Here is a 144,179-nt window from a genome sequence, read left to right on the forward strand (position 1 = left end):
AAACTTGAGAAATGAAGGTTAAATACCTGGGAACGATTTTCATGATGGACCATAGAATCTAAGCTGTTCAAGGAAGGAAGTGAAGACATGGCATAGTGTGAAAAATAGTGAAAAAGAGGTAGCAGGATCAGTGGATTTTGAGTCTTTGTGGAGTTGAATTTTTGGAGCTGGATTTTAGAAGAGAGCTAGAAAGGAAGGAGTTTGTGGTGGGAAAGTTTAACGATTAAAATTGAGATTATGGAGGGGTTACAATTTTTGGAGATCTAAGTTATGACCATGGAAATGAGAGGCCGAGGAAAGGGTTATCCTTGGAAGAGAGGAACCTGAAAGGACAGAGCGTTGGAAGAATTATCTAAGAGAACTGAAATTATCAAGAATTGACAATAGTAATGAATGACGGTGAACTAGAGCACAGGGGTCTATAGGTGACTGGAACGAGTGCGTGTTCTAGTCTACCGTTATGATGTAATATACAAAGCTCTTATTTTTTAAAAGGATAGGATTTGAGGGGGTATGACTCTTTTAAGAATCCAGGAGGGAGAGAAAGTTCGACGCCAGGTTGAGACTCCATCGTTGAGTCTGCGCAGTGATAGTGGAGGCGGGGCCAAGCTCAGGCTCGAGGGTGGGGGCGGGGCCTCACGGGGGGGCGGAGTCAGCTCTACGAGCCCGGCTGCGGCTGCGGCTGCTGCTCTTCAGCTTCTGAGAGAAGGAGGCCGAGGCCTGGGCCAAGCCCGGAGCCGCCGCTCGCCGGAGCCTCCTGGAGCCCCCGCGCCGGCTCAACCTGGGGGCGGGCTCAGGCCCAGCCCGCCACCGAGCCCTGGACAGAGGCTGCATGCCCGAGGACCAGGCCGGCACAGCCATGGTGAGGGAGCAAGGCCTGCTTGAACCGCAGCCGCCCGCCACCCTGGCCCCCACAGACTCCCCTCCCTAGCTCTGGTGCCCCCTCTGCGCCCTGCCTTTACCTCATCCCCTTGTTATCGCCTCCTAGGTGGCCCACTCCTCCTTCCCAATGATCCCCGGCCACCTGCTGGGGCGACGCAACCCCTCATCTCTCTCCTTCCCGGTGACACCCTTTTTTTAATCACCAGTGACAGCCTCTTTCGCGTTCCCCTTTGCCGCCCCCTCTTCGTCCTTTAACCCGACCTTTTTTTCTCCTCCTACCATTTTGCCTTTTTCTCTTATTTGGGATCTCTGCTCCTTCCCTCTTTCCCTGTATTTCGTACCTGCTCTTTGCGCTGGCTTTTTACCCCTTTTCACCATTTTATCTCCACTACGTCCTCCTTTCCCTATCATTTCTCCCCTTCGTCCTTTGCCGCCCACATTTCCTCTCCCCTTTATCGGCCATCCTGCGCCCCCCGCGTCTCCTCTCCTGCGCCCTACCCCCGCCCCCCCCCCCCCGGTCTCCCAGCTGCCCCCATTTCCTTCTATGGGCTTCGTGGGTCTAAGCAGGGACAATTTGAGAACGATTGTTTCCCAGGAGCTGTAGGGAGGGCAGACAGGGATTCGTTGGCTTTCTTCTTCCTTTTCTTTTTGTAGAAAGAAAGGAGAAAGATTGGAGGTATTGGAGAGAGCCTCGAAGCCTTATTACCTAGTGTCATTGTAAATCTGACTGATAGTGTGTTTTAGAGTGATGGAGTGAGGCCGGCATGCATACTGTGACTTTATGAGATATTTAGTCTTTTGACAGAAATAATTAAAAATGTTTTGGAATGTATTTTGAGCATTTTTTAGTGTAGAAGTATCGTTTTGGAAATTTAAAAATATTCATTTACAGGCTTGACTATTACTCAAAACAAATGGTTTGTTTTTGTCGGGAGGCAGAGACCAGGGCTTCTGAAGACTGAATCAGCTTGGCAGTCTGATTGTGACAGTTCACTTTAGTACTTTATAATACTACCTTCATTTGTTTTGCCCTCTCTTTCTTGAGTTGGAAGACGCTTATATTTGCAAATTGTCTCTTTCCTGTTTCAAAATAGGTTGAGGCTTCAGTTGGTTTTTCATAGAGTTGGGTCATACATAGTGTGCAGTCTATTTAATGCACACATTTCTCCATCATATACAGCATTTTTAATTTTGGTCTCTGAGAGGAAGAAGACATTCTGATCAAATCTAAGTCCTGGTAATCAATCATGTTGTCCTGTCCTGGAGGTTAGTTAATTTCTATCCCCCCCCCCCATCTGTTTTTTAGGAAAGTTGTTTATAATAAAGTACTTTAATCTTTGAACTTTCCCTAACTCACTGACTCTGCATTTTGGTGTTGCCATTCTCCTGTGTCTGCCTCCCCAACAATCCTTCACATTATCATTGTATATTAACCTGTTTCTCCCCCTGAGATGTGACTTCTAAACAGCAACTATGCCTTACTTATTCCTGTTATTCCTAGTGCCTAGGCCAACTAGGTAATTGAATGATTCACTTTATGGTCTCATTTTCCTATCTGACAGGTATAATCTTAAACTGAAATTTGAGGCAACTAGTGGACTACTCAGAAAGACTGAGTTTGAGAATCTTATTTTTGGTGCAAAAGGGAAATTTAGTAAGATATGATGATTTTCTCTTTAGAATAAAGGGCTGTCCTAGATAAGACTTCAAATGGCTATATTTTTGGAAGTGTTGGCCCTTCTATTGAAAATGAATGTATGAGTGCTGAGGGAGATGTTATGAACCCCTTTTTGGGAATTTAGGATTCAAAAGTATCATTTGAGCTGGGCCTGAGAGATGAACAAGATTTATGTAGATCATTTTGAGAAGGGGAAGAATGCTTTGTTGTGATGTGAGTAGAAAGTAATTGTATTGTAGGTAGTAGGATTACCTTTATATATCATGGCAGGAGGGATGCAAGAATGAGCATGTGTAGTAGGAAATGAGACTAGAAAGATGTATTAGGCATGATTATGGTTTATACTTTGCCTCCAACTAACTTGATTTTTCCTTGTTAAATCACACATACATACAGTAGTTAGAGTATGTATGAGAGAAGTGAAGAGGAGTCAAAATATTAGCTTATTATGTGCTGAGAATTATCTGTAGAGGTTAATTTTGAAAAATTTCCTTATGCAATTGTGTAGTAGGCACTCAGTAAATAGAGTTGAACATTATTGTAAAGCTTTTTGTATTTTATATTTTCCAATTTTTCTGTTATTTTGTGTTTTGAATGCAGTCATGTACCACTTAAACATGGGGATATATTCTGGGAAACGCATCATGAGGTGATTTTGTTATTGTTTGAACATCATAGAGTGCACTTACACAACTTAGTGGTATAGCCTAGTACATACCTAGGCTATATGGTATACAACCATTATATATGTGGTCATTGACTGAAATGTTGTTATGCAGTGTATGATTTTAGTTTAGATGCCTACCTGGTGGGATTATAGGCCACCACTTCCAGAGTTTGATTTATTAGGTCTGGAGTAGGGCCTGAGACTTTGTATTTCTATCAAGTAACCCATGTTGTGCTGATGTTCCCCGTGTGTGAACCACAATTGGAGAAACACTGGTTTGCAATATAGTCCATACTTTTTATTCATCTAACAGTTTTTTTGAGTGCCATTGACTGTGTTGGCATTGGGATATTACAAATAATAAAACAGATGTGATCCTTCCCTTTTTATATCTTATGTATATAAAGACATCGAGCAAAAAAGAGTAATTTTAAATGAAGAGTATTAAGAAAGGAAAAGTTGTGGGCTTATGGTATGGGATAGTCAGGGATGGCTTCCTAGAGGATCTTACTTTCAAGAAGAAAACTGGAGGATTAAATTATAGAAGTTATGTTGTGGAAAACCAAATAGAAGGAATAGCACATGTGAGTGACCTGTGGTGGTACTCTGTCATGCCTATTTAACTGTGCATATCCTGGATATTCAGCTCAAGGAAACTTCATATGCCCTGCCTATGCCTTAAAAAACCCTAGTCACACAACCTTTGTTATCCTCTTTCGTAAAATATATATATCAATTGTAATTTTATATTTCATACTGTGATTCTTTGGTTAATATCTGCCTCCAATCTCAGACTGTAAAAATCATTTGACCAGCTGCTAAGGGACATGTGATATTCTGGGCACTGGGGTTACAGCTATTTATTGAACATGACTGTATAGGCCCTGTTTTAAGTGATTTACATATTTTATCTCATTTAATCTTCATAGCAACCCAGTAAGATAAGTACTAGCTCTATGAAGGTAGATACCATGTTTACTTGGCTCATCATCTTTAACACCTACATAGTACCTGGTGCATAGGTACTCAGTCAATATTTGTTGAATGAATGAATGACTTTGGGGATGATCAGAAAGTCAGGGAGGCTTGGTTGAGAAGGGGACATTTGAGCTGGGGGTTTTAACAAGTGGAGTTTTATTGAGTAAGAGTTTGGGAAGGAAAGCTATTTTTGGCTAAGGGACCAGCTTCAGCATAGAAGCTGAGACAGAAGTAGCCATGATGTATTCTGGGAAATATATGACTCTAGCATTGAGGGTTCGGTAAGAGATGAGACTAGGTGAGCCTAAGGTCACATCATGGAGGACCCTGAATCATAGGCTCAGGACTTTTGGCCTCATTGAAAAGACCCTTAGTACCTTGAAAGAGGTTGTGTGTGTGTGTGTGTGTGTGTGTGTGTGTGTGTGTGTGTGTGTATGTGTGAAGGAATGTCATAATTAAGAGATTTGGAGGATGATCACTTTAAATCAATATGAAACATAGTTTGGAGTGAAAAGAGCTGTTATACTAGTCAGGGTGAAAAGTATGTAAACTTTTCTCCTTAACCTTAATGTGGTGATGATGTAAATTGGAGGAGGGAGAATGAGAGAAATGAAATATGAAGATATGGCACACCACTTTTTGGCTAAGTGAATTATCCATAGAGACATTACTGTGGAGTTGTAGAATAAGCACAGAATCAATAAACAGCTTTGCAATTTTGCTCACTGCCTTTAGAGATTTCTGAGACTATTAAAACAAAGTAAATTTACTATACCAAAATCCTTTATAAACAGTAGGTCTACCAGAAGTATCAAGTCATGTAGAGAGAGTCAGTACTTTCCAACCTCATTTAATTTTTAAAAAGATTTTTGTTTGGTATGAGAAAGGAGTGATTTTAAGTAAAATATATTTTATTTTAAATTATATATACATAATTTATTTAATAATACATTAAACAAAATACATTAAAACACATTAAAACAAATTTCAGCCTTTTTCTATATAACAAATGTCACATTGACATGAGATAAATCATTATTTGTCATTTGTTAAAATGAATATATCTTACAATGTAGATTGAAATTAATTATGTTTATGGCATCAAAATAGATAACTGACTTTTTAAACTTAAATTTAGAATTCTTGCACTTTTTTACTTAAAAATAATCCACAGGTTTTTATAATTGTTCTGTTTCTAAATGACAAAATGGAATGGCTCCAGGCTGCTACTTGGAAACCTGTTTCCACAAATAAAACACTGAAAGTATGAATAGTTATTTTTGTTAAACAAAAATACAAGTTGGATATAACACCACATTTTTTTTTTTTAATGCTTAAAGAATACTGATACCTTGATGTAGTACCATCTAAGAATTCTGATCAGATAAATGCATTCATTTACTTTTATTTCATCATCAGTGTAACTTCTGTTTCTTTGGCCATAGTTCATAATAAGAATAAAAATAATTTTACACTACTGTGATGTTCCATGTTCAGATGAAGTTATAACAGTGGAGTGACTATAATATCAAGAGCCAGTCTCCTAATTTCCACTAATTCACATATATGCAGTAGATAAAATTTTGGATACTCTCAACCTATTCTGTTTTTACAGGAGAAAAATTTAATTATTCTATTAAATGGTCAAAATATACAAATTGAAATAGACATCAATATTGAATTTAATAACTTGAGCCATTTGTGAATTAGGAAATACTGGCTAGACCACTATTTTTTTTCATAGGTTGTAAAGCTAGCCCTTAAAACACAATTAACCAATAAATGACAGAAATAGTCATTATTTACAATGGAGTAAAAGACATTTTTAATGCTAAAAGTAATTAAAATAAAAAATAATGTTACAACAAAACTCTTGCATTCTGAGACATTTATTTAGAGGAGCATGATCTCAAACAATAGCTTTCATATAGTGAGCACACAGTGTATCAGATAATGTACTAATCTTTACAGTTCTTTGAGGTTGATGATGTTTTCTCATTGCACAGAAAATAAAACTGAAGCTTTGAGAAATCAAGTAACTTTCCTAAGGTCATATAGCTAATAAGTGACAGAGCAGGTTTTAAGCACAGGTTTGTCTGACCTCTATTTCAAACACCTTCCCTGGACTCTTTTGAGGTTGTAGAAATCTAAACTGAATTCTGGTACTTAAAATATTTGTACTATTGTTTACATTATAAAAGTAATTTATATTTATTGAAAGAAAATTGATTGAGGGTGTTTTTATGGTTCTTGATCCATATTGCTAAATTGCCTTCTATAAAAAGCACTCGAAGGAGAATATTAGATGTTGATGGTATTCTCTCTCTAACATTTAGATACCTTTTTAATGTTGAAAGCTTGGGTGATATGACAGGAATATACTTTCAAAATATATTAATTGGGAGGGAAAAGAAAAAGGCTGGTAGAAATTCAGTATTTTAGAATGATACTGCTCTCTTAATTTTAACAGCATCGATTTTGCATTGAAAAATCGTGTGTATTTCAAGTATACAGAGCATACTTGGTATGCATGTGGATTTGTGGACCTTTTATAATATTTATGGAGCCTATAGTTTAAGCTCCACTAATTTCACTATTTTTATATGGCTGCTGCGGCCACACAGGTTGTACTGCACAACTCAAGTGGCAGTCATACACATGGACAGTGATGGGACTACAAAGATCTGTATCTTATATACTTGGCAGTGTCTGGCACATAGTAGAGACTCAGGAAAAAGTTGTCGATTGAAAGTGTTTTTCATAGTATACTAGGACCTTTATGATCGAATCATTTAATCTAATGATCTAATTATTTTATGAGGAAAAATCCTTTGCATTTTATGCTCTGTAATACTGAGCACACATTATGCTGTTTTTCCTGCCTCTAAATTTTGCTTACACTGTTTCTTTTGCCTAGGGTGCTTTCTCCCTTCTTGACTTCTTGACTATTTAACCTTCAAGTGTTTCCTCAAACTTTACTTCCTTTCTGAAGCCTTTGTTACCTCCAGGCAGTTTTAGGTTACTTTTTTCCATATGTCTTTCCGGTACTTTGTATATACCTTGGTTATGTATATGCCTGATTGCTGCAATTATCTGTGGTGGCGGTATTGTTTGTTAATGAGGCTGGCAGTCTCTCCAGATGGTGAGCTCTCTGAGGGCAAGAACAGGTTGTGTTTTATCAGCTTCATGTCTTAAGCATTTAACATAATGCTGAGACATAGAAGATAAATATTTGTTCAGGGAAAGAATGTGTGTAGTTTGTAGAGAATAGAATATGGTGATGTTAACTGAGGTGTGAGTTACAAAAGAGCACCAAAAAAGGTGAACACTCTGTCCATGTCCTCTGAGGGAAAAAAGATATTTGTTTGATACATAAGAAATGTTAGATCAGATAGTTAGTTCCTCTTGCTAGACTAAATGGTACTTTTGACCTAGGATACATGTTTTTGTCCAGAAGAGGTCAGGTGAAAGAGTTGGGAAGGAAGCCAAGTGATTTCAAGATAAATTGCAAAGCAATATCCCTTTGTATAGATACTTGCAAATTACCTATTCATAATTTGTAGAGATGTCTTTCTAGAAAATGTAATATTTAAACACAGATAGTAAAGAATCAGTTACAGCTAAATCTAGAGGGGGTGGTTAATTATTTAAACATTTGTTAACTCTGTAAAAAGATCTGTTTTTTCTTTTTTCCTGTCTCCAGTTATCTTTTGTATAGACATTTTTTCTCAGCTCTCCAGCATCTTAATTCTTGTTCCATGTCATATTCTTCTTTCCTAAAGGCATTTTTAAAACATTGGAATGTTCTTGGTTATGTGATAACTATTTCTTTTTATGAACCTTATAACCTTTGGCAAATCATTTCACCTGTATATGCCTCCATTTTTAAATCTATAAAATGAAAAGGTTGTATTAAATCCTCTGTGATCCCTTCCACCTCTTAGAAAATGTGGTAAAATTCTAGCAAGTTAAAAGTAAGTTTTATAGTCAAGTAGGTATGCTTGATTAGCTTTAGTACTCTGGGATCCATGGCAAGCTGCTTTTCTAGGTTTAAATTTTGTATAAACTTGAGCTCTTACCTCCATGAATATATTACCCAACTTTTCACACTAGAAAGTATTCATTCAGTTATGTTAATATTTTCATAGTACTTTAGTATTTTAAAGGCATTTTCATACATATCCCATTTATTCCTTACAACCATTTTGTGTAGTAGTCAAGAAAGAGGTTTATAGATAAGAAAACTGAGAAGTTAATTTATTTTCCTAAGGTCACACAGCTAGTAAATAGCACATCCAGGACTGACAGCAAGCTCAGTGTTCTTTCCATTATTAACCCAGCTTCTCTGTTTACCATATTATATTTCAAAATTCATGCTGATAGTTAAGAGGAAAATAATGCTAAAGTATCTCTGAGTTAGTGATTCCTGTGATCTGCTCATTAGGTCAGTGATTACTGACTCGAATTTTTGTTTTGTTTCTTGGAATGGCTTTGTTACATGAGCTAAAATGGAAGAGAAGGGGATTTACTTACCTTTCCAGGCCTCCATCTCTTATAGATAGAACTCTAGCTTTTTGTTATTTAGCATATAGCCATTTGACACACTGGCCAGCCCTTGAAGTGATACATGCTAGAAGCTTCTTTTACCTTCATTATTTCACATCAAGGGATCTCCGAAAGTAGTTGGCGGTTTTTAAAGAAGAAAAACAACTTCCCACACAGTCCATGCCAAATAGTTCAATATATCTGGACCCTTGAGCACAATTCATATATGCATTTGGTACTACCTTCTTGATCTTCCTCATTTGTAAAATGTGTTTGGGGAAGGAGAAGGTAAAGGGATTAGATCATATCAAAAGGTTTTTATATTAAGTGTTTATTCCTGGAAGTCTGACTTGATTGAATCAGTAGTAGAAAATAGGAAAAAAGCCTGTAAATGAAGGAGGGATTTCCTATGGAGTACTACAAAAATGAGGAGTCAAAGGTTGTTTAATATCTGAAATTTCTTATATCATTGAAGTCAAAAAGGCAACATTTGTCTATCTTTCAATCCCGTTCTTTACTTTTAGGGCTGGACTCAGGAGTTATATTGCTCTCTGGACATAAGTCTTTTTCTAGAGGGAAGTTAAGTATTTTAAATATACCTAACAATAAATTTGTGCTTGACTGTTCACTTTTTATTCAATAAATATTTAGTGTCCACTGTGTAGTAGGCATTATTTTAGGTTCTGTGAATCCAGCAGTGAACAAAACATTGTGTATTTCATGGAATTTATATTCTATAATAACGGCTAAATTGTTTTGAGTAATTGATATATGCCAGTCACTGTTGTAAATGTCTTGCACTTAGAATTCATTTATTTATGACAATAATCCTACGATATGAGTACTGTTTTTGTCTTCATTTTACAGATCATGAAACTGAGGTCCAGGGATATTAAGTACTTTCCCTAAAGTTACATAGTTTTGTAAGTGGTAGTGCTGGCATTCTAATCCAGGTAGTCTGACTTCCAACCTCATACTTTTCACCACAGTATTACACAGTCCTTCAGAGAGATGTCAGTAAAAAATTTATTTCTAAACATAAAATTGTCAAGTTTGTAATCTTTATAGTTACCTGGTTTCTGGCCCAATCTTTAGAAAAAAGTCATTCAGGGATACAAAAAATAGAGAACTTTCAGAGCCATTATCTTTCATTGGAGGATTTGTCAGTCTTAGGAACCTTTCAGAGAGCAGATGAGATTTCGAACTTGATTCATAGGAGTTGGAACTGAGACAGCTACATAAAACCAGGACCTTAAAATGCCTACATCCTTTGTGAAAAGGTAGATTAAAGAATATCTGCCTGATTGTGTAGCGAGACAAAGAGTCTTGTTTGTCTTTATACAGATGGACTCTGGATGGCAAAAGTCTTGAGGATTTACCTTCGTGAACCTGCTGTCCCATACGTCTGAAACTTAAATTTGAATTAGTTGTGTAAGGTCATAGCTAGTAAGTGGGAGGGGAACATTTACTGAGTGAGTACTCTTTCAGGCATTGTGTTAGGGGCTTTGCACACAAATTCTCACTTCATCTTAACAATAACATCATGAGATAAGTACTAATATTATACCTTTTCTACAAAGGACAGAACTAAGGGTCGGAAAAGCTAGGTTTTTTGCAGTGTTAACACCACTAGAATTCAAATTCGTATCTAATATTATTCCTAATAACCACAAAGTCTCTGGAAAAGAGAGACCTTATTATTCAGTGATTCTAGGGTCCTCAAGGTCTATCTTGAGGAATTAAGGCAATTAAAAAATTTTTTATATCAGATGTTTTCTGTAATAGAGTCATGAGGAAAAATAAAATGAGTTTTGAGGTAAGTAACCATCTTGTAATTTACTAATTAACTGAACAAATAATTTATCGGTTGTATTTTATAGGGCTTCAGTTCCCAGATACAAAAGATGCCTGATCCGTGAGGATCTTTTCATTTTTTGTCATATCAGCAACAATGGAATCCCCAGTCCCTTATAACAGTAGACTACAATTGTAATATGTAGTCAGTTCCTACTGTCCCCTACCCCTCCACTTGATAGAAATGGATGGGCCACAGCTCAGAATGTTGAAATGCTTCTTTGACATAACCCTGGCAATACTGTAACACAATGAAGCTTTTCAATAATAAAACAATAGATAACCAACAAAATAGATAACTATGTCATGGGAAAAGAACTGAGAATGCCTCTAGCTGGGTGTTGCATAAATGACTAAACACTTAAAGGAAGGAAAGTATAAGAAACCAAAAAACAAAATTTTTTTTATAAGGTTTATTAAAAGAAAGCCATGAGAAAGTTTAGAAAAGGTTAATGAGTATTGATATGCGGTTCTTCAAAGCCAGACCTTCTGGCCTTTAGAATCTGAGTAACGAGGTCTCTCTTTTGGTTAATTATAAGGAAAAATACAGTTTATGGATGATGCTGGCAATAATATAGTAGACAAAGTATATTCATATCCTTATTTCATTTGCTACAATAACTTTATGAAGTGAAAGGAAAAATATATAAATTTCATTTTACAGATAAGGAAGCTGAGGCACAAAAAATGAAATGACTTTTTCCAAGGCATCATGGTTAGTAAATGGAGGAATACTGGACCTAGATTTTAATGAATGATAGATAAGTAATCCTGTTTGTGGGGGAGGTAAGGAACTGGGTTCTGAAGAAATAGAAAGGCAACTGAAAAGATACATTGCTATAAGGGTGTGTGTAGTGGGGGTAGTGGGCAGAGATTGACCTCTCTGCTGGATATTTTCTTGCTGTTAGAAATCAGTACTTGCCACAAAAAAATAGTGAAGTGGAAAAGCCGTTTAGGGAGCCATTCTCCTTTTTCTTTTTTGCTCTTTCTTCATTGCTTCATGCCTCCATGTGTGCTCTGTGTTCTTATAAAAAACAGTGGTTTAAAATCAGGAAGTCTGCTTATAGGTAGTTCATTTATTCACTTATTCAATAGATACTGAGCATTTGCTGTGTGCTAAAAGCAAGGAGTACAGAAGTGGATAAGGCTCGGGTCTTAACCCTAGTGGTTTTCAATGTGTGGGACACAGAGCTTGGTATAATAATAGCCATAATTTGCTTATCATTTTCATAGAGGAGTGGACATATGTACTGTTTCTTTTGTATGAATAGGAATTTGATAGATGGACAGGTATGGAAGAGCATTCTAAGGAGAGGGAACAGCATATATAAAAGGGAGGCATAGCTCTCATTGTTAACATTTCTTCTCTGAACTTCAGTTTCCTCAACAAAAATAACCTCTGTTGTCCTTACTTTACAGAGTCATGATTGTTTTGAAAAAGCTTCACACATTGAAGTGCTAGACAGATGTTTAATGACAAAGATTCTCATTATTATTACTTACTTTTCTTTATTTTCAACATTTGCCAGCCTTCTGTGTCTCCCCTAGGTGGTGTCGTGTCAACACCTCTCCTGACCTTCTTTTAGTCTAGTCATTCTTTTCTTGTTTTTATTGTTGTTGTTCCTCCAAGGAAGGCTCTGTTCCGTCATATTTAAAGGCAGGAGCTTTAATAGCTTTTTCAGCAGCAGAAATTCTTTAATTGCTATGTATTTTAAGTTGTGACCTATGTAGTCTAGTTTCAGAGCAGTGTTATAATCCATGGAACATAATCCTGGAGACAAAAGTCATTTAGAAATAACTAAGGTTTTATCTGCAAATTTTGGAACATTGTGAGATAGAATAGAGTTTATAAATCTTCTCAAAATTCCCTTATTATTTTCTACCTACTTCCCTTATACATCATAGCTGCTCCCCTGCCTTTCCCCTGAAAACTCTCCCAGTCCCTTATTATCAGATTATAAAACTTCTGGAGAATGTAAGACTGCATAGGGAAAGGATGTAAGAGTATTGGTGAGAATGGCCAATTTAGGAAAAATAAAAGTGTGTATGTGTATATGTGTCTGTATAGATATACGTATATACATGTTTTCATTCAAAATTAAAATAATTTATTGAGTGTAATAAAGTGTTCTTACTAGTTCGAATACATATATCATTAAAATATGACAATCACTGATAAAATTAATACTGTTTTTTGGTTATCTTACAATATTTGAAAAACAGAAACATGAACACAGATCTTTTTTTCATTTCCAAAATTTTTATTTTTGTCTTTTTTCTATTTTTAATAATTTGGTATATTCATAAGACCAAATGAAACATTTATGTAAGCCATGGAATGTAGTAAACAAATATCTAAAGTCCCAGTATCCAACTTAAGAAATATAAGATGACCACTGCCATTTTTTTAAATTTTAAATCTTACCTTTAATCATTTTTATAGATTTACCACAACATATTATTTAATTTAGAGGTAACTTTCCAACCTTCTGAAATAACTTTTCAGGCAATATCATTTCCTGTGCCTGTATAAATGTTTAATTAAAATCCTGTTGTGCATATATATAGTTTTTATTTAGCTTAGATTTATATTTTATTCTTAGCATTTTACCATGTCATTAGAAATTATTCAGAAACATACATATTGCTGTATAATATTTTATAGAGTTGATATAATAATAACCGTAATTTGCTTTTCATTTTCCATTATTTTAAACTTTTGTATTATGGAGTTTTTTGGGTTTCTTTGGTCAGAAAAACTGATTATTTATGTAAATATCTATGTTAATATCTCTTGATTATATCCTTAATTTCTCTTTTTTTGTAAATTCCTAAGTGAGGAAGTACTGAATCAAGAGTACAGGTATTTTTAAGATTATTATTAAATCTTTCATGTCTAGAAAAATTGTTCCAGTTTACACTAGACCCGCAGTATTTGAGAGGACCAATTTGGGCAAACTTTATTCTAATATTTCACAATGTTGGAATTATATCCTACTCTAGAAAACACCCTGTTAATAAAAAATAAATAAATAAATAAATAAAGGGCTCTGTTGTTCTTTCAGACTGGAGTTTTCATTTTTTCTATTTGCCATAGAATATTTTCAGTCATTCTTCAGGGAGTATGTCATTCTGCCTGCTGTACTTTGTGGTAATTATTACAAGGTTTAGTTTTCTCTTCTGATCACTCCAGGAGTTTATCTAGCTGTCAACACCAGGGAGTGACACTTAAATCTGTATAATCTGCTCAGTTCTTTCACTAAAGCATTAGTTCCTCTTCTGTACTTGCCTAAGCAAACTCTCCATGACCATGACAAATTCATCTGAAGAAATAATCCCTTATTAGCTTTGTCAGTGAAATCATGGGAGTCGCGATCACCATTTTGTTTTTTATTTTTATTTTCTAACTTATTTTACAGTTTTCAACTTATAAAATGTTGCAAAAATAATACAAAGAATTCTCATGTAGAATTCACCTTATTTCCCCAAATGTAAGCATTTTATCCTGTGTGCTTAATCATACTCACTCTTACTGCGCGCACACACACACACACCCCAGTCCCCCACCCCCCCCACACTTTTTTACCCTAGTTAACTACTACTTTAAATCTCAGAGTTATTTTCTTATCTCAACCTCCCCTTCCTCTGCCCTTTTCCCTCCTTTACCTGGAAAAGCTATGTGGATTAAGAAAAAGGGCGTGGTGGTATTTGGAATTAAATATCTTGGTTCAAGGCCCAGTTATGCCACATTCTAATTAGATCAATTTGGGTACATTCTTTCTGAGCAGTGTCCTCATATGCAAAATTGTGTCTATCATACCAGGTCCACAAGACTGTTGCGAGGGCTGAGATAATGTATGTCAAACATATGCCAGATGAATGTTGGTTGGTCAGTCCTTCAAAAACACTTGCCTGTCTAGTAGAGTGCCAGGCATTGTGCTAGGTACCAGGGATTAAGAAAAAAATTAACATCTATTTCCTATTTGCTCACTTACTGCATTTTGTCAGTTCTCTTCAAATTATTTTTCACTTTTGATTTTTTTCTCATTTTCATTGCCTCTACCCTAATCTATAGCATCATCACCTCCTGTCTGAGCCACTGTAACAACCAGCTGGTGTCCAAGATGTTTTTTGGCATTTATATTAATGCCAACCTAATAATTGTTCTGAGAAATGTTATGGTATAGTGGAAAAGGTATGAACTTCATAATCAGCAGATCTGGGTTTGTATCTTGGCTCCACTTTTTACAAATATTGTGACACTGGGCAAAGTCCTTTTACTACTCTCCTAATTTGAACTCATTTTTTTTTCTTTTAGCAGATAAATATCAGAGACTGTGCTAGGAGCTAAGGATATAAAGAAGGGATTAATAAGTTTCTTGAACTTGAAGTGTCATAGTCTAATGGGGTTATAAATTACAATGGTGTTACATGGAGTTGTAAAAGAAAACTGGTTCAGGAGTCATATAAAGGTCAGTTTATATATTGGTAAAAACACAGATTTTACTCTAGAGTCAGATTGCCTGGAGGTCTACCATTTGTTGGCTTTATCATCTTGTGCAAATTATTTTGCTCCTCAAAGCTTCAGTGTCCTCATCTTTGTAGAACACTCATAGAATTTAACTTACAGAATTCTTATGAGAAATAAAAATTATATATGTAAAGCACCTAGCATAGTTTATAGCATGTAGAACATAGCATATATCGACAAACAGTATGAGCTCAATAACTGCGATTACGATATTATTATACTATAGTGGTTAAGAACTTAAAAATATAGGCTTCAAGCACATCCTCGAGTTGGAGTTCTAGTTTACCAACATGCTGGCCACATGAGTATGGGGGAGATGTTTAGCTTAAACCTCAGTTTCCTTGTCTTTAAAATACATATTGTAACAAGTGCTTGACTCATAGAATATAGAAATTGAAAGAGCTCATGTATCTAAAGAGCTGTGAACCAAGACCTGAGTCAGTGTTTCATGAGAGAAAGCTGTTATAAATTTTATTCTTGCTCTGCCATCTGCTGGCTGTTTTATCATTGATATGTAAATTAATCTTTCTGAACCTCAGTTTACCTACTTTGTTCAAAACAAAGTTGTTTTGAAGATTGCAAGTCAGTTGACCCTTGAACAACGTGGGGTTTAGGGGTGCTGACTGTCCCTGTGCAGCCAAAAGTTTGAATATGACTTTTGTCTCACCAAAATCTTAACTGCTAACAGCTGATTGTTGCCTGGAAGCCTTACTGATAAACAGTAGATTAACACATATTTTGTATGTTATACATATTATATACTATATTCTTACAATAAAGTAAGCTACACAAAAGAAAATGTTAAAATCATAAAGAGAAAATACATTTACAGTATTTATTGGGGGGAAAAATCTGTATAAATGGACCCACACAATTCAAACTCATTTTGTTTAAGGGTCAATTGCATTTATAAATTTCATGGATTAGTGCCTGGCACCACACTGCTGTCCTTCAGGACATCATAGCTATTGTTAATGGTGCAATTTAATTTTTTAGGTGCTGAGAGTAAAATTATTTCTGCTTTGGAAATTAGGAAAGTCATCATGGAATTAGTGAGGTTTGACTGAATTTTGAAGAATGTGTGCGATTTTGCCACAGAGAAGGACTAATTGAGAAAAAAGGCTCAGATGTTCAGTGAAAGTGCCTGTTACAGTGCTTAGGAAAGTAGGTTGCATTAAGGAACACTCAGTTTAATATATCTGGTGGTGGTATGTTTGGAGGGAAAAGGTGGGAAATGAGGCTAGAAAGGAAGGTTGGAGCCAATTAGTAAAAAAACATTTTGAATAACCTTGCTAAAGTGTTGACACTAATTCGAATTTCTTGGTAATTGTGTTTTATCTTAAAATTCATGCAGCATTTGCCTTCTACATAACATATATGTTTCATTACAAAAATATTATAAGTTATTTACTAGTTATATAGCTTAATTCTCTCTGTTTCAGCCTCCCATACTCTCATTCCTTTAAATCTTCGAATATGCTTGATGCTCTAAGATGTGCCAAGTTCATTCTATAGCTTTAGTCCCTGAGCACATCTCTGCTGGGAATCTCTTGCATATGTTTTCAGCATGAGAACTGTGGTTATAGATGATATGGAACTTTTAAAATTTTTTTTAGAAAGAGGGTAATAGGATAAGAGCTGTGCATGAAAGATCTGGGTTGGGCCAGATTGAGTAGAAGTTTTGTTTCAGTTTATTAAAAAGAATTTATCTGATTGTTCTTTCTAGAAATTGTTAGCCTTTGAACTGTGTGGATTACTTCATGAACCAAATGAAGTCAAACCTGACATCCTCTGTCTTCTGCTTTTTTAGTAGGAGCTTTGTTTTACTCTACCTGGCGTGTGCCTAATTGGTAAAGAGAAGAATCTCTCTGAGTAGGAATTTCCAAGAGATGAATTATTTAGACACCAAATTCCAGCTTCCGCTTTACGCTTTTTTGTTTGTTTGTTAGTCTTTCTGTGATGCTGTTGCTTATTTAAAAGTGAAATAAGAAACATCGGTCTCTCAATACTTTCTGTGTTAGCTTTAACTATTGGAATTTGGGGAATCACATGTGGCAGTATAAATTTTGGAATAGATCTCAGAAAACCTGAGTACAGTTCTAGTTCTGTCACTTGCTTGATATGTAACTTCTTCTTCATCTTTAAATGGAGATCATTATCTTTGTTCAAATAACAAACCTGCTTTGAGTATCAGATGAGATAATATATTGGAAATTGGTATATAAAGTCGAAAAGGTAGTATGTTGTGGTGGATAAGGACGTAGGCTCTGGAGCCACATTGTCTAAGTTCTCTGGTTCCTGGTCTATGTCATTTAATCCTCTAAACAATGTTATAAGGTAGATATTACTATTATCTTTACTAGAAGATGAGAAAATTGAGGAACAGAAAGGTTAGGTAACTTGTATACTGTCACACAGTCAGCAAGTGAAAGTTGAGATTTGCCCTCTAGCTCTAAAGCCCAGGTTATTAACTATTAGGTAGATGAACAGCTGCCTAGAAAAGCCTTACTAATCGGAATTACCAGAGATAATGGAGAGTTTCTTTGAAAAGGAAAAGTTTGTGAGGTCCAAAAGCCTGTTTTTGTTCCTTGCTGAATGTGTCTTACCATTAGGAAAATTTTTTTTAGAATGATTAATTAAATATTCTAAATGTTCATATCTTACTGCCTAGGTTTGTTCTGCTAAAATGACTTCTAAAAATTATATAGTTAGAAGGTTGCGTATCTCTCCTCTGACAGTTACTCAACTTTCATTTCTTTTCTCTTCTGCAAGATAAATAGGTTAATTTGAAATTTATAACCGAGGTGAAAGGGCAGCTTGTTTTATCTGAGCGATGAATTTTAAACATTGAAGAATGAAGAGTAGATAAAGCAAAAAAGAATTGATTGTTACAATTCAGGAAATAAGAGGCAAACTTCTATGAGGCAGAAGTTGAATTTGATTAATTATTTCCTCTGAACTTTTTCTACTGTGTTTCAGCTACATCTAGCTGTAGAGGAGACTGGAATATGTAGTCTTTATTATAGGTGTTTATGTCCTCAGGTAAAAATAAAAGGTTTTATTAATATGGAAGAAAAGAAAAAAAATATTAGAGTTGGCAGCTAGCTAACAGTTTCTGCCACATTGGGCCAGCCATTTAACTTTTATGAAGTTTGTTTCCTCATCTATGAAATAATGTGTTTGTTACTTACATTACTCAGTCATTAACAATATTGAATGTGTCAATGCGAAAGCATTTTGTAAACTGTAAAATAGCATGTACATATTTTAATAACTTTTTTGATTGTAGAAATAACATGCTATATAGAAAGTTTGATTTATTCAGAGATGAAAACTGATAGCACATCACCCAAAATTAACAACTACTAACATTTTGATGTATTTATTTCTGTCTTATATTTACAGTTTTACAAACTATTTTTAATCACAGCCTTATTGAGATATAATTCACATACCATAAAATTCACCCACATAAAGTATGCTTATTAATTCAGTGGTTTTTAACATAGTCATAGTTATGCAATTATAACCACGGTTAGTTACAGAACATTTTCATCACCCACAAAAAAAAAAGCTCTATAACCATTAGCATTGACTTCCCATTTTCCTCCAACCCTCCCTCCCCCAAGTCTTAGGCATCCATCAATCTTTTTATCTCTATAGGTTTGCCTATTCTGGATAATTCATATAGATGAAATCATACAAATGTTGTCTTTTATGACTGGTTTCTTTCACTTAGCTTACTGTTTTCAAGGTCTGTCCATGTTGTATGACATATCAAACTTTTCTTTTTTTGATGAATGACACTCCATTGTATAGATATACTATATTTTGTTTATTCACTCACCAGGTGGTAGACATTTGAGTTGTTTCTAATTTTCAGCTATTATGAATAATGCTTCTATAAGCATTTATGTACAAGATTTTGTGTGACATGTTTCATTTCTCTTAGGCACCTATCTAGGAGTGGAATTACTAGGTTAGATGGTAATCACTAGAATGTTTCCCAAAGTGACTGCACCATTTTACATTCCCATCGGCAATGTATGAAAGTTCCAGTTTTTCCATATCTTCACCAACACTTATTAAATGACTTTTTGATTATAGCTATGCTAGTAGATATGAAATGTTATTTCATTGTGATTTTGATTTGCATCTCCCTGATGATTAATGATGTTGAGCATCTTCCATCAGATTATTGGTCATTTGTATTTTATTTTATTTTTTTTGGAGAGATGTCCTTTCAGACCTTTGCCTATTTTTAATTGTCTTTTATTATTGAGTTGTAATAGTTCTTTATGTATTCTAGATAAAAATCCCTTATTAGATATATGATTTGCAAATATTTTCTCTCATTCTGTGGATATCCTTTTCACTTTCTGATGATGATCTTTAAAGCACAGAGATTTCATTTTTGTAAAGTTCAATTTATCTGTCTTTTGGTTGTGCTTTTCGTGAAATATCTCTTAAGAAACTATTTACTAATCCAAAGTCAGGAAGATTTATATCTGTGTTTTCTTCTAAGAACTTAGTAGTTTTAACCTACATTTAAGTCTTTGATCCATTTTGAGTTAATATTTGTATATGGTGTGCATTCTTTTGCATGTATCGGTCCAGTTGTCCCACCAATGTTTGTTGAAAAGCTTGTTCTTTTGTGCATTGAATTGTCCTGGCATCATTATTAAAAATCAGTTGACAACAGATACGCGAGTTTATTTCTGAACTCCCAATTATATGTTATTGACCTATATGTCCATCTGTCTCTCATTATACCAGCACCACGCTGTTACTCTAGCTTTGTAGGAAGTTTTTCAATTGAAAATTGACTCTTCTAACTTTGTTCTTTTCTCTGATTGTTTCAGCTATTCCGGGTCCCTTATATTTCCATATGAATTTTAGGATTGTTAATTTCTGAAAAAAGGAAGCTGAGATTTTAATAGGAATTGAATCTATAGATCAATTTAATAATATTAAATCTTCTGATCCATGAATATGGATGTCTTTCTATTTATTTAGGTCTTCTTTAGTTTTTTAATTATACAGTTCTTTTGTTAAATTCATTCTTAAATATTTTACTCTTTTTGAAGCTATTGTAAATGGGATTGTTTCCATAATTTCATTTTCAGATTATTCACTATAAGTGTATTGAAATATAATAGATATTTTTATATTGATCTTGTATCCTACAACCTTGCTGAACTTATTGTTTTGTTTTATTGTGTTTTGATAAGTTTTTTTGTGTTGTGAATTCGTTAGGATTTTCTTTATACAAGAGTATGTAATCACCTGCAAATAGAGATAGTTTTTACTTTTTCTTTCCACTCTGTATGCTTTTTATTTCCTTTTCTGGCCTAATTGTAGGACCTTCACTACAATGTTAAATAGAAGTGGTGAGAGCAGACATCTCTGTCTTATTCCTGCTTTTAGGGGGAAAATATTTAGACTTTCAACATTAAGTATGAGACTAATTGGGTTTTTCATTGATAACCTTTATTAGGTAGAGGAAGTTCTATAAATATTTTTTATACTTAACCTTATATTATGAGTATTTTTTATGAGGTTATTATATCTTCGAACTATAATTTTTAATGGCTGCATATTATTCAGCCATTAAAATGTAACATGTAGTATGTGATTGAGAGTTGTCCTTCTGAGTCAGTTTTTAATTTGAAGCTATACTTTGTTACTCACTATATGTGGAATGCTGAGAAAAGTGTTATACTTTTCTGAGCTGGTTTTCAGTTATGCAAAAATGAAGGTAATGCTTGACTACTTTGTAAAATTGGGGTAAGGAATAATGAAATAATGGATAATTCATGTAAAACACTAAACACAGTCATATTGAAAGTATCTAATGGAGGGTAGCAACTATAATTATAATAGTACTATTGTCATGGGGGACATTTAGAGTATTTATTTCTGTAATTAAAACTGTTACACTTAAATTTTTGTGCTTATTTGATTATTTATTCCTCAGACTAGAATAACTAGGTCAACCTTTATCTTCTTTGAGGATGCTAACACCTATAGAAAATTATTTTACCCAAATAAATTTGTCATATATTTGAACTGTAGGTTGAGATGAGGATTATGTGGGAGATCGAGTTGGAAAGTAAATTGGGGCTAGATTTTGGAAGTATTCAGGTAGTATTCTGACAATCTAAGAATTTTGTCTTTTGTTTTCAGGCTCATGGGTTGCCATAGAAGGTTTGAACAGGAGAGGGGTCATGGATAATAATTTAGGAAAATTATTCTACTGTGTCTCTGATGTCTTCCTTGACTGTCCTTGACTTATTAGGGCACCCTGCTATGTGATTATATGCTACCCAATATGTCCTCTATTATAGTATTTAAAAGACTTTATATAAGTATTTTTGTAAATGTTTCTCTTCTACTTCTTGAGAACATGGATCATATGTTGTATTGCCTAACATAGCATCTAGCATAGTAAACACTGAGTAAAAATACTTGTTGAATATATGAACTTTTTTTCTCTACTTTTATGGAGACTAACTTTTGTGTTCTCTTTATGTTTCTTCCTGGGCTCCAAGGAGGAAGCATCTCCCTATTCCTTACTTGATATCTGCTTGAATTTCCTGACTACACACCTTGAGAAGTTCTGTTCAGCAAGACAGGATGGAACATTGTGTCTGCAAGAACCTGGAGTATTCCCACAGGAGGTGGCTGATCGACTGCTTCAGACTATGGCTTTTCATGGTAAAAATAATAAAAACAGGAAACAGAAATTTTTGCTATTAATTAGTACTAGATTTTGAGATGCCATTTAATTATTTTCTTAGAAATAACAGAATAGGCCAGATGAGCCTGGTTCCAAGAAAAGGAATTCATTTATTTTGCCTATCCTGCCACTTTTGTGTAATTTGGAATAAGCATTTTTCTTTTCTAATATGAGCAATTTACTTTTTTTCTTTCTTCTGTTAGTTTTGAGAAGCTGTTCTCATGGTAAAAATAACTTCTCCAACTTCCAAAATATCCATTTATAAGTCCTCTGGTATAAAATACCTTACATCTTTATTTAACATTAGGAGAATCAATGAATACTATTATAGAAAAACTAATTTCTGCTTTTGAGCTTTGGAATATGAAATCATAGCTAATTTAGTACTTCTATTTTCAAAAACAATATCGAAAAATGAATTGAGAAAGTCTCATCTGTGAAATTCTCATTATGTATATTGAGGATTTTTCTTCTGTTTAAGTTTTAAGTTGAGATGTAATATCTTTATACTTTTAGGGTTTATAAACTCTTACAAGTAGGAAGTATAATTTATCCACAACTGTAAAGTAGAATGAAAATGTGGCAGTAATAATAACTATCATTTATTGATTGCCTATTATATGCCCGGCATTTTATATATAGGTTTCTTTCAACTTTTCTCAAAAACTGTAAGGAAGCTATTTTTATCCCATTTGTAAACAGATAAGAAGGCTGTGGTTCAGAGAAGTAACTTGTTAAGGGTCGCACTGCTAGTAAATGGTGGAATCCTGGTTCAAATGCAAGTCTGATTCCAAATTTATGCTCTTTTCACTGTGCCATCCAACCTTCCTACATCTACATTCGTTTGAGACTTTTTCATTCCATGAAAGTTTGAATTTTTTGAGTATTACAGGAAGTATCTCTCTCTATTTCTCTCTCTTTTTTTGTATCTTTAACATTTGAGAGTGTTTGACTTATAGTAATTGTTTTATAACCATTTAATGGATGGAACCCCACTCTGAAATTTACTCCCCTGAAACAAAGTTCAGGCAGTTTAAAAGGCTATTTCCAGAACAGCACTGCCCAATAGAAATATAACATGAGCCATAAAAGTGAACCACATATGTAATTTTGAAAAGTAAAATGAAACAGGTAAAACTAATTTTAATAATTTTATTCAACCCAATATATCCAAAATTCCACTTCAACATCTAATTCCAAAGGTGGGCTGGGAAATATAGTCAATATAAAAAATTGTTAATGAGAAGATATTTTACATCTTTTTGTATTACATCTTCAAAATCCGATGTGTGTTTTACACTTATAGCATACCTTAATTTGGACTATCTGCATTACAAGTGCTTGATAGCTGTGTGTGGCTAGTGTCTACTGTATTGGACAGCATAGCTGTAGAATAATGGAATTCTTAACATAGATCAGTCATTCTTATCTATGGTGACACGTTTTGTGAAGGTTTTTCTTGATTTTAGCACTTTAATGATAATTAAGTTTTCAAAATCCACTAGAGAGCAGTGCTTCCTTTAAAAAACAACTTCAGTACTAATTTAAGAGTAATTGGCTGGTTGCCTGAGCTATATTTTTAGTAAAGTCTTCTGAGGTACCACTTAGAATTCTTCCCTTGACGCTAGACCATTTATATACCTGGTCCCAACTGTTCACTCACACTATACTTTTCTTGGGCTACTTTGTATTGACATGGCTATTACTTCTTTCATGGTAAATGTTGTATAGTTGATATGTGATATTGTTGGGATAGATGTGGCTCCAAAACATCATCTACTCTGGCACTATTAATTAGTAGTCAGGTAGATCTCTAAGGGACTTCAAGAGGTTATACTTTGTTCACTCTTTGAATTTATCTGACAAGGAAGGACTATAACTTCTAGATCCTTTTAATAAGATTTCAGATCTTATTAGCTAATGGTTTAATAAAGAACTACATACATATATGTGCTAAATATATTCGTATGTAGATATGTTTGCATGTATAATAATGTTATAGCAAATTTAAAGGCTAGGTTAAAAATGCATTGGAAACAAATTAATCCCCAGATCTAGTAGCTTAGCACAAAGTTATCACCTCACTCATGATGCATAAATGCTGCAAGTCCATGGAGGTTTCTGCTCCATGGTCACCCTAGGATCCAGGATGATAGAAGCGCCATTCTTATAAAACTATACTGTCTAGAACTTGAAGGCTCCTCATTTGTCATAATAGGAAAAGATAGCTTTGAAAATCATGGACTGGCCCTCAGGTGCTTCAGCCTACAGTCCATTGGCCAGAACCAGAGACATGACCCCATCTAATTCCAAAGGTGGGCTGGGAAATACTGGTTTCCATATGGTCAGGAAGATGAGGAGAACCAAATGTTAGTATCAGTAATATCTACCACAGCCCTGATTCTGCCACTTGCTAGCTCTGTGATCTTGGAAAACCACTTTTTTGAGCCCCAGTTTACTCATCTATAAATTAAAGATAATATTTTTACCTAAATCAGTTTTTATGTATATTAAATGAAATATTGTTACCTGGGAGTGCTTTGGAAATGGTAAAGTATGCTGATAATTTTAGCTATTCTCTAACCGTTTTTTGAAGTTAAAGTGCTACTGTGTTTTTTTTTCCCAGGTCTACTGAATGATGGAACGGTGGGTATTTTTAGGGGCAACCAGATGCGCTTAAAAAGAGCTTGCATTCGCAAAGCCAAGATCTCTGCTGTTGCTTTCCGGAAAGCCTTCTGCCACCACAAGTTAGTGGAACTTGATGCTACTGGTGTGAATGCTGATATCACAATTACAGACATCATCAGTGGGCTTGGTAGTAACAAATGGATCCAGCAAAATCTCCAGTGCTTAGTGCTGAACTCATTAACTCTGTCTCTTGAAGATCCTTATGAGCGGTGCTTCAGCCGGCTTTCTGGCCTTCGAGCATTAAGCATCACCAATGTTCTCTTTTATAATGAAGACCTGGCTGAAGTTGCCTCATTGCCAAGATTAGAGAGCCTGGATATTTCTAACACCTCGATCACAGACATCACAGCTCTGCTGGCCTGCAAAGACCGACTCAAGTCTTTAACCATGCACCACTTGAAATGTTTAAAAATGACAACTACCCAGATACTGGATGTTGTTCGAGAACTAAAACATCTGAATCATCTCGATATTTCAGATGATAAACAGTTTACATCAGACATAGCTCTTCGCTTACTAGAACAAAAGGACATCCTACCCAACCTTGTCTCCCTGGATGTTTCTGGGAGAAAGCACGTGACAGATAAAGCTGTCGAAGCCTTTATACAGCAACGGCCCAGCATGCAGTTTGTAGGTTTGCTGGCCACTGATGCTGGTTACTCTGAATTCCTCACAGGCGAAGGACATTTGAAGGTTAGATGTTAAAAATGTATTATTTTGTCAGGCTGACCAATCTCTTAGTTACATAAGACTCCATTAAGAAAAATGTCTACTCTATGGAACATGTTCATGAAACAGGGCATTGTATAGTGGAAAGCCCTTGCTTTAGAGGCAGAATCCTAATTAAAATCCTAGCTTACTTGCTTTATGACACAGCAAACTATTATGTAACTTTTTTGAGTTTCCATTTCTTTATTTATGAAATAGATATCATTCCTACCTTGCAGAGTTCTTCTGAAGATTAATAATTGTATCTATAAAGTGTAAGTCACATAGCAGGCCCTGAATAAATGATAGTTCTTATGATGATATGTTAAGATATTTTTGAACCATTTTTTTCATGGATCACTTCAAAGAAACTAGGGATACTCCTTGTTAATTGTATATCTAATGGGAAATCAAGGTCTCCAAGGAGAAATATACTGTAGGAATGGTATAATTTTGCTTTTCTTAGTTTTTTTTATGCCTAATGGTTTAAATTCAGTTTAGCAAATATCTATTCGGCTTGTTACAGCTTGGGATTCAAGTATGAAAAAGATACAGAATCTACCTCCCAGGACCTTAGTCTAATAGAAGTAGTGGTGATATGATCATAAAAAAAAAAAAAAAAAAACCATAAAGCCAAGGATCAATATATTTGCTATAAGAGAGTAGGAGAAATTTCTTCTAGTTGGACAATTTGGAGCTCGATGGAGAAGAAGATATCTGTGATAGACCTTAAATGATAGAATTATGACAAGTTTAAGGAAACATAATACTTTTTAACATACACCGTATCCTCTGGATGCTTTATATTGATAGCTGTTAACCCCATTTAATAGATGAAAAACGTAGACTCACAGGAATTATTGATTTACTATTAGTTAGAACCAACATTTGGATCTATATCTATCTAGTTCCAGAGCCCCACCCCCCACCTCTCATCCCCTACCCATACCACTTAAGCAGAAGCATTCTTTAATCCTACCTGGAACAGAGTTAGGGGTGGCCTAGAAGTGCATATTGTGGCCAAAATGGCAAGGCATCTTTTTTGAGCAACTGTCACTGATCTCAAAAAAGGAGAAGGAAAGGTTAGTTATAAACATCTTTAAAACATTTCAGTTCTTAGGTTATTTTTAAATTTAGACTTTAGAAAATAGAATATAGAAACAATTTTGAGTTACTCTTTTATTCATTCGATAACTATTTTATCAGGTGCCTCCGTTCCAGCTATTGTGTTGCACGTAGGGATTTGATGATGAGGCCAAACAAATATGATTTGCCCTCATGGAGCTTGTAATTTAGTAAGGGGTTAGACAATCAAAAATATGTTGTGTGTGGGTGCACACACATTTCAAATATATATATTTAATTCATATATATGTATATTTATATTTTATATATATATACACACACAGATATATAACCTATAAACTGTATAGTTATATACAGAGAGACTTGATTTAGTTTAGCCTTCTCTGAGAAATTGACAAATGAATGGAGATCTTAAGAGTGAATAGCTTTGTAGAGAACATTTTGGACAGAGAGAATAATAGATGCAAAATATGTGTGGTAGGAAGGATCGTGGTACATCCAAGGAACTAAAGAATCGCTGCTGTGACTAGAGCTTAACAGTGGAAAGTCACAGAGCTATGAGATGAGGTTGGAGAAGTAGGTGCCAGTGCTATAGTTGGCAAGATCACATAAGCTAAATGCAGCGCAAAAAGAAGTGTGAGGAACTTATTTCACTTGTTATGGAACAAGCTAGATTTCTAGCACAGGGCTTGTTGATGAAGGAAGCACAAAAATGTAAATTACTATTTTAATGTCACTTAACTGCCTAACAGATGGGTCAGACAGTAAAGAATTGTAAAATTAAAGGGGAAGAAATCTCTGTGTGCTGAGAGTTGATGAATTTCTCAGAAGAGGTGAGCTTGACCTGCATCCTGAAGGATGAAAGGAATATGTCCCTGGTACATTAACCTAAATAACCTTAAGGTAAAGATCCTATAATAGTTGTGATCCCAGAACAGTATGATTTTTACTAATTCTTTTTACAACCAATAGACCTTAGAGTGAATTAGCCTGTTTTAAAATCGAGGCTAGTAGGACATTTGTATTCCATGCCCCTGAAACAAGCTTGATTTCACAAATGCAACTATTACTATGTCAAAATCTTGGCTCTAGGAAATACTTCATTTGCTATCATTATCTAATTTCTACCTCTATAACTTTGAAACAGTGATTCTCAACCTTGACCACAATTAAAATTACCTGAAGTAATTATGTGAGATGATGAATATGTTAACTAACCTTACTGTTGTAATCATTTCATAGTATATACATGTATCAAATCATCATGTTGTATGCCTTAATCTTACATAATTCTCTATGTCTATTATTCTTGATAAAGCTGGAAAAAATTCAATTAATCACCTGGGGAACTTGAATAATTAAATTGGAATCACAGGGAAGTGGGACCCAGGCTTCAGTATTTTTTTTAAAGCTCCTTAGGTAATTGCAATATTCAGCCAAAGTTGAGAATCATTGTTTTAAACTATTTTTTTTTAAAAAATAGAGACCATCAGAGCTTTACCCTTTATTCAGCTATGTACAAAAATTGATGTTCCGTTTAAATTTTTTGTCGGCTACTGATTTAAAAGTTGAAAAATAATACCTCATGTTAAAGGAAGAGAGCTGAGATTTCCCTGTCTCCCTTTTTAGAATTGTCTAATTTAGCAGTTGATGAAAAACCTGTCTGAAATTATTATCTTAGTGTTGTGATGCCTCAAATTAGTTTAGATTGGATTTTTGGCTTTACATTCCTCAGTATTTTAGGCTACACTAAAGAATGCAAGAAATAGAGGCAATATGACTCCTCAGTATTCCTTAGAAGGTATTACTTATATGGTACTCTGAGTGGGTGGTTATAAGAACAGTGTAGGGTTTTTTGTAGTTACATATATATAATACTTATTTTGATCTCTTGACTGTGAGGTATTATTGTCCTCAGCAAGACGGAATGGCTTTCTTTAGGGTCACAATCAGATGACATAGAGCTTGCCCCTGTACCCTTAGACTGTTTAATTCCAAAGTGTGTGTCCTTCCTAATACATATCTTTACCTCTATTTGAGTAGCTTAGTTCTTTACTTTCCTCTCAATTTCTGGTCCCAACACAGAGGGTTTTCCTACCATAGAATTGCCAACTCTGTCATCACTATTTCATCACAGTTATTCAATAACTGCTTATATATGTGAAAACATGGTCAAGACCAATGTGTATGTATATTATACATGAATAATTTAAAAAGCATTTTGAAAAGAAACTAACATTGTTATATCTGCAATCTTACAAATGCTTAATATATGCCTTTGTGTCACTTGGCACACATCTGTAGTGTAATCTAATTGATGTAGTAGCATAGCATATCAATGGTTGAAATGTCAGCCATGATGCAGCCCTTCATTTCCTCAAAGCTGCACATTCTTACTTGAATATTATATGTTTATATAAAACCCAGTTACTGAGTAATATATTTTTGAAGTATTTATTTTTGTGTCACCCTATATAATGCTATTGCCAAAAGATTTAGTCTAACAACTTAATGAGAAGATTATATCTCTATGAATGGTTAGAGCTTTTTTAAAAACATGTTTTTAACCTTTCCATAAAATCAGACTGATACAAAGACTACAAATAACAAATGTATAGCTTAATGAATAAAGCTATACCATCACTCAGGTCAACAAAAAGAACTTTGTCAGTAAGCCTGAAGCTCTTCTGTGTGTCCCATCCTGATCCTTTCTCATAAAAGTAACCTGTATCCTGATTTTAATTCTAATCACATCCTTGCTTTCTTTATAGTTTTATGACCCAACTGTTTAGGCACTTAATCTTGCCCATTTTTCAAAATTGTCTTTTGAGTATTTTTTAATTTACAGGTTCCCTCTCTATCTCTTTCTTTTCCTTATGATTTTTCTATTAAAGAATTCAGCCTTTTTGACTTTATAGTTATCCTCAATCTGGTTTTTCTTGATTTTATGTACTTTTGGTATGCATTTCTCTGTTTGTATTTTCGGTAAATTGTTAGCTAGATTTGGAGGTTTAATCAGACTTACTTTTGATACCTATGGCAGGACCCTTAGGTGTTCTGCTCTTTCATTAAGGAAGTACATAATGTCTGGTTGTTTTTTTTCTGTGGTATTAGCAGTTGTTGGAACTTAACACCTAGTTGTATTAATTCATTGAGGATCATGGTGCTAGTCTAATAATTGCTTTTTCACTTATTAGTTTGATTCCTTTTATAAAGAACCACTTCTTGTTCTATACATTTGGTTATCCAGTGGTACATGAAACAGTTTAAGTTAAGAGTGTTAATCTGTATAAATGGGAAATTCCTAGATGGACTTAATTTTGAACAGAATCTCTTGATGCTGAATGGGAACTTGATAAATCTGGGAAAATTAATACATTTATTTGATGAATACATACTGAATGCAAATTCTGAGGCACACATAATGCTAGCTATTGAGACACAGTGATGAATGGGTCAGTCTGGTGAAAAGATTATGATAATGGCTAAAATATATCTTTTTAACACATGTACACCTCCATAGGATGACTGTTTTGGATAGATGGAAAGTAATCATTCACATTTGTTTTAAGACTTACATAGCTATTCCGGGTGCCATCTATACAATTGATGTTTGGATAGAGGAAGTTAGAAGGTTGAAAAGAATCCTAAAAGTGAATTTTCTGGCTATGTTCAAAGGTATCTGGAGAAGCCAATGAAACTCAGATTGCAGAAGCATTGAAGCGGTACAGTGAACGGGCATTCTTTGTCCGGGAAGCTCTGTTTCACCTTTTTAGCCTGACTCATGTGATGGAAAAAACAAAGCCAGAAATTTTAAAGGTAAGGATTAAGAAACTGAATATGAAAATTTTGAATTTATGTGCCTGGACAGATGATGGTTTTGTGAAGAAAATTTGTGAAAATTTGCATTTAGTCTTCGATTTTTTTTTTTTTGGTAATAGGATTAATGATATGTGATTTCATTTATTAGCTGTAAATGAAAATGAGAGAAGGTAAGTTGCTTAATATTACTGAAGTTTTATAGTAGTCTCATTAAGCAATATAAATGCCTTCCAGGTCATATTTAACTACCCAAAAGCAGTGACCAGTGTGATATTTTTTTTTTACCAGTTGTAGTAGAAAGTGGAATATATGATTGGAAGGACACTGCATTGTACATTAGCTCTTTGTTGATTCCATAAAGCACTTTTTCATGCCATTTATGAACTTCCTGTGCTTTCATAACCAAGTAATTCATGTTATTCCCCAATTAAGATATTTTAACCAAGACAGCTTTTGAATGGCAAGAAAGGAAGATTCTTAATTTTGTTTATCGCTTGGGGTAGTTTGTCAGAATGAGGTCCTTTGTCCACCACAAGTCTAGAATGTTGCAGATTTTAAAAAGCATATTTGTAAAAAAATATATATTAAAAAGTAAAAATAAAAAGCATATTGGTGAACCCTATCCCAAGAAATTTAGATTCAGTAGGCCTAAATGAGATAAAGGAATCTGCATTTTAATAATCCCTCATGATAATCTTTATGCATATTCAATTTGGAAACCAGTGAGTATAGGACTGTATTATTTTTGGTACCTCATATAGTGGACACAACAATCCCAAGAGATAAGTTTTATTTTCTCATTCACAGATTGTGTAACTGAGGGTCTGTGAGGTAAAGTAATAATTAGTGGCAGAGCCAGAGATGACTTAACCTCCAGGTACCTTAAATTTTGAGAATGGGGTGCTTGGATAGGAACCAGTAACATTTCAGTCCCTGGAATGTTATCCCCCAAACTTGTCACTCTCTCCATACATACCAGAGAATATTGGCACTTGATATATGCATTATCTTTTTTTCATATTGGCTACCATGAACATGAGTAACAAAGAACTAGACCTCTAGTCCCCATCTGAACTATTTATTCATTTATTCAGAAAACGATGCATAGAGAATAAAAAGAATATAGGCAGTCACTTTAAGGAGTTTTGCTGCAAACGGGAGCAAAGAAAAAAGGTGGTAGTTGCTTGAGGAAGTGGGTTTGTTTGTTTTTTTAACATGAGAAACAAAATAGTTCATATGCTGATATGAATGATTCAATACAGAATTTAAAAAATGATGTAAGAGTAAGAGGGGAGAAGAGCTGAAGCAGTGTCCTTGAGTAGACAAAAAAGGAAAGATCTAGCACATAAGTGGAGGGATTATCTTTAGACAGAAACTGCCCCCCCCCAAAAAAAAATCATTTATGGTAACAGGCAGAAAGCAGCACATGCATGTTTGTATGCTGGTAAGAGGGTTTTTGTGCTAGTGAGAATTTGAAGTTCTTTCTGATTGCTTCAGTTTTTTCTCACTGTAGTTGGAAACAAAGTCTTCAGCTAATAATGAGGCATGGGAAGGATCTGTTGGGGATTTGAGGAGAAAGGAAAAGGTGAGAAATAATTATCTAGGCCATAGGGAAGTAAATGGATTTTATTGTAGTCTAACTTTGTCAGTATTTCAAGGAATGGAATGTTGGGATTTGAAAGTGAAGTTTGCCACTGGTTTTACTCTATTGAAGCCGGTAAGAATTTATTTAGTGCTTAGCATATAACAGGCACTATACTAGGTCTTGGAAATACAAAGATGAGTTACCCCAATAGAAAAGACTCATTAGCCTTACAGAAAAATCTCTGGATGTGAACAGCTTGATACCTATCTCAACCAGGTGTGCAGGAACTAAGTATTGGTGAGTAACTGTTATGTCCTGGACTCTTTGCACATGAGAATAAAAAATTACTTAAGACATCTTAGAAATTAATTATAGATTAACAAAATAATGTTGCTATGTGAAGAAGGCTTATATTTATAAGTTAAAGAGAACTATTTTTTTTCCCCAGCTTGTGGTTACTGGGATGAGAAACCACCCTATGAATTTACCAGTGCAACTTGCTGCAAGTGCCTGTGTGTTTAACTTAACCAAGCAGGATCTTGCTGCAGGAATGCCTGTCCGACTCCTGGCTGATGTGACCCATTTGCTGCTCAAAGCCATGGAACATTTTCCTAATCACCAACAGGTAAGCCTGTGGGAATCTCCATTCAAATATCCTTTTAGTGTCTCCCACTCATCTCCTACCTCCGTAGTTCAATTTAGTAGACCAAGGCTAGAAATTCAAATGCCTTTGGAACTGACTATAAAGTCATAAATTTGTGGTATAACTGAGTATAGGACAACACAGAAGTAGGAAACTAAACCATTCATATTTCCTGCCTAAAAAGTATGTAAATCCAAACGTTGAGGGAAACAGTGTAAGCCATATAAAACTCATCTTCAACCACATCTTGAGTTTGTGATAATTTTAGCAACAGGCATAGAGCATCTGTTCTGGGCCAGGCATTATCAAGCCTGGGATACAGAAATGAATAAGACATGGATTTTCTATTTCTAGGAGTATGGTAGACGACATAACCTATCCTATCCTCCATTTAAAAACTAAAAATACTGCTTGAGTGATATTTTTAACTCTTAAAATTTAGCAGTGAGTTGGCAAGTTAGTAAATACTCATAGGTCCAAAACCACCTAAAAATAGCAACCCAGATTGGTGAGTGGATCATTAAAGCCAGCTTCCCTCAGTGGGGGCCATTGCCAAACTCGATGAACTTTAGGCTTTGTTTTTCATGGCCTCTGGAAGCCAGGTGGACGGCAGACAAAGTAGGACCCACCCAAATCCACCAGAACAGACGGAAGTTAGCTGGAATTATCCCATTTATTATCCTATTTCCTATTTAATGGAAAAGACAAATAAAATTACGTGCAAGTAAACTTATCTAAATCCTATGGAAGTCAGTCTTTCACTAGTAAGTGGGCAGAATAAAGGTTATAAGAAAAAAAGTGGTATTTCATCAGTCTTCTTCCTTTTTTTATAGAGGCAACCCTGGATGCAAAATAACAAAGCAGTATTTTATTTAGGATTTTTTTTTTCTTCCTTTGTTTTTTAGTTACAGAAGAATTGCCTCCTTTCACTTTGTAGTGACCGGATCCTTCAAGATGTTCCATTTAACAGGCAAGTAATTGCTCTAGAACTTAAAATGAGACAAAAGAGAATTTTAGAAATCTGCCTTGGGTCATTTCTTATCAGTTAGGATATTTCTTTTGTACAGTTAATAAAGTAGATGAGAATGTCCGTTGCCTTATAGAATGTTAAATTTACTTTCTCTAATTTAGTGCTTTGACATTCATGATAACAGATTGGCCCCTCTTTTCATAGCCCTTTGCTTATAGTTTTTAGAATATCCACACAAATCATGGGCTGAAGAAACTGGTATTTAGAGAGATTCAGTGTCTTGCCCTTGGCTTTGTGGATAGTAACTGTCAGGCTAGAAAGACTCAAGTCTTCTAGTTCTAGGTCCAGTGTTCTTTTCTTCATATCATACCTCTTATTATTATTGTTACTTGATATTTAAATATAGAAGAAACTTTTAAAGAAAGCCATATAGCTGGGTTCCAGTAAGTATAAAGAGTTCTTTTGTTTTCTAAGATGTTTTGATTTGGGAGCTTAAAAGGTGAATTTTTTTTCCATTTTACTATTTTAAAATATAATTTTTTAATGATGGTATTTTGAAATGAAATTTATATATTATTATTTAATGAAAAGTATATTTTTCAAATAGCAATTTTACTGTAATTTATTTGGGTAACAGTACACTTCTCTAGCATGGCTGAGGGATGAGGGACTATTTGAATTAAATCATTTGGATAAAATATAATTGTAGATGTCTCATGTAAATTACTAATTTTATTTTATAGATATTGACCATCTGTAATGATCACATGAAGTCATAAGTAGTAAAAGCATAGTCCCTTTCCTAAAGAAAATTTTAAACTATTCCAGGAGTTGGCAAACTTTTTCTTAAATGGCCAGTAATAAATATTTTAAGCTTGTGAGGCATAGCGTCTCTGCTCCAACTACTTAACTCTGCCATTGTCTCTCCAAACAAACATAGAAAATGTTTAAACAAATGAGGGTTAACTATGTTCCAATAAAACTTTAGAAAACAGGCAGCTGGGCCCATAGTTATAAAATCACTACAGGTACCTCTGATCTAGCCAATGCACTCTGCTAGAATTGAGCTTCTTTGTGGTCAGAGACTGATTGTTTAATCCCTGTCTTTAGTGTTTAAGTAAATATTGGATGGATGGATGGATGGATGGATGGATGGATGGATGGATGATTGAGTATAATAGAAGACAATTTTTTGTAGAAGAGGATGACAGAATGCAATGGACCGCCAAGCAAAGAAAGATTCCATCTGATTGGTGGTCATTAAAGATTTTATGTTAGTAATGCAGATAATAAAGATAACAACTAACATGTATGAAGCACTTGCTATTGCCAGTCACTGTGCTTAGTATTTTATATATGCTTATTCAGCCCTGTGAAATTGTTATCTTATAATCTTCATTTTACAGATGAGGAAACAGAGGTACAGAGGCTTTTTAGTAACTTGCTCAAGGTGATAAGATAGTAAGTAGCAGAATTTAAATTTAAATCCAGACTGACTCAGAGCCTCTACTTTTTACATCTGTGCTATATTGCTTTGAAGATGAGAGCTCGTTGAGTTGGTTGTGTTTATTTTGGTAACTGCACAAATAAAGGCTCAGAGGAAGTCAATAATAATACTAGTAAAAATTAATCTTTATCAAAAACTTGGTATGTATCAAATTTTGTACTAAGTGTTAAGCTTTGTATGTGATATAATTTAATCCTCACAACAATCCTATGGAATAGATATTACTATTCTACAGATGTGAACATTAAAGTTCCGAGAGATTAAGGAATTTGCCCAGGGTCCCAAAGTTAATAAGTGGCGGAGGTGATATTTGAATCCAGCCTGACTCCAAAGTTATGATGTTCTTAATGACTTGACTGCATTGCCTCACATGACAAAATAATTTATTATCATCATTAACATTAGGTAGAACTATAATTCAAACCCCAATATCCAAAGAACATCAGAATCTGTGCCCTTAACTACCAGACTGTATCACCTCATAATTGTGGGCAAGTTCGAAGACTGAGGAGCGGTTCACTTTGCAGTAAGCATAGGGTAGGCAGGAAAAAAGAAGATTTGAATGTATGGGCCAATCGCTAAATACTGTGAGTACAGGAGCGATGTCATACCTAAGTCCTCAGACAGATTTATTTATTACCAATGTATAAGCACAAATTGAAGGGAAAGCAGAGGAGGGAAGTCACACTAGAAATCTGGATGAATTCTGGTTTATCCAAAGAAAACAACACTAATTTGAAAAGATATAGGCACCCCTATGTTCATTGTAGCGTTACTAGTAATAGCCCAAATATGGATGCAACTTAAATATTCATCAATAGATGAGTGGGTAAAAGAGATGTGGGGTGTGTGTGTGTAATGTACATATACACAGAATGGAATATTATTTGGCAATAAAAAAGAATGAAATCTTGCGATTCGTGACATTGATGGACCTAGAATGTATTTTGCTAAGTGAAATAAGTCAGAGACAAATTACCATATAATCTCACTTATATGTGGAACCTAAAAAAGCCAAAATAGTGAATAAACAAAATAGAAACAGATCCATGGATACAGACAACAAGCTGATGGTTGCCAAAGGGAAGGGGTGTAGAGTGGGAATTAAAAAACAATTTATTTTTCATGTTGGTGGACTGATTCTATCAAGGCAGCCTCATTTTTTTGCCTCTGCAGCTTACCTTTCCCCATAGCTGGTGTCCCACCAGCTTACTTAATCCTCAGGGCTCAGCCCTATGATGTTCCCTATCACCAATCCTGACTGTAGTAAGCATGAGGTATTTAAGGAGTCCGGGATAGCTCAATTCCTTCTGACAAGGGAGTACAACATAATCTGTAAAGTAGTTTGCCCCCCAAAAATAAAAAATAAATCTTATTAAATATCTAAATCAAAGGATCAATTTATGGGAAATACAGATGGTAGAAGAACATGTTAAGTAGCACCACAAGGCTGCAATCAGAAAATCCAGACTGGAAATCTCTATTGGACAAAGAATCCAATTTCTTCATCAAATAAATTGCAAGCGGGTGGGAAGGGGAGGGAAAGGATATAAACAAAACCTGTAGATTAAAAGGCACTTAAAAGACATGTCAATCTACCTCAATGATGTGTGGGCAAAAAAAAAGAAAAAAAGAATTTCAGTAATGGGCTTGATCAGAGATGGCCTTGAATAGAAAGGAAGTAACTAAATTTGAAGAAAGTTGGAGGAGCCATTTACATCAATATAATCATTCAGCCAACATGTATTAAACACTATGTGTATAAAGCAGTGTATTGGGTTCTTGGCATAAAGGACTAAATAAGGATACAGTCCATTCCCTAAAGGAACTCACATGCCAATGGGAGAGTCAGGTGAATCTAAAGATAACCACAGCTCTCTGACAGAGTTATACGCAATTGCTAAGGAGCAATGAGAGCGCAATAACAAACTTGTCAAGGAAAGTTTCTCATAGGAAGTGATATTTGAGCTGTCTTGAAAGATGAAATTATAGGTAAGATAATCATATATTTCTTGGTGTCATCCTTGACTTTTTTCCTTGTCTTAAACCCCACATTCAGTTCTTAGGCAATTCCAGCTCTAATCTTCAAAATATATCCGAAATTTGACCATTTGTCTTCTTCCATTTCTACCACTTAGATTAGACTAAAAATGATCTCTCCTGAATTATTGTGGTTGCCTCTGAACTGCTCTCCTTCTGTTCTTGCCCTCCTGAAGTTTATCCTAAATACAACTGATAGCATAATACTATTAAAAATATAAGTCAGTTCATGTCATATATCTGCTCAGAATCCTTCCATGGCTTTCCACCTGATACAGAGTAAGAGCCAATTCTTTACTGACTCTATGATCTCGCTCTTCTGTTACCTCTGACCTCATTTCTTAGTACTGCTTTTCCCTTTGTTCTCTGCTCTGGCCTCACTGATCTCCATGCTATTTCTCAAAACCTCAAGGCACACTCTCACTTCAGGGTCCTTGTGTTTCCTGTTCTCTCTGCCTGGAATGCTTTTTCCTTAGATATCATGGCTAACACTTTACTTTGTCAGATGTTTCAGTTAGGCCTTCCCTAGCCACCTTACATAAAATTCCAACATTTCATATCTTCTCTTTCGTTGCTTTATTTTTTTCTCTTTAGCATATGTCAGTACCTAATCATGCCAAATATTTAACTTATTTATCTGATTTATTGTATACTAGAGTATAAGCCCTATTAGAATAGAGATATTTTTGTTATGCTCACTATCTCTAGCACCAAGAACCATATCTGGCACACAGCAGAGGCTTATAAATGTTTTTAAATGAATGAATTCCTGTTGTGCTAGGTACTGTGAGGAACCTAGAAAATACTTAAATTATTATTACAGTTTAGAAATCACTACAGAATAGAAATATAGAATAGAAATATGTTTTAATTCTAGAAGATGAACGCCAAATAGTTTTGATTCTTGTTCTTTACAAAGTATTGTCATAATTAATAATGAGATACTGTCTCTAGAACACTAAATATAACTGTTATTCTCTGTCAATTAAGAGGAATGTTTCCTTTCCTTCTTACCTACCTAAATTATAGCATCACTTCTCACCTGGGCATCTGAAACTGTGCCTGGGCCTCCAGGATTAATTCATGAAACACTTTGTGTGTCCTCAGGTTTGAAGCAGCCAAACTTGTCATGCAGTGGCTCTGCAACCATGAGGATCAAAACATGCAAAGGATGGCAGTTGCTATTATTTCCATCCTGGCTGCCAAGGTACCTAAACGCTTTGTTTCCTGTTACAGTTACTGTTTTCCCCAAAATCTGTGTGTCATAAGGTTAGTAAGCCTCTCTGCTAGCCTGCTTATTCGATCTGTATTCAATATCGTGGATTTCTAGGTTGATCAGAGATTTTAGTCTGACCTTTGGAGTCTGTTACAGTGAATGATGTTAAACTCACACTAGTGAGTTCTTGGATATTTACTTTGTCTGCTTGCTTGCAGCTTTCTACAGAACAGACTGCACAGCTTGGTGCTGAGCTCTTCATTGTCAGAGTAAGTCTGTTATCTCCTCTATGCAGATCACTAGACAATATTCAGTTTCATTGTGTATCTTCTGATGTTTTATATTACAAAAAGTTATTTTTGTTACTTCCAAGTGAGTGTATTTATTTCTTTTCATAGAGGCAGCTATAATCCTTAACAGAGATGGAAAGAGCCCTGAACTCGGAGTCAGATGACCTAGGATCTAACTTGTAAACTCACTTCATGAATTTAAACAAACCACATAAATTATTGGGGCCTACATAGGCCTTAAGATCCTATCTAGTTTTAAAATTCTGTGATTTTGTTAAATTTATGAAGAAAATATAAAGACTCTATTATAGGCATAAGGCTAGATACTTTGGGGAAGAAGATAATTTAAGTAGCTGATATGTGATTTTGTTTACTTACACTCAGTTGGGGAAATAATATAGTAAACAATGGAGAGTTAAAAAGCTTAAAAGAGAATAAATATGAATAGTGTCTTAGGGAGGACTGAAGGCAAAATGTCCACGTAGGGGCTTCCTGTTACAATCCTGAGATGAGGTGTTTAAATAATATTAGTAGATGGAAAAGTCAAGTGAGAGACTCCCTTTTACTATGACTTACAAATTATGTATGTAATGAGAATGTAAGTCATTCATTTGATAAGTATGTCTGCAATACTTATCAGGTACCTACCACATTTCTAGGTGTTAGGGAGTCATACTGAATTATATCTATAATTCCTACCCATATGAAATTCACAGTATAGTAGAGAAAATAGCTACATAGACATAGTTGTAAAACAATCTAATAAGTATAATAATAGAGATATGAATGAAAAAAGTAATGTAAAGAGAAGAGAAGGCTGTGGTGGTATAATGTAAAGAGCAGGAACTCTTAAGTTGACGTATCTGGGTATATTCCTAATTCTGTTACTAGCAGTATAATTTGAGGCAAGTCACATAAATTTTCTTAAGGGTTACAAAAAATACTTTATGTGGTTGTTATGAAGACTAAATGAAAAGGAAGAAAATTAATTGAAGGAACATATGCTAAGTGCTTAGCACAAAGTATGATATGTATTAGATGAGTAGAGGATGCAGGTTTTATTTATTTTTACTATTTTCAGTGATGACATTTTAGCTATAAATATGGCTTTTTATTGCTGTACATGTATTTCAGTAATTTCGGCTGGAGATATATTCAAAGATTTTAAGGAGATACTTCACTCATATTTTGGAGGAAAATTAGGCTTAAGTTAAGAAGGAATTAGTAGTAGTAGTGGTAATGATGATGCTAGCTTGCTATTTTTTTTTGAGGGACAGTCTCTTAATTATCACCTGCCATTTACAGATGAAGAAACAAACAAATTAAATAGTCAGATGGCAGAGATTATATTTACGCTCAGGCAGCCAAATTCTAGTGCCACACTCTTAGCCACTATGCTATTAAGTTAATTTTTGTGTTTCTTAAAACTTTTTTCCTCAATTGTATGTAACTTTAAGTAATAGCATTCGTTATTGTTTACTTGTATCTGTTTTAGTAAAGCTTCCTTCTACCCCCAGAAGTTTAATCTAAAAGTGAAAATATAAATATCTTATGTAGATCTTAAAACATTTATCTTTCAAACTTTAAATTTCTCAGGTTAAAACTATGATAGAAATAATTTACAAATTCAAAGCGATTTCCTTATTTAATTAAATCAAATCCAGTATAGACTTTAATTCTCTTTTGTTTGGCCTTTCTTTTTTTCTTAAGGAATAGTTGGAGTTAGGTCTTCCAGTTCTTACTTTCTCTTAGTAAGTTGACTATGATCAAATTACTTAATATTTTTAAGGCTCAATTTCCTCTCTTGAAAAATGGGGATAGCAATACTATAATTTGGGATATAATTTGCCAATACTTAATGTTTGTTTCATTTCTCACTTTTCCCCCTCCACCCTTTTAATCCCAGGATCTGAAATGAGTATATGTTGTGACCAGTTGGGTAAAGTAGTTGGTCCTAAGCTTTAATCATTTTGCTTTTTATTTTATTTATCAGTGATTAGATTATAAGTATGATCAGAATAATATAGAAGTATTTATGAAGGTCCAATACTCTTTCGTTGTTGAAGGAAAAGTCTTACTTGAGAGGCTGTTGTACTTATAAAATCTTTATAGGAAATGTTTTAAGCCATGAGACTAATCTTCATGGACTTGTGGTTATTACCACTAATTGTAATAATTCAATAATGAGAAATTAATTCCATTTTCCTTCTTTCAGCAACTTCTTCAGATAGTGAAGCAGAAAACCAATCAAAATTCAGTGGACACTACTTTGAAGTTTACTTTGAGTGCACTTTGGAACCTCACAGATGAATCTCCAACCACTTGTAGACACTTTATTGAAAACCAAGGGTTAGAACTCTTCATGAGGGTTCTAGAGGTTAGAATGGGAATTTACCTGTAATTTTGACATTTATTGATTGATTAACTTAAGCATTTACTTATTTATTTATTATATTTGGTTCTTTAGGTAGTTATACTTTTCTACTTTTCTGTTTTTTTTTTTTTTTTTTTTACAGTCCTTCCCAACTGAATCATCCATTCAACAGAAAGTTCTAGGACTTTTGGTAAGATATAAGCATTTCCTGCTAAATTTAAAGCTATAATTATTTTCCGACTGAAGTAATACATTGAAGTTGCTGCTCTATTTGTAAACACTCGATGACATTAGAAAATATATATAATATAATTAAGTTAAAAAAGTAGGGTACAAAATTACATATACATATTAAGATTTTCAGCACATTAAAATGTAAATTACATACTTTATATTTTTTGGTATAGTACAAAGCTTCACTGTGATCATGTTTTATAATCAGAAAAAAAGATTTCATTAAAAAATGTCACTACCTACAAGTGTTCTTAGATGCTGTGTTTGTAAATTAATAATTACTATAAAAGACTGTTTAACAAATCAGATATTCTGCAAATATATTGACTACAAAGATGAAGAATCAGATATTTTATGGACCAAAGATGAAGGATCAGATGTTTTAATCACGGCAATAGGCAAAGTGCCCACATGGTAAAAGCCGTTTTTGAGCAGACTTCTGTTCTTGAGAAATTAGATCATAGGAGGCATAGGTTACTGAGTGAAAAAAAATGTAAATTTGTGTCTGTTTTCCACATGGAAGACTGAGATACTGAGCAACGAGAGATGGATTTTTGGGAAAGCAGAGGGCCGGCATTTAAGGGAGACTTATCTATTATAACTTTAGATATATAAAGTAGAAAATGTAAGACCACCTAAATGCCCAGTAATAGGGAAGTATCAAATAAATTACAGTATTTGATTGTTTTATTCAAGGTTCATTGGATTATTAGATATAGAAGTTGCCTCAAGTCACTACAAGAGGAAAAGAGGATCTCATAGGACCTTAAAAATGCTTTTTAAAATTTTCTCAAAAAGAACATGTGTAGTGTAACTAGTGAAATAGTACAAAAATATATTTTAAAAGTTTAAGACTCTGTCTTCATCCTTCCATCACTTTCATCTCCATGAGGTAATTAATATAACCTGATGTGCTTCCTTACATATCTTTCCTCATTACGTTGTGATTAAATTTCTTTCAATAATGTATGTTTAGATATTAGTTATAATTTAATTTTTTGTGATCAGAGGATGAACTTTGTTTGATTTGATTTTTTTTTAATTGATTGAGATTTGTATATGGCCTATAACATGTCTATCCTGGTAAATGTTCTACGTGCACTTGAGAAGAATGGATATTCTGCTGTTGTTAGGTATACATGTTCTATAAAGGTCACTCAGATCTATTTGGTTGAAATTATTCAACTGTACCATTTCCTTTCTGATTTTCTGCCTACTTGTTCTAGCAGTTGTTGACAGGGGTTTCAAAATCTTCAACTATAATTGTGGATTTGTCTGTTCTTATATTTCTATCAACTTTCACTTATGTATTTTGAAGCTCGGTTATTAGGTTCATACACATCATTATGCTCTCTTGATTAATTGACCCCTTTGTCATGTGAAATGACCTTCTTCATCCCTGGTAATATTCTTTACTTTAAAATCTCCTTTGTCTCATATTAATATAGCCATTTCAGCTTTCTTTTGACTAATGTTAACATGGTTTATCTTTTTCCATCCTTTTACTTTTAACCTATATTTGTCTTTATATTTCAAGTGTGTTTCTTTATACTTTGCATTCTACTTTTTTATCTAGTCTGAGAATCTCTGCTTTTTATTTGGGCTATTTGGACCATTTACATTTAATGCGATAAATAATATGGTTAGATTTTTGTATTTGTTTTTTGTTTGTCCCATCTGTTCTTTGTTTTTGTATTTGTTTTTGTTTGTCCCATCTGTTCTTTGTTTTTTATTCTTTCTCTGTCTTCTTTTGGTTTGAGTATTTTTTATGATTTCATTTGATCTTTATTCTGGCTCATTAGCTATTACTCTTTGCTTTGTTATAGTAATGATTGCTTTTGGGTTTATACTATACATAGATTATGTATAAGCTATATTATAGTAGACTTAATAAATAGTAGACTTCTATTTCTGCTGTTCTTTCCTATATGCTATTGTCATGCATTTTATTTTTACATATGTTGTAAAACAGGGGTCCCAACCCCTGGGCTGTGGACCAGTATTGGTCCGTGGCCTCTTAGGAATCAGGCCACACAGCAGGAGGTGAGTGGCAGGTGAGTGAGCAAAGTTTCATCTGTACTTGCAGCCGCTCTCCAGGGCTAGCTAGCATCAGCACCTCAGCTCAACTTCAGATCATCAGGAAGTAGGTTCTCATAGGAGCACTGGTCCCTGGTGCCAGAAAGGTTAGGGACCGCTGTTATAAAACACACAAACATTGTTATGTCAATTATCTTTTGGTTTAAGCAATTTTTAAGACATGTTTATCCAAATAGTTACTATTTCTGATGCTTTTCTTTTAATGATTCTTAAAATATTCTTTTCTTTGTAGATCCAAATTTCCATTTGTATCATTTTCCTCTGCCTAAAAGACATGCTTTAATATTTTTTATAGTGTCGGTCTGCTGCTGTTGAATTCTCCTACTTTTCTATGTCTGCAAACATCTTTATTTAACCTTTGTCTTTAAAAGAAGTTTTGCTGGGTATACAATTCTAGATTGACAGTACATTAAAGATGTTGATTAGCTTTTTTCTGACTTGCATCTTTCCAATGAGAAATTTGATGTTGTTATCTTTATTCCTGTGTACATGATTTTTTCCTCTGGCTACTTTTAAGATTTAAGATTAGTCACAGTTTTGCATAATTTAATTATGTCTTGGTGTAATTTATTTCATGTTTCCTGTATTTGAGATTCATTGAGCTTCTTGGATCTGTAGGTTTATAATTTTCATCAAGTTGGAAAAGGTTTTAGCTATTATTTCTTCAAAAAAATTTTTTTGCACTCTCCTCCTGCCCTGAACCCATTGGCATCTTTTGGAGACTAGTTTCTCATCTATTAAGCTGCTTGAAATTATCCCACAGCTCATTGGTGCTCCTTTAATTTTCTTGTTTTTTTTTTTTTTTCTATGTTTCAATTTGGATAGTTTCCATTGCTATGCCTTCTATTTAATTCAGTAATCGATTTTTCTGCAATGTCTCATCTGCTGTTAAATCTCATCTAGTGTATTTTTCATCTTAGATATTGTAATTTTATTTTCTGGAAGTTCAATTTGGGTCTTTTTTTATATCTTCCATGTTTCTACTTAATTTTTTGAACATATATTTGTAATAACTGTTTTATTGTTCTCTGCTAGTTTTAACATGTGTCAGTTTTAAATGATTGATTATTCTCCTTATTTTGAGTTGTGTTTCCTGCCACTTTGTTTGTATGGTGGTTTTTGATCGAATGCCAGACATTGTGAATTTTACATTTTTAGGTGCTAGATACTTTTTTTTCCCTATAAAATGTTCTTGAACTTTGTTCTTGGATGTAACTAACTTTTAAATAGCTTGATCATTTTGGATCTTTTATAATTTATTAGGAGGGTTTAGAGTAGTGCTCACACTAGGGCTAATTATTCTGCACTACTGGGACAAGATCTTCCTGAGTACTCTACCCAGTGTCCATGAATTAAGAATTTTTCCAGACTGAATGGTGAGAATAAGCAGTATTCCTGGCCCTGTGTGAGTGCTAGGAACTTTCCTCTAATTTTTTTGATGATTCTTTTCCTGCTCTCAAATAAGTTTCCTCACAGTTGTGCTCTGATCAAAACTGAACAAAGTGGTACTTTCTGCAGCTCTCTGGATCCACTTTATGTACAGTTCTCTTCTCTTTAGTATTCTGTCCTATGAATTGTCTTGGTCTCTCAGGACTCTCAGCTCTCTCTCTCTTCAACTCTAGAAATCCACTGGGCTCTGCTTCAGGTCTATATCCCTGTGCCGCAGCCTGGAAACTCTCAGGGCAGTTATCTCACCTCGTTTGTTTTCCATCTCTAAAGGTCACTGTCCAAACATACAATAAATATAAGAAAGCATAAAAAAATAAGTAAAAGTCACTGTCCTTTATTACCTAATGTCTAGTATCTTGAAAACTTTTCATTTTTGTGTCTTTTTAATTGTTTCAGACAGGAGAATAAATCTGGCCCCTTTTACTCCATCTTGTTTAGAAGTAGGGAGTCTTCATCAATTTCCTTAGATTAAAAAATGAAGAATTGATCTTTAGTACTTACCTACATAGTTCTTATACTACTCATTTTTTAAAACATTTCTTTAGGTATAGGTATGCTGGCAATGAATTTTTACTCAAGTTTCCTTTACATGCTTTCATTTTAAAAAGATAAATTTTTCTAACTACTGAAATCTAAGTGGGCTTTTTTTTCTGTTTGGTGTTTGGGTTTATAATTTTCATCAGTTTTGGAAAAATATTGGCCATTATTTGTTCAAATATATTTTTTCAGTGCCCTCTTCCCTTTTGGGGACTCCCAATGACACATGCGTTAGATTGCTTGTCTCACAGGTCATAGAAGTACTCTATTGGCTTTTCCCCCAGGTTTTTTTCTTTTTTCTTTTTTCTTTTTGTTCATTGACTCGAGTGTTTTTTAGTTCATTCTTTTATACTCCTGAAGCATCTCATCCAATATATTTTCATTTCATTTCTTTTTTACAAATGTCATTTGGATCTTTTTTGATAGCTTCCTTTTCTCGCCTCAGCTTTTTGTTTTCCTTTCATCCTGAATCATATTTATAACATTTTTAGTACTTGTTATAAGTCCTTGTCTGACGATCCTATTATCCCCATCATTTCTGGGTCCATTTTTATTTATTGATTTTTCTCCTTGTTATAGATCATATTTTCCTGACTCTTCATATGCCTAGAAATTTTTAATTGGATGCCAGTCATTGTGGAATTTACATTGTTGATTGCTGGCATTTCTTGTTTTCCTTTGAAGAGTCTTGGGCTTTGTCCTGGCATGCAGTTAACCTACTCACAGAGCAGGTCATTCCTTTCAAAGTTTGTTCATTTGCTTTGTTAGAATGGCTTCAGATCAGTCTTTACTCTAGGATTCATATATAATTTAGTCCTACTACTATCCAATGCTTTGTTTATTATGAAATATCATCATTCTGGCTGGTGGGAATGTGAACTGTTGCTAACCCTGTGTGACTTTGAGATTTGTTCATGTACTGCTGCCTAGCCTCATGGAATTTGACTTCTTATCAGTAGCTTAGCCAAAGATTTGAGGGTATCCCTCTGCAGGTGTTTTTCTCTTTCTCTCTCTGGAGCTTTTTCTTTCTAGTACTCTGTACTACAGATTTTACTACCTTGGCCACCTTGTATTCTGATCTCTGTCTCCTCAGCTCAGCAAAACTGCTAGATTTTCTTTAGGTTTTCCTTACATACATAGCAATCTGGAAACTGCCCCAATCGAATACCTTCTCTCAACGATTACGTTTCTGTATAGCCTGTTGTCCGCTGTTTGAAAACAGTTCTCTTATATATTTTGTCTGGTTTTCTAGTAACTTGCTTATGGTAGGCAAGCAAGTTACTAGAAATATAACCATAATTCTTTTGAAGTTCTATTTTGTTCCAGACTTTTCTTTTTTTGTTTGTTTTGTTTTGTTTTAATAGTGGTTTTCATGTGTGTGTGTGTGTGTTGTTGTTTTCCCATCAGTTGCTATCTTGTAGTTGTATTATATGTGATTCTAAGGAGGAGTCTAATCCACTGTTGTGTGTATGATTCTTGCTCATTATGGATTATTTTCATCATGGGTTTTAATTTAGCACTGTAGTGTGTCATCTTCTGTCGGGCTTTGAATTCGAGGTGTGTCCTTCTCAGAGGGTCTTTGTATTTCTTTCTACCAAGCTTTTCCAATCTTAGAGGAGAAGGAAGACTGCCTTTTCCTAACAAAAACATATTTCTTTTCTTTTTTGTCACTGTAAAAAATGATACATGCAATATAAAAAATATAAATAGGAAAGAGTATAAAACATGAATGCAAAATGACTTTTCTTGGTTGAATATGTGAGATCAGAGAGGGGTGTAGGAGACATTGATTAATCATTGATGCTGATGAAAAAATACGGGATCATACACATTCAGGGAATACATTTGAATATGATGCCCTTCATTATCATTTATTACCAAATGACTTAAGCTAGAGAGTGAACAGTCTATTAACAATGAAATGGTTCCTAAGAAATGGAATCAATGTAACAGAAAGAGAATTATGATTTCATAGTAGATCAAATGAAGTTTTAAGAATTCATTAAAATAAACCCACGGCATACATGGTCAGTTAATCTATGACAAAGGAGGCAAGAATATACAGTGGGGTAAAGACAGTTTATTCAATAGATGATGTTGGGAAAACTTGACAAATATATGCAAATAAATGAAAGGAGGCCACCTTCTTACACCACATATAAGAATAAACTCAAAATTGATTAAAGGATTAGATGTAAGACCCAAAACCATAAAACTCCTAGAAGAAAATATAAACAGTAAAACTCCTCAGGCAAGAGAAACAAAAGAAAAAATAAACAAATAGGACTATATCAAACTAAAAAAGTTTTGCATAAGAAATGAAATCATCAACTAAGTGAAAAAACACCCTACTGATTGGGAAAAGATATTTGTCAATGATATATCTGATAAGGAATTAATATCCAAAGTTTATAAAGAACTCATACAACTTAACACACACACACACACACACACACACACACACACACACACACAATCCAATAAAAACTGGGCAGAAGACCTGAATAGACATTACACAAAAGAAGGCATACAAATGACCAATAAACAAATGACAGGGTGCCCAAAATCACTAATCCTCAGAGAAATGCAATTTAAAACCACAATGAGATATCACCTCACACCTATCAAAATAGCTATCATCGACAAACCAACAAACAACAAGTATTGGTGAGGATGTGGAAAAAGCAAACCCTCGTGCACTGTTGGTGGGATTGCAAATCCACTGTGGAAAAGAATATGGAAGTTCCTCAAAAAATTAAAAATAGATCTATTTTATGACCCAGCAATTCCACTTCTGAGTATTTATCCGAAGAAATCCAAAACACTAATTCGAAAAGATAAATGCACCCTTATGTTCATGGAAACATTATTTACAATAGCCAAGATATGGAAGCAACCTAAATTCCTATGAATAGACTATTAAATGAAGAAGAAGCATAATATTACTTGGCTATAAAAAAAAAATAAAATCTGTTTGTGAAAACATGGATGGATATGGAGGATATTATTTTAAGTGAAATAAGTCAGACAAAGACAAATATTGTACAATCTCATTATATGTGGACTCTAAAGAACAAAACAAATGAACATACAAAATAGAACTGGCTCATAGAGAACAAACTGATGGTTATTGGATGGGAGAAGGGTTGGGATGTTGGGTGAAAAAGGAAAAGGGATTAAGAAGTACAAATTGGTAGTTACAAAGTAGTCATGGGGATGTAAAGTACAACGTAGGGAATATAGTCGGTAGTATTGTAATAATTATGTATGGTGCCAGGTGGGTGCTAGACTGATCGTGGGGATCACTTTGTAAGTTATATAAATGTTTTATCAGTATGCTGTACACTGGAAACTAATATATAAAATAATTCCGAATTTATAATTGAAGAAAAATTAATTTAAAAAATTTTAATTAAAAAGGAATGAGGATTCATCTTCAGAGTAATGAGATAAATTGGATCATAGATCCTTTGGGAGAACATCAGTTATATAAATTGGAAACCCCTCAATTGTTTCTCATGTGAACAGAATTCTTCCTTATATACTGCCAAGGGAAGTCATCACACCTCAAATCAAGTTGAAACATCTACGTTCTGTAGGCCAACAGGCAATCTTTGGCAATCAGTGGAGGTTTAAGGCTATGACATTTTTAAGACACACGGTCACTATATTGCTCAAGAAATAGATTCTTTTTGTCTTTATCTTACTTGGGCTCTTCACATTATTCAGAACTGCTAATATTTTCATCTTTTTGATTCATTCACCCCTCTGCTTTGTAGATACCACATTTTCCTGGTTTTCCTCCTGCTTCTCTTGCTGTTGTTTCTCAGCTTGGAGTTTCTCCAGACCATGCAGCTAATATAATTTGAATCATAAGGGCAGGTGCCTAGTTATAAATACAAGGAAAGACTTCTCCTTTTAGGCCAGAGGCCAGATTACAATAGGTTTTTTATTTATGTATCTATGTCACCTATGTCAGTTCACTCTTTTATTGAGGTGTAACGCTTTGAAAATCCTTATCTTTATGTGAAGTCTTAGTTCCAATTTCTAGCCCTTACCTTGTGCCCTATCGTGGCTATTAAAACCCAGTTCTCTGTCCCTGCATGTCAGTGATGACCTGTTACTACTCTAGTTTGGTTCTGTTTGCTTTTTATCCCAGCAAATAATGTTACAAATTTAAAGATTTTTAGCTATTTTTTACCCAGTACTTCTAGATATTATATATCAGGAAGTTTTTAAGTTATGTATTTTACCATTTTGCCCGAAAAGGAAGTTACTATTGTTTATTATTGTTTAGGAAAGATAAAAAAAATTACCCATAATCCCACTGTGCTAACATAGCAAGCTTCACTTGTTGTCTATTTGCAGATACATGTTTAAATCATTGCAATCTCTATTGTTTCTTAGAATATGAAGGGTCGTTTACTATACATATTACTTTAATTTTTATATCTTTTCTTTCTTTCCAGAACAATATAGCTGAAGTACAAGAATTGCATTCTGAATTAATGTGGAAGGATTTTATAGACCACATCAGTAGCCTCCTACATAGTGTTGAAGTGGAAGTCAGTTACTTTGCAGCAGGAATTATTGCCCATTTAATATCTAGAGGTGAACAAGCTTGGACTTTGAGCCGTAGCCAGAGGAATTCTCTTCTGGATGATCTGGTAGGGTCATTTGGCGTTTTCTAGAAGCATACAAACAACATTTATAGTAGTTAAACTGTCAGAGCCTCATAATGCAATAATGCAGTGCTAAATAAGTATTTTAATCCTTTCTTGTGTGCCTTGTGTCTTGCAGCATTCAGCTATTTTGAAATGGCCAACTCCAGAGTGTGAGATGGTAGCATACAGGTAATTAATAAGATAATTAATATTAAGCCAGTAACCTATCCATTTGGCTTATCTAGAGGTCATTCCTACTGGATGTATAATTTTTTCCTCAGACATCTATCTTCCTTACTGCCTTCGAGTAAGACATGGTACCTGAACAACCTAGTAAGGGAACCAAATGCGGATCAGCTGTAATTCACTATTTTGATAATTTTGTGCATAGAATACTATGAAATTAAAGATGAAGGTACTTAAATCTACACTGGAAAATGTGAAAAAGCTTCTAGAGGAAAGTGGAGCTGAGTTTTGAGAGATAATTAAGTAGGAGCAGAAGATTTTAGGAATAGGAAACAGTATATTAATGCATGGATATCTAAAGCAGGATGACACTTTGAAAGAACTGGAAGTAGCACCAGATTAGTTTGGGGAAACAATTTGTAATAATTTATTAAAGCGCATAGTGGATGCCTAACTCTTTTTATAACCATTAAGGTGACTTGATAGTTAAGTTACTAATTAATTACCTGAAGTATTCCAGATTGCTGCAGAAATAATATTATTACAAATTATTTTTGTTGTATACTTCATAAATATTGATGCTGCCAACAGTTTTGAGTTCCCCAATTTATATTCTACCCATTTTTATGCAAAAGACCAATAGAAATAGAAAGGCTAATTCTAGACCTCCTTCATGGTGTTCTACCAGTTAGTTATCAAGTAACTTCTCCTTTTCTACGTTTTTCAGCCAAGGTCTCCTATTCTAGAAATGTTTATCTTCAATACCAAAAAAGTACTTTTGAAAAAAATATTTTTCTGTGTTAGTACCTTGACTGGTCACCTTCCATCTTCTTTGCCAAGACTTGTCAGAATATGATTCTAACTTACTCAAATGGCTAAGACAAAGGAAAGGTATACTATAGCTCATTTATATTAGTCTAAAAATAGTTGGATGAAATTTCTAGAATGAAAAGCTCAGAAATTACTGCTTTAGAAAACGACACTAAGGTAGGATGTAACTTATTTTCTTTTGAACTTTTAGGTCCTTTAATCCATTTTTCCCATTACTTGGCTGTTTCACAACACCAGGAGTCCAGCTATGGGCTGTTTGGGCCATGCAACATGTCTGCAGTAAGAATCGTATGTACCAAAAAGAAACTATATTTTTCTTTGCCAAGAGAAATTTTTCTTACATAGGAAAGCCATTTCCGAATCGTGTATTGAGGTGATTTTTAAGAACACTGACTTAAAAAAAAAAAAAAGAACAGTGTAAGAGAATCTTAGATCATAAACTAAATTTATGCTTTCGGAATGAGCTTGATGAAAGTAGATACTGAATGACAATGTTGAAGGAGATTTACACTGTTCTAACCTTATGGGATATAAATATAAGGAGCTTACAGTGAGTTCTTTTGTTCAGCAGGTCTTAAGGAAATCTGATATTTATGGTACCTACTTTCTTGCTTTCCTGGATTATTTTGTGTATGTTGAATGGATTTTATGTCTCAATTTCCATGTAAAGTTGTAATGAAAGCTGCTGATAGCTTTTAATAATTAAGAGATAGTATAGCATAATGGGTAAGAGCACACAAGAGTCTCCTAGACCATATCATATTCCATTTACTACATTGAGCAAATTATTAAGCCTGGGGCCTCAGTTTCCACATAGATTAGATGGGAATGGTACTACCTTTCTCACATGTTATAATGAGCATTTTTCTATATTTTAGAAAGTTTTTGACAACATGCTTTGTGATAATTACATAATCTTCATTATATGGTATATTAGTTTCCTAGCGTTACTGTAACATAATGCCACAGATGGATGGTTTAAAACAACAGGACCGTTTTGTCTCTTAGTTCTGGAGGCTAGAAGTCTAAAATTAAGGTATTAATAGGGCCATGCTTTTTCTGATGGCTCTAGGGAAGAATCCTTCCTTGCCTCTTCTAGTTCCTGGTGTTCAGTGACAATCCTTGACATTTCTTGGCTTGCAGATGCATCACTCTAGTCAGATGGCCATCTTCTCCCTGTGTATCTTCACATCATCTTCTGCGTGTGTCTGTTTCTGTGTCTAAATCTCCACTTTTCATAAGAACACCAGACACATTGGATTAGGGCTTACCCTGACAACCTTATCTTAACTAATTACATCAGCAACAACCCTATTTCCAAATAAAATCACATTCTGAAGTACTCGGGGTTAGAACTTTAACCAGTCTTTTTTGAGGGACACAATCGAACCCAAAGCATATGTCTATATGCTCATTAAATGAACTCATCAGTGATACATGTAGCCACTTTCCTCTTGATAAACAGTTAAGTAGTCTACCTTTAATTTTAAAATTATACTCAAATGCTTATTTTCACACCATTATTTTGCACCATTACTTATAACAGCAAATAATTCTAAATAATCTAGAGCTAGAGCAATATAGAATGTTAAATAATGTTAAAATATCCAGGTAGTGGAATATTTACATATATTAAGAAGATATGATAGAAATTTAGATAAGCAGAAATTTATACTCTGGGCCATGAGTAACTGGTACCAGACTAGCCCTTAGCCATAAAGAGTGAAAAACTGGGGGAGAAACTTGAAAATTTTTTCTAGACACTAGACAAAAGGCACCAAGGATTCTGATTCCCGATAGGAGGGAAAAAAATAAAATGAGCCCTGCAGTTTCCCTGACTTTCTTCTTAGAGTCATTTACTAGACCCTGGCATAGGGTAGGGGAACCAAGTACAGCACAGCAATTTTATTGTACCGAGGAGACAGAAATCAGAGTTTGGTGAGACAGGTTTCTAGAATCTGTGGAGCAGAGTAATGCAGAGGTGCCAGCTATATCGAGAAAGAACTCCGGAAATCTCCATAAGTTTCTTGAGTCTTTGGCTGATTACTAAGCTGTGGATACCTAGTGAGACTCCTTAAGTCCTGAGAAAGAACAAATACCAAGTAGCTGCTAACTGAACAACACTTGGAGCTCACACAGGGTTAGAAAATATACAGTTCCAAACAGTGGAACAAACTTAATACCCAGGGCATTCAATATAGATGCCAGAAGAGATTAAACTAGCCCTAAAATAAAGCTCTCTAGGGAAAGCTTAACAAAGTTTAAAAACAAGTCTTGAAATGGTCAAGTTGCTCTGCAAATAAATTATCTTCTACTAGAAAAAAACTAAGCAATCTTTAAAAAAAGACAATAAAATCTAGACACTCAACATGTTTAGTATCTGATAAAATTGCTAGATGAAGGAAGAAGCAGGAAAATGTGACCCATAACCAGAAGAAAAATCAAACAATTGAAACAGACCCAGAAGTGATGGTGATGATGGAATTATCAGAAAAGAAGTTTAAAATATTTTTTTATAGATATGGTCTAAGATTAAAAAAAAAACAACAACAACTATTAAGAGGAGAAAAAAAATAAGTAAAATAGAAGTACTAAAGCCAAAAGTTTAAATATTTCACATAAAAAATATCTGGATGAATTTGAGAGTAGATAACACAGAGGGAGAAAAAATGGTGTAGGTGATAGAGACTTTGTTCATCCCTCTTGCAATCAAATCAGAATTGTGTCAGAAATAGGGAGCAAACAGAAAGGAAAGTTACCTAGGATCTAGATGAACAAGTCCTATAACTAGGTAGAGATAAGAAATCACTCTGCAATGGGAGGAGGTAGGGCAGGGCGAGGATATGAGGCTGCCTGGTGCCAAGTGGCTGAGTGGGATAGAGGCTGCAGCAGTGGCCACTGGTAGCTGCAGATGCCTCTAAAGGGGCTGTGTCTGCAAGTGGACTTTTGCAGTGATGAAACTGCTCACTCTGAGCACCAGCGCTGGGTCAGCTGCTCAGAGAGGTGCCCGGGACTTACAGGGGGACACTGAGGTTTTAAAGTGAGGTCTGGAGGCGAGGATCTCTCCCAGACAGAAGTGCGAGCAGCACCCATTGTTCCTCTTTTGAGTCTTACCCCCTCCCAGTGTGCACCTGCAGCACTGCCATAGTTGAGAGGTGATCAAACTGCATAACAGAGGTTGTTCTGCCCAGAGGATTCCCTGAAACTTCACCTTTCCCGACTCATGGCCCCACCCAAGCCATCCAGGTGTACCCTCTGTGAATCAGGTGCTCCTTGCTGAGCAGCACCAAGACTCACACTGGTGGCAGCTAGCCTTGGTTTCTGGTGTGGTTTCTTGAGGCAGCTATAAGGTAGCATCCATTGATTGCTTGCTCAATCTTAACAGGTAGCCCTGGAAGGGCACAGTTTGGGGCTAAACTTGGCCTGCAGTCAGACCCCTCTCAGGACTGTACCACTGGACACCTACTACACAAAGCCATGCTAATAAGACCAGGGGACTTAGGAGCTTTGCTTAGTACATAGAAACAGACAGAAAGGCAGTCTAAATGGGAAGACAAAGAAGCAGAAACTATATGAGAGAACAGAGATCCAGGAATAATGGAGTCAAGCAATCTAACAGATGCAGAGGTCAAAACACTGGTTATGAAGATGCTCAATGAACTTTTGGTTAAATCCAGTGAGAACTTCAACAGAGATGAAAAAAAAAAAAACATAAAAATGGAAGTGGAAATTATAATAGGGAACCAGTCAGAAATGAAGAACACATTATCTGAGATGAAGAGGATATTAGATGGAATAAATAGAGTAGATAAGGAAGAGGATTGAACCACCGACGTAGAGGATGGGGAAGCCAAGGACACTCAATGAGAATGGCAAGAAAAAAGAAGCCAAGACTATAATAATTTAGGGAACCTATAGGACACTATTAAATATAAAAATGTCCATGTCATAAGAGTACTTGAAGGAAAACAAGATTTTGAAGAACTATTTGAAGAAATAATGATGGAAAACTTCCCTTACCTGGTGAAGGAAGCTCAGTCCCGAGAAAGAGGAACCCAAAGAGGCCCACACCAAGACGTATCATAATTAAAATGCCAAAGATTAAATACAAAGAATCTTAAAAGCAGCAAGAGAAAATCAGTTAACTACAAGGGAGCACCAATAAGGCTGGCAGCTGATTTCTCTAAAGAAACTATGCAGGACATAAGGGCTTGGCACAAAATATTTGACATGATGAAAACCCAGGATCTACAACCAAGCATACTTTATCCAGCAAAGCTATCATTTAGAGTTGAAGGACAGATCAAGCACTTCCCAGACAAAAATAAGCTAAAGGAATTTATCAACACTAAGCCAGTATTACAAGAAATGTTGGAGGGACATCTTTAAGAAGAAAAAACATGTATTAAAAACATGAATAAAAAGTGGTAATCTCTACATTTCTGTTAACAAGTACCTCAGATGGAAAAGAATTAAGTACTCCAACCAAGAGATAGAGTAGCTGAATGAATAAGAAAACAAGTCTCCTACATATGTTGCCTACAAGAGACTCACTTTAGATTAAAAGACAGACACAGACTAAAAGGAGGGGGATGGAAAAAGATATTGCTTTGATGGACTTAGAAGGTATTTCGCTGAATAAAATGGGTCAGATAGAGAAAGACAAATATCGCATGATTACACGTACATGTGGAATCTAAAGAACAAAATAATAACGAAAGCAGTCGTAAACTCATACAGAATATATTTTGAGGGTTACTAGATAAGAGGGGGGTTGAGGGGATGACAAAAGGCAAAGGGATTAAGAGGTACAAATGGATAGTTGCAGGATAGAAATGGAGATGTAGAGTGTAGCATGAGGAAAATGGTTAATAATGTTATAAATACGTAGGAGGAAGAAGGGTACTAGATTTAGTGGGGTGATTGCTTCGTGAGTTATGTGGATCTCTGATCACTAGGCTGTACAAATGAAACTGGTATAGTATTGTATGCCAACTATATTTGAAAAAAACATTGAATTGTACAGTGTAAATACGAGCAACTAATTGCCTATTGTAATTCAATAAAGCTGGGGGGAAAAAAGAGTAGATAACACAGAAGAAAAGCATTGTGAAATTGAATAGATAGCAAAAGAAACTATCCAAACTGAAGCTTAGAAAGAAAGAAAGCTGGGGGAAAATAAAGAGAAAGAGTGCCAAAATTACCCTGATAGCAATATGAGTCAAAGATATTATAAGAAAGTTACTGAACAATATCCCTCATGAACATAGATGAGGAAATTTTTAACAATTTTTTAACAAATGGAACCCAACAGCACAAAAAAAGGGCAAGGGAGGTTATTCCAAGAAAGCAAGGTTGGTTTAAATATTTGAAAATCAGTATGATTCATTGTATTACCAGACCAGGAAAGAAAGGCAGTCTGACCATCTCAACAGATGCAGGAAAAGCATTTGACAAAATTTAACTTGTAGTCTTGATAAAGGGCATCTAAGGAAATCTTACAACTAACATCAAAATTGACAGTGAAAAATTAAATATGAATGTTCCTTTCCCCTGCCCACCCCCCTAAAATGAAGAACAAGGCAAGGGTGTTGAATCTCACAATTATTGAACATTGGAGATTCTATCCAGTATGATTAGGAAAGAAACAAAAGGCATCGGATTAAGACCTTCATTGTCACAGGTGGTAAGAATGGCATATAAAAACTCTCCAGTTTCCCATGACAACAGGAGATTCCTCAGTTTCAGATCTGTGACACCAGACAGGCATTACTGGAATGGGACTTTTTCAGCACCAAGAAGACAGCAAGGTTGAGATGATAAAGGCCATTATGGACCAGGACCTCTTATGACAAACTCCTTTGAAAGCTGGCACAGTCAGACAAAGGGCTTATTGGAGCCACAGCCTATTTGGCTGTCCACCAGATTCATGCAGTACATGCATCCTCTGGTTGGCAGAGACTAGAGAGAATATTCTCAATCTTCATAAAGCTACAAGCTCTCGAGATATAGAACAAGACAACAGAGACAAAAGGAAACAATGACCATCTCTGGGAAGAAAGTGATCAGTAGAAAACAAGAATACTTATAAGAAATTTCTACCAAGTCATTATACCCAAGGAACTAGTTCACACAGAAATTTTCTTCTGCTAATCTAAATTTAGAAAAAGAAAAAAGACTGTCACCATTCTAGATTCTATCAAATCCTGTGGGCAGAGATCTAGACCAATGTGGTAAGAATTCTTACTTTAAGCAGTCTTTTGTCAGAGGTCTTAGGATCTCTCAGTTGAAGCAGCCCCAGAATGAGTAGTGCCCAGCCAGTGAAGGTCTCTTTGTGGTTGCCAGAAGTGTTGGGGAACAAAACTTTTCCTTCAACTTTCTAGGTTCTTTAACTGGTCTAATGATCAGATTGATATAATACAGATTAATAAGAGAAAAATTTAATTTTATATATACAGGAACACCATAAAAATATGCGCCCCAAGAGCAAGTTGGGCATGAGGCTTATATGCCATCTTGAGCTAAGGAATGGGAAAGTGGCCTGGGGCTTCAAAGAGAGGAGGGCATTTCAAAGGATAATAAGAGTAGATGTTTGCCCTGCCATACAGATAGGTCATTCAGATAAAAAGTTATTTCTGATAATAGCTCTCTTTCTGACCCAGACACTCTATCTAAATTCCTTTTGGTAGTTGAGAGGTAAAAAGTCTTTCTTGAGTCTACTGGATCTTGATTGCCTTCAGCTCAAAATAACCCACATGCCAAAGGGGTACATGGAGTGACCTGTTTGGCTATTCTCCAGTATCATCCCTGTTTCCAGCATTTGTAGTCATAGACTTGGTTCTATGACCACTGCATCAGGTAGGAGAATTTTAAAAAGTTGAAATGATATAGTAAAGAAGAAGAAAACAAAAGATATAGTCATTATATCAGTATCCCCCCTTGACAAGGATTACACACTCATATCAGCATCCTTTCCCAGTCCTTTTTCCAGATCCACCAGAAAGACAGAATAATATTTAGCAGGGATACTCTTTTAGCTCCACTGATATTGTGTGTGAGCATATACTCATGAAAGCATGTAAGCCATCTCTTTTGGCCTATCTCTCCACTCCCCATTTTAGACAACCAGTGTTTTTTCTTTAAAAAAAAAAAAAAAATAGTTTCAAGTATACAGTACATCGGTTAGGCATCTATATAGTTTGTAAAATGGTCCCCCCTCCCCGCAATTGCTCCCTCCCTCCCCTGATTCTCCACCTAGCCAACATATCCATTCTAATTGCATTCCCTATCCCATGCTCCCCACCCCCATGTCCATCCATCAGCTACTAATTCTTTAACCCTTCACCCCATTCTCCCAGCCCTCCTAACTTCCCTCTGTCCGCCAAATTGTCCACTGTATTTGTGAGTCCGTTTTGATTAGTTTGTTCTTTTTATGCACAACTTTGATTTGGTCGCTAGAGGGATGAACAGAGTCTCTATCATCTACACCATTTTGGTTCTTCTCTCCAGATAACTGTTTTAATTGCCAATTCCAATTCTCTGTCAAACTGTTAACTCTGAGAAGAATATCTCTCTGCCTGTTGTTGGACATTGGAAAATGTTTTCCTTGACTCTGGCAATTTGTGCCTCAGAGGGTATAAGAGGAATATTTCTAGATTCAGTCTGTTTCTGTATTGCTGCAATACCCCCATATCCTACTCATTTCATGGACCCAGGTGGTTCACCTCAAGTGAGCACACAGGTCTGAAAATTAAATTAACAAAGACAGCTTTATAGGAGAAAAGCTTACAAATTTCATTGAATTTTTACATGTTCATGGGAACATTGCGAAGACAAGAGAATAAAGACCCGAAGAAGTGACGCTTTTATACTTTTTAGATAAAGAAACAATAAATTTGTGACAAACTGATAAGACAAAGGTATTAAAGTTGGAGGTAGTAAATGATGAAGAACACAAGAAAAAATTGCTGACTTGGACTTGATCAAACTTAAGGACTTCTGCTGTTTGAAAGACACTCTTAAGAGAATGAACAATTCACAGTGTGGGTCAAAAATATTTGCAACTCATATGTCTGATAAAGCTCTTGTATTGAAAATATATAAAGAACTCTGAAAGCTTAATAATAAGAAAACAAGTAAAAAAAATGGACAAAAGAGTTGAACAGACCCTTCATGGATGGTAAAAAAGCACATGAAAAGATATTCAATGTTATTAGAATAGACATGTAGATCAATGCATTAGAGTTGACTGTCCAGAAGTAAATCCACACATCTATGTTCAATTGGTTTTTGGCAGGGTGCCAAGATAATTCAGTAGGAGAAGGAATGTGTTTTTCAGCAAATGGTGCTGGGAAGACCGAGTAGGCACATGTAAAAGAAGGAACTTGAGCCCTTACCTCATACCATATATAAAAATTAACTCAAATTGGCTTTAGGCTTAAATGTAAAAGCTACATTTCTATATACATAAGCCCATAAAACTTTTAGATAAACAGATAGGTTTAAGTCTTTATGACCTTGGCTTAAGCAATGGTTTCTTAGGACACCAAAAGTATAAGTGACAAAAGAAAAACTAGTTTACTTGTATTTAATTTAAAATTTTAAAATTTTTGTGTTTCAAAGGACACCATCAAAAAAGTGAAAAAACTCACAAAACAGTTGAAAATATTTGAAAATTATCTGATGCAGGGCTTGTCTTCAGAATATGTAAAGAGCTCTTACAATTCAATAAGAAAAGGAAAAATAACCCTGTTTAAAATGGACAAAGGAAGGGTTCAGGGAGGTAGATAAGGGAAAAGGGGGTCAAATATATGGTAAGAGAAGGAAATTTAACTTTGGATAGTGAACACACAATGCAATATACATATGATGTATTATTGAATTATACACATGAAACTTATGTAATTTTATTAACGAATGTCACCCCAGTAAATTTAATAAAAAATTGGAACTCATATAGATTCCTTAAAAAATAAAACAATAAAATAGACAAAGGATCTGAATAGACATTCTCCAAAGGAAATACACAAATGACCAATGACCAATAAACAGATGAAAAGAAGCTCAAGATCGTCAGTCATTAGAGAAATATAAATTAAAACCACAATGAGATACCACTTCAGACCTACTAGGATGGCCGCCTATAGTCAAAGAGATGGACAATATCAAGTGTCGGTGAGGATGCAAAACAATTTCACATTCATTGCCGATGGGATGGAAAAATTATATAACCACCTTAGAAAACAATTTGGTGATTTCGTATAGCATTTACTCAACATTCCTGGTATCTCCTCAAGATCAATAAAATGAAAAGTCCACCAAAAGCCTTGCGCAAAAATGATTATAGCATTTTTATCTAATATAAAGAAATACTGGGGGGAAAAACCAATTCAACAAATGTCCTTCAGTACAGTAAAATTAAATATATGTGGCATATTCAATACAATGGAATACTTCCTTGCTTAAAACAAGAAACAAAAGATTACATATGCATAACAACATGGATGCATCACAAAAACATCATGCTGAACAGAAGTACACACAAAAGAATACATACTGTTTGCTTTCATTTACATGAAGTTCTAGACCAGACAAAAGTAATCTTCGTCATAGAAATTAGAAAAATAGTTAACCAGGATGAGGAACGCAGGGGAGACTGACTGCAAAGAGGCACAATGAAACTTTTTAAATGAAAATTTCCTATATCCTGGTTGTGGTGGTGGTTACACAAGTGTATTCATTTGGCAAAACTCATCAAAAAATAGATTAAATTTTATTTTATTGTATTGTGTGTAAATTATACTTTAATAAATATGACTAAAGCTAAAAAAATCTTTAAAGGTCATGTGTACAAAAAATCAACATTTTTAAAAAGAAACGGCAAAAAATATGTAGAAATAAAGAAAATTACATGTACAGTATGAGTTCCATTAAATTTTTTTTAAAAATAGGAAATGCATAAAAGTTTAACAGTACCTATCTTACTTATGATTTGGGCTAAATAAATTTACTTTTCCAGACATTGTCTTAAGGTTATGATTAAAATGTAAATACAGTTATAAATGGTATGCATATTATTTGTGTGTAGGGCCTTACAGTGTAGACATAACATCATTACAGAGATATTTATCAAGCTGTGTAGCATGTTAGTGATCAATAACAAAACACCTAAAATTTAAGTGAAAAAATAACTTTTTGTAGAATAATTTTTTAATGCCTTTTAAAATGTTTTAATTTCATTATTAGTTTCAAGTATAGAGTACATTGGGTAGACATTTATATAGTTTATAAAATGATCCTTTTAATTGTTCTTTCTCTCCTCCCGCTCTGCACCCAGCCATTGCAATAATGCTAACTCCATTTCCTATGCATCCCCATCCCTGTGACCATCTATCAACTACTCATTTGTACTTCTTTAACCCTTTACCCCTTTCTCCTACCCCCCCAGTTCACCTCCCCTGTGGCCAGATTGTCCTCTATATTTATGAGTCTGTTTTTGATTAGTTTGTTCTTTTCGTTTTTTAGATTTATGGAATAATTATTAAGTATTTAAGAAAAGTTCTTTCTCTTGTTTTATTTCAGCCTCAAGGTATTGCAGCATGCTGATTGAGGAAGGAGGCTTGCAGCATTTATACAACATCAAAGAACATGAACAGACTGATCCCCATGTCCAACAGATTGCTGTGGCCATTCTGGACAGCTTAGAAAAACACATTGTACGCCATGGGAGACCACCTCCCTGTAAAAAGCAGCCCCAGTCCAGACTAAATTGATAGCCATAGGTAATTGGATAATATAATCACAGGAATCCTTTTTGTGATAGGTTAATTTTGAATATTTTACCTTCTGTGACGTTTTTGGGTTTCAATGACAAGAGTCATAGATTAGTTTGAGATTAACGACATATAGTACTGCCCATGTGAACAGTCTAATTTGTCTTGTGATTTTTAACTTATTAGGCAAGAAGGGTCTCTTCCTTCATCATTGCCTTTTAGGAAATTTTCCACATCTTTCAGTGTTTAAACTTACCTATGCTTGAAATTCTACAGTTTTATGATAAAATTTGCACGAACCCTTATGCCAGACTTTTCTGATCCTAAAGACCCTTGATTTCTGGCACTGATCCTAAAGACCCTTGATTTCTGGCACTGCTTCAGTTATAAATTTTATACTGCTTCTGTATAAAATGCCTTCATTCTCTGTGTACCTTTTATAAGATGTCCTTCTTAGTATAAAAGAATGGAAATCTGAATCCTCTCCTTATGAAAGCTACTCACTGGCTGGAGCCCAGGTGGCAGGTAGAAAAATATATTAAAAAGAAAAGCTATTAAGGGAGAATAGGATTTAGAAACTGGGAAAAGGTCTGCTCTTATGGTATAGTTTTTAAATTGGGGCAGCTATCCTTTTGGAGCCCACCTCTCCTGAGGCAGTGAGCAGTAATTTGTTTTTCATGTTTATTCCTGGAAGCATGAGCTGCTGCTTCCTATACAGACTGCTGGTTATTCTCTAGAAATATTTCCCCAAGCATCACAGTGTAAAATAATACAGCATTCTGTGTTAAAGATTAACTGTCTAAATCTGTATATGTCACATTGTTGTGAAAATGTGAATTTTTAAAATGTCTCTTGTTAAAATTGACCGTTCTTTTCCCTCTATTTCAAAGTCATTTTGTTCAATGGAATAGAGATTACACATAGAGTTACCTGCTCGGTTAAAATACAATTAACAACAGTAAATTTGGCCATGAGAAGTTAAGATTTCTTTTGTTTTAAACTACGTGTATTTTAATGTTTTCATGTTGGAGAAAGATGTCCATATTTTATTGCCAAAAATGAAAAAGAATTAGACTATTGTTAAATGTAGTGATTCTAATTGCAGTACATAAAAGGAAATATTTTGGGGGTTACTTTTTAGACAAGTATCTTTCATTTAAGATACCTATTACAGTATAGTAAAAAATCAGTTATCATATCAATAATGAAAGTTGGGAAGCAGCAAGTCAGCAAGAAACTTAATTCCCATTTAAAATTTTAGTTTTTGAATAAGGTTAATCACTATCTCAGATTACTGCATTATTTTCATAGATGGCCAAAATGTTTCAATAGAGATTTTAAATGGTATGTTTAAATTATGGCGATTATTTAGAAGCATTTTATTTAGAAAGGAGCTGGTTTACTAGTATGCCGATAACATTTTTGACATATACATTTCATACCACTATTACAGTAATCATACTTGAATTATTTGGTATTCCTCCACAGGATGAAAACTTAAAAGAACAAATAGGTATTTAGAACCATTAAAAACCAATTAAATTGTGGGTTAATTCTCACTTTATTGTTTAATAAATTTTTATAAGTGCAGGCTAAATTTTTACAGATTAAATCTATCTCAGAGGAAATGAAAATTGTTTTTTTAATTTTTCCCTTTCTTTCTGAATTTTAATGTGTAGGCGAAACGTAAAAAATAGGCTAGCCTACAGTAGCTTGAAAGTTGCTACTACCTATATTGACCATTTCCAGGTCTCCTAGCTTGTATAATTAAGGGAAAGACTATTTGAGAAGTTTGGCTTCAAGTTTCTCTTATATTCTGTTCAGCACAAAAGTGCATGTTCCTTGTCGGCTAATCCTAGATTTTTGTCTTTACAAATGGTTTTCAGAAATGGCTAAAAAGTTATTCTGACTGATGAAAAGATTTATTGTATAGAAAACAATAAATCTTTTCATCAGTCAGAATAACTTGTTTGTAGATTAAGATTCAAAAATATTTAAATTTTCCACTTTGAACATTGGTTGGCCAGATACCTCCGAGTCTTAAAAGCAAAATAAATTAATCACGTCCCAAATATATAAAAATTGTAGTGCCTTTATGGTTAGGACGGTTCTTAAAATTGTGTATCTAATTAAGGCACAGAATTGTTTCTAAAGTCTTGAATCTGGCTAAAACATATTTAGCCAGATGTATATATTGAAATTATAAGGCATAACTGGCCTGTTTCTACATTTAGACTCTTTTAGGCCTCCCCTTTGCATTTGTATAATAGAATGTAACAGTACTTGGTGCCTTCAAAGGTTACCTCTTCAGTGGCTTAGAGGTATTGTTTTAAGCACAATTTAGACAGGTTGAACCAGTCCCTGCTCAAATCATAGGTGTGCCCAGATATTATAAAATATCACTATAAGTCCACAGTCAACAGCAAGGTTTCAATCTACTAAAGGAAATAGAATTAGACTTTTAAGAGTATAATGATGCCTGTTGGTATCATCGAGTAAAACAAGAACAACCTGAAATTAAAGCAAAAATAATTAAGCCATCTCATCCTTTCATCAAGTAAGTTTGACTGTGGTTTTCGGACTCTAAAAAATAATTTTTTTTGCAGCTGAAACACATCAAGTAGTAATAAGGGATTAGTTTACCCTCTAGCCGAGGACTCAGTGGCTACTGATCTTACTTGAGGATTCTTAAAATCATATCTAACCCACAAACCCAGGAATTGACCTTAAATATTGCTGCTCCTCACTTCTGGACAGAAATGCTGTTTAGTGGCACCTGTCAGCTAAAGTGAACTACCCAAGGTGGAAGTGAGTCACCATAAGGGTGCTATGGGAATTTAATTTTATGCTATCTTTTGAGTGCAAACATCCAAAGAATCAGGGATTCAAGCTTAAAAACATTAGTCCTGTGTATCTAGTTTAGGAAGTTGCTTTTACTACTAATGAGATCTTTTGAGTTAGCCTTTTTTCTCTACAGTCACTTTCATTTGGCTATATTTTTAATTATGCCATGAGTCAAGGTAGCATTGGGCCATTTTCTAGCACTTTGGAGCACATTTTAATGAAAACATTTTATGTGCTAAATTAGGGTAGATTAGATTAATGAACCATAGTTTGGGCTTAATGTTTCAAAATGCATGGCACCCCTCCCCAAGTTTGAAAAGAGGTCTTGAGTAGCAAGGAGAACAAACTTAAACTGTTTTGTAAATGTTGAAACCCAGCCCTCTACTGCCCTCTAATGATATGTTTACATTCTTTGGTTATTGTGCAACATTTATCTTGGGATAAACAGTATTATTAAACTGAAGGTGTAAGTTAAAGGCACTATCAGACTGTCAGCTGATGTGGGCAGTTTTATCTGTATGTTACTTATTTGGGGACTTTATGGATAGGGCCTCAGAGTAGTGTACTCAGATGGCTTACAGAGAGGTTTGCAAACACAGTTTCCCTCTCAAGTCCATTGTAGAAGTTTCAAATGATTGTGTGAATAGGTTGGATGTTTAATCTTTACCATTTGCTTTGTGTTGACACATTTTTAATTTTTAGCGTTAACTCATGAACTGTTTGTTTTAGTAATAATGCAAATCCAGCCTTTATCCAGTGATGACAGTAGCAGTATGATAGGAAAATTTGTTGAATGTGATATAAATGAGTAATTGCTTTATCGTTTTTAGTATTTCATAGACTTTGCATGACATGGTACACTCCTAATTATACATTCTTTGGTTTCCAAATCTTAACCTAACATTCTATGTTAACAGATTGGTAGCCTAAGAAAGAGCTTTCTCTGCCCATTTCTTCCCTCCCCCCATTTTTTTGGGTAAATTATGGGAAAATCAGTGTTGTTTCTCATTTCTTTAGATTAAAGCAGAGCTCTTTTGGATAGCACAACCTAACTTTATAGCTAGACAGAATGACTATTAAGAAGATTTAGAAAATCCAAATTTATCAAAATTATTTTATGGGAAGTTATAAATCTAGTTCATTAATACTATGTGCTCAATTTTGGACTTACTTTTGGGGAAACTTCCAATTGAATTCTTTAGCCTTATTTTAATCAATAGAAGCAAGAAGCTGCTTAGTTAATGGAAGCTGAGACACTTTCATAAAAGCAGGACATTCTTAAGAACATTTTTTTCTCTTTGAAAATGGGAGGATGTTAAATCAAGATTTTTACTCTCAGATAATCTGCAGGAATAAAATTTAAAAATCTCTACTTTTGTGGCATTCCCACTGTCAAATTTTCATTGACTTGTGAGTGTGAGAAAAGCTATCTTTTGCTTAAATTCTGATGGATGCATTTAACTCCTTTCAAAGGATATGAAAAATTCATTGGAAATTATAATGTGTATACATTTCAAAGGCTCTCAGTTATCTGAACTGTAGGCATTGTTCTCACTTCGGCCAGATGAATGGCAGTGTTCTGTACATGAATCATGCTATCTTTTAAATCAGGACATCACTTAGGTATTAATATTGTATGTACAGATTTTTGTTTTGGGAATTTTTTTTGCCTAAATAAATGTTATAAATTTTATGTAAAGTGTGTCCTGTCTACTTTGATTCTAGACATTTGCTTTACGATTTAATAATACAAAATTCAAATTAGTTATCCTCTTGTAACAATTGTTTTCCGAAAAAGACCAATGGTTTTACTGTAAAAGTTTCGAGTACTGGAACTCCATTTACTCATTTCATTAAATACCTGTATTAGGTAATATTTAAGTGTTGAACTTATATCATTTATAAATTCTTCAGAGAACTTAGAGTTTTGTGAAGAAGAAGAAATATTAAATCAACACATAAATAAGTATTATTTAACATTGTATTACAGACCAGTCCACAGTGTTTGTTATAGGGGCACAGAGACCACACCTAATCTAAATTGGGTACCCATCAGACATTCCATGAAGACTTCCTAGAGAATATCATATCTGGGTTGACATTTATTCACACAACTATTGAGACAATTAATATAGTATATATTGTTTAAATGCATTTAGTTGGGGAGATTATTGAAAAACTATAATATAAGGACCTTATGGCCCAGAAGAATCCTTAGTGATTTTAGTTTCAGAAACCTCATTTTATAGTTGAAGAAACTAAGTCTTAGGTAAAATGAGCTTGCCCAAGTCACACAGACTACCACAATTCTCATTCCTCAAATTCCAATCCAATGGGTCTCTTTGCCATGCCTCCCCTCCACCCTGCCTCCTGCCACACACACTATATTGTTGCATAACTACATGAGATTTCTCAGATTTAGGCAGTGCAGTTGGCCCTCTGCATCTGAGGTTCTGCACCAGAGGATTCAATCAACTGGGTGGAAACTATTCAGAAAAGAAGTTCATTATTGCTGACTGTGTAGTTAGGCCTGTGATGGTTGTGTCTGTACTGAATATATACATTTATTTCGCTTGTCATTTCCTAAACAATACAGTATGACAACTATTTACATATCATTTACATTGTATTAGTTATTAATAAGTAACCTAGAGATGACTTAAAGTATAGGGGAAGATGTACATAGGTTATATGCAAATACTATGCCATTTTTTTTTTTAAAAGACTTGAGCATTCATGGATTTTAGTGTCTGTGTGCATGGGTGAGGGTCCTGGAACCAATCCCTGCAGATATCTAGGGACAACTGTATGTGATTAAGCATTGAATGAATCATACAGAAAAGAATACACCAAACGGTCAGAGATTAACTGTCCTTTGAGGATGGTGTTATTGGGCAGAATCAGTGTTCAGATGCTATAGAATTGTTAATAAATGGTCACTACAAATACTACTGCTTCACCAGTAACATAAACATGAGATTTGATGTATTAGAGTGACAGGATTTTTAAAAGTAGTTTTATAATTTTTATAATAATTATTAGCTTTTCTTAACTTTTTATTGTCTGTCCAATAATTCAATAGTAATGTGATATTACTATGGGTCATACATACTGAGGAAGACAAATACCTTTGGCTAATATTTACACATGTTGTAATTGTGTTGTCTATAGCCCATACTTCAAAATTTAAAAATTAAAAGCATTCCTCCATTAATCACCTTTCTCAACTTCCCCCACCCTTTCTGGTGTTTTTATTATGTAGATTTTATTATGTAGAGTCACTCTTGGCTCATTTCTTCCTTTCCTTATTATCCTTCCGTCTCCTATTCCCCATTCTCATTCAGCATCATAAGAGTCCAATAAACTGGCCTGACTAACTGCAGTAACTCCTCAAACTGAGAGGGAGATGTAAATGGCAGAAACCATGAACACTCATATTAGTCATTTTTGGCTCTCATAATTTAAGATTCTAATGCAGTCCCAGAATTCAGCCTTTACACAGACTCTAGTCCATGAAAGAGTCAGTCATAGGGTGGGAGAGTACCCACACTGAGCTCTCAGCTTCCAGAAGTCAGCCTTTGGAGCAGTTTTAGGGAAATGTCACCAGTGGCCAGAAGTTGCAGATGAATAACTTTAACTTATTTCCATGCATTAAATAAGGCAGCTGTTTAAATTGTCTTGCAATGATTAATCAAAGACAATCTCTAATGAATGTCTCCCCTAGACTGGGATGTGGATACGAGAGCTAAGAACAAAAAAAAATCTTAGCTGTCTTGTCCCTTTATATAAATAAACATAACAGGAAATGTTTTCACAGAGAACAATTTGATGCTTTTCATCTGGGAGGGGGAGTGGGGGTTTGGAGGAATGAGTAAAAAAGATGAAGAGATTAAGAAGTACCAACGCCCAGTTATGAAGTCACAAGAATGTAAGTACAGCATAGGGATATAGTCGTTATATTGTAATAACTATGCACGGTGTCAGATGGATACTAGATTTATTGGGGTGTCACTTTGTAAGTTATATAAATGTATACTCACTGTGTTGTAAACCTGAAACTAATATAATATTGTCAACTGTAATAGAAAAAAACTTTAGAGGAACCACTTTCAATAACAGAATGTGATTGTCGTATTTGAACATGAAGATTGAGTTACCAAACACATTTCCTACCTAATTCTTTGTCTCATCAATTCAAAACTACAAATACAATGAATAATGAACCAAGTACTGTGTTCGATCTAACCATCCAACATCTTGTAAAGGAAGAAATTATCTCCTATTTTACAGATAAAGGGAAGCCTAATGAGGTCAAAAGACTTGGCTCAAATCACAGTAAGTAGAGGAACTTGTAGATTAAACATAGACACTATTTTAACACCAGCGTCTCCACTATTTGTAGAACTCTTGCTGCTTTGAGCAACTCTCAGTAGTGATGTCTTTGAATGTGGAAACAATGGTATAATCAAAAGCCCTCTGAAACTGGTTCATGAAATAAATCACATTATCGTTTGTGGATACCAGCAATGGACTCTTTGCCTTTAAAAACCTATGGGAACAGATCAACTATAGGATTTGGGGTTGCTAAAAAACAAAATTCAATGGAGTAAATTTATGAAGTGATTTGTGAATTGGGCAGCATCCTATCTAGCACTTCAAAGCGAGCTACAAAGAGGTTGCACAAAATGAAGTCTTTCTTCCTTTCCTTTTTCCTCCCCTCCCCTCCCCTTCCCTCCCCTCCCTTTCCTTCCTCTCCTTTCATTTTTAGTCTAGGCAACCCTTGGTTGATTTGACCTCACAGATTGCAAGGACCTTGTCAGTTTACAACCCCTTATTTATTTATTTATTTATTTATTTATTTATTTATTTATTTATTTTTCATGCCTACAGCACCTGCTTTTCCTAGGTGGTGTCCCCTCCAAGTACTAATCAGGCCTGACCCTGCTTAACTTCCAAGATTAGACAAGATTGGGCTTGTTCAGGATGGCATGGCTGTAGACCAAAATGGAGTTTTTATAGGAAGAAGGGTGAAGTAAGGGAGCTATTTAAAAAAAAAAAAAAAAAAAAAAAAAAGAATTGTATTTAGACCAGGACATCTTTTGGGGAGAGGGAATGGCAAGAATTTTTATCATGCAGATTGCCTCTTTCTATTGGGGGTGGGGGTGCAGGAAATGGAGAGGGCCTGTGTGACAGATTACCTCAGTAGTGCTGACCAGAAAATTCTAGACTAGTTGATTAAGATTATGTTTCTGTGAGAGGTTGAAATAGCTATTAGGTTAGGTATTAAATCCAAGTTTGGTGTCCTGGGCTTTTGCACAAATGATCATGTACCTATGGTTTTCTCTTTAACCAGGTCAATCAGCACTATGGGCCAAGTATGATTGCATGGGATTTGTAATTTCAAATACTACTAGTTGTTTAGTAGATTCCAATGGTTGACTTGGAGTTCCAATGTAGCCAGAAAGTATATCAAGGCAAGCACTATACTAAGCCTTATTTATATACATTTTCTCAGCTAAGCTTTGCAACAGCCTTGAAAAGAAGATAATTATTCCACTTTATGGATAAGGAAATTGTGAGTTATTAAATAACATTGCCATGGTTCCAAGCTATTAGGTGTCAAGGTCACACAGAAGACTGATCTGTTAGCCTCTGAAATCTATGCTGTTAACCACTGTTTTATAAAGGGGAAAAATTCAATTTAACCATTAAGGCCATTCCTGTGCACCTTTTTGGCCTGTTTCAAAGTACTGAGCCCATGGACAGCTTTTCAAGTTAACAATTTTTAAACCTCATTGGCTCTACAATAAAATATGATTTTATATATTTGGAGAGAAAATTTCACCCCTAAAATATAGGGCTAAAGAAATTAACAACCCACTAAACTGGTAAAGAGATTATTTCAATGTGAAAACATCAGAGCTACAGAAGTTACAGAAAGAAATCTTATCTGACATCCCTTATCTGATTAGAACAGACCTTTATGAGAGTCCAAACCCCATCTACCTCCAGGGAGGTCTCCAGTCAGGGTGGTGCTGCGCTGACCTTGGCCACGAGGACATTCCAGAATAATAGTATAAACAACACTCATCAGAACCTTCTCTCCTTTGAAGCTCTAAATCATCCCCCCTGCCTTATTAAACCGATATATAAACCTTTACCCCCAGCTGTTCTGGGAGCTACTCTCTCTATAATTTGGACCTAAATTGGTAGAGGAGTTTTTCCTCCCAACAGGACTCAGTAAGTTCATTAAAAAAAAAAAAATTATTAACACCAATACATAGGAAGACATCATGTCAGAATAGAGGACAGTCCTTTAAATGGATGAATTTAGTTTTATATCTATCACTTGTCCTTATTTTACTCATTTCTGCCTTCTTGTAATAAGGACAGCAAGAGTCTATGGAGCCTACATCTGAAACTAATATAAAATAAGTCAACTTTAACTGAAAATGAAAAGTCTATGGATCAGCTTAGGGAACCATTTCCCTAGTTAATTTGGTTCCCCAGGAGCAGTCTCTTTTTCTTCAAGCTCACTACTTCAGTATGTTACCTTTACTCATAATCTCCCAGGCTGACTCCTTCCATTTTAGGGCTGCTAACACTTCATACTCCTCTGAGGTTCCTGTACCTTTTTTTTTATTTCCTAGGCAGACACTTTCCACAATAAAGGTTTTACTGCTGATCACTACAATGGGAGAAATAATTCAGAGCTAACATATGGCTGGCTAAGTCATAAATTTTAATAGCTAGTCTTTGTGTTTTTTGATGTCCAGAAAGAAAGACTTACTTAAAGTCGCAGAGCATTACAGGACCTTTTCCCTTAGAAAGCATTCTATCTACTTGAGAAGACAAAAATAACGCATCAGGTGTTAGACAATCTCTTAGTTTCTGAAATTCTGCTAGTTTGGTATTTATCTCATTTTCTAGAAGAGGAGATCGAAGCTCATAGGTGGAATAACTGCTTAAAGGAGAGGTGGAGATGAAATTTGAATTCAGGCTTTTTTGACATCAAAACTCATGATCATTCCCTTATATTTCATAGCAACAAAGCTTAAAATGTTTTACAAAGTTCTTAAAGTACTCTGACCATGATTTAAAGGGATCTTGACAATGATTTTCCAATTTCATTTCAGAAGTTAAATTTCTTTAAACTTCCCAATTTATCTGTATCCGCACTGTCTTTACCCAACCTGTTTTTTAGAGTTGGCTGGAAGAGGGAGGGGATATGTCTGTGAAGGCTTTCTAGAGGAAGTGACATCTAAGTGAGATCTGAAGGATTCGTAGCAATTATTAACGGGAAGCAGAGTGGACAACAATGAATGTGCAAAAGTACCTTTCTAGAACTGGAACAAGTTCAGTACATAATGGCCAAAGAAAAGGTTATAATGAGAATGTTGATGATTTAAACTAGAGAGGTAACCAGGAGTCGGATAATGAAGGCCCATTTAAAACCATCCAAAAAAGTTCTATATTTCCTTTTGAGGACAATGGGGGACCATGGAATTGTTTTAAACTGGGGAGAAAGGTGATCAGATCTGTGTTTTAAGTAGAGCACTCACTAAATAAGTAACAGATTGGAACGGATAAGTCTGGTAACAGATCAATTAAGAACGTGAACTAATTGACTAAAGAAACAGTTTGTTAAATTGAAGTGAAAAACAAGAATAAGTAGGCGATAGGTATAGAGGATATTAGGGAAGGAAGGCGTAGAGGAACAGGTTATCTCAAAACTTGCCCTTCCCTAAATAGATGCAACCTTGTCTCTAATTTTGGAGAGAAAATTTCAAAGGGCTTGGGGTCTGGTTAACAGTGGTAGAAGAAGTAAGACATAGCCTCTAGATATATTTTGAAGATAGAGCAAACAGGATTTTCCAAAAGATAGGATATGGGACATAAGAATAAAAGGAGTTAAAAATGATTCCAATGTTTCTGTCATAAGAAACAGAAAGGAAAGAGTTGCCATATACCCAAATGAGGAAGACTGGCAGGAGGAGCAGACTGAGGGGAGGATGTTGGGAATTTATTTTTGGATACCTCAAGGCTGTTCAGATAACCAGATGAATATGTTGAATAGACAGCTGGATATATGAGTCTGAAGTTTAAAAATGAGGTATAGGCTAGACATGTAAAATCTATATACATGAGCGTATAGATTGTTTTTAGAGTTATGAAACTAGATAAAATCACCACAAGTAATAGAGAATGGATGATAGAAAGATGTATACAAGTACTGAGTCCTGGGGTACACAAAAATTTAGAAATCCTGGTGATGTGGAATCCAGAGGATGAGAAGGTGCTGCCAGTGAGGTAAGAGAAGAGAAAGAAAGAAAAGGGATAGGGAAAGGGGGTTGGGAGGAATGTATCCTGGAAGCCGAATGAAGAAAGTTATTTTAGAGAAGAAGTAATCACCTGGGTCAAATGCTGCTAAACAGTCAAATAGATGAGGAATGAAAAATGACCACTGAATTTAGGAACTTAGAACTTGACAAGAATGGGTTAGTGGAGTGCCACAGATGAAAGAAAATGATAGGAGAAAAATTGGAGACAGCAAGTACAGACAGCAAGTTCTGTTGTAAAAGGTAGAAGAGATATAACGGCAATACCTGAAAGAGAAATTAGGTCAAAAGAAGTATTTTTTTGTTTTTTAATTATGGGAAAATTATCACCTTGTTTATATGCTGGTGGCAAAGGTCCAAGAAATGAAAAAGATGATAATTCTGGAGAAAAAGAGGATGTTGCTGGATGATGTCTTCGAATAAGGAGGACAGGATGAGATTTGGTGCACAAGTCCGGGGCTGACCTTAGATAATAGTATAAATCGTTCATGGTAATATAGAATGCAAAGACAGAGGACTTATACTGGTGGGTAGATGTGATAGTGGCAGTTTGGGATGTTCTTTTTTGATTGCTTTTCTTTTTTTCAAAAAAAGAAGAAGGTGAGGGTCTGGTGGAGGAGAGGAAGTGTTGGAAGTTTGAAGATAGAGAAGTTATGAGATAGTCCTCTTTTTAAAAAAAGAATATTTATTTGGATTTGGAGTTAGAAAAATAGATTTTGACTCCCGGGTTCTCCATTCATTATGTGGGTAAAATTTAATTTGTCTGTTCAAACTCTCAGGTGTTCAGTTTATTTGTGGGTAAAGTGGAGACTGCCCAGGTTTTTAAAAATTTTTTTATATGAGGCTTAAATAAAAAGATAAATGTGAAAGAAAAGCATTTTGCAGTTATTTGTACTTAAAAATAATTTTAACATTTGAATCTTCTTTTCAAGGACTTCCTTCGCGTTAAGCATTATCATGTGTTTTACATACATTAATTTATTTAATCCTTATGTTAACCCCTGAGGTAAAGTATTCTTCTTATCCCATTACCGCTCCTCTCTCCACCCCTCCGCGCCTTTTTATTGTTGGAAAGTTGAGCATCGGAGGTATTAAGAATCTTGCCGAAGGTTTACATTTTAGTAGAAGGCTGAGGGTCATTCCAATCCCGGATTTAAATACAAGGCTCATACTCTTAACTATCCTTTTCCAAGATATATTTTCTCTTAAATTAGCTAAAGTGTACTAATGTACTGCTTTCTTGGAGCAGGTTATAAATGTTCTGGTACTTTTTAGGGCACAGAAAAGCTGAGTAGTTCATTTTATGTACTTATGCAGGCAGAAGTGGTTTTGACATTCGATTCATCCGATGTCAGTAGTAGGAGTTGAAACAGAAGTGCTGTTGCCGGATTTTTAGAAAGGTCTTTTAAAAATATATTTTCTATACATATTTTATTTCCAAACTCCATAATCTGGCCCGCCGTTCATGCCTCTGAGGGGCGACGGCAATGTGCTATCAATCCCTGAGGGGTGAGTTTGTGGGCGGTTGGTCTTAAAGGGGTGAGTAGATGTTGGGCTAGTCGCTGGGCAGGCATGAGGTTGGTCTCTGCGGCGCTGCGGCGACGAAAGCAGGACGGCAGGGCCCGGATGGTGAGGGGGCTCGATGGGAGTGGGAGTGGGGAGGGCTCCTCCTGGAGGCGGGGTCTGCCGCGGGACAGCCTCTGAGGGCGGGGGTCGGGAGGTGAGGCTGCGGCGGGCGCGTGCGCATCGCTACGCCGGGCGTTTCAAAAGTCGAGGCCGGCACAGGGAGAGGCGTGAGCGCTGCGTGCGCTGTCCACCGACGCGGCGCTGCTCGGCTGCCTCCCGGTGCGGGTCAACTCCACCTCTCGCGGGATCCGTCCCGGCTCGACGCCCCTTTCCTCACGTCCCGCCGGCGGGGGTCGCCATGGTTCACTTCTTGCACCCGTGCCTCTCGCCCCGCACCATCGTCCCTCCCGACGTTCAGAAGGATGCCCTGGGCTGCTTCGTGGTGCAGGTGAGCCCCGGGGTGCGGGCGACGACGCAACCCTGACCGGACACCGCGTGCCCGGCGAGCGCGGCCAGCTGTCGGGGCTCATACGGAGGCACTTGTTGGTTCGTTCGGCTGACGCGTGAGCTCTTGCCAAGTTCCCGTCATCGCCCGGGAATTGCAAACTGGAGGCGAGTTTTCTGTCTAGGGTGTCCAAGCCTAGGGGACGAGTGCTAAAACCTTGTGCAGCTGAATGGAGGCGCCTGGAGAGTGAGTCCCGCCTCCCTCCGCCCCCTCCCCCGCCGCCGCGTGACCTTGGGCGTGTCCTCCCCATAGGTATCGTATTCACCTGTGCGTGCCGAGGGCCTGCCGTCTGTTTTACAGGGTGGTCTTAAGCTTAGACGTACGTGGTGGGCATAGCACTAGGCCTACTTTGTAGTAGACGATGGTGCTTATTGTCGTAATAAACCCAAATGTCCCAAACCTCGACGGTTCCTCCACGTGCGTTCTGGACGCTGTACTCCCCAGAGGCTTGATCCTTCGGCTACTACTACCCGAAGCTTTGGGCCGGGAGACCGTAAACGGAAGACCCTTCTTAGCCCGCTGGGGGAACTGGAACCCCAAAGACTGAAATTCCTTCGATTTCACCCGTTTTTCTTTTTTTTCTTTTTTCTTTTTCTTTTTTTAAACATAGAATGCCTAGTAAACTAAACAGCGAAATGCAAACCAAAAGAGTATTTGGCGTCTGTGGGTTAAGTAGTATCGCATTTCTAAAGAAAATCCGGTAATGTTATTTTTTTTTTTTCCGGTAGGTGTTGATAGTCTCCATTTTACTAGTGTGTAGGTAAATTGAGAACTCTGATAGTTAGATTTATTTATGAACTTGACATTGATGTTATGATGTCAGACACCACATTCTACAACAAACACCCCAAGGGGCCACCCTCTTAGAACTCAAAATCTAGTGACGACCCAACCCCAAATTAGTACAGAGAGAAGGATATTCTGATTGAGGCTGTACTTAACATACTAACGCCTTGTTGAAGGGCTTTTGTGCCTTTCAAAGATCTAGCCTGTGCTCTTTATTTAATTTTTTTAAAATTATTTTTGTTATGGTGACATTGCTTAACAAAATCCAATAAGTTATAACTGTACACTTTAGCAGTAAGGCATATATTTGTTTACATTGTGTGTTCACCTCCCATAGTTAGATTTCTTTCTGTCGCCACATATTCCCTTTACCCCGTTTATCCTTCACCGTCCGCCCCCTTTTTAGTACTGTTTTGGATTTACTTTTAAAAGCTGCTGTATAATTTGTAAATTTTTAGCTATTCGGGACACGAGTTTTTAAGTACGTAGTATTTCAAGCGCATTAGAATCAAAACAGTATTTTCTTTAGAAAAGTGATCAGACCAGTGCATTTTCTGTCAGGTTCTAAGTTCACCTGTTTTCTTTAAAATATTTTATTTTTAGTTAACTTAAAATTACATAATGTGTGTAAACATTTTCCCCTATGATACATACGTCTCCATTTCTTTATGTCTTTAATTTTATTTAGCAGTTTTGTAGTTTTTGGTATAAAGGTCTTTTAAATATTTTGTTAAATCTATTCCTGTTTTTGATACTACTGTATTTTTAAAAACTTCATGAAACCTTTTTGGTATATTGATCATGTAGCCTACAACCTTGCTAAAGTCATTTATTTTCTCTAGTCGGGTTTTCTTTTTTTTAAGTTTTCTTAAGATTTTCTTACAATAGTGTTGTCTGCAAATAAAGACAGCTTTACTTATTCCCTTTCAGCTTGTGCTTTTTATATCCTTTTTAAAAATTGCATTATCTAGAAACTTTGTTTAATGGTAAAGTGGTGAGTGATGAGGGTAGACATCTTTGTATTGTTCTAGACCTTTCACCTTTAAGTATGATACTTGTTTTAGGTTTTTCCATTGATACCCTTTATCAAATTAAATTTTCTTCTATTCCTAATTTGCTGAGAGTTATAGGTTTTTTTAAAATCATGAATGTGTTGAACTTTGTCAAATGCTTTTTCAGCATTTATTAAGATCATGTTTTTGTCCTTTATTTTGTTAATGTGGATTGTATTGATTGTGAATTTACATTTTGGGAATAAACCCCACTTGAGCATGATGTATTATTTTTATATATTACATGATTTTATTTGTTAATATTTTGTGAAATATTTTTATGTTCATGTTTATGAGAGAATTGCTCTTTCGAAATATTTTGTCTGATGTTAGTATCAGGCTAATGCTAGTCTCAAAAACTGAATTGAGAAGTGTTTCCTATTAAATTTTTTTGAGTCTGTGGAGGATTGATATTGTTTCTTTGATTTTTAATAGAACTCAACCAGTGGTGCCACTGAGAATTTATTTTGGGGAAGATTTTTAATTACATGTATTTCTTGGGGGAAGAATTTAATTATATAGAACTATTCATATTCTTTATATTTATGAATCAATACAGCAAGCCATAACATTCCTAAATGTGTATGCATTTACAGATTGTCGGTCTTTGTAGTTTGTTATTCAAGGAATTTGCTCATTTCACTTGAGTTATCATATTTTTTGGCCAAATTGTTCATACGATTCCTTTATTATCCTTTAAATGTTTATAGGATCTCTTTTTGTTCCTGGTTTTGGTCATTCGTGTTTTCTCTTTTTTTCCCTTCTCTTGGTCTTATACCTAGGGATTTAGTAGTAGTTATCTTTTTGAAGAAACTTTGATTTATATCCATTGTACATCTGTTCTTGTTATTTCTGCTCATATCTTTATAATTTACTTTTTTTATGTTTACTTTGGGTTTTAACTATTTTTATCTTTTTAAGGTGGAAACAGGTCATTAATTTTATATATATTTTTGAATGTAAACATTTAGAACTATACATTCTCTCTAACATTGCTTTGGTTAACATCCATACATTTTCATATATTGTTCACAATATTTTCTGGGTTCCATTATGATTTTTTTGACCCATGGATATTTATAAGTGTATTGCTTAGTTCCCTAATAGTTGGGAATATTCTTCACATCTTTTTGTTTAATTGACGTCTAGTATTGTCAGAACATACTGTGATTGCAGTCCATTTATATTTATTGAGATTGGTTTTATGGCTTAAATATGATATATCTCAGTGCATGTTTATGTATATGTACTTGAATATATGTAATGCAGTTGAGTACACTATTCTATAAATGTCAGATCAAGTTGGTCGATAATGTTAATCTATATTCTTACTCATTTTCCATCTACTTGTTTTTATCAGTTACTGAAGACAAGTATTAATTTCCAACTGTAATTGTAGATTTTTCTTTTTATTTAGATTTTGCTTTATGAATTTTAATCCATTCTGAGTTTATTTTTATGTGGTGTAAGAAAGTGTTCCAGAGTCATTTTCTTATGTATATCTCTTCAGTTTTTATTGAGGAGATTGTCATTTCTCCATTGTATATTTTTGTCTCTGCTCAATGAATTTCAAAGCTGTCAGTAAGTGCAAATACATTTAGGAATTTCATTGTGATAATTGACCTTTTCATCATTACGAAACATCCATCTTGATTTCTGGTAATCTTGCCTTGATATCTTTTTCTGACATTACTATGGTCACTCAAGTTTCTTTATGAGTAATGCTTAACAACATTACTGTGTTGTTACTTATAAAGCACATTTCTTATAAAAGCAGTCTTAACTTATTTTATTTTTATCCAGACTGACAAGTTGTGCCCTTTAGAGTAAATGTAATTATCAAAATTGTTGGGTGTAAGTCTATTGTGTTGCTATTTGTGTTGTGTTTCTTCCTTTCCTGACTTCTTTTGAGTTGGTTATTTTTAAAGTTCCATTTTTTATCTTACTAGTTTTGCTTCTCTCCTTTTCTTTCTTTTTCTCTTTAATGGTCACTCAAAGATAGCAGTTTTTAAATTGCAATATCAGGACCTCTGGGATTCCTAAAAACTCCTTCTCTTCTTTTAAGCTACATATTAGTGAAATTTGCAAGAATGTAAAAGCAGTGTTGCTGTTGTCACTAAACTTTTAAATATTGTTGAAAATATAGCTGTTTATTTCTATTTTAAAATTTAGCCGTTTTTTAAAAAATGTCATCTTACAATTAGATTTTTAACTTTATTCTAAATGAATTAAAATATATTTTAAAGATTTCTTAGTTTTTACTTATAATGCAGTAAATGTTCATAGATACAACCCAGTTTTTAATAATCCCCAAGATTATAAAGGGATCCTAAAACCTGTTTGAGAGCCATGGCTCTACTTTGTAAAATGTACAGATTTACCAGTCTACTTTTAAATCTGTCACTTCACCTTACAACAGTTTTCCTTTATTTTTCTCCCTTACCCTCTCCTTTGTGCTATTGAAATAATACATTTTATTTCTCCATGTTATAAATTGTATGATACACTGTTCTTATTTTTGCCTTGGTCATTTAGTCAATTTAAAGAAATTCAGAAAATTTAAAAATTGTTTTGTATTTATCTATGTGTTCTTGTTTTCCCTACTCATCCTTTTTTTCTAGATCCCAAATATCTAGCTTATATCATATTTCTTCAGCTTAAAGAACATTTAACCTTTCTTATAGTGTAGGTATGCTGGTGAAAAGTTTACTCTTTGCTTCTGTTTGCTTGGAAATATCTTTATTTTACCTTTATTTTTGAAAGATTTTCATTGCATTTAGTGTTTCCCTCTATTGGACTTCAAAAATGTTATTTTATTTTCTTTTGGGTAGCATTGCTTCTGATGAAAATTTGGTGTTCATGCCTTATTTTTTTTAAACTGTGTCCGCTCAAATACCTTCCACTCTATCTTAAGATTTTTTCTCTTTATCATTGGTATTTGCCATGTTGTTTTGTCTTTTTATTTCACTTTGGGTTTTCTTCTGAGATCTGTATCTAGTTTGAACATTTTTGAACTTTTTTTTTTTAAAGAAAGCCATCAAATTTGTTTTATTCTTTGTACCCAGTGAATTAATTGTGTAATTAAGTAAATATTAAACTGCAAAACAATTTCATAAATACCAAGTATAGGAAATTATCCTTGTTGACCATTATTTCTTAAAATATTTTTTCTTTACTAATATCACTTAAACTCTTCTGTAGTTTCGATTACCCATGTATATATTAGACTGCTTAAGATTGTTCCTTAGGGTTTTATACTTCATTTTTTCCCCATCCTTTTTGTTTGAGTTTAGTTTCTATTGTATTACCTTCAACTTCACTGAGGTCTAATTTTGTAATTTTTGATCTGTTGATAATGTCATTTCATGTATTATTTATTTTAAATAATATATTTTTTCAACTTTAGAAGTTCTCTTTAGTCTATGGCTATGCTACCCTAAACAAGCCCGATCCGTCTGATCTCGGAAACTAAGCAGGGTCAGGCCTGGTTAGTACTTGGATGGGAGACCACCTAGGAAGACCAAGGTGCTGTAGGTGTAAAAAATAAAAAAAATAAGGATTTGTAAACTGACAAGGTCCTTGCAATCTGTGAGGTCAACCAAGGGTTGCCTCGCCTTAAAATAAATAAATAAAATAGAAGTTCCCTTTGGGTCTTTTTCAGATCTTTCATTTCCCTGTTGAGATTCTGTATTTATTCCTTTATGGCATGTGGAGTAAACTTATTATTGGAGAATTTTGATTATGAAGAGGATGTGGGAGTCAACAGAGGGTTTCTTGTTTTTAAGGCAAATAATAGAGCATAAATTCTATATTCAGACTTCTCAAATGGATTATTTTTAAGATGTATGTGTGAATGAAGAAATAACAGGAAGGACAAAGGCATAAAGGATGAATTTCAGCTAGCACATGTGGAAGTTTTTGTCTTTGTAAGAAGGTAGACATTTTCCATATAAGAGAATAAGTAAAAGATGCATGCAGTTTCCAGCTATGTTTGATGGGGAGATGGCTTCATTTTTCACAGTGAACTGAGTCATATTCTGATAGCAGCTTAAAAAGGGGTGTGAAGAACAAGTCATGAAATAATTCTTGCCCGATGGTGGGAGAGTGCCCTTTCTAAAGAAACTTCGTAGGATTTCCAGCTATTGAGGGCTCATTTGAAGTTAAAGATTATGAATTTGTGGTGACATGCTATGTTGTGTGAATCTTCCTTCTCTTCATAGATGATTAACTGCTGGCTGTTGCCACAGGAAAGGTGGATAGTGAAATCCTTCCAGGAATGGCATTTTGTCCAGAGAGTGTAAAGGAGAAGGGAACAAGGAATTGAGGGTATCTGCAAACCAGTAATTAAATTCCCATGGAGGGAATTTAATCAGTTGAAAGTGGTGTGGAGATCAATGAATTATTGCACATTGAAGCCTTTGATGGCAATCTGTTTGGTTTATCACTGTCTCTGTGTCTTAATATGGTTCCATGCCTTTGAAATATTTGCTGAATGAACAAATCTCTCTCTTCGAGGAGAAAGGGACCATGTACCCTTACAGTCTCACCTCTGTTAATTCTTACTCTGTTACAGCACCCTCGGTGTAGTAACCTTTTAATGTTGTGAATACTTTTGAGGGTAAGCACAGGCAGGCCTTCTTATTCTCTGGCACATAATAATTACTGAATTAGTATTTGTCGAATGAATGACCATGTGTTCTTCGCTTGAATAGTCCATTATGTTGTATCGAAATTGTCAGATTTCTTGGTTGTAGTCCCCATTGAGTTGTTAGCTCCAAAAGGATTAGAACTATATTTTACTCATCCCAGTATTTTGAGTGCCAGGCACAGAACAGGTGATAAGTGAAGGATTGAGTGAACTTAATATTTTTCAAGATACAATGGAAGTTACAATAGATGAAATCTTCTATTCAGTTAAAGTTAGAATAAAGTGGTTTCATTATATAGTTACATGTAAATCATTATTAGAGTAAGTATACTCTATCTTTAGATATCTTCATCAAGTAGTTTGATGTAAGGCATGCCCACTTTTATGTTGAATTTTTGTACGTTTTCTAACAAAATTTGTTTGGGGATTTGTTTGCTAGGAGGAGGCATCTCCCTACTCTTTGGTCAACATATGCCTGAACGTCCTGATCGCTAACCTGGAGAACTTCTGTTCTGAAAGATCTGATGGAACTTTGTGCCTTCCGGAGCATTGGCGTTTCCCTCAGGAATTAGCTGATCAATTCCTTGGGGTGATGACTTGGCAAGGTAATGATAAGATTCCTTTGTCAGTACTCTTAAAGCACTCTTTTGAATTTGAAAGGCACTTTCACATGCAGTTCCTGTTTTATTCCTCACAACAACCCAGTGAAAAATAGAGAAATTATTCTCATTTCATTTATGTGAAGGCTAAATCTGAGTCTTTCTGGGATCCCTTGGTAAAAATTGTCTTGCTTCTAATTCTAGGTTTGCATTGCTGTTGGCTTAGCAGACTAGTGGAGAACTAAGTCGAGTTACCACTCGTTTGTCTGCTCTCTAGGTGCTGAAATGCCAGAGAGCAGATAGTTGCTATAGTCTTACCTCCCATTCTTTTGATTATAAATATGAACCTTTAAAAAATTTTTCTTTACTTCCCAAAGGGCTGTATTTACTGTGCTGTACTACAGGTTTTTCTTAATGAAGACTTTTTAAAGTAACAAATTATTGAGCTGTAATTCACATATCATATAATTCATCCATTTCAAGTTTACAGTTTCAAGATTTTATTCACAGGTTTGTGGAGCCATTATCACAATTTTAGAACATTTTCATCACCTTGAAAAGAAACTCTTTACCAACCCCTCAACCCTGAGCAACCACCTTCTACCCACATGGATTTGCCTGTTCTGAACATTTAATATAAATGGAATCATGCAGTATGTGGCTTTTTTTTTGTCTGGCTTCTTTCACTCAACATGTTGTCAAGATTTACCCATGTTGTAGCATCAGTCACTACTTCATTCATTTTGATGGCTGCATGATACAGGCATACTTTGGAGATAATGTGGGTTTGGTTCTAGACTGCCACAATGAAGTGCATATCACAATTAAGTGAGTCACACAAAATTTTCTATTTTCTACTATATATAAAAGTTATGTTTATATTAGATTATAGTATGTTAAGTGTGCAGGAACATCTAAAAAACAATGCATACATTAAAAAATACTTTTTTTTGCTAAAAAATGCCATCATCCGAGCTTTCAGCAAGTCATAAGCTTTTTGCCAGTAAAAAGTTTTTCTTTGATGTTAATGGCTGCTGACTGATCAGGTTGGTGGTTTGCTGAAGTTTGGGTGGCTGTGGCAATTTTTAAAAATAAGACAACAATGAAGTTTGCCATGTTATTGACTCTTCTTCTCATGAATGGTTTCTCTGTAGCGTGTGATGCCATTTGATAGCATTTACCCATAGTAGAACTTCTTTCAGAATTGGAGTAAGTTCTCTCAAACCCTTAACTGCTCTTATCAACTAAATTTATATAATATTCTAAATCCTTTGTTGTCATTTCAACAGTGTTCACAGCATCTTCACCAGGAGCAGATCCCATTTCAAGAAACTACTTTCTATCTGTTAAAACATTATCATGAGATTGTAGCAATCCAGTTACATATTTAGGCTCCACTTCTGATTCTAGATCTCTTGCTATTTCCACCACATCTGCAAGTTACTTTCTCCACTGAAGTTTTGAACCCCCCAAAGTCATCCAGTAGGGTCAGAATAAAGTTTTCAGACTCTTCTTAATGTTGATATTTTGATCTCTTCTCATGAATAACGAATATTCTTAATGGCATCTAGAATGGTGAATCCTTTCCAGAGAGTTTTCAGTTTCCTTTGCTCAGATTTGTCAAAAGAATCACTATGGCAACTATAGCCTTACAGAATTTTTTTTTTTTAAATAATAAAACTTAAATGTTGAAATTATTCCTCAACCCATGGGTTGCAAAATGGATATTGTGTTAGCAAGCATGAAAACAACGTTAATCTTATTTTATATCTCTATCAGAGCTCTTGGGTGATCAGGTGCATATTCAACGAGTAGTAACATTTTGAAAGGAATTTTATTTTCTGAGCAGCAGGTCTCAACAGTCCGCTTAAACTACTTGTAAACAATGTTGTAAAAAGATGTGCCTCTGTTCCATTTATAGAGCATAAGCAGAGTTAAATTTAGCATAAAATTAGGGGTCCTAGGATTTTAGGAGTGATAAATGAGCATTGGCTTCAACTTAAAAGTCACCAGCTGCATTAGCTCCTAAGAAGAGAGTCAGCCTGGCCTATGACGGTTTGAAGTCAGGGATTGTCTTCTCTCTAGCTATGAAAATTCTAGATCAGTGGTCCTCGACTTTTTTGGCACCAGGGACCAGTGCTCCTATGAAAATCTAATGCCTGATGATCTGAGGTGGAACTTAGGTGGTGATGTTAGTGTTGAGGAGTGGCCGCAAATGCAGATGATGATTGCTGCTGCTGGATTCCTGCTGTGTATCCCTGTTCCTAACGGGCCATGGACCTGTACCTGTCCAAGGCCTTGGGGTTAGGCACCCCACCCATGTCCTAGATGATATCTTCTAATGTAAGACTGTTTAGTCTACATGGAAAATCTGTTTAGTGTAGCCACCTTCATTACTTATCTTAGCTAAATCTTTTGGATAACTTGCTGCAGCTTCTACATCAGCACTTGCTGCTTCATCTTGCACTTTATTTTGGAGACTGCTTCCGAAACCTCATGAGCCAACTTCTCTACCTTACTTTTCTTCAGCTTCCTCATTTCTTTTAGCGAGTAAAAGAGAGGTGGGGCCTTGCTTTGGATTAGGCTTTAGCTTAAGGGCATTATTGTGATTGGTTTGAATCTTCTATCTAGATCACTAAAATTTTATTCATACCAGCGGTAAGGCTGTTTCTTTTTTATGATTCATACGTTGGTTCGTAAGAGTAGCACTTTTCCTTCAAGAGCTTTGTCTTTGCATTCACAATTTGGCTGTTTGGTAGAAGAGGCCTAGATTTCAGCCTGTCTTAGCTTTTGGCCTATCTTGACTTTCAACATGCTTTCCTTATTAAGCTTAATCATTTCTAGTTTCTGATTTAAAGTGAGAGACATATGACTCTTGAACACCATTCTAATGTTATCCATTCTAGTGTTATCAATTGGACTAATTACAATATTCTTGTGTCTCAGAATGGGGAGGCCTGAGGAGAGGGAAGGAGAAGGAACAGCAGCTGGTCACAGGATAGTCACAACACACACAACATTGATTAATTTTGCTGACTTATATGGACATGGTCGATGGCTCCCCCAAACAGTAATGATAGTAACATTAAGGATTACTGATCAGATAACAAATATAATAATAAAAAGTTAGAAATATTGAGAGAATTCCCAAAATGTAATACAGAGACACGAAGTGAGCAAATGGTGTTGGAAAAATGGCTATGATATGACTTGCTCAACTCAGAGTTGCCACAAACCTTCAATCTGTAAAAAATAACAACAAACAAAAATCTGTCGAACGTACAGTGAAACAAGATATGCCTGTATATTATTGTATGGATATACTGCATTTTATTTATTCATCACCTGATGGACATTTGAACTGTTTTGACATTTTGGCTATTATGAATATGCTGCTATAAAAATTTGTGTACACATTTCTGCATGGACATATTTTCCCTTTTCTTGAGGATTTACCCAGGCCCATAATGGTCGGGTCAGGTGGTAACTCCATGTTTAATTTTTTGAGGAACTTCCAAATCATTTTCCAAAGTGGCTGTACTATTTTTATATTCCCACCAGAAATATATGAGCATTCCAATTTCTCCACATCCTCACCAGAACTTACTGATTTTTTGATTATAGCCATCTTGGTGGATATGAAGTGATATCTATTGTGGTTTTGATTTGTATTTCCCTAGTGACTAATGATATTGGACATCTTTTCATATGCTTTTTAGCTATTGGTATTTTTTCTTTGGGGAAGTATCTCTTCAGATCCTTTGCTCATTTCTTAATTAGATTGCCTTTTATTATTTAGTTTGTAAGAGTTCTTTATATATTTCAGATAGAAGTTCCTTGTCAGTTACATGGTTCGCAATTATTTTCTCCCATTCTGTGGATTGTCATTTCACTTTGTTGATAGTATCCTTGACTCACAAAAGTTATTTTGATCTTTGATCACAAAAGTCCAATTGATCTTGCTTTTGTTACTTATGTTTTTGGTATCATATCTAAGAATCATTGCCAAATCTAAGATCCTAAAGAGTTACATCTATATTTTCTTCTGAGAGTTTTGTTGTTTTCAGTCTTACAATTAGGTCTTTGGTCCATTTTGAGTTAATTTTTGCAGATCAGGTGTGAAGGGTGAGGGTCCAGCTTCATCCTTTTGCATGTGGTTATACAGTTGTCTGTCTCAGCACTATTTATTGAAAAGACTATGCTTTCTCGATTGCGTGGTCTTGGCACCCTTGTTGAAAATCAGTAGACCATAGATGCATGGGTTTATTTCTGTACTCTCAGTTTCTGTTCCATTGATGAACATGTTTATCCTTAAGTCAGTACCCCACTACCTTTTTAAAAAAATTTATTTATTTTAATTAGTTTCAAGTATACAGTACATTGATTGGTTAGACATCTATATAGTTTGTAAAACAATCTCCCAATTGCTCCCTCTCTCCCCTGACCCTCAACCTAGCCAACGTATTAATGCTAACTGAATTCCCTATGCCATGCTCCCCATCCCTGTGACCATCTATTTGCTACAGATTTGTACTTCTTGAACCTTTCACCCCATTCTCCCAGCGCCCCCAACATTCCCTCCCCTCTTTTCATCACCAACTTGTCCACTATATTTGTGAGTCTGTTTTTGATTAGTTTGTTCTTTTTATTCTTTAGATTCTGCATATAAGTGAAATCATATAGTGTTTATCTTTCTCAATCTGACTTAAATACCTTCTTAGGTCCATGAATATCTTTTTCCATCCCCTTCCTTTTAGTCTGTGTGTGTCTATTAATCCGAAGTGAGTCTTTTGTATTTTTTCTTCTTAAAGAAGTCCCTTCAACCTTTCCTGTAATTTTCTGGCTTGGTGGTGATAAATTTCTTAAGCTTATTTTTGTCTGGGAAGCTCTTTATCTGTCCTTCAATGATAGCTTTGCTGGATAAATTATTTTTGGTTGTAGATCCTGGGTCTTCATCCTGTCGAAAATTTTTGCCAAGTCCTTCTGTCCTGCATAATTTCTTTTGAGAAATCAGCTGCCAGTCTTATGGGTGTTTCCTTATATGTAATTATCTGTTTTTCTCTTACTGCTTTTAATATTCTTTCTTTGTATTTAACCTTTGATATTTTAATTATGATGTGTCTTGGTGTGGGCCTCTTTGGATCCCTGATTTTTGGAATTCTCTAAACTTTCTGGGATTTTATGTCCATTTCCTTCACCAGGTTAGGGAAGTTTTCCATCATTATTTCTTCAAACAGCTGTTCAACATCTTGATTTTCTTCAGTTATGCCGATCAGAGGAATATTTGGACCCTTGCCATTCTGATTGTATATCCTTGGCTTTCCCGTCCTCTAGATAGGGCACTTGATCCTTTTCTTTATTCATTTTGTTTATTCCATTGTTTATTTCATTTACTCTACTTCTCATCTCAGATAATGTGTTCTTCATTTCCGACTGGTTCCCTTTTATATTTTCCATTTCCATTTTTATGTTTTTTATTTCTTTGTTGAAGTTCTCATTGAATTTATCAGCATTTCCCAAAAGTTCATTGAGCATCTTTATAACCAGTGTTTCGAACTCTGCATCTGTTAGATTACTTGACTCCATTATATCTGGATCTCTGTTATCTTCTCTCATATGGTTTCTGTTTGTCTTCCCATTTTGGCTGCCTTCCGTGTCTGTTTCTATATACTAAGCAAAGCTTCTAAGTCTCCCGGTCCTATTAATGGATTTGTGAAGTAGGTGTCTGGTGGCACAGTCCTGAGAGGGGTTCAGCTACAGGCCAAATTTAGCCCAAGCCTGTACCCCTCTGGGTCCACCTGTTAAGATTCAGCAAGCAATCCATAGATGCTGTGTTTATAGTTGCCTCAAAAGGCCACACTAGAAACCGAGGCCAGCTACTTCCAGTATGAGTCTAGGTGCTACTCAGCAAGAAGCACCTGACTTGCTGAGGACACAGCTAGTTGTGGCTTTGGTAGGGCTGTGAGTTGGGGGAGGCGGAGTTTCAGGGAATCCTCTGGACCAAGCGACTTCTGTCAACCAGTTTGATGACATCATGGCTATGGTGGCACTGTGTCTGCCCCGCTGGTATGGGGAGGGCTCAACAGGGAACAATGGATACTGCCGGCACTGTTATACAGAGTGAGGAGACTCGGCCCTCACTCCAATGTCTCCCTGTAAGTCTGTGCTGCCCACTGCGTGCAGCCCAATGTGCTCTCATGAGCAGGTCCATCACCTCGAAAATCCGTTTGTGGATGAGGCCTCTTTAAGAGGCTTCTGATGCTGCTGCAGCCCCTATTTCACTCAACTGTTTGAGACCAGGGAGCCCTGCGTCCTTGCCCTGTCCTACCTTCTGCCATTGCAGGGTGATTTCTTGGATTTCTCCCTATTTGTATGACTTTTTCATCAAAATCCCAGCTGATTTTTCCTTGCTGCTTTTTCTTGTTTCTGTCACAAGTTTGATTTAGTCTCCAGAGGGAAGAACAGAGTCTCTGTCATCTATGCCATTTTTTTTTCAGTACTCAGTACCCCACTCTCTCTTAAGTTTTGAAATTGGAAAGTGTGAGTCTTCCAACTTTGCTTTTTTTCAGGATTGTTTGAGCTATTCTGGGTCCCTTATATTTTCATGTATGAGTTTTAGAATCAGCTTATCAGTTTCTCCAGAGAATCCAGCTGAGATATGAATAGGGATCACATCAAATGTGTATCAATTTGTGGAGTATTGCCATCTTAACAGTGTTAAGTCCATGAACATGATGTCTTTCTATTTATTTAGATCATCTTTCATGAGTATGGAATGTTTTTCTGTTTAAAATATTTAACTTCTTTCAACAATGTTTTATAGTTTATAAGTTTTACACATCTTTGGTTAAATTTATTTCTAAGTTTACTCTTTTGATGGAATAGTACATGGAATTGCTTTATTAATTTCATTTTGGTATTGTTCATTTTTAATGTACAGAAATATACAGTAGATTTTTTTATGTTGATCATATCCTGGAAGCTTGCTGAACTCATTTATTAGTGGGATTCCTTAGAATTTTATACATGCGAGGTTATGTCACTGCAAATAGAAATACTTTTACTTCTTTCTTCCAGTTTGGATGCCTTTTATATAATTTTCTTGAATAATTTTCCTGACTAGAACTTCCAATACAGCGTTGAAGCATTGAACATTGACGTTGAATATTGAAGCAGACATCATTGTCTTTTTCTGATCTTATGGGGACAGCATCTAGTCTTTCACCATTAAGTATGATACTAACTTTGAGTTTTTCGTAGCTGCCCGTAACAGGCTGAGGAGCTTCTCTTCTATTTTTATTTGTTGAATGTTTTCACCAGGGAAAAAGTGTTAGCTTTTTCTTCGTCTGTTGAAAAGCAAGGCCTCTTTGTATGGGTAGTTTTTAATGATGAATTTGATCTAAGTGTGTATTATAGATGTATTCATATTGTCTATTTCTTTTTTAATAGTTTTGGTAGTTTGTGTTACTCTGAAAACTTGTCCATACAGTTGTTCACAGTATTCCTTTACAATCCTTTTTTTTTTTTTTTTTTTGCAAGGTTGGTAGTTCTATCTCTAATTTCATTTCTCATTCTAGTAATTGGAGTTCTCTTTTTTTCCCCCTTAATCAAGCTAAAGAAAGGATTATCAATTTTATAGGCCTTTTCAGAGAATCAGCTTTTGGTTTAATAGATTTTTTTAAATCATTTTTTCTATCCCCCATTTCACTAATTTCTACTCTAATCTTTAATTTCCTTCTTCCTATTCACTCTGTTTAGTTTGCTTTTTTCTATGTCTTAAGGTAGAGCTTAAGTTATTGATCTGAGACTCTTTTTTAAATATACAGAATTAGAGCTATAAATTTCCCTCAAGCACTGCTTTAGCTGTGTTTCATTAGTTTTTGTATGTAGTCTTCATTTTTCTTTCATCTCAAATTTTTTTAAATTTCTCTTTCAGTTTCTTTTTTGACTCATTGGTTTTTTAGTAGTATATTATTTAATATCCATGTGCTTATAATTGCCCCAAATTTCTTTGTTATCGATTTTTTTTTTTTTTAAGCGAGGCAACCCTTGGTTGACATCACACATTGCAAGGACCTCGTCATTTTACAATCCCTTATTATTATTATTTTTTTTTGCGCCTACAGCACCTGATCTTCCTGGGTGGTCTCCCATCTAAGTACTAACCAGGCCCAACCCTGCTTAGCTTCTGAGAACAGATGGGATCGGGCTTGTTCAGGGTGGCATGGCTGTAGACTTGATTTTTAATTTTATATTATTGTAGTTGGAGAACATAGCCTTTTAAAATGTATTAAGATCTGTTTTGTGGCCTGATACATGGCCTATCCTGGAAAATGTTCCATGTACAGGAGGTCATTGAGAAAAATGTATATTCTCATTTCCGGGTGAGTTGTTTTATAGATTTCTATCAGTTCTGGTTGGTTTATAATGTTCTGATCATGTATTTCCTTGTTGATCTTCTGCTTACTTCTGTATTGAGAAGTTTTGATCTTTTTTGTTATTTATGTTAAAATAGGATATACCTGTACTCCTAATAGGAAAGAGGAAAGAAAAGAGGGTGGTAATATCTTATGTAGGTACGGGTTGGAATAAGGATAGCATAGACTTGTTACACTCAGAAAGGAAAAAGCCAGTGAAGAGGGAAACATTAAAAATATAAAAGCTAAAAGTTGATGGTACAAGGTCATGGAGGTGACTGAAGGATTGGAATCATGAGCCCAGGTGAATAGGAATTACCTCAGAAGGAAGAAATGACAGATAACTAAAACAAGAAAGTAGTGAGGGTGGGGGAAGAGCTGTGTTTGGCGTTAGTGGGGAGGAAAATCATTCTGAAGGATTCTTGGTTGTTTGCCGGCTGAGGGGAATTGATAAAGGGAACAAAATAAAAATTTATTTTTCCAATTGAGGTTGGAGCTAACCAATTTATAAAGTGAGTGTTTATTGACTTAAGCCTTTATTTGTGACGGAGACAAAATAGATTTGGCGTTCAAGAATCCATAAGATAACCTCACAAGAGTGAAGCTCCTAGAAATTTGGTGATTGAGGCTGACTGTTGGGAACCTTGTTCTGTGGTTTAATTGAGAGTTAATTAAGAACGAAAGCCCCAAGAAAACATCAGTTTTTTTCCAGTTGAGATTAGCGATATATCAGTCATGTTATTTAAATTTACATAAAGTAATAGCCTATTCATCTCTCCCTCCCATTCCTGCAACCACTAATCTTTTTACTGACCCATAGTTTTGCATATTTGGAATCATACAAACTGTATGTAGCCTTTTTGGATTGGCTTCTTTTACTCAGTAATATGCATTTGAGGTTTTCATGTCTTGTATAGATTGTTAACTCATTTCTTTTAGTGATGATTAAAACAGTCTATTTTCTGGGTATCATGGTTTCTTCATTCACTTGCTGAAGGACATCTTGGTTATTTCCAGGCTTTGGCAATTATGAATAAAGCTGCTATAAACATCTATGTGTAGGTTTTTGTGTGGACATAAATTTTCAACTCTTTTGACTAAATAACAAGGTATGCAATTGCTAGATCATATGGGGATAATATGTTTAGTTTTGTAAAAACTGCCAAACTGTCTTCCAAAATGGCTGTGCCATTTTGCATTCCCATAGCAATGCACAAGAAAGAGCTTCTTTTGCTGCGCACGCTTCTCAACTTTTGTTGCCTTCAATGTTCTGGATTTTGTCTATTTCTAACAGGTGCATAGTGCTATCTTGTTTTCTTAACTTGCATTTCCCTAATGACATATGATGTGGAGCATCTTTCCATATGCTTATTTACCATCTGCATATCTTCTTTGGTGAGGTGTTTGTTAAGGTCTTCGGCCCATTTTTTAATCTGGGTGGTTTATTATTATTATTATTATGGAGTTATAAGAATTCTTTGTATATTTTGGATAAGTCCTGTATCAGATAGGTCTCTTGCAGTTATTTTCTCCCAGGCTGGCTTGTCTTCTAATTCTCTTCATATTGTCTCTTGCAGAGCAGAAGTCTCTAGTTTTAATGAAGTCCATAGCTTGTTGATGATTTCTTTCCTGGATTGTGCCTTTGGTGTTGTGTCTAAAAAGATATTACTCTACCGAAGGTCATCTAGGTTTTTTCTTATGTTGTCTTCTAGGAGTTTTACAGCTTTGCATTTTACATTTAGTTATATAATCTATTTTGAGTTAATTTTTGTGAAGGGTATAAGGTCTGCTTTTATATTCACTTTTTTCATGTGGATGACCAGTTGTTTCAGCACCATTTGTTAAAGAAACCATCTTTGCTCCACTGAATTGCCTTTGCTCCTTTGTCAAAGATCAGTTGACTATATTTATGTGGGTATATTTGTGAACTCCCTGTTCTGTTCCATTGACCTATTTGTCTTATTCTTTCACCAGTACTACACTGTCTTTATTACCGTATCTTTGTATTAAATCTCTAAGTAGGCTAATGTCATCCCTCCAGCTTTGTTCTTTTAATATCATGTTGGCTATTTTTGGATCTTTTGCCTCTTCATATAAACTTTAGAATCAGTTTCTCTATATCCACAAAATAACTTGCTGGTATTTTTATTATCTATCGGTAGATCAAGTTGGGAAAAACTGATATATTGACAATATCGAGTCTTCCTGCTAGTGAACATGGAATATCTATTTATTCCTTGTTTCATTTATCAAAGTGTTATAGCTTTTCTCATAGATCTTATACATATTTTTTCATTATTTTTGGGCACTAATATAAATGATATTTTCATACTTTGCCTTTCATTGTTGTTATATGGGTACGTGATTGACTTTTTTTAGTAACCTTTTATCCTGCAACCTCGCTATAATCACTTATTAGTTCCAAGACTTTTTTTTAAGATTCTTTTATATTTTCTATATAGATGATTATATTATCTGTGAGCAAAGACAGCTTTATATCTTCCTTCCTAATCTATGTATCTTAATTTCCTTTCTTGTCTATTGCATTGGCAAGGATTTTCAATACAATGTTTAAAAAAAGTGGTAGAAGGGACATCCTTGGTCTTAGTGGGAAACCCTTTATTTCTCACTATTAAGTATCATGTTAGCTGTGGATAGTCTTTATCAAGTTGAAGAAATTCCTCTCTACTTATAGTTTACTAGGAGTCTTTATCATGAACAGATGTTGCATTTTGTCATGTGCTTTTTTTTTCATCTCAATATATATTTCATTTAACATTTCTTTTAACATTTCTTGTAATGCTGGCTTATTGGTGATGAATTCCTTAAGCTTTTTCTGTCTGGGAAGTTCTTTATCTCACCTTACATTTAATCGAAAGCCTTACTGGGTAGAGTATCTGTGGTTGTAGATTCTTGTTTTTCATAACTTTGAATATTTCTTGCCATTTCCTTCTGGCCTGCAAAGTTTCCATTGAAAAGTCAGCACACATTCTTATGGGGGTGCCTTTGTAAGTAACCAGCTTCCTTTCTCTTGCTGCTTTTAAGATCCTCTTTGTCTTTAACCTTTGGCATTTTAATTATAATGTGTGTTGGTTCAGGTCTGTTTGAATTCTTATTGTTTGGAACTCTGTGCTTCCTAAACTTGTATGTCTAATTCTTTTGCCAGGTTAGGGAAGTTTTCTGTCATTATTTCTTCAAATAGAGTCTCAGTCTCTTGCTCTCCCTCTTCTTCAGGTACTCCTATGATTCGGTTATTTTTACACTTCATGTTGTCCTAGAGGTCTCTCAAACTTTCCTCATTTAAAAAATTTTTTTTTTCTTTTTGTTCTGATTGGGTGTATTCAGCTATCTTCTCTTTCAATTCGCTGATTCAGTCTTCTGCTTTGTCAAATCTACTGTTGAATCCTTCTAGTGTATTCTTCATTTCTGTTATCGTAGTCCTCATTTCTGCTTCTTTTTTATGGGTTCTATGTCCTTTTTTATGCTCTCATTGTGCTCATCAATTCTCCCTATAAGTTCAGTGAGCATCCTTATAACCATTATTTTGAACTCTGACCCTGGTAGATTGCTTACCCCCATTTCATTTAGCTTATTTTCTGGAGTTTGCTCTTATTTCATTTGCGGCATGTTTCTTTGTTTTCTCATTTTATTAATTAGCCTCTCTGTTCTTTTCTGTGTGCCAGGAATATTTGTTTCATCTTTTAGTCTTGGCCAGATGGTCTAATATAGAAGGTGTCCTGTGTGGCCCAGTAGTGCACTCTCCCTGATCCCTTGTGCCAGGAGCTCTGGAGGTGACCTTTGTGTGGGTTGTGTATGATCTTCTGTTGTCATCAAGCCTTTATTATTGTTAGTAGATCAGTGGGTGAGAATAATGGTTCAGGCAGACTAATTGTGGGAATCGGCTGCACCCTCAGGATAAGAGTTGCTGTGTGGGGGCTGACCCCACTGAGTGCCTATAGGCTTGTGTACTTGTTGCAGCCACTCTTTGTGTGTATCCCTCATGGAACTAGTTAGTCAGGGGTCACTCCATTGTGGTCTGGTGCCAGCCCCCAGATGCGTTGGTTTTGTGGCCCCTTGGGAGAGGCTCCCCTGTATACCAAGGTCAGCCGCTGCTTTTGATTGCTCAGGGCTACCCTGTGAGAACTACAAAGCGATCTGCTGATGGTTGTTGCCTGTGCTGGATCTATAGGTAAATGGAAGAGACAACGCTGTAAGCAGCTCTTGGTTATCCCCTGTCCCTGACCTATGGCAGTTTAACAGAGGGACCAGTGCTGCTCAAGGCCTGATACTGCCTATCAGTTGCCTGTAAGTCTCTGAAACTGGATGAGCCTCTGGGTGATATGCATATTGAGTGGTGCAGGGACCCTCGGAATCTCCTGGGTCTAGTGAGTAAATTTCCCCCTGCAACTGCAGTGTCAGTTTATGTGCCCACTCTGTTTCTGTGGCTCACTGTACTAATTTCCATTTGTGGCAAGGTCAACCGCTGCCCACCCTGGGCCTAAATGCGCTACCCCAGGGCTGGGGCAGCTGCCTATCAATGTGCAGCGGGCACTTTGTGTACTGGATGGGACAGGAGCCCAGGGAATTAAGAGCCATCAGGCCAGTACAGACTGCTGCAATTCCTTTAAGAGATATTGCAGCTTGTATAGGCAGCAGTGGTCTGTCCACAACTGTTTTCTTCGAAGTGTGCTCACTGTGCTAGCCATAGTCTGTTGCTGGTGCTAACTGCTCAACCCCAGAGCCAAGCAAGAGGTTGCTTGTCAATGGGTTGCAAGCACTTTTGTGGCTTGGGAGAAGTGGGATCTCAAGGCGACAAGGTCTGTTTGGCCGGTACAGCCTCAGTTTTGCTGCACCTTCTGTGCCTGGGCATTCCCGCTATAGACCCAGATGACAGTGAGACTAGCTGCTGTCAGGGGTGTTTCCACAGACCCCTGTGCTCCCTGGACATAATATTGCAACTCTTACAGGCAGCAGAGTTCTGCCTGCCATTGATTTCTGTGCATTGACCACCCTGTGCCAGCCAAAGTGTATTGCCTGTGTGGATTAAGAGATCAGGAGAGGGTAAGGGAAGGGCTGTGTCAGTTCAATGACAATGGGCCTCCTGGGGCAATTTGTGGGCAGGGTGGAGAGGGGTCTGAGAGAGACAGTGGCAATCAGATCAGTACATACAGACTCAATCTTACTGCAAATTTGGTAACTGTTGTGAGTTCCTGCAGAAGACCCAGATCACAGCAAGAGCAGCTGCTGTCTGAGACTGGCTCACAGGTCCCCAATATCTGCCCAAGTTCTTGTTTGGCAGCAGCGATCTGCCTAACCCCCTACTGTTGATTGAAATGTGGCTCACAGCACTGGTCCTCCCCTGGGAATGGAAATGTAGCTTACAAGGCTGGCTGTTTTTTCTGGAATTGAAAAGGCTACTCACAATGATGGCTGCCCTGCTGTGGATGCTTGGCCTTGAATCACTCAGAGCTGAGGTTGGCAGCCATCCAACAACACTTGCCCAGGGCAATATGCAGATTAGGCAGGGCGAGCTAGTCTGAGCTGATCCCCTCAGACCAGTGCTCCCTAATGGCTCTGTAGTAGGGGTCTGCACAGTTAAGCTGGCGTTATCTGTAGGTTACCCTGTAGAGGGGCTGGACAATGGTGCCTTTCCAGCTCTCCTTCTGACGCCAGGTAATGGAGGCCTTTTCAGAATGAATCCTGCGCGAGCCTCTGACCCCATGCCGGTGTCCTGGGTGAATGTCCTCAGGTCAGAAAGCCTTTGCATGGGTCCTTCAAAGGGACGTTTAGAGGCTCCCTTCAGACAGCCGAAATCCCCTCTAGTTTCTACAGTCAGAGTTATTGGAATCTCTTCTTCCCTGGGCCAGGACCCTGTGCTGGAAAGCCCCCAGATGAGACTAGGAACCCTCTCTCCTCCAGGAGAGCCTTGCAGCCTTGCTCTCTCTCCCCGGTGATCCTCCATCATCCGCAGGTGCGGGTCCAGGCCGATTTGCAACTTTGCCCCTCCTACCGGCTTCTATGTGGCTCTTTTAGATTATCAGGTATAGGTGTTATGGTCACCTGGATTTCAGATGATTCTCCACGTTGATTATTTTATAATTTGGTTGTAATTTCAATGCAGTCCCAGGAGGAGAAGAACCCCACCATCTTCCCTCGACCCCCCAATTCATTTTTGAATGTTGAAACAGCCTTGCATACCTGGAGTAAATCCTACGTGGTCGTGATGTGTAATTCTTTTTAGATATTGTTGGATTCAATTCGCTAATATTTTATTTGGGATTTTCGTATCTATATTCATGAAAGATATTGGTCTAAAGTTTTTTTTTTTTATAGTATTTGTGTGGTTTCGGTGTTACGGTAATGCTGTATGTAAAGAATGAGTTAGTATTCTCTCTGCTTCTATCCCCTGAAAGAAATTGTAGAAAGTTGGTATAAGTTCTTCCTTAAATGTTTGGTAGAATTCACCAGTGAACCCAACCTGGTGCTTTCTGTTTTGGAAGGTTATTAATTATTTATTCTATTTCTTTAATAGATATAAGCCTATTGAGATTATTTCTTGTGTGAGTGTTGGCCTATTTTCTTTGGGTCGTTTCAAATAATCTACTGTTCTGTGCCTCCATGTCTTTACGTGTTCTTCCACTCTTCACCTACCTCTTGGCAAGCTAATATTTAGTCTTTACAACTTTCCCCAAACTTAACTCTACTTCACTAATTCAATACCTGGTATGAGTCACTACTGCATATAATATACTACTATAATAATTTAACTTACTTGCATTACTCTACTGAATTCCTTGTGGTCCCAGGGTTCTAATTACCTATGTGCCCATTACTTAACACAGGATCTCACACATAGAAGATGCATAGTTAATCTCTTCTAAATGAAATCTGGTGCAACCCACTTATTTTATAGATGAGGAAAATGAGTTCCTGAGAGGTAAGTGACTTGTCAAAGGCTAGCCACTAATTTGGTTAAAAGTAATCATTAATCATGTTATTTGCATGCTATGTATCGTGTACGTACCTATTTTATTTTGTTTTGTTTTTTTTTTCTGTGAACATGATTACTATGGATAAAATTGGGCTCTGAAATCCAGCTGGCTTTGATTCCTGATTCTGCAATACATTTTGTTTTTGGACAAGTTACTTTACCTCTTTAAGATTCAGTTTGCTCAGCTGTAAGATGGTAATAATAATTTCTTTATATTATTGTTCCAAAGAGTAGATATATCTGATTAAAGAGTTTAGAACAGTATTTGGCACAGAGTAAGCCGTAGATGTAGGCACTGTTGTTATTATTAGTATCCGTCGTAGTTCATTGGCTGCTATGCCTCCTGGGAAAAGCATAAGATTGTTATTATTAGCTGGTTCTGTTTTTTTAAAAAAAATTTATTATTATTTATTTATTTATTTATTTATTTGTTTATTTTTATAGGCAAGCTGACTGATAGAACAGCGAGCATTTTCCAAGGCAACCAAATGAAACTGAAACTGGTCAATATTCAAAAAGCTAAAATTTCTACAGCTACATTCATAAAGGCTTTCTGCCATCACAAACTCATTGAACTGGATGCTACTGCAGTGCACTGTGACCTCCCAATCCCCGACATCATAAGTGGACTGTGCAGCAGTAGCTGGATCCAGCAGAACCTCCGGTGTCTCCTATTAGATTCAACAAGCATCCCTAGAGATTCAAGACTACTGTGTTTTGGTCAGCTCACTGGTCTTCGCATTTTAAGTGTTTTCAATGTTTGTTTTCATACTGAAGACTTGGCTAATGTTTCTCAGTTACCAAAACTGGAAAGCTTGGATATCTCCAATACTCTGGTCACTGACATCTCTGCACTCCTTACTTGTAAGGATCGACTCAAATCTCTCACAATGCACTATCTGAAATGCCTGACTATGACCAAGCCACAAATTCTTGCAGTTATTAGAGAACTTAAATGTCTGCTTCACCTTGATATTTCTGATCACAGGCAATTCAGATCAGATCTAGCTTTTCATTTGCTACAGCAGAAGGATATTCTGCCCAACATTGTGTCACTGGATATTTCAGGGGGCATTTGTATCACCGATGGAGCTGTAGAGCTATTTATACAGCAGCGGCCTGCGATGCAATATGTGGGACTCTTGGCTACGGATGCTGGTTATTCTGACTTCTTTACTACAAAGCAAGGCTTGAGGGTTTGTTCTTATCTGAAATAAGTTTGTTTCATTTGTTCAGAACATTATTCAGCTTTTGTTGTATATTAGAATCTATGTATTAGGGTTACAGAGATAGATAAAAAGTACTAAAGGAGCTTAACAATTAATAATTATTGTGTAGCTACAATGTGGTGCGCTGTAGAAATATAACCTTAAACAAGATACAGCCCTGACCTCTGTGTCTCTTAGTCTAACTTCATAATGATAGTGCAGTCATTTATATATCCGCTCCTATGTGTCAGATGTCGTGCTGTGCAAGTTGTTTTCTACTTTAATCTTTCCGTTGAGGAAATGGAAGCTCAGGGAGATTGAGCTACTTATTAAATGGTATAGCTGGAACTTCTATGCAAATCTTTGTTATTCTGAAACTCGTGTTCTTTGCCTCTATTAATAGTTAAATATAATTAATAAGGCAGGTGATCAACATGGGTAATACCATTTTTGGTAAAGATATAACAAAGAGCAACTTTTTTTTTTCTCAGTCTATCATTTATTTTTATTTTTTAAATATTTTAATTAGTTTCAAGTATATAGTACATTGGTTAGACATCTATATAGTTAGTAAAATGATCCCAATTGCTCCCTCCCTCCCCTGACCCTTCACCTAGCCAGTGTATTAATACTAATTGCATTCCTTAGGCCATGCTTCCTATCCCTGTGACCATCCATCATCAGCTAGTAATTCGTCCCTTCACCCCATTCTTCCAGCCCCTCAAACCCCTCTCTTCTGTGTCCATCACCAAATTGTCCGCTATATTTCTGAGTCTGTTTTTGATTAGTTTGTTCTTTTTATTCCTTAAATTCCATTTATAAGTGAAATCATACAGTGTTGTTTATCCTCTGTCTGATTTAAATGCCTTCTAGGTTCATCACAGCAATATCTTTTTCCATTCCCTTTTCATATGTAGGGGCCTTGTTTTCTTATCCTTTCAGCCATTTTATCTTTTGGTTGGAGCACTTAATTCTTTTCCATTTAAGGAATTTAGGAATGTAGTTGTTACCATTCTTTATTCCTGTTTTTGATACATGTTTTTCTTCTTAAAGTAGTCCCTCCAACATTTCCTGTAATACTGGCTTGGTGGTGATAAATTCCTTTAGCTTATTTTTGTCTGGGAAGTTCTTTATCTGTCCTTCAACTCTAAATGATAGCTTTGCTGGCTAAATTATTCATGGTTATAGATCCTGGGTCTTCATTGTGTCGAATATTTTTTGCCAAGTCCTTCAGTCCTGCATAGTCTCTCTTGAGAAATTAGCTGCCAGTCGTATGGGTGTTTCCTTATATATAATTATTTGTTTTTCTCCTGCAGCTTTTAAAATTCTTTCTTTGTATTTAACTGTTGGCATTTTAATTATGATGTGTCTTGGTATGGGCCTCTTTGGATCCCTGATTTTTGGAATCCCCTGAGCTTCCTGGGGAATTATGTCCATTTCCTTCACCAGATTAGGGAAGTTTTCTATCATTTCTTCAAACAGCTGTTCAGCTGTTAAGATTCTCTTCACTATGCCGATCAGATGAATATTTAGAGCCTTAATAGTATCTCGTATCCTCCTTAAATCATCTTAATTGTCTTGGCATCTTTTTTTTTTTTTTTGCCATTCTGTTTGAGTGCCCTGATTGGCTTTTCTGTCCTCTAGATAGGGCATTTGATCCTCTTCTTTATTCACTTTGTTTATTCCTTTTTTTTATTCCATTTAATATACTTCTCAGATAATGTGTTCTTCATTTCAGACTGGTTCCTCTTATAATCTCCATCTCCATTTTTATCTCTTTGTTGGAGTACTGCTACATTTCCCAAAAGTTTATTGAACATCTTTATAACCAGTGTTTTGAATTCTGCATCTGTTAGATTGCTTGACTCCATTATATCTGAATCTCTGTTCTGTTCTGTCATATGGTTTCTGTTTCTTTGTCTTCCCATTTAGGCTGCCTTTCCATGTCTATGTACTGAGCAAAGCCCTAAGTCTCCCGGTCTTATTAGTGTGGATTTGTGAAGTAGGTGTCCAGTGGCACAGTCCTGAGAGGGATTCAGCTGCAGGCCAAACTTAGCCCAAGCCTCTGCCCCTCCGGGGCCACCTGTTAAGATTCAGCAAGCAATCTACAGATGCTGTGCTTACAGTTGCCTCAAAAGGCCACACCAGAAATTGAGGCCAGCTGGCTCCAGTGTGAGTCTAGGTACTTCTCAGTAAGAAGCGCCTGACTCACTGAAGATACACCTGAATGTGGCTTGGATCAGGCCTGAGTTGTGGTAGCCAGGGTTTCAGGGACTCCTCTGGGCGGAGCGACCTGTTATCCAGTTTGATGACATCACAGCTGTGATGGCACTGTTTCCCACGCACTGGTAGCGCAGGGAGGACTCAACAAGGAACAGTGGATATTGCTGGCACTTCTGTACGCTCGGCCCTCACTCCCACCCTGTCTCACTGGAAGTCCCTGGTGCTTCCTGTGTGTAACCAAATGGGCACTGGTGCTCAGAACGAGCAGGTCCATCACTGTGAAAATATGTTTGCGCATGTGGCCCCTTTGAGAGGCTTCTACTGCTGCTGCTGCCACAGCCTCTATCGCACTCAACTGCTGGAGACCCGGCAGCCCCATGTTCTCACCCCATCCTACCTTCTGCCATTGCAGGGTGATTTCTTGGATTTCTTAGTAGCGTATGGCTTATTTATCTAGATCCCAGGAGATTGCTGCTGCTGCTTGTTTTCATCACAACTTTGATTTGGTTGCCAGAGGGGTGAACAGAGCCTCTATCATCTACGTCATTTTTTTCTCTCAACAAAAAGCAATTTTGAAAAGCTTTAAGAAAACAGTTTTGAATATTGCTTATAGTGCCTCAAGGTGCTATTTTTAAGGCAACATATATTTAAATATTTATGTTCTGCAATATTTCTTTTTTAAAACAATGATTCTCTTCCTTGATTGCACATTTTAATCACTTTGGAAGCTTTAAAATATACTGATGCCTGTGTCCCTGTCCCTCTGTGATTCTGATTTAATTGGTTTAGGATTTGGCCCGGGCATCAAGATTTTAAAAACTCCCAGGTAATTCTAATATGCAGCCAAGGTTCAGAACCACTGTTTAAAAAGAACCCTTTCTTTATAATTATACCCTAATTCTTGCTAGGCTGAGCAAGTAAAGTGATCTGCAGTCACTTTCATATTTTACTCTTTTGATTTGAAAACAGCAATTGTTGTGTTTTAAAGTTTTTAAAAAATTTCCTGGCCTCTGTAATGAAGGTGGAAGCCATCAGTTACATCATTAGGCTTGAAATAGATATATAATTTCAGCTTTCAGATTAAATAAGTATAGTAGAAAATTGTTTATAAGAATGTACACCAAGTGCTGTTTAAGATTAATAGCTTTTAATGTCACAATGATCAAAATACCATAATGATTTAAAAAAAAAAAGATTTTAGCACATAAACTCTTGGTATATACAATAATGCAAGATGTGCTGAAATACTCTATAGATCACTAATTTTAAACATTTTGCTACATTTGCTTTATCCTATCTTCTTGCTATATACACACAAATTTTTTCAGAACCTTTTGAGGGTAGGTTGCATATCATGCCTCTCTACCCCTTAATACTTAAGTTTGTATTTCCTAAGAGCAAGGATATCCTTCTTAATGACCACAGTGCAGTTATTAATTTTAAGAACTTTTAACATTGATGCAATACTTCTATATAATACGTACGTATTTCCTATGTCAATTATACAAATAATGCCCTTTATAAAATACTTTTCCTTTTAGTCTAGGATTATTTTTGTATTCAGTTGTCATTTCTTTATAATTTGGAAGAATTTCTTAGTACTTTCTATTTTTTGTGACATTGATATTTTTGAAGAATACAGATGAGCTTCGTTTCATTGGCATTTTTTGAAGAATGGTCCTCATTTTGACTTTGTCTGATGTTTCCTCATAAGTACATTCTGGTTCTTCATCTCTGGCTGACATGTCATGTTTTCTCAGGAGTGTCACATCCTGAAGCACACAGTACCCCTTGTTAGTCATGTTACTTTTCATCACATGTCAAAGTATTATCCAGATACTATATAAGATATCCAGGTATAGATAAAATATTCTCTATATAGTATTGTTTCTACACCATATAGATATTTTTCCTCTTGGGACTAATAAGCGATATATAGGATACTTGAAGATTATGCAAATATCCTGGTTCTCATCAAACTTTATGATTTAGATTTAGCATTCATTTAGATTCTTACCTTAACCAATCTTTACAGCAGTGGTTGCAAAGTGATGATTTTTCAACTCCAGCCCTCCCTTTTATATTTAGCAGTAGGCATTCTACTCTAAGGAAGAACCTGCCTTCTCCATCTCTGTCTAGCCTATTTTCATTATGGACTCATCAATTCCAACTTTTCAGTGGTTTATAATATATTAGTGCCCTTAATTATTTTGATGCTCAATTTGTCACAGATTGGCCAATGAGAACTCCCCTTATTATTATTTGAGTAATTCCTTACTTTCTGGCACAGTAAGGTGTTCTAGGCTTTTTATACTTTCCTGTCCAGCCCTGGAATTAGATATTTCTCCCAGAAGCCCTGGCTCCTTTTAGTAGGAAACCAATATTTAAGTACTAGGTGTACTCAGTGCCATTGGGGTATCTTTGTTTTTAGCTCTTCGAGCAAGTAGCTAAGAAATACATGAAATAAATTTAAAAATCATGCTTCCAGTAAATGTTCATGCTCATACCATTCTTTGCTTTTCCCCATTCTGCATTAGTATCTATTCTTTTCCACAGTGAGAACCTTGGTTCCCAACAGCACTGGGCACATTTGCTAAATCCTACAGTACATATAAAAGAGTTTCACAATTGCTATACCTATATTACTATGAAACATAAACCTCAAAAGAGCTTAAGGTTTGTAGGCAGTTTTTAAGGTCTAGACCAAGGGTATAGTCAATGTACTAACTAGATAGATATAAGTGTTTTATTTCCTTTTACATAGTAGGTAGCGCAGTATATATCTTCTGCACTTTGCTTTTTTTTTTTTTTTTTTCGGATAATAAAATGTACATAACAAGATTTACCCTTGACCATTTTTAATTGTACAGTACAATTCAGTGATATTAAATACATTTATAATGTGCAACCATCATCACTATCCATCTCTGTAGCTCTTTTCATCTTGTGAAACTGAAACTACATCCATTTAAATACTGATTCTTCATTCCCCCCTTTCCTCAAACCCTGGCAACCCTCATTCTACTTTGTCTTGGTAATTTTGACTAAGTACTTCATGTAAGTAGAATCATACGGTATTTATCTTTTTTGTGATTGGCTCATTTCACTTGGCATAATGTTTTCAAGGTTCATCTATGTTGTAGCATATTTCAGAATTTCTTTTTAAGGTTGAATAATATCCAATACACACACACACACACATTTTCCTTATTCATGTATTGTTGATGGATACTTGAGTTGCTTCCACATTTTAGCTGTTATAAATAATGCTGCTATGAACATGGGTATACAAATATTTCTTAAAGATCCTGCTTTCAGTTCATTTAGATAAATACCCAGAAGTGGAATTTCTGGATCATATAGTAATTCTATTTTTAATGTTTTGAGGAACTCTGCCATACTATTTTTCACAGCAACTGTATAATTTTACATTTTCACCTGTGGTGCACAAGTGTTTCAATTTCTCTACATACATGCTAATACTTTCTGTTTTTTCTAATATTAGCCATTCTAATGGGTATGAGATGTATCTCATTGAAGTTTCGATTTCCCTTCTAATATTATGCATCCTTTAATGAGTTTCTTGGCCTTTTATATATCTTCTTTGGAGAAATATCTGCTTAATTCTTCTGGCCATTTTTGAATCAGGTTGTCTTTTGTTGTTTTGAGTTATAGGAGTTCTCTTTATGTTCTGGATATTAATCCCTATCAAGTACATGGCTTGCCAATATTTTTTTCCATTCTGTGGATTACCTTTTTACTTTGTTACTGTCTTTTGATGCATGGAATTTTAAAATTTTTCTTGAAGTTTGAGTTGTATATATTTTTTCTTTTGTTTACTATGACTTTGGTGTCACGTTCAATAAATCATTGTTAAATCCAATGTCATGAAGCTTTTTGTCTTTTCTCATTAGAATTTTATAGTTACAGGTCTTACATTTAGGTCTTTGATCTTTTTTGAGTTAGTTTTTGTATATGGTGTTCAGTAATAAGGGTCCACAACTTTATCCTTTTGCATGTGGATATCCAGTTTTCTCAGCACAATTTCTTGAAAAGACTGTTATTTCCCCCACTGAATGGTCTTGGCACCCTTGTCAAATATCAGTTGACCATATATGTGAGAGATTATTTTTGAGCTTTCTATTGTGTTCCTTACTCTACATGTCTGTCTTTATGACAGTATCACACTGTTTTGATTACTATAGCTTTGTGGTAACTTTGGAAATCAGGAAGTATGAGTCTACCAGTTTTGTTCTTTTTCGAGATTGTTTTGTCTTTTTGATGTCCTTTGCAGTTCCATATAAATTTAGGATGGGTTTTTCTATTTGCAAAAAACATTGGGAATTTGGTAGGGATTTCATTGAATATGTAGATCATTTGGGGTAGTATTCTTCCAATCTTAGAATTCATGTTCTCAGTTAATTTATGTCTTTAATTTCTTTCAGCAATGTTTTGTCTTTTTGTTGTACAAATCTTTTACCTTCTTGGTTAATTCTGAAGTATTTTATTGTAAGTGGAATTGTTTTAGTAAATACCTTTGCAGATTGTTCATTGTTATTGTAGAAAATGCAACTTATTTTTGCATGTTAATTTTACTTCTTCCTTTGCAATTAGGATGCCTTTTATTTCTTTTTCTTGCCTAATTGTTCTGGCTAGAACTTCCAGTTCTTTTTTCAGTAGAAGTCATGAAAGTAGACATACTTGTGTTGTTCCTGATCTTAGAAGTAAAGCTTTCAGTCTTTCACTATTAAGTATGATGTTCACTGTAGGTTTTTTATTCATAGCTTTTATTAAGTTGAGATAGTTTCTTCTGTTTCCAGTTTGTTGAGTGTATTTGCTATGAAAGGGTGTTGAATTTTATCAAATGCTTTTTCTGCCTTAATTGATAACTATGTGGGGTTTTCCCCCCTTTCTTTCTGTTAATTGGTTTTCATGTGTTAAACCATCTTTGCATTTCAGGATTAAATTCCACTTGGTCATAGTGTATAATCCTTTTAATGTGCTGCTGAATTTAGTTTGCATTTTGTTGAGGATTTTTTTAATTAAAAAATTTTATTTTTCATTTACAGTTAACATTAAGTATTTCATATTAGTTTCAGGTGTATTGTTGATGATTTTTGGCTTACTTCACAAGGAATATTTTTCTGTATTTTCTTGTGTCTTTTTCTAGCTTTGGAATCAGCGTAATACTGCCTTCATAGAATGAGTTAGAAAGTGTTCCTTTAACTTTTGTTAAACTTTGAGAAGGATTAGTATTCTTTCTTAAATGTTTGGTAGAATTTACTTGTGAAGCCATCAGAGCTAAGGCTTTTCTTTGTCAGAAGATTATTGATTACTGATTCAAGCTCCTTACTAGTTATAGGTCTATTTAAATTTTCTATTACTTCATAATATAATCTTGTTATGTCTTGTGTTTCTAGAAAATTTTCCATTTCATCTAGGTTATTCAATTTGTTGGGCTATGATTATTCATGATACTCTCATAATTCCTCCCCCACCCCCTTTAGAATTGGTAGTAATGTTTCTATTTTCACTTCAAATTTCATAATTTAAATCCCCCCACCCCAGTCAATCTAGGTCAAGATTTGTCAGTTTTGTTGATCTATTCAAAGAACTAACTCTTGATTTCATTAATTATCTCTAATTTTTGTATTTATGCTATTGATCTCTGGTCTGATTATCATTTCCTTCATTCTGCTAGCTTTGGATTTAGTTTTTATTTTTCTTGTTATTTAAGTTGTAAAGCTAGGTTGTTAATTTGAGATCTTTCTTGTTTTTTAATGTAAACATTTTCAGCTATAAATTTCCCCATTAGCACTACTTTCCATGGTTCCCATAAGTTTTGGTATATTGTTTTTGTTTTCATTTGTTTCTAAATATTTTCTAATTTCACTGTTTCTTCGATCCATTGGTTGTTTAAGGAGAATGTTTAGTTTCCATAAATTTGTGAATTTGCTAGTTCTCTTGTTTCTTACTTCATCCCACTGTGGTCAAAGAAGATACTTTATATGATATATATATATTTGTTAATGTATTGAGACTGAGATATGGCCTATTGTGGAAAATTTTACATGTGTGCTTGAAAGAATGTGTATGCTGCTACCGTAAGGTAGAATGTTGTTAATATATTTATTAGATCTAGTTGCTTCATTGTGTTGTTTGTATATGTCCCATTTCCTTCTGTCTGTCATTATTGAGAGTGGGTTATTGAAGTCTCCATTACTGTAGAAATGTCTGTTTCTCCCTTCAATTCTGTCAGTTTTTGCATGATATATTTTGATGACCTGTCATTAGTTACATAGATGTTTATATATCTTACTTTACTGAATCTTTTATTAATATATAATGTCCAGCTTTTCTCTCTTGTAACCTATTTTAGGTTTAAAATCTGTTTTGTCTGATATTAGTATCATCACCCTTACTCTCTTTCGGTATATTTGCATGGAATATCCTTTTCCATCCTTTCACTTTCTATCTAGTCATGTCTTTAGATCTAAAGTGAGTCTCTTGTAGACAGCATATAGTTGAATCATGTGTTTTTATTCAGTCTTTTTCTTTTGATTGTAGAGTTTAATCCATTTACATTTAAAGTAACTACTGATAAGAAAGATTGTCATTTTGTTCTGGTATTTATATGCTTTGTAGTTTTCTTTGTCCCTCATTTCCTGCCTTACTATTTTTTTGTCATCGTTGTTGTTCAGCTGACTTTTTTTTGTAGTTAAGTGTTTAAATTCTTTTCTCCTTTTGTGTATATAATTCTATAGCTATTTTCTTTGTGGTTACCATGGGGATTGCATTTAACATTTTAATTTATACCAGCTTAACTTGACTAACAAACAAAAACTCTGCTCCTTTATATCTCCATTTCCACCCCTTTTATTTGATGATGTCCCAAAATTACATCATTATTGTCTCCCCAAAGCATACAATATTTTTTAAATTAAATTATGTAAAAAACAAAATTTAGAGCTACAAATATAAGTTATAACACCAACTTTTAGAGTAATATTGTTTTTTAAATATATTAGTTTCTTAAGTCATGTAGAAAACAAAAATTGTAATTACAAACGATTTAAAAACTATTACTAGCTCTTGTGATTTTCCATGTATTTACTTTTTTTTTCCTTCACATGTCTTGTTACTATCTAGTGTTTCTTCATTTCATCCTGCAGGACTTTCTTGAGCATTTCTTGCAGGGCAGGTCTAGTTGTAATGAACGTCTTTGGTTTTTGTTTATCTAGGAATGTCTTGATTTCTTCATCACTTTTAAAGGACAATTATGCTGGATATTAGTTTCTTGGTTTACAGGTTCTTATTTTGACACTTCGAATATATCAGCACATTCTCTTCTGGTCTTCAAAGTTTCTTATGAGAAGTCTACAGATTATCTCTTGTACAAGAGGATTGCTTATACATGATGATTTGTTGCTTTCTTGTTGCTTCCAAGATTCTCTCTTTGTCTTTGGCCTTTGAAAGGTTGATGACATTGTGGCTCATTGTGAGTCTTCTTGAGTTCATCTTTCTTGGAGTTTCTTGAGCTTTTTTTTTTTTTAATGTTAATTTTTTTTATCAAATTTAGTAAGTTTTCAGTGTTTTTTTTTTCTTCAGATAGCCTCTCTGCCCTTTTCTTCTTTTAGGACTCCCACATGTGTATTTTGGTCTGCTTAATAGTATCCCACAAATTCCTTAGGCTCTAATTACTTTTTTTCCAGTCTTTGTTTTCTGCTCCTCCATCTCTGTAATTTTCAAACTTTAAAGTTTGTCGATTCTTTCTTCTGCTTGCTCAAAACTGCCTCTGAATCCCTCTAGTGAATATTTTTTTTTTTTGCAGTTAGTCTACTTTTCAGCTGCAGTACTTTTGATTTTTTTGTTTTCTATTTCTGTAGATTTTTCTCTTTTGTTTATATCATTTATTTGACTTTATTTCCATATTCCTTTAGTTCATTGAACATCTTTTAAAACAGTTGTTTTGAAGTCTTTGTTTAGCAGGTCTTTTACAAGGAGAATTTCAGTTGATTTTTTTTTCTTTCCAATGGGCCATACTTTCCTATTTCTTTTTATGCTGTGTGCATGTGTGTGTGTGTGTTCGCTGTTGAAAAATGGACTTTTGAAACAAATAATATGGTGATATGGTGATTCCAGAAATCAGATTCCCTTCCCCCTGGGTTTGCTGTTTTGTTATTGTTTGTTTTTGTTTTTGTTTTTAATCTGTGCTGAGGATCAGCCTGAGGTATAAACTTTTTTAAGGTCTTTCCTTTTTCCTAGGAATGTGCAGATTAGAATTTTCTTTGTGCAGTTTTTTGAACATCTCGTCTTTAATGTCTGGATTGCAAAATGCGAAAAAGACAAAATTGAAGACTGGGGCAAGAGTAGGGGGAAGAAAGGACACAGGCCTTTTAAATTACCTAGAAGTCACTTTAGCTGGAGGGAGAGGGGCTTTGAACAATTAGGATGGTGCAATAACAGTGGCTGCCTCCTTCTTTGCCTGCACCTTTTATCAGAAGCAGAAATTGGTGATCAGAGCATTGATCCCTGATGTTTGGAAGGCAGGGTCCTTTTTCCTACATTGGCTACCACAAGCTACGTGCGAGCTGCTCTAGAAGCATATGCTGGTGGCTGGCCAGTGTGTGGGGTGGATAACTGCTACTGTGTTAAGAGCTGAAATTGATGGAAATGAACCACAATTTACTGTCCAGTCCTATCCCTGGAAGTTTCAGGCCTTTAATAAACTCCAGAGTTCCAGCGTAGTTACATAAGGCGGATTGCCCCAGTGTACTAGGTGGGGAGACAGATCTATAACTAAATACATTAAAATGCTCATCATGGGTCCCTTTGCCAGTTTCTCCAGTTGTCTCTTGGTTCTGTGAAACTTACTCTCTAGTATATTTTTTAGGAAAGGAATTTGTGTCCATATTCTCTAAGTTCTTATTATTTAGTCTTTTAAAGCTTTTATATATGAAAGTTAGCTTGGATGGCTATAAACTCTTTTGTTCGGTTCACCCTTTTCATTCCTTGTTTTTTGAAAATACTTCTCCACTTCCGCTTTGTAGCTGTTAAGTCCAATGACAATCTTATTCTGTTATTTATTTGACCTTTTTACGTGGAGGCCCTGATGATTTTTTAAAATTTAATTTATATACTGTGTCTCAGATTTGACGTGGGCCGGTTTACCCAGGTACGCGGTGTGGGTTCCTTCAGTGTATTGATCTAGGTCTTCTCCCCCCTTCCCCCCTCCCCGGAAAGTTTTCCTTGGTAGTAGTTTTAAGGGTTAGTTCATTTGTCTCTCAGGAACTTGAAGTATATGTATATGGGATCCTCTTTGTCTTTTTTCCGTGTCAACACTCAATCTTCTATCCTTTTTACTTAGTTCTTATAATCTCTCGTTTGTTTTCTTGCCTTTCTTCCTCTTAGTAAATTTTAATCAAATCTGTCCTTCCTTGGGTATGTAATTTTTATACTCAATATGATTTTGTCTTTTTCTTTTTTGAATTTAATCAATGCTTCATCTTTTTATTGAAGGTGTGTTTTCATATCCCAGAATTCTTATTGAGAATATTTAATTCAATTTAAAGCGTTTTGTTACAGCTTTCTTCTGATTTGTTGTTTGTTCATAGGAAGAATTTTTCTCAGCTGAAATGTATAGATTTACTTTTTAAAAATTTCTTATAGGAGTTTTATTTGGATTTGGTTTGAATCTTCTTATTTATTGGCATTTAATGGATAGGGTTCCTAATTCAAAAGCACTCTCCTGTTAATTTAGTGATGTGAGATTACTTCAAAGGATGATGATGTTACTAGTCATGGTGGATTCATTTTCCAGGATCCTGAATTTTATGTCTTTTCTTCACTACCCAGGGATGCTGAAAACTGGGTCATATCTAGTTTTAATTACATGTCTTGTTGACTTTTTTGGTTTGTATTAGGAGGGTACCATTATCCTTTAGACCTAAAGTCTATATATAGACTTTTTTTGAAACATTACTTCAGTGGTAGCAAGGAAAAATTAATATTAAATAAAAAATAGGTAAAAATGATACTGCTACTGAAAAAAGTCAACACTTTTTCATTTTAGTTATTTTATGTGGCCTTTTTTCTGTCTTTTATTGTCTAATTTATCCTATACTTAGGAGATATGCATTCCTGGTTACTGGTTGTTTAAAAATTTACATGCTGCCCGTTATTCTGTTGAGGTCTTAACTGTAATATAGTTTCAGGGAGATGGTATTTGAATCTGGCTCTGCCATTTAATTGATTTGTTATATTTAGCAGCTTACTTTGCCTCTCTGGACCCATCTGAAAAAATGAGGTTAAGGAGAACTTTTACTTGTTAGAAATATGCTTGAATGGGAGCAATATTGGAAAGCACATGGGACATTTAACTGAATACCTATTATTGTTTCAAACACTTGAGGCCCCTAAAATCTTATGCTCGAAGATGAAAGGTGAAACCTGTTGGTAACAACTTTGTTTTTCAGATTGCTGGAGGAGCCAATATGAGTCAGATTTCAGAAGCATTGAGCCAGTACAGGAATAGGTCATGTTTTGTGAAGGAAGCCCTCTATAGACTCTTCACAGAGACGTTTTCAATGCAAGTAACCATGCCTGCTATTTTAAAGGTAACTACATTTCAGAAAAGCAGTTTTTATTATTACTTCTTACTTGGTTCAATTAAAGTTGTTCACTAGACCTGCTGAATACAATAACTTACAGGCCTTATTCTATAGTGAGTCAAAGTGCCCTCACAGAGAAAGGAAAACAGTTTTAGGCTTAACTGCCAGATCATCTCTCATTTGATGATACATCAATTTGAATCATCCAGTGTTTTGAATTTGGTCTGAGAAAGGGATAATAGGACCATTATACTGTTTTTCCTAAAACAGGAGTTAGTTGTTAATAAACATGAATTCACTGTGCCCTAAATGTTGTTTCTTATTTATTCATTCATTTGCTCTTTAAATCTAACATCTGGTTTTCTGAAAGAAAACAATAACAGTATCCCCAATACTACGGAACAAAATAACAATAATTGAAGGTGGCCAGATCTCCCACTTAAAGTATTTTGTGAATGAAGTAAAATTACCGGTATTGATAGGACCAAACTTTGCTTTTGGTTTATAGAAACTTGAATTTATTTTAAATGTCATTGGAAGTATTAAGTGGTCTGAGAAAGAAAGCTGCAATTATTTAAAATGAAATGTAACAGGAAAATGAAGAGTTTTAAAGTCACCTTGTCTTTTTTATTTGCAATTCTTTTAAAGTATGGTTATTTCTATACTATGAGAGATTAGATTTATTCATAACTTAAGAGCAATACTGTATAAAGGAAAAACTCTGAACCTTTGTTTCCCATCTCTAGTGAGGAGATTGAATTAGGTGTTCTAAAAGTCCTTTACATATCTAAGGTTCTGTGATTTTTGAAATTCATGTTTCTTTTGGTTTCTACATGTACAAGATGCAGATGATGGCAATCCCGTGAAATTGTGAGAGTAGTTTAGCAATATGGAAAAAAGTCATTTCCCATAGTAGGTGTAAGTATCCCACCTATGCCTTCTCTAGGCTCCATGAGTTCCTGCAGCTATCAAAGTTGACGGGCTCTGATCTCTTAAAATAATGGCTCATGCAAGTATCAGCAGACCTATCCCTGACATGGGTAGGAGTGATTATCCCTAATTGATAGACAAAACAGATCACATTGTTCCTTAATGTTAGAGCAGGTGTGATCTAAGCAACACCTTCATTTTATATTTGTGTTCTAGGTCTTCTAGTCTGTCTTCTAATTACTTTTATATATGTTTTACCCCTTTTCAAATACTTTCAAAATTCTTTTTAATCCAGATTTCTTCCTTCTCCATTTGTGAGTTCATCCCATCCTTTTGTCCACTTTGTGTTTTTCCCTATCACATCGCCCTTCCCTGGGAATCTCCTTTCTATTCTATCCTACCTCCATCTGCTTCTGTCTGTATCCTGTCTGAGACCTTTGCCTAAATGTTCTCTTGCAATGAAGCCTCTTGATTCCATCCCAGAAATAATTGCTCTCTCCATAACTACGTTAGGCAGCATTTTATTTACATCTCTCTTAGGGTGCTTTTTTTTCAGTTTCCTATTTTGATGACATTCACAGTGTTGTTTATATACCTTATTTTTTCTACAAGGCTTTATGCTAAGGAATAGGGTATTAGTGATTTGTGTTTGTGTTGCCTGTAGTGCTTATCACAATGCCTTATATGAAGTGTTGATCAATTAATGATTATTAAATCACAGATGAGGAAATAGTGGTCCAGAGAAGGGAAGTGACTTGCCTAAAGTCATACAGCTAGTTAATGGCTGCATTGGAAAGGTATTGCTAATGTCCTAAAAAATAAATGTGACATCCTAAAAAAAAAAAAAAGCTGTGGATAGGGAAAATCTGTTACTTTCTATCCCAATAAGCAGATATTTTTGCCAACTATCACAAACACAAGACAATATAAAGAATGCTAATGTTGTCGTAAGCCACTAAAAACAAGTTTATCTTTAGCTCGTGGCTGTGGGAATGAGGAATCATCCATTGGATTTGCCAGTGCAGTTCACAGCCAGTGCTTGCGCCCTCAACTTAACACGCCAGGGCTTGGCGAGGGGGATGCCTGTTCGTCTGTTGTCAGAGGTCACCTGTCTACTTTTCAAGGCTCTGAAAAATTTCCCCCATTATCAGCAGGTAATTTGAATCGAATACTTAGCTTTGCTTCTTCACAAAAAATGTATGAAAAATATGTATTATTTAGTTCTGATTTTTCTATCTTATCTGAATGAATTGATAGGAATGCATGTTTGTTACAGAAAAAATAAGAAATATGGATAAATAACAGGTTTAAATTTTTTAAATTTCTCTGAAACCAGTTACCCAGAAATATCTATTAATGCTTTGGTATGTCCTTATAGGTTTCATATTACATGTGAAAGTTAAATTAAATTAAATCATAGATCTAAATATAAAAGTTAAAACTGTCAAACTTATAGAATAAAACATGGAAAATATTTGTGACCTTGGAGGAGGCAAAGTTTTCTTAGGATACAAAAAGTATACATCAAAAAAGAATAGTAAATTAGAATGCATCAAAATTAAAAGCTCATACACACCAAAAAACATTAAAAAATGAAACGGTACTTACAAGCCATGGGCTGGAAAAAATATTTATTTTGTACATATGATATAGGTCTTTTATCCAGAATATAAAGAACTTAATAACAAGACAAACAAATTTTTAAAAAAGGCAAAAGATTTGAACAGATATTGCACCAAAGAAGATATGCAGATGACAAATCAGCACCTGAAAAGATGCTCAGTATCTTCAGTCATCAGAGAAATGCAAATTAAAACCACAGCAAGTTACCACTACACAACCCCTGGATTGATTGAAATTAAAAGATAATACCAATTATTGGCAAGGGTGTAGAACAACTGAGATTCTCATATAATATATTGTTAAGAATGTAAAATGATACAACTACCAGTTTAACAGTCTCATAGTTTCTTTAAAATTCAGACATACACCTTCCATACTACCCAGTCATTCTACTCTTACAGGAATGAAATCATACATATATCTATATAAAGACTTATACACAACTGTTCATAATCTTTATTCATAATCTCCAAAAACTGAAAACTTCCCAATGTCCAACAACAGATAAATAGATAAGCAAATTATGATATAGTCATATAAGGAAATACTATTTGGCAAAACAAAGGAATGAAGTACTGAATGAAGTATATGGGTGAATCTCAAAAACATTATGTGCTGAACAAAAAAGCCAGACATAGAAGAGTAGATACTGTATGATTCCATTTATGTGAAAATTTAGAATAGACTAGTGTGTAATGACAATGTTATTTTCTGAGGCTGGAGTTTGGAAGGTCAGGATTTACTGGAAGAAGCACAATGGAACTCTTTGGGGTGATGGAAATAGTTTTTTTCTTGATTGTGCTGGTAGTGGTGGGTGATAGTGGTTACACAGCTGTATAAATTTGTCTAATTGAAGAGTGTACTTAAAATGGGAATTGATTTTTAAAAATAAGGAAGGTGGTCTTTCCGCATTAAAAAAAAAATTTATTTGTACTTTCTCTTAAAAGTTGGAAGACCCTTCTCAACCCAGTCTTAATTCCTGCATAATAATCATGAGTCGGAGCTGAGTAACAACTGCCGTTTAAAGAGAGCATAAATTCTTCAGTTTGCCATAATTCCTACCACTCCTCTGTTGTTTCATGTTCAATCCTCTTCACTTGTTTATGTTACTGACTAAGTTCCTGTTGACATTTGAGGCTTCTGACCCTGCATCATACACTATACTTCTGTCACACTGGGCTATGCATGGCTTTTCAGAGATGTTTTATTTTTCTATAACTATAGCTTTCCCAGGAGACCTTCTCTCTTTTTTTCCCCTATCTGTAAAGTCCCATTTCAAATCCTACCAATCTTAGGTAGAAAGTAGAAGCTCTATCATATAGCTAGTTATGAAATCTGGTCAGGACATTTATCATTTAGTAGATGGGCCTGGCTTCAGGTAATTGTTTTGGATTGACATACAGACAGGCCTTTCTTTACACAGATTCTTTTGGGGTTCAAGAGGAAGAGACACCCCCCCCCCAAAAAAAAAAACAGGGGAGGATTGCTTTTTAGGCAAAGGTGAATATCAATTTATAGGTAAGATTAAATGAAGAACTTGGAGAGGTCCAGGTAGGTACACAGTGAGCTCTCTATAAGAACTCATTTGTAGCTCCTTCCAAATGCTTAGAACCTTTATTTGGAATGGAGTATATACATTTGCTAAAAAATTTTTTCATTATTTTCTTAAAGTTACAGAAGAATTGTCTTCTCTCCTTAACCAATTCCAGGATTCTTGTGGATGTTCCATTTGACAGGCAAGTATAAAACTTGATCGTTTGACTTTGGGATATTGACTAGTGTTACTCTGAGCGTTGTTGACTTTTGGATTATTAGTTTAGCAAGAGTGTGAGTAAGGCTGGGATAGGTGTTTCGGGAGAATGTTCTTTTGAGCCTCTTCCACAGAAGTGATTATAAGTACCCTACTTGAAAGTGTTGTTTTCCAAAATGTGATTCCAGTTAGAGATAATGGGTGGTAAGAACATGCGGCCCAGAAAGTCAAACATATTTTGATTCAAGTTCTCACTCTTTCATTATGTTTGTGCCTAAGTTTCTTCCTTTGTAAAATAGTAACTTCTTATGAGGATTAGATATGGTGATGTTTGTAACGTACTTATCACAGTGCCTAGCTTAAGAAGTACAGGCCCTTCTAAATATTTGTCATTTTTGTTGTTATTTTATTATTAATAATTTTTAAAAAACCCTCATCCTGGATTCCAGAGGGATTCCTCTTCAAGACTTTGTAATCTCCCAGATTAATGAGTTCAAAAACATTTATAAAAGTTGCTGCCAACAGCATGAAAATTAAGTACAAACTCACATGAACAAAGCCTGTGATTTGTGGATGCTAGGTTGTAGGCTAAGCCAGTCTCAAATCTAATTGAAATATGTACTTAAAATGGGAGTTGACTTTTAAAAATACAATAGGAAAGGTGGTCCTCCTCATTTTAAAAACAATCTCTATTTCTACCTTCTCTTGAAAAGTTGAAAGTTCTTTCTCAACTCAGTCTTCATTCCCATATGGCAATCATCAGTTGGAGCTGAGTAACAACTGCCCCTATAAAAGAGCATGAATTCTTTATCTAATTGATTTGTTTGCAGTGGCATTTTAACACTATCGACATAAATTCAGATTATAGATTACTGCCTCTCGGGCAATAATTTGTAATTTGAATTACAAATTAGAAATTACATAATAGAAACTGAATGCTAAAAATTAAGCCTTTCTTAAATCTTCCCATCCTTCTTTGAATCCTGTGCGTTTTGCTCACATTCTTATTTGCATGCTCTCTTCTTCCTCTGAATCTCTTCTTTTTGCCCAATGCTTTTGATTTTCATACCTGAGGCTTTAGAAGTTCAAAACTACTTTTGTTACAGGATTTGTTGAGAGGGAGGCTAAGTGATTTCTTCTCTCCTCATATACAGTTTTACAAACTTTACTTTTCAGGTTTGATGCTGCCAAATTTGTTATGAGATGGCTCTGTAAGCATGAAAACCCCAAGATGCAAACAATGGCAGTAAGCATCACCTCTATTCTAGCCTTGCAGGTATGTGATTGCTAAAGGCAAGGTCTCTCTCCCCTTAGTCTTGATGGAGCTTTGATGGAAATCTAATATTTCACTTTCAACTTTTTGTCTGCCCATAGCTCTCACCTGAGCAAACTGCACAACTTAAAGAAGAGCTCTTCATGGCAGTTAAGGTAGGTTGATTGTCACTTATATAACTTTTTTTCCCAATAAAAGTAATTTATAAACACAATTTTAAAAATTAAATCATTCTAAAAGGCCTGTAAAATAAAAAATTGGTAAGACCTGCTCCTCAGAAGAAATTACTGTCTACTAAATAAAATGTTTTTTGTAATTTCTTGATTTATCAGTTTTAGATGTTACCTTGTGATTCTCTTGCTATGGTAAATAAGAACTTAGCTCTCTTACATATATCTCTGCAAATTACCTCCTTCTCCCACCCCCAGCAAACATATCACAATTTTAATAAATTGATAATCAGATTTTACATTATGATTATGCTAACATTACTTACTAAAAAATGTACATCATTATTATATTTTGTACCTCTTATTTTAAGATGAGGCTTGAGCCTTTTTTTTTTATTATTATTATTTTTAAAGAATTGCGTTTCCTGAGACTTATCTATTCATGGCCTTTGTATGTTTTTCTTTTGGGTTGCTGCCTTTTTTTCTGATATGTAAGTTTATATATTAGTGATATAAACCTTTGGCTCTCGTATGAGATGCATGTATTTTTCTCCAGTTGGCTGTTTTTGCTTTATTTATGGCATGTTTTGCCATGCAATAACTTTTTTTACTTTTTACGTGGTTGAATTTTTTTTAATGCCTCTGTGATTGATAGAACACTTTGATTATTTTTTTAAAATAACTAATGTGTTTTTTTTTAATCTATGGGTTTTTTCTTTTACTTGATTTACTTGGAATTTTTTTTGAGATGTAGAGGTTTGTTTTTCTTTTCAGTGTGTTCCTAGTTGTCTGATAATTTATTGAATAATTTATCTTTTTTTCCACCGTTTTTATGCAGTGCCATCTTTATAATATATTAAATTCTCAAGTATATTGGCATCTATTTCTGAACTTTACCCTCTATTGTTAATTTGTATGTCTATTTACATGTTGGTGTCACACTTTTTATTTTCTAGCTTAATAAATCCTGATAGTTAAGATCTTTACTTGGGTTTCTTTCAGTTATTTTGACCTGTTTTGTATGTGAATACTAGAATTGGTTTGTCTAGTTCTAAAAAAGCCCTGTTTTCTTTGGGATTGTGTTAAATTTATAAATTGACTCAGAAGAATTGACATCTCTGTGAGACTGATTCTTCCTGAGAGCAGTGTATGTTATTTTATTTATTCAGTCTTTCATATCTCCCTAAAATATGTGGATTTTTTTTTCATATTGATAGTGTATACTTACATTTATTCCTAAGGCTTTTACCTTTTGCATTGCTGTTATAAGTGGAATCTTGTGAGTATTTGGTATCTAGCCAGTAGGTTTAGGAGATAAAAATCAACAGTGATTTTGGATGTATTGATTTCTTAGATGTTTGAGATATCAGATAGGTGTTTTGATATATGGAGTACAGCTTAGAGGGGTGGACAGGACTAGAGAAATAATTTGAGTCATCAATTCTGAAATGCGATGAAATCAACCTAGAAACTGTGGAGTGTGTATAGGAAAAAAAAAAAAAAAGGAAGAGAAGGAGAAGCCAGAAAAGGATATAAAAAAAGGGGCTTCTAAAACAAGTCAGAAAACCAGGAGAGAGTGGTATCTTAGAATCCAAGTGAATTATTTTAAGAAAAATTGGGCAGGTGTATCTGGTGCTATTGAGTGGTTGAGCGAGACAAGGACAGAGAGTTGACCATTGGATTTGACAAGACGGAAATTATTAGTCATCTTAGTGAAGTAGTGGGACAAAATCTTAATTGGAGCACAATGTGAGCAAATAGTGGGTGACAACTTTTGATATTTTTCAGTGAGAAAAAAACAGAAAAATAGAAATCCTATATGGGGCCAGTAGGGGTTTTTTTCCATGATGGGTTACATTAAGATGTATTTTATGCTCACGAGAATAATTTTGAAAAGAGGAAAAAATTGATGGCATAGGCAAGACAGAGGGAAATAATTTTGGTGCCAAATCTTTGTGTGTGTACAGGAATTATATAGAGAGTGGAAGTAAAGATGTTAGCTTTAGATTGGAGCAGAAAGGAAGGCAGAGTACGTTGATGCATGTACAAGTAGGTTGGTAGATTTTAAGAAGAATAGCTATAGTTCTCAGTGAAAAATTAGATAAAGTGATCAAATGAGAGGAGTAAAAAGATGGCGATTAAAGTTGAGGTGAGAAAATTATGAATTAGTCTTTAGAGCAAATTCATTGAGAAATGTAGAAGGGTTGCCAGGTACAGTTGAATACCCTTTTGAAGTTTTTTTGGTAAAAAAGTGAGACTCAAGCACACTTTTTTAATATTCAGATGTTTGGCAGTGGTGCATGAAGTAGGGTTTAACTAAGGAGTTTTGCCAAGATGATGGAATAGAAGAACGTTGAAGTTGCTGGGAATGGTAACAGGAATAGAGAGAGAGAGATAAAGATATTAATACAGAGAACAAGTACTAAAAGTAAATGAAAGGAAGAGTAGCACTATAGTTGTTGGAGACATAGTTTTAGAAAGTACCAAAAGTTCAGGCTTTAGATGAAAACAAAACAGGTTTTTAGCCACTAGCCATAAGACCTTAGAAAATTTACTTAGCTCCTCTGTGCCTCACATTCTTCATCTGAAAAACCTGCATCATCCAAATAATGGGTGTCTGTCATAGGAGTAATATTTCAGTTATTTTGAGTATCATTAAGATAAAAATATGTAAAGCATCTAACCATGGGCCTGGCCATAGTTGTTATTTTCAGGGTAAGCCTCACTTCCCCTTCTCCCACTCCGGCCTTGCTGCCATTCACCCTGCTGGCCATCTAGATGATTGCTGCCAGTGTTAGGTGCTGTCTTTATATTATCTTGGCTCTCACAGCTTTATTTTTGTGATGAACTCTCTTGATACATTCTCTCCTGGTTGGGTAAAATATTTGAGATGGTCTCATTCCTTCTGAAAACAGACATTCTGATTTGTTGAGTGTTTCATACTTTGTCTTCTTAGTAGCTGGTTACGTGAAAATGGCTGTCTATTTCCTCTCACATGACAGCCTGATATGCTTGAAAGAAAGCATAAATATTAGGCTTAACTTATGTCCAGAAATATTCTGATTGAAATGGTATGTTGGAATCTATAAAGAGAGCCAGTGATTTCTTCAAACTTTTAGGGCATATGGATATAATATTAGTGTTACTCTCAAGCCATACTGACCTACTCAGTAGCCTAGAACAGCAAATTTTTTCTTTATCTGACATATTCTTTTCCCACCCCCACCTATCCCCTTTCCATACGTCTCCATTCCTTGCTTAGCTGGATTATCCTCTGTCTTCTGTCCAGTTTATATATTACCTTTGTGTGGATGCTTCCCTCTCCCACCTTTTCTAAAGTAAATTCTTAGGCTTTTATGTGTTTCCTTCAGAGCATTTACTAAAACTTAAAAAATATTTTATTTAGCTGAGAAAAAACATCTAAATTTTGATCTCTCTTACCTGAATAAGTACCTGACTTCCAGAAGGTACTGACTAGATAGTCTCAATAAATGAATAATGGAATAGCTGATATGCTCTTGACTATGTGATTTATTAACAAGCAGCAAGAATTAGATTAAGTGCTCATTAAACTTTAATTTTTTCCCCATTTAATCCTTATAAAAATCCTAGGAGGTAAGTGTAACTCATTTTATAGGGAGAAGAGGATCACAAAGCTTTTAAGTGGTAGAACTTTGGTTTAGAACCCAGGTTTAATTTTTTTTTTTTTAAAGCTTTTCTTAACTATTGTTTCTTTATTCTGGAATTGAGTTAGTCATTAGAGCCTCTAACTTCCTGTCTGTTTGATTCTTAGGAACTTCTAGCAATAGTAAAACAAAAGACTACTGAGAATTTAGATGATGTCACTCTCCTGTTTACTTTGAAAGCACTTTGGAATCTTACAGATGAGTCTCCAGCTGCCTGCAAGCACTTTATTGAAAATCAAGGATTGGCAATCTTCATCCAAGTCTTGGAGGTGGGAAGACGGGATTGAGTTTATAGTCAAGTACTTTTCTTCATGATAAAGTAACTTGTGTTTTCTTTTGACAGACTTTTTCAGAGTCAGCAATACAAAGCAAAGTACTTGGCCTTTTGGTAAGGTTAATTGTTTTGAGTTAATTATAATTATTTAAAAAAATAGATAACTAACTATTATGAAGTACCTACTATATGCTAGGCACTTTTGTAAGCAGTTGACATGTATTGACTCATTTAATCTTCACATCATCCCTATAAAATAAATATCATATATCAGCCATCTGTTGCTGTGAACAGACTCCAGCTTAAAACATCTGCCTTTTGTTTTACTTATGAATCTGTGGGTCAGCAATTTGAACTCAGCTCAGTTGTACAGTTATTCTGTTCTCATGTGGAATTACTCCTATAGCTGTAGTCATCTGGTGGCTCAGTGAGGACTAGGTGCTGTAATATAAGATGGCCTAACACATCTTACAGTTGGAGTAGGTTATTTACTGGGCCGTGTCTCCCTTGATTTCTTCACTTGGCAGTTACAGGAGCAATAGAAGGCAAGTCTCACTGTACAAGCGCTCCCTAAACCTCTGTTTATATCATATTTTCTAATGTTTCATTGGCCAAAGCAGGTTACATGCTTTGGGGTGTTTTCCAACAACCACTTCTTCATCTGACACCATCTGAGTGTCCTGCAGTTCAGTTCAATTCAGTTCTGACACTAACGACCTGAAGTTAATGTCAGATTCCACAAGTTAAAAGGCTTAGTCCACAAGACTACCTTCACTTCAGATGCCAGTCCTAGGTCCTAGGCCACCTGTACTTCTGACTGACTATAAGTTGGGAGTTTCACAACCCCCTCAGGTAGATAATTTGTTAGAATGACTCATGACTCAGTAAGGCATTTTACTTGCTATTATTAATATATTATAAAGGATATAATTAAGAAACTGTCAAATGAAAGAGAAGGATAGGGCAAGGAAGGAGGAGTGCACATTGAACTTCCATGCCTTCTTTGGGCATGTCACTCTTTCAGAACTTTGATGTGTTCACCGACCCAGAAGTTCTCCAAACCCCATCATTTAAGGGTTTTTTTTTTTTTTTTTTTTTTTTTTTTATGGAGGTTGGATCACATATTTATTAACTCATTATTAACTCAATCTTCAGGCCAGAGTTTGCGGGTGGGGCTGAAAGTTTGGGCTTCTAATTAATGTTTGATCTTTCTGGCATCCAGCCCCCATTTTGAAGATGCTCTTATCATTCCTATCATTTGGGAAATTCGAAGAGATTTAACAGCTGTGTCAGGAACTGGGGACAAGGACCAAGTAGATATTTCTTTTTATGCCCATGATTAAGCTCTGATTAGAGGAGGTGGTTCTCTCTTGATAGGAGGAGCAGCAAAGTCACATTGCTAAGGGATAGGAAAAATTATGTTCTATACTCTACCACACATTGTTATCTACATTTTATAGACATAAAATTTGAGCTACAATAGTACCATTTACCCTGTGTTACCTAGAGAGTAAGAGGAAGAATCAGAATTCAAACTCAGGCAGTCTGGCTCTAGACTCTCTGATATTATCTTTAATGTACTTCCTCTTTAACAAGGCAATCCATTTCTTAGAAATATCTTTGTTTATTATACTTTCTTAGGATGTTTATTATTGAGAAATTTCTTTGTTTCCTAAAGTTAAAGGTGAAGATTTACAAAAAGCAATAATAAAGACATAAGCCCCTACAGTTTGTTGTGCCGGTGCTGTAGGGACAAAGATGCATAAATATATCAAGCTAATGGTGCTTATCGCATTCTGTTGGGGAGATGATGTATGACATGTTTATAATTAGCCCTCTAAGATTGACTGTCGTAAGGGCTAGAAAAGAGGCACAAAATCCAGTGGGAGCCTTCGAATTCTAGATCACGAACTCTTTGAAAGCAGGTACTCTTTCTTGTCTTTTCTTTTGTGTCTCTAGCACTTATAGGACTTGGAACAGAGTAGATGTGAAAGGTTTCATAGAGAGGAAGACGTGATTAATATTGGAAATCTGGAAGATACAGAAAAGTAGAAGGGACAAAGAAAGTAGTAGGGAACAAATGTCATTTTTGTCTAGGGAAAATGAAAAATGTAATCATGTGAGAGACACTATAATACAGACTAGTGGGAATTTTAGGAGAAGATGAGAAGAAGAAAAGCAATGGGAAATCAGTCCAGAAAGGTGGATTGAATACTCATATATTCTGTGTGGTACTAGGTATCCTAGTACTAGCTGACCTAAGAGATCTTTTACTCCTTATCTTTTTGAGAGCCTCTCAAAATACTACCTTCTGAGGTTGTCTCTTTTCTTTCCTTTTTCTGAAGGAAGAATACCTACCCACAATCTCCTATGGCTCCCATCTTCTCAATGTTTTGTTCCATAGACTCTTGGATAGAAAAAACTAATATAAAAGTAGCCTCTGCCAAGCTTACAGGAGAAATCTTGTGATTCAACCAAGGTGTCTCTCTGTTACATTTAAGGATGTTATCTAGCATCTTGACTCTTGTTTGGAACTACCATCTGAGATACTTACTGTTGAAATTATGCTAATGACAAGAAGGGTAGAACTGTAGAACTAGTCTTGGGAAAAACTGGAGGGTGGGGGGTATCTCAAAACAGCACAATTTTCTGCATAGTGCCATATGGTATTTTCAACATACTAGTCTGTTGGCTCTACTTTTCTAAAAGCTGCTTCAGAAGGATTGGTAACTGCTATGTTCACTTAAACTTGTTTCACCTCTAAACCTTACTCTATGTAAATCTATCTTGCTAGCAGACACTCTAGAGAGATTCTTCCTCACTGGCTTTGAAGAAGCAAGCAGGCATGAAGTAAGTGGTTAGAGAAGGGAGACGCCTACATGACAAGGAATTATGGGCAGCTTCTAGGAGCTGAGGTAGTTTCCAGCAAGAACTGAAACCCTTAGTCCTATAGCCACAAGGAAATGAATTCTGCCAATAGCCTAAGTGAATTTGGAAGTCGACTCCTCCACCCCAGTGGAGCCTCCTTATGAGAATTCAGCCCAGCTGGCACTTTGACTGCAGCCTTGTTAAGACCTCAGAGGATTTAGCTAAGCCATGCCTGGGCTCTTGACCTACAGAAACCGTGAGAAAAATATGTATTGTTTTAAGTTGGGGAGTTTGTGGTAATTTGTTTACACAGCATAGCGTATTAATACAATATATAAAATAAAGAAAAATACTACCCACCCTTCATTGTTACTGTGAAGCTAGTATAATATAATAAATGCTTAATGGCCCCAAGGAACATTAAGTATTTGAGTCAGGCCCGGATTTACATTCTAGTTAACCAGGTATTAGCAAGGTGAGCCTGACAAGTTAGTCTTGATGAGTGTCAGATTTCTTTGTATGACTATTTTAAAGATTAAATGAGATAGGCAGATAAAAAGTTTTATATATCTAGTTCAGTGCTTGGCACTTAGTAAGTACTTACTCATTGGTTTTTTTTTTTTCCTCACTCATCATCATCATCATCATCATCAAGGGGTGGAATTGTGATGTTAGGCTAAATTAAGAGGGAGGCAGATAGGACTGAGTATTCTGAATATATCAGAGCTAAGCACTAAGAGAGACAGAGTAAACAGTTCCTGATTCTCCTGTCCTTCCCTGTCCTTGATATTCTCTGCTCTGTCTGACCTATAGAACAACATAGCTGAAGTCAGAGAACTCTCTTCCAAGCTGGTGACTGAAGATATGGTGAAGCATATCAGCATCTTGCTCCATAGCAAAGAAATGGAAGTCAGCTATTTTGCAGCAGGCGTCATAGCCCACCTGACGTCTGACAAACAGCCTTGGATATCCTGTGACCTTCAGAGGAGTGTTCTTCTCCAGGATCTGGTACCAAATCCTGAGTGATTTCTTTTTGCAAAAAACTTATTTTTCTAGATCACAAGAGTTTTAGAAATATGTGTTCATTGTAGAAAATGGGAAACAAAAATATAGAGTATTATAAATTACCCATACCCTCCAAAGCTAACTTCTGTTAACCTCTATTTTGTCGCATTTCTTCTGGTATTTTTCTTTTATTAAAATGTTATACATGCAAGCAAGTGTGTATGGCTTATTCCAATTCTCTTTCCCACTTTCATCTCTTTTTAATGCTATTTCTTTTTGTATTCACCTCCCTGTCTCTGAATAATATGTATAGCTTCTTCTTGACTATGCAGTTTTAGGCACGATCTATTAATTTTCCCACTCTAGAAATTGAAGTTTCTTTTTCTCACTCTCCCTAGCCACACCCTTCCTTATACCCTAAGTATAAATCTCCTTTTGGTACATTGAAACACATTCTATTTACTTCAGCTTCTCACAGATTTATTTCCCAGAGCCTTCTGTCTTTCTTTCATCTGGTCTGCTTTTTTTTTTTTGTATATCTGCTATGCCGTTATCATCCCAGGTTATCCCTTTAATATAGTCCTGGAGATTTTTTTTACTTGTATTGGGTTTTTTTGTTTCCTGGATTGCGTGCCTTCCTGTTTTTTGATGTACTCCCTCATTTTGCTAGATCCTGTCCTCCAGTAGCTTCCTAAAAGAGAGATAATTTGAAGCCATATCCATTTGAAAATGTCTTCACATGTTAGTTGATCAAATGGCTGAATATAGAATTTTAGTTTTGAAATATTTTCCCTTCAGAATTTTTAAGTCATTGCTTTGTTGTCTTTTATGTCTCAGTATCACCATTTGGAAGTTCCACGCCATTTTTCTTTGGAAGTTGTAAGATCTTTCTTTGGTCTCAGTGTTTGGAAATCACAGCGATGTGCCTGGATATGGATATATTTTCATCTATTATGTTTGGCTCCTTATTAACTCTGGAAGCTTGTTTCCTTCAGTTCAGGAAAATTTCTCCCTCTCTACCCCTTTCCTTATCTGGGGATGTCAGCCCCTACAGAGTCATCTTTTTTTTTTTTTTTTTAAATTTTTTTTTCAAGTAATTGACATTCAATGTTTTATTTATATTAGCTTCAGGTGTACAACACAGTGGTTAGACATTTATGTAATTTATGAAATGATTCCCCTGATTTGTCTAGTACCCACCTGGCTGGCTATACATAGGTATTACAATATTATTTATTGTATTCCCCATGCTATACTTTACATTCTCATGACTATTTTGTAACTGCTAATTCAAACTCTTCTTAGCTATTTCCCTATTTATCTTTTTAAAAAATTTTTTTCAACTTCTACTCTTTCCGTTAGATTTTGCATTTCTACTACTATATTTTCAATTTCTAAGAACTGTATTGTTCTCTGAGTGCTTCTTTTTTGTATAATATTTTATTCTTGTTTCATGGTTGCTATATCTATTTATTATCTCTTGAAAGGTATTAATGATAGTTTGGGGTTGTTTTAGTATATATGCTGCTGAAACAAGCATAACTTGCGGTTTTAAGTTTTTCTCTTCAAGGTTTCTGGTTTCTGGCAAGTTGCTTTGTTTTCCTCTCTATTTTTTATTCTGTTATGTTACAGATTTTCTTAAAGTGTATGGTGTCCCTTAGCTGTCCATTTATATTTAAGAGTGGAACTATTTTGAAGCTTTGTGTAGATGGGTAGAACGTGTCAACTATGGACTTCACTGTAGAGTGATCTGAATTAGTTGTTCATCAAAGTGAGTGTCATTAGATCTTTTTTTTTTTTTTTTTTTTGTCTTGCCCTGGTTAGGATTTACCCAAAGAAGAATATTCTATTCTCCTAATTGAAAGCTATAAGCTTGGCTGCCCACAGTCTGAAAGCCCACTATAGGATGATGGGGGCAAGGGAGTCTCGGTATTTAGTATTAAGGTTTTCATTTTGGCCTTCTGTTTTTAGGATGGTACTCCCACCCTGAACTGCTCATGGTGTTGCCCAGTATAGAGGTTTTTGTTAGGGATGGGGGAGGAGATCTTGAAGTCTCAATTTCTTTGGTACTTTCAACCAGTCCTTTTATTTTCAACCCTACGTCTAATCTCACTTCCTGAAGTTTCTGGTATGCCAAATTTTTAAGTCTCTTGAGGGGTTCTGTTCACTGTTAAAATTGTTCTTTTAACCTTCCCCAGTGTTAGATCTATTGAAACAGTTATCCTTTTCCTTTTGCTTTGTTCTCTGTGTGTTTGCCTTCTTTTATTTTAAACAATTTGTACTTTTCTGTTTATGGGATTTAGGGAAGGAGTGGATGCATGCTCTGTCCTCCATCTTTAAATAGAAGCCCCTTTTATTGCATTGTTTTCCACATGACTTTGTTCATATCCTACATTTATAATGGTTATCTAATTGATATTTTGGCAAGTAGGTATACCTAAATTTGGGTAATCATTCTTGTATTTTGAAATTTTATGTTGTTTCATATATTTTTAATTATAAGTGGCATGAAATAGCTATTATGACATTTTAAAAATGATGGAATACAATACTAGAATTCTGGTTTCTCTTTTTGTATAGTATGCAACCATCCAGAATTGGCCAAATTCAAGTTGTAAGATGACAGCATTGGTGACCTACAGGTAATTTCATGATGGCGTAGCACTTTTCTTAAAGCCTGTCCTCTGTCTAATCACTATGTAGAGGCCATGGTGCAGCAATAAAATATTAGAGTCAAATAGCCTTATGTTCAAATCTTATTTCTTTGTGATATTGGGACATCACTTTTAGAAAATCTTTGAGATTTAGTTTTCCTTATCTGTAAAATGAGGTGACAGTTTACAGGATTAGGAATGAAATGAGATAATGAATGTGTAGAATGTCAAACACAGAATGCAGTTTTTTAAATGTTCGCTCTCGTTATATACTCAATAATATATCTGTTTCAGGAATTGACCCTATAGGGAAAATGTTGAAAATTATTATTGTATCCCTGATGTTAGCCTGAGTTCTGAATGAACATATTTTTTGTACCTTTTTAGATCCTTCAAGGCATTTTTCCCACTCCTTGGCAACTTCTCTCAACCACAGGTTCAGCTCTGGGCAGTATGGGCTATGTATCATGTATGCAGTAAAAACCGTATGTATTCAAAATATAATAGTTTTCCAGCTGTCTCCTTTTCCTTGAATTATCTGTTGGTATCCTTTGTTCATTTTTTGTCTACTGTATGTTGATCTTTTTCTTTAATTTCAAAGAACTTTCAAATAATTTTTCCTACTTTGTCTTGATTTTGTTCATTGTGTTTACAAGTCAGTCTTATTTTATTACCTTACTTTCTGAAATTGATGACAATTCTCAGCTATTGTTTTTAACTTTTTAATGGAAATGCAATAGACAATTAGTTTTTTTCAATTGGTATACAATAATATATTAGTTTCAGTTGTACAACATAATGATTAGAGATTTATATAATTCACAAGTGATCACCCCAACAAATCTAGTACCTGTGTCTTACATATTTATTATAATATTATTGACTATATTTCTTATGCTATACTTTATATTTGATGATTATTTTGTAAATATCCATTTGTACTTCTTAATCCCTTTGCCTTTTCCTTCACCAAGTGAGGGAAGTTTTGCATCATTATTTCTTCAAATAGGTTTTCAACTTCTTGCTCTTCTTCTGGTATCCCTAAATGTGAATGTTATGTTTGATGTTGTCCCATAGGTTCCATATATTATCTCCATTATTTTGAATTCTTCGTTCTTGTTACTGTTTCGATTGTGCGTCCTCTGCTACCCCATCCTCTATATCAGTGATTCGATCCTCTACTTCCTCTACTCTGTTGATTCCCTCTGATTATATATTTTATCTCAGATATTTTATTCTTCATTTCTAACTGGTTCTCTTTTACAATTTCCATCTCCATTTTTGTTTTTTATCTCTTTGTTAAAGTTCTCACTGAGTTCATCTATTCTTCCCCTAAGTTCATTGAGCACTGTTATAACTAGTATTTTGAACTCTGCATCTGGTAGATTGGTTGACCCCATTTTTTTTGGAGCACTGTTCTATTTTTTCATGTAGGATATGCTTCTTTATCTCTCCATTTTGACTGTCTTTCTGTTTCTGTTTCTGTGTACTAAGTAAAACTCTTAAGTCATTGAGCCTTTTTAGCATAGCTTAGTGTAGTAGGTATACAGTGGCACAGTACTGAGAAGGGTCCAACTGCAGGCCAAGTTTAGCCCCAAACTGTACCCACCCCGGGGCCACCAGGTAAGATTCAGCAAGCAATCCCCAGATGGCTGAAACACTCGTGCTGTGCTTTATAGTTGCCTCAAGAGGCCACACTAGAAACCAAGGACAGGTGACTCCAGTGTAGGGCTTATAGCTGCTTAGCAGAGGGCACAGGTTACACCGAGATCCTCCACTGGGTATGGCTTGGGCAAAGCCACAAGTAAGGACGAGTGGAGTTTCAAGGAGTCCTCTGTGCGGAGTGAACACTGTTACCCAGTTTGATGACGTCTCTGCTATCGTGTCGCCTGCATCAGCACTGCATCAGCTCGCTAGGAGGGGGGTGGACTCAATAGAGGAACGATGGATGCTATTAGCACTTCTGCCCAGGAGAAAGCCTCACCTCTGGCTCTTGCCCTGAAGTCTGACAACTCAGCATCCCACAAATTTAAGTAAACAAGTACTGAAGCTCAAAACAAGCCAGTTCATCACTGTGAAAGTTCAGTCGCCATTGTAGCTCGTTTAAGAGGAACATCTTCACTTGTCCGCACAGCTGCTGCAGACTCTCTCTCTCTCAGCCACGTGGGACCAGGCAGCCTTGCTTCTCTGACCCCTCATACCATTGTAGGGTACTTTCTTATTTCTCTCCTTAGTTTTAGTGCCTCTGTTTATCTGGACCTCAGGTGACTCCTTGCTATTTGCTCTGTGTTTCTCACATTTCTGGTATGGTTTCAAGAGGAGATATACAAAGCTTCTCTGTTCTATGTTGTCTTGCCCCTCCCTCTCTCAGCTATTTTTTTTTTTTTTTAAATAATACCCTTCCCTTATTCTCTCTATTCTTTTCTTGAGGAACATTTATCAGAAGTATCTTGTACCTACATAAGACACATTCTGTGCTACACATCTTTTAACCTTACTTTATTTATTTATTATTAATTTCTAATTTTTAAATTGAAGCGTAGTTGACATACAATATTATATTAGTTTCAGGTATACCACATGGTAATTAGTCATGCTTCAGTATCAGTGTCATTATTTTAAATATTTTTTAATAATTTATTTTTCAATTATAGTTCACACTTAAATATCTTAAAAAATGAACTACACATTAAGTTTAGTAACCATCTGTCACCATACAAAGTTATTACAGTATTATTGACTAATTCCCTATGTTGCACACTACATCCCTGTGCCTATTTATTTTATAATTGGAAGTTTGACCTTAATCCTCTTCACCTGTTTCTCCCATCTCCTCACCACCCACTCCTGGCAACCATCAGTTTGTTCTCTGTATCTATAAGTCTGTTTTGTTTGGTTGTTTTGCTTTTTAGAATCTACAAATAGGTAAAATCAGATGGTATTTGTCTTTCTCTTTTGACTTCACTTAATGGAATGACCCTCTAGGTCCATCCATGTTGTTGCAAATGGCAAGATTTCATTCTTTCTTATGGTCAAATAACATTCCTACCTCCCCTTCTCTCTCTCCCTCTTTTTTCTCCTCCCTCTTCCCCTCCCTCTCCCCCTCCCCCTCGCCCTCTCGCTATATAATATACACCACATCTTCTTTATCCATTCATCTGTTAATGGACATTTACATTGCTTCCATATCTTGGCTTTTGTAAATAATACTGACATGAACACAGGGGTGCACATATATCTTTTGTTTTTTAAAAAATGTGTTATTTCTTTAATTTTTAAAATTTATTTTTGTAATTAAAGTTTACATACAGTACTATATTAGTTTCAGGTGTGCAACATAGCGATTAGACATTTATATATCTTGCAGAGTGATCACCCTGATAAGTCTACTATGCATCTGGCACTATAATAGCTGTTACAGTATTTTTGAGTACATTCTCTATGTTGTATTTTATACCCCTTTGACTGTTTTTATAACTCACAGTTTATACTTAATTCCTTTTACCTTTTTCACTCATCCCCCTCAGTCCCTCTCCCATCTAGTGACCATCAATCTGTTCTATGTATCTATGAATTTGTTTCTGTTTTGTTTGTGTATTTTGATATTTAGATTCCACATATAAGTGAAATTATATGGTATTTGTCTCTCTCTGTCTGACGTCATTTGACATAATATTCTCTAGGTCTATCCATGTTATCGCAAATGACAAGATTTCATTCTTTTCTATGGCTAATATTCTATTATATATATGTACCACATCTTTTATCCTTTCACCTATTGATAGACACCTAGGTTGCGTCTGTATCTTGGCTAATGTAAACAATGCTGTAGTGAACATAGGGGTGTATATATCTTTCAAATTTTTTTTTTTTTTTTTTTATTTGGATAAATACCCAGAAGTAATGCTAGGTTGTATGGTAGTTCTATTTTTTAATTTCTGTGGGAACCACCATACTGTTTTCCACTGTTGCTGCATCAATTTACAGTCCCACCAACAGTGCATAAGGGTTCCTTCCCTTTTCTCCATATCCTTGCCTACACTTGACATTGTTGTCTTTTTGATAATAGCCATTCTGACAGGTGTGAGGTGATATGTTCATTGTGGTTTTGATTTGCATTTCCTGGATAAATAGTGACATTGAGCACCTTTTCATGTATCTGTTAGCCATCTGTATGTTGTTTTGGAAACATGTCTCTCCAGGTTCTCTGCCCACATTTAAATCAGATTGCATGTGTTTTTGCTATTGAATTGTATGAGTCCATTATATATTTTGGGTATTAACTCCTTGACAGGTATATCACTTGCAGATATATTCTCCCATTCTATAGATTGCTTTTTTTTGTTATATTGATGGTGTCCTTTGCTATGCAAAAGCTTTGTAGTTTGATGTAGTCCAATTTGTTTAATTTTGCTTTTGTTTTCCTTGCCTAAGGAGACAGATCTAAAAAAAAATTGCTAAAACCAATGTCAGCGAGTTTACTGGCTATGTTTTTATCTAGTAGTTTTATAGTTTCAGGTCTTACATTTCAGTCTTTACTCCATTTTGAGTTAATTTTTGTATATGGTACAAAAAAGTGATCCAGTTTCATTCTTTTGCATGTAGCTGTTTAGTTTTCCCAGCGCCATATTTTGTTGAGACTGTCTTTTCCCCAATGTATGTTCTTGCCTCCTTTGTCATAGGTTAATTGACCACATAAGCATGGGTTTGCTTCTGGGCTCTCTCTTCTGTTCCATTGATCAATGGAACAAAGTATAAAACCACACGATCTGTTTTTGTGCCAGTACCATACTATTTTGATTACTATGGCTTTGCAGTATAATTTGAAATCAGGAAGTGTGATATCTTACCTTTTTTCTTCTTTCTCAAGATTGCTTTGGCTATTTAGGTTCTTTTATAGTTTCATACAAATTTTAGGATTATTTGTTCTAGTTCTGTGAAAATGCCATAGGTATTTTTATAAGGGTTACATTGAATTTGTAAGTTGTCTTGGGTAGTATGGACATTTTAACAGTATTAATTCTTTCAAGTCATGAGTATGATACATCTTTATAATTATGTCTTCTTCAACTTAGTTTTTCAATGTCTTCATAGTTTTCAGAGTATAAGTCTTTCACTTCCTTAGTTAAATTTATTCCTAGGTATTGTATTCTTTTTGATGCAGTTGTAAAATGGATGTTTAAAAAATTCTTTTTCTCACTATTTGTTATTAGTATATAGAAATGCAACAGATTTATGTATATTAATTTTGTATCCTGGAACTTTACTGAATTCATTTATTCTAATAGTTTTTTGGTGGATTCTTTAGGGTTTTATGTATATAGTATCACATCATCTGCAAATAGTGAGTTTTACTTCTTCCTTTCTAATCTGGATAGCCTTATTTTTTTTGTTGTTCGATTGCTGCAACTAGGACTTCCCCTACTATGTTGAATAAAAGTGCTAAGAGTGGCCTCCTGGTTCCTGATCTTAGAGGAAAGATTTTAGCTTTCTACCATTGACTACGTTAGCTATGAGTTTGTCATGTATGGCCTTTATTATGTTGAGGTATGTCCCTCTATGCCCACTTTGTTGAGAGTTTTTATCATAAATCGATATTGAATTTTGTTAAATGCTTTTTCTACATCTATTGAGATGATCATGTGGTTTTATACTTTGTTAATGTGGTGTATCGTACTGATTTGCAGATGTTCGACCATCCTTACCTCCCTGGAATAAATCCCACTTGATCATGGTGTGTGATCCTTTTAATGTGTTGTTGAATATGGTTTACTAATATTTTGTTGAGGTTTTTTGCATCTATGTTCATCAGGGATATTAGCCTGTTTCTCTCTTTTAGTTTCTGGTTTTGGTATTAGGGTAATGCTGATCTCTTTAAATGAACTTGGTAGCATACCATCCTCTTCAGTTTTTTGGAATAATTGTAGAAAGGATAGGTATTAACTTCTCTTTAAATGTTTGGTAGAATTCACCTGTCAAGACATCTAGTGCTGGACTTTTGCTTGTTGGGAATTTTTTGATTACTTATTCAATTTCATTACTAGTTATCAGTCTGATTGATATTTTCCATTTCTACTTGATTCAGTCTTGGAAGATTGTGTTTTTAGAAATTTATCTGTTCTTCTGATTGTCCAATTGATGGCGTATAATTGTTCGTAGTAATCTGTTATGATCCTTTGAGTTTCTGTGGTATCTACTGTCACTTCTCTTTTATTTCTGATTTTATTTATTTGGCCCCTCTTTTTTCTTGATGAGTCTGGCTAAAAGTTGATCAGTTTTGTTTATCTTTTCAAAGAACTAGCTTCTGTTTCATTGATCTTTTTTTTCTTAGTTTCTATTTAATTGATTTTTATTCTGATACTATTTCGTCTACTAATTTTGAGTGGTTTATTGATTGATTGATTTTAGTTCATTTAGGAATACAGTTAGACTATTGAGTATTTTTTGTTTCTTGAGGTAGGTCTGTATCATTATAAACTTGCCTCTTTGAACTTCTTTTCTGCATTGCATAGATTTTGGAATGTTGTGTTTCCATTTTCATTTTTCTCAATGTATTTTTTGATTTCCTCTTTGATTTCTTCATTGAGCCATTGGTTTTTAGTAGCAAGTTTGTGTTTTCCAGTCTTCTTTTTGTAATTGATTTTTAGTTATATACCATGTGGTCAGAAAAAAATACTTGATATGATTTCAGTCTTTTTAAATTTATTGAGACTTTTATGACCTACAATGTGATCTGTCCTGAGCATGTTTCATGTGCTCTTGAAAAGAATGTGTATTCTGTTTTTGGACAGAATGGTCTGCATATATCTGTTAAGTCAATTTAGTCTAAGATGTTGTTTAAGGCCAAGTTTCCTTATTGATTTCCTACATAAATGATCTAGCCATTGACGTAAGTAGGATGTTAAAGTCCCTGCTATTATTGTATTAATGTCTGTTTCATCCTTGAGGTCTGTTAATATTTCTTGATGTATTTAGATGCTCCTATGTTAGGTGCATAGATATTTATAAGTGTTATATCCTCTTTTTGGGTTGATCCCTTTATCGTTATATATAATGCTATTCTTTGTCTCTTGTTAGAATCTTTGTTTTAAAGTCTACTTTGTCTAATATATGTGTTACTACCCCAACTTTCTTTTCGTTTCCATATGCATGGAATACCTTTTTCCATCCCTTCATTTTCAGTCTCTGTGTCATTAGATCTGAAATAAGTCTCTTGTTGGCAGCACATTTATGGTTTTTGTTTTTTAATTCATTCAGTACCTTGTGTCTTTCAATTGGATCATTTAGTCTGTTTACATTTAAAGTCATTATTGATAGATATGTGCTTATTGTTATTTTGTTAATTGTTTTCTGGTGTTTTTTGTAGTTATTTGTGGTTTTCTTCTTGTTCTCTTTCTTTGTGATTTGATGAATTTCTTTAATGTTATGTTTGGATTCCTTTCTCTTTACTTTTTATCTACCATAGGTTTTTAGTTTGTGTGTGTGTGTGTGTTTTTTAATCTATTATAGATTTTTAGCTTATGGTTACCATAAGATAGATAGATAGACAGACAGACAGACAGACAGATAGATATCTAACAGCCTATGTATACAGCACTGTATTAGTTCGCTTTAAGTTGCTGGTTACGTAAGTTCAGATGCATTCTAAAAGCACTACATTTTTATTCCCCTACCACCAAATTTTAAATTTTTTGCTGTCATATATTACATTTTTAAAAATTGTGTACTCTGGTTTGGTGGTGATAAGTTAACAGTGGCTTTTGCTTATCTGGGGGACTCTTTATCTCTCCTTTAATTCTGAAAGATACCCTTGTCACATAGAGTATTCCTGGTTGTGGGTTTTCTCTTTCAGCTTTTTTCAATATATCATCCACTCCTTTCTGGCCTGCAAAGTTTCTACTGAATAATCAGCTTATAGTCTTATGGGGATTCCCTTGTAAGTAATAGTTAGTTTTCTCTTACTACTTTTAAGACTCTCTTCGTCTTTAATTTTTGACATTTTATTTGTGATTGATGTGGACTTTTGGGTTCATCTTGCTCTGTGCCTTTTGGACTCAGATGTCTTTTTCCTCCTCAAGTTAGGAAATTTTCAGATACTATTTCTTTAAAAAAGTTTTCTGCCCCTTTCTTCTTTTTCTGGGACCCCCCGTAATGTGAATATTAATATGTTTGATGTTGTACCAGAGGTCTGTTAAACTGCTCATTTTTAAAAAATTCTTTCTGTTGTTCAGCTTGGTTAATTTCTACTGCTCTGCCTTGCAGATCACTAATCCGGTCTTCTGTATCATCTAATCTATTGTTGATTCCCTCTAGTGTATTTTTTTTTTTCATTGCAGTTACTCATTTCTTTAGCTCTCATTCATACCATCTTATATTTTCTATCTTTGTTTTGAAGGTTATCACTGTGTTCATCCATTCTTCTCCTGAGTTCAGTGAAAATCTTTATGGTCATTACTTTGAAATTTTTATTGAGTAGATTGCTTATTTTTGTTTCGTTTAGTTCTTTTTCTGAGATTTTTGTCTTGGTCTCTTATTTGGAACATATTCCTTTATTTCCTTGTTTTGCTTAAATCTGTGTTTCTATGGTCACTTACGTCTCCTGGTCCTGAAGAAGTGGCCTTATATTGGAGATGTCCTGTGGTGTTCAGCAGTGCAGTTCCTTCTGGCTTCCAGAGGCAGATGCCCCAGGGCTGTTCCCTGTGTGTGCTGCCAGTATGCTGGTGTGTGGGGCTGGCCCCTGATGTAGCTGGCTTGAGGCCTGGCTGTGACTGCTGCAGGCACACTGATTGGGCAGGTTGTAATCTTTTTTTTTATCCCCTCTTTAATTCCCCGCTACCCTTCTACCCCTTACCTATTGATGTTGCCATTTCCCCTTAAGAACTGGATCTCTGAAGGCAGGGCGTCTCCTCACACACACTTGCAGTGTGCACCCAGGGCCTGGCGCACCAGGGGTATGGTCCGTGGCTCCACCTGGGGCTCAAGCCCAGGACCTTCTGTGTGTAAAGCAGACGTGCTAACCACTACACTATGGAGCCGCCCACTGTAATCTTTTTTTAAAAATAGTTTACATGTCTTTTTGTGTGTGTGGGTATGTCTTTGCGCGCATGTGCGCACGCCCACGTGCAACATTTTTGATAATTGCCTTAGTCATGTTTTTGGATCATTATTTCTGTCTAATTGGCACATGGACTGAGTAAGAGAATCCTTTTTAGACTGAATTGAGGTCATGCATTTTCAACACAATTTTTATTTACTTCTGTCAAGTGCCCTAGAGGTTTCCTTGGAATTGGACCAATTTTTATATTAATTTCTCAGCTCAATGGTTTCTAGAAAATTTTAGTATAAATTCAAATCTCATAACCACTTGGGACGAAGGTTATGAATTCTCAGGAAAGACTTCTCCATACTCCTACATATACCCTCCTAGAACCCAGGCCAAGATAAAGATGTTTCATTGTCTTATCCCTTCTCTTGTCTAGCTCTCTGAGGGACTAGCTTTATGCACTGATTTTGCTTCTAACTTCCTAAATTAGAATCTGAATTCCTAGATGACTGAAACTGACAGTCCCTTTCTGCCCCAGGATAGCTACAGGTTAGGTTATATGACTTAGGTACTTTCTTTTCTTTGTGTCTGGCTACTGGACTTTTCCTTTACTTTGTATATTCAGCTATGTATTTAAAATTTTTTCAATTACATATTATCCAGCATCTGGTGTTTTCACCTTATCTAGCTGACGGTATTGCCTGAACTGGAAATGTGTGATTTTTGTAATAAAAGAAGTTCTTATCCTTTTAGCTAGGTTTAGAGATATTTGAAGCATAGACTTGTTTGGATGTAAACGTACTAAAATCATGTGTTATCTCACAGATAAGACAAGCATTATCTATGTTTTGACCTATTCTTTTCTTTTGAATTGACTCATGTTAGGTTATTTCCTGTATCAAACAGCTTAAAAATCTTTCTACCCTTTCTTCAAAAAAGTGAATGCAGTAACTTGAGAATATTTAAAATACCAATTTGTCCATCAAGTTTTTTGCTTGATTTTCTTTCAGCCAGCAAATACTGCAAAATGTTAGTTGAAGAAGAAGGATTGCAGCTTTTGCGCGACATCCAGGAGCACAGTGAGGCAGACCCCCAAGCACAGCAGATTGCAGCTTCCATTCTAGACGATTTCAGGATGCATTTCATGAATTATCAGAGACTTCCTTTGTGTTGAATGCCCTTCTTAACCTAAAGGGCTTCAGAGGTACTACTCTCTGTTCCTTGGTGGTCAGCCTTCTACCATGTCAGCAGTTAAATGTTGAAACCCCTTGTTGTTGGAGTTTGCAAGTTGGCCATCCTTTATTGATTTTCTGTAAGTTACAAAAAGTTTTCATTTGTACGATGGCCATGATCCCAAATCAAGTTGGAGTCATTCTGAGAACACTGTCCTTTAGCGGTTTTGAAAAATCAGGCTCTGGACTCTGTGGAAAGACCTGTGAGCTCGATATTGGAACAGTTAGGCCAGTTACTTTTCTCTAGCCCTCGACAATTCCTTAATTCTGGGAGATTGCCAGAGGAAGGGGAAAAGGAAGACCTGCATGGAAACCTTAGGATTTGTTAAATTTCATGTTTGAAAGAACTCTCCTGAGTTGTTTTTCCTGGTTATATGCAGCCACTGGGAAGAAGTACATGAAAATGTTCTGGAAAGTATGTGCTTGTAAGTGTGTTGTTTGAAACATAGAACCACCTCTCTTGGAAGGGAGGAAAAATTAAAAAATGCTTAAAAAATAGATACCAAAGTCCTTTCCATTTGTGGGGTGGAAGAAAGAGAAATATATTTTTTACAATTTTTGATATTCTTCTCTTGGCCTTTTTTTCTTAAAACTTTACATATTAGACCGAATGGCATAATATTCTATGTATGTGTGTGCACTGGAGGGGCATGATGGGACTTAGAGACTAGAGTGTTTAGGTGAAAGATTGTATAGGAATTGTAAATCTCAATCCCTCAAATTTTTAGGGACTATAACCAAAATGGAGAGGAAGAAGAAGAGCCACAAAAGGTTTGTCAAAGATTTCAAGAGGTGCTTTTCTGAGAACCAGCCTCAACCACAATATAAACTATCAGAAGCTTTTGCTTGTGTCCTTTGCAAACCTCCTCTGTAGAGTATGAACTCCTTTCTTGCCTTATTATTAACAACTAACAAAACATGTTTTGCTATTCATCTGTTAAGTTTTTCAAAGAACAAAAATAAATTTCTTTTATATTAGTAGTGTATCTTAAGACTAGAATTTTGTTCTCCTAGCTGTCCAGACTCTTAACTGGAGTGCTATATACCATCTTTTGGAATCAAATAAGACTTATTCTAAACCATGCTCCAGACTATTGCTCACCAATATCCCACTGGTTAAGGGGAATTTATGACATATTTTCTTCTATAGTCCCGAAACTATACCGCATTTTCTCTCATTCACTCTTCTGCATGATTCCAAAGGGTGTCATAATTTCCCGACCTGGGTTCTAGCTAGTAGTTTGGAACATTCTATTACCAGATACTAACTTTTGTTGATTTGAAGAAGTGGTGAAAATTAGTAGTGTCTTTTGAGGTCCAGTTCTACACTAGGCAGCCCTTCAGTTTTGTCCCATTCACAGCAGTCCTCTGGGGTAGCTAAGTTTTATTCTCATTTAACAGATGAGAAAAAGGAAGTTCAGTAAGGTTATTACTTTCCTGCGTAGTTAACAGCTCATGTGGTTAGAGCTGATTCTAAGGTCTGCACTCTTCAGTGTTACTCTTCCTTCTAAAAAGTGAGCATAGCCTTGGGTCAAGTTGTACTTATTAGCAAATTAATGTTACTGATATTCGTAATCATGGCTTAGTGGCTCTAGGCCAGGCCTAGGCTCAGGAATCTCAGGCAGAACTCAGATTAGTTAAAGAATGATTCCAAGGCCACAATGTAAAATGCAGCTTTCTCATCCCCTGCCTTGGTACAGAAGGGCTACTTAAACTAGTGTGCATATCAACCCTCCCCACCTTTATTTCTAAGTGTATCATACTTTTGTTCACCTTTGCTCTTACCATTCCCTTCAACTTTCCTCTTTGCCTCAAATGCCTGTTAATCCTTAAGTCTTAAACTCGTGTTACCTGCCCAATCATAACCCTCTATTCTCTCCATCAGAGTTCATCACTCCCTTCTCAGTACTCCTGAAGTCTATTTAATGCAGCCACCAGAGACTTGCTTTGCCACCCTGTAGTTTACAAAAGGTTTTCACAGCGGTGATTTCATTTGATTTTCACAAGAACACTATACATTAATAATAACTCATTTATTGAACATGGGGAATTTTATTTAAAATCTTCACAACAGTTTCATTTTGCAGATGAGGAAGTTGAGGCACTCAGTGAATAACTGGCAGAGAGCTGGATCTGTAGTCCGATTCTTGGCCCCTACTCAGCCTCTACCAGGACTTCTTTATGATCTCTATTGAACAGAGTTAGAAACTCTTACAACCTCTTGCCACTTCTGGTGACCATGTGATAAGTGAGAGGCAGAGGTTACAATACAAAGCCCCAGAGGGGTCTAATTTAATTCTTAGTTTATCATTCTAGTAAAGAGAGACAGGTATTCTCTAAAGCAAGCCCAACCCCAGTGATCGTCTTCCCAGGGTGAGGAATAATAAAGATAGCAGTAGGTGGCATGGTCAGCCCTAGTACAATGCCCTAGTACTGGGCCTTATACTTAACATTTTATATCCATCATTGTCCTTGTGAGGAAACTGAAGTCCGGAGAGGTGAAATGATGAGGGAAGTCATGATGCAAATTTTTCTTCTGGATCCTGCACTTTAAAGTGCGCTCTCCCATGTTTAAAGTTAAATGGGAATCACTTGCCCACAAATCTGGGGGGCCGCTTCTCCTTGAAGGTTGCCATGCCCTCTAGCCGGTCCCAGGTAAGGATATTCTGAAACAACAGAATATTAATTTGCAGGGAGAAGGGCCAGAGGCCAGTAAAGTCTTGCAGATGCTTGTCCAGCCCATGACAAGGCAAGAGTCCAAGCTTTTCTATTGTTTGTGGACTCTGGTATTGATCCCTACAAAGGTATGGGCCTCAGTGGCTCCTCCTTAGTCTTCTGGGGAAGGCAGGCCGCTTCCCTAGAATCTGCTGCGTTACTTGTCTCCACTTACACACTGCCTACCTGCCTCTAGAGAACTCCTTTGAATCCTGCTGTGTGCTCACTCACACCAGGCCTTGCAAGTCCCAGGACCTCCTGCTTTAAAGTATTTTGGCTATTTGTTAACTTGGAGATTAGTATTTTTGACTTACTCAGGAGTTGGGGCTAAATAGGTCAGCCCCAGGTTTACCACCCCACCACTGAACACACACAGTCTATAGGCTATTAGTTCTTATATCCCAAGTTCTTATTTCCCAAGTTCTTATATCCCAACTCTAGTGTGTCCTCTACAGTGGCCATGGGTAAAGAGACAGCAAAAGCCATTTTCTTCTCTGTCAAGTAACTGCTCTGCGATTCTTTGGGCAGTAGGTGGGGCAGGATGCACCATTATTAAAGGCAGAGGATTCAGGCCTAGAGAGAAGCAGTATGGTTCCCCTGGGGTCACCCAGGCTAATTATGAAGAGGCAGTGGCATAGAATATGACTCTTTGAGTTGGGGAGAACCTACTAAATTGATCATGTAATGTACAAAGCATCTGACTTTGGCCTGGCCTCTGCTTACAAGTATTCATAGGCTGACCGGCAGCAGCTACGTATCTGAGCATAGCACATCCCTTCAATGGCCATCCTGATGCAAGAAAGAAGTAGTACCTAGATCAGCCTTACCTTGTCCACCTCCATCTGTACTGGGAGCTAGCCCACCCTACTGCTTATACTATTCTTTCCAGTAGACTTTTCATGGATTACTCCAGCAAAGAATTACTGAGGCTTACTTTATATCGGTCATGAACAGAGATGAATATGATAAGGAATTTCCTACTTGGAGAGGGAACACCATAACAGTGACAAAACAGTGCTGGGACAAATGGGGGTGTCAGAACAATGAGGAGGAATGCACACAACCTGTAGAGCTGAGGCGGGCACGCATATGAGCTGTTCTTGCACAGCCAGTGTTCTCAGGCTGCCTTACCACACCCGTTACCCCCATCAGTGAACTTTGCAGGCTTTCCATTGCCCTCAGGAAAAAGGCCTGGGCCTTTCTGACCTGGCCCTTGGCAACTTCCCAGCCTTTGCAAGCATTGTGCTAAGAGAAATACCTTGTATGTGTGTTTAAACTTACTTTTTCATAACAGGGGTTATTATCCCTACTATCCAGCTGAAAAATAAGAGGCATAGAAAGATGAAGTAATTTGTCTAAGGTCACAACAGTATGTGGAAAAGTAGTTCTTTGAACCCAGAAAAGTCTAGCATTAGAGCCTGTGCCCCCAACCTCCATGCTGTGTTGTCTCACTCACCCCCTTACCCCCATTCAGTAAAGGTGCTTATTTATGCACCTCTGTGCTTTTGCTTGTACTTTTCCTTTTTTTTCAGAATTATCCTTCTCAAGGACCAACTCTAGAAAACATTCTTTAACCCAGCACTACCCAATGGGACGACACAGCCGTAACCTCTCCAGGGTGTCTGCTTGGTATCCCTAACCTTTTATTAGTGATTTGAGTCTGTATCCACATCCCTCACCACCTTCGGGGTAATGACTTATCTTTTTGTTCCAGTTCCCAACTCAGCTCTAGATTCCGTGTGTGCTGAATGAATTGATGAGTAAGTTGATGTCTAGGGATGGATTGGTTGCATCCAAGGCTCCACCCTAAGTTCTGTCTTTGAGGCCACATTACTGACCACCAGCACAAACCTAAGAACATGGACAGGGAGCCACACAGACCTGGGTTCTTTTTACTTGCTCTATGACTCTGGATAAGTCATTTATCCTTTCAGAACCACATTTTCCTCCTCTCTCCAAAGGAAGGAGATGAGGATAAAATGAGGATGAGGATAGAATATCACTTGGCCAAACTTTTCATTTTGTAGATGGGTAAACTAAGACACAGGTTAGACTCTATTATAAAAGTCCAGTTCCTGAGTTCTTTACAGTAATGTCAGTTTGTGTGAGCTGTGAAAGTACTTGTTGCCTCTCAGCCACTAAGGACCCAAGCCCAGACCAGAACCTTCTCACCTCCATTCCTCAGTCAATGGCTACTTTGCCCAGCCACACAGCAATGGGGGCCTAGGTAAAAGAAAAGGTTTGGTCGAGGAGGGGAGTTGAAATAAAGACATAATTCCATGGTGTGGGGGAAGAGGCATGGACAGGAAGGCAGAATTCAAGCTGTTCTTCTGTTATGTTTCGTTAGTGTTAGCACCTACTAGTTCTCGGTTAATATTCCTATTTTGTAATAAAGGAAACCTGACTTATCTCTGATCCTGACCATCTGGGGTTCTTGTTATTTAATCCATTTCTATAACATACTGCAATTTATAAAGTGCTTTCCCACTTGTCTAATGGTGCTTACCCACCCTTCTAGGATAATGTCATCTTTAATTGAGACGCAGAGAGGCGAAGCACTTGACCATGTTTGTCCAGTGACTCAGTGGTGAAGCTTGGATTTGATTCCCACTGCTGCTCACTTCCTCTATCCTCTGATCTCCATAAGTGCAAGCCTTCACTGCAAGTAGGTTTCACCCCAGCAGAGTAAAAATGTCAAGATTAGGAAGTTGGGCTTTGGAGTCTGACAGGTCTGACAGGGCATTTTGCATAGCCAGTTGGAAGCAAAGAGCATCAAAGTGCCATCTTTGTTTCACTGGTCTTGCTTCCAATTAATTTGTGCCACAGTAGGCCCAGTACTTTATCCTTGGCCCCACTTCTGGGCAAGGAATGCATTTATTTCCTGTAGTATTCATATTACAGTATTTGAAGTTTTTATAAGACTTTATGAGAAAACTAATGATTTTTAAAGTCTGTTAGCATAGAAGTCATAAATGAAAAAGCTAGTTACATAAAAATGAAGAACTTCAGATGGGGAAAAGTACCACAAACAAAAGGCAGAACTGAAAAACTGGGAAAATATATTTGTGATACTATGACATGAATTTCCTTGATTTATAAAAAGCTGGTATAATTTTTTTTTAAACAAACATTCACAAGAGTATAAAAAGGTAGTTCATAGAAAAAGAAATATAAATTCAAGAGTTTCTCAGCTTAACTCTTAAAAAATGCAAATCAAAGCAATGAGATGCCCCTTTTACCTCAGACTAGGTAAGTAGGAAAATGTTGGTAATGCCTACTGTTGCCAAATCCATATTCAAAGCATAATCTATATTTACTGTTTAGGGGGGAAATCTGAGTGTTAAACTGTAGGCCTTGCATTTATTAAAAATCTTTTTTTTTTGGCTTTAATCTCTGGAACCATCTGACTCCCTAGTCTTGGTAGGTTGTCCACTAGAGAGCAGCCTTCTACCACACCATCCCTGGCACTCACCTCATCTGGGAATCTCATCCTAGGCACCTAGTAACTCGGTTGGAAGTTGAAGATTTTTCAGGTTGCATCAGATGTCTCGAACATTGAGATTAGTGATTGTAGTACTATTTTAATGCTGGTGTT

The 144,179-nt window shown here is 35.6% G+C and overlaps 3 protein-coding genes and 3 pseudogenes across 8 annotated transcripts in view; 3 read left to right on the plus strand and 3 right to left on the minus strand.

Annotated features, from left to right (window-relative positions):
• Positions 1–665: 665 nt before the first annotated feature.
• On the plus strand, positions 666–66,110 carry ZYG11B (zyg-11 family member B, cell cycle regulator). Its single transcript, XM_016120367.2, has 14 exons — positions 666–862; positions 21,687–21,852; positions 24,501–25,255; positions 30,035–30,175; positions 32,212–32,388; positions 33,312–33,376; positions 38,031–38,130; positions 38,358–38,408; positions 40,645–40,806; positions 40,946–40,993; positions 49,590–49,787; positions 49,921–49,973; positions 50,992–51,089; positions 61,383–66,110. Exons 1-14 carry the CDS (start codon positions 833–835, stop codon positions 61,571–61,573), a joined length of 2,235 nt encoding a protein of 744 aa, XP_015975853.2. The 5' UTR covers positions 666–832; the 3' UTR covers positions 61,574–66,110.
• Positions 66,111–69,298: 3,188 nt separating this feature from the next.
• On the minus strand, positions 69,299–69,417 carry LOC118605140 (annotated as a pseudogene).
• A 5,117-nt stretch (positions 69,418–74,534) lies between these two features.
• On the plus strand, positions 74,535–139,870 carry ZYG11A (zyg-11 family member A, cell cycle regulator). 6 transcript variants are annotated; one of them, XM_016120361.2, is made up of 15 exons: positions 74,681–74,770; positions 81,753–81,918; positions 97,765–98,516; positions 111,227–111,367; positions 113,269–113,445; positions 115,586–115,650; positions 116,841–116,940; positions 117,039–117,092; positions 120,901–121,062; positions 121,137–121,181; positions 124,749–124,943; positions 127,521–127,582; positions 127,982–128,079; positions 137,648–137,841; positions 138,598–139,870. In XM_016120361.2, the coding sequence occupies exons 1-14, from the start codon at positions 74,681–74,683 to the stop codon at positions 137,809–137,811; spliced, it is 2,271 nt and encodes a 756-aa protein (XP_015975847.1). In that variant the 3' UTR covers positions 137,812–137,841; positions 138,598–139,870. The 6 variants fall into 6 exon arrangements, with proteins under 6 accessions (XP_015975846.1, XP_015975848.1, XP_015975849.1 ...); XM_016120360.2 differs by lacking the exon at positions 138,598–139,870 and having other exon boundaries at positions 74,535–74,770; positions 137,648–137,811; XM_016120362.2 differs by lacking the exon at positions 138,598–139,870 and having other exon boundaries at positions 74,535–74,770; positions 137,652–137,787.
• Positions 80,084–80,202, plus strand: LOC118604790 (annotated as a pseudogene).
• LOC118606921 lies at positions 90,030–90,148 on the minus strand (annotated as a pseudogene).
• A 79-nt stretch (positions 139,871–139,949) lies between the features above and the next one.
• ECHDC2 (enoyl-CoA hydratase domain containing 2) overlaps positions 139,950–144,179 on the minus strand; it is a 10,917-nt gene continuing 6,687 nt past the window's right edge. Inside the window, 3 exon segments of the mRNA XM_016120359.2 lie at positions 139,950–140,539; positions 141,347–141,373; positions 142,737–142,809. Coding sequence (XP_015975845.2) covers positions 140,458–140,539; positions 141,347–141,373; positions 142,737–142,809 — 182 coding nt within the window. The 3' untranslated portion in view covers positions 139,950–140,457.

The sequence above is a fragment of the Rousettus aegyptiacus genome, unplaced genomic scaffold (assembly GCF_014176215.1).
Source record: "Rousettus aegyptiacus isolate mRouAeg1 unplaced genomic scaffold, mRouAeg1.p scaffold_m13_p_1, whole genome shotgun sequence".
In the NCBI taxonomy this organism is placed as follows: domain Eukaryota; kingdom Metazoa; phylum Chordata; class Mammalia; order Chiroptera; family Pteropodidae; genus Rousettus; species Rousettus aegyptiacus.

Coding starts and splice junctions, on each gene's coding strand:
- ZYG11B (XM_016120367.2), top strand. CDS start 833: ATGCCCGAGGACCAGGCCGGCACAGCCATG. Junction 21,853..24,500: donor TCAGACTATGGCTTTTCATG/GTAAAAATAATA, acceptor TTTTTTTCCCAG/GTCTACTGAATGATGGAACG. Junction 40,807..40,945: donor TCTTCATGAGGGTTCTAGAG/GTTAGAATGGGA, acceptor TTTTTTTTACAG/TCCTTCCCAACTGAATCATC.
- ZYG11A (XM_016120360.2), top strand. CDS start 74,681: ATGGTTCACTTCTTGCACCCGTGCCTCTCGCCCCGCACCATCGTCCCT. Junction 113,446..115,585: donor ATTTCCCCCATTATCAGCAG/GTAATTTGAATC, acceptor ATTTTCTTAAAG/TTACAGAAGAATTGTCTTCT. Junction 121,063..121,136: donor TCTTCATCCAAGTCTTGGAG/GTGGGAAGACGG, acceptor TTCTTTTGACAG/ACTTTTTCAGAGTCAGCAAT.